Source organism: Labeo rohita, chromosome 9, assembly GCF_022985175.1.
Source record: "Labeo rohita strain BAU-BD-2019 chromosome 9, IGBB_LRoh.1.0, whole genome shotgun sequence".
NCBI classification, from domain to species: domain Eukaryota; kingdom Metazoa; phylum Chordata; class Actinopteri; order Cypriniformes; family Cyprinidae; genus Labeo; species Labeo rohita.
Window position 1 is genome coordinate 9,433,585 of NC_066877.1, and position 129,972 is coordinate 9,563,556.

General features: G+C 35.4%; 3 protein-coding genes across 3 annotated transcripts in view; 1 reads left to right on the forward strand and 2 right to left on the reverse strand.

Moving 5' to 3' along the window:
* The window catches only part of tmtops2b (teleost multiple tissue opsin 2b), a 42,810-nt gene extending 31,705 nt beyond the window's left edge, over positions 1-11,105 (reverse strand). Inside the window, exon 1 of the mRNA XM_051118483.1 lies at positions 10,272-11,105. Coding sequence (XP_050974440.1) covers positions 10,272-10,641 — 370 coding nt within the window. The 5' untranslated portion in view covers positions 10,642-11,105. The remainder of the gene's footprint in view (positions 1-10,271) is intronic.
* Positions 11,106-31,159: 20,054 nt separating this feature from the next.
* Positions 31,160-103,906, forward strand: uxs1 (UDP-glucuronate decarboxylase 1). The gene is made up of 15 exons (XM_051118482.1): positions 31,160-31,935; positions 49,967-49,994; positions 51,072-51,120; positions 56,089-56,132; positions 59,371-59,431; positions 59,973-60,153; positions 65,815-65,919; positions 70,570-70,629; positions 76,441-76,562; positions 90,206-90,325; positions 91,888-91,931; positions 99,536-99,596; positions 101,519-101,576; positions 101,656-101,759; positions 103,119-103,906. Exons 1-15 carry the CDS (start codon positions 31,848-31,850, stop codon positions 103,527-103,529), a joined length of 1,536 nt encoding a protein of 511 aa, XP_050974439.1. The 5' UTR covers positions 31,160-31,847; the 3' UTR covers positions 103,530-103,906.
* Positions 103,907-104,465: 559 nt separating this feature from the next.
* On the reverse strand, positions 104,466-109,238 carry ecrg4a (ECRG4 augurin precursor a). The gene is made up of 4 exons (XM_051119626.1): positions 109,070-109,238; positions 107,921-107,962; positions 107,523-107,686; positions 104,466-105,095 (listed from the first exon to the last, which is right to left on the reverse strand). Exons 1-4 carry the CDS (start codon positions 109,137-109,139, stop codon positions 104,946-104,948), a joined length of 426 nt encoding a protein of 141 aa, XP_050975583.1. The 5' UTR covers positions 109,140-109,238; the 3' UTR covers positions 104,466-104,945.
* Positions 109,239-129,972: the final 20,734 nt, after the last annotated feature.

Here is a 129,972-nt window from a genome sequence, read left to right on the forward strand (position 1 = left end):
TTTTTGTTTTTTATTTAGTGGGAGGCACTAATCTGACCTTTTGTGGGTGAGGGCTCTGCTTTATCTGACTGATGGAACCTGCCAGTTCTCTTCAGCTTTCTGTTTTCATCTGGCACTCACAGACCAGCGTAAACAAAGCTGCCATCAAATGATGATGATGATGATGGTGGAGTTGCTGCTGTTCTTTTGTTTCATTACCAGCAGGTAAACAAACTGACCCACTGTGTGGGCTTACTGTACATTGTCAGTGGGGCTGAATCTGAATCTGATTTCTAAAAGAATATATCAGAATCATATTAAAAAACACCAAGCTTCCAAGCTTTATAATGGCAGAGAATGGCTGTTGAGATTTTGAAAATAAAGCGTGTCCATCCATCATAAAAAGTTCAGCTCCACACAGCTCCAGGGTGTTAATAAAGGCCTTCTGAGCGGTGCGTTTGTGTAAGAGAAATATCCATATACAAAACTTTATTCTGATTGTCTTTGTCTAAAAGAAGGAAGTCATATACACGATCGCTTGAGGGTGAGTAAATCATGGGGTAATTTTCATTTTTGGGTGAACTATTACTAATACAAACAATACCCTGTTGAAAAAAACAGCATATGCTGGTTAGGTATGATTTGAAGCATACTTACAACCAGCATATATGACCAGCTCAAACCAGCAGCCATGCTTCAAAACATACCTAACCAGCATGTTTTTTTTCAACGGGGTACACGTGTAAACTAATAACTACTTCTGCTTTGCTTCTATCTTTCCATAAACTATTCATCCATCTTTATTCACCCTAGAGCGCATGTATTTTAAATGCGGTATTCAGTTGAAATCATGTATATTTTCATTACAGATCCACATGGAGAAGAATAGTCCCCAAATACACAGAAATATCAGAACATCACAAACCCTGTGACCACATCACCAATGAATAAATCACACACCAAATGTACCAGAGGAGCATTAAGTAAACATGAAATGATCTTATTTCTTAGCCAGCACACAAACACACTAATAAGACATTCATCTCACTGTGACCAGTGGGTTTGGGGACCGCAGACCACAAACAGATCTGGTCCTCTTGATCAGTTTTTGGATCTTGATGAAAGATACATTTCAAATAATTTGAGCTGATGTTGCCTCCCAAGCAGACAACAGTATAAAGGCTACTTCAGATATCGAACATCTTCATGGCAAGAAAGGCATTCAAAAATCTTATCAACCCCAAACATTTGAATGGTAGGTAAAATCTTTCCCGGAGCAGGTTTGGAGTATAGCATTAATTAAGTTAATGATAAACCATAAAAAAAAGGTTGCACAAACTCAACTCAAAGCCTGTTTTTGGTCTTGTAAGGCTTGACTTTTTTGTCCTTCAAGTCCAGTTTACAGTTTTGTGAAGTTCAAGGTATAAGTCAGACAGGGCGGGATTGGTCGGGAAGATAAAAAAAGCACAGAAAGAACCTGTTTTGATATGAACTGACATAAGACAGAAAAGTCAATCTGGCAAGCATTGACCCATAGAATAACAGAGGCGTGGGGGTGCAGCAGAATATTCAATGCCTGTCAGAAGTCTCTAGGAACCCAGGCAATAAAATGCACAGCTTATACACACACGGATATTAGGCAAAAAAAAAACAAAAAAACTAGCCTATTCTATGACAATTTCCTAGATACGTCTGGTACTTGACCACTAAAGTCCCGTACAAACTCTAAGAGCATTCCCCTTCCCACTCTTAAAATGGATAGTTCACTCTTTTTTTCTTCTTTGGATCATGACAGAGGACATTTTTTAAACATTGAAAGTCAACCAAAATGGTTTGGTTCTTTAAAATATCTTTTTTTATCTTCCACAGAAGAATGATGAAAGTCATTTATGTTTGGAACAACGTAAGGTTGTGTAAATAATGACAGAATTTTCATTTTTTGGGTGAACTATCCCTTTAAATGATGTGTTGTCTCAGGGGTTCCGGAAATGTAAGTGGTCTTCCTGCACTACAAGAAAAAGTCCTCTGGTATTGTTAATGCAGCCCACATTAGAGGACAACTGGGAGAACTTCTGCAGGCAGTGTGGGCTTTAAAAAGTGAATATGTCATTTCTCATATGCACACTCAAGTATTCAAGCTTAAAGATTTATTTCGAACACATGAATGCATGAATTGCCACCCTTGAGTATTAAGTTCTCACATGTAAAAGTCATTCAGGCTTTATATCTTAATATTTTTAATATTTATAATTTACCAAACTAACTGAAATATCATTAAAATATAATGTTGGTAAGAATATAAGATTAATAATGGATGTGCTGCTTTTGGAAGACTTTTCCCATAGCATTCTAAGATGGTAGTATACTCAATAACAGGGAGAATGTCTAATGATTGTCATTCTCGTGGGCCATTCACTGAAAGCCCTTTCAAAAGACAACATAATTGCAGTTTAGGCAAGTTAGGTGTGCTAAGTCAAATGAGAAGGAAGATTTTTATATTATTAAAAATATGTTTTAATATATATATATATATATATATATTTATTTATTTATATTTTTTTTCCAGCTAAATATCAGATCATTTTGTTTCCAATTTGTTTCTTGTAATACCAAAATAATCCAGCATAATACATAATATTGTAATCCTTACAGCTCATAATTTTTTTTTTCTTCATGGGAACAGATTTGGAGAAATTCATCATTACACCAATGGATCCTCTGCAGTGAATGGGTGCCGTCAGAATTAGAGTCCAAACAACTGATAATCCCATTATAATAATCCACAAGCAATCCACACAACTCCAGTCAATTACTGTCTTGTGAAGCAAAAAGCTATGTTTATAACAAATCCAATATTAAGCCATTTTCACTTTAAACTGTCACTTTTGGCTAAAATATGCCATAGGCCTATATGTTTAGAAAAAAAGCAATATTATGGAAAAAAGCACTTGTATTTTACAGTTTTTCTCAACTGCTTTTTCAAAAATCAAAAATCTAACAGGAAGTATCTTTATTTCCTTTTTCAAACACAACCATTTAAAATGCCACACTAAATCACCAGTGCCTCAAGCTAAGCCCTCACATGTACAACACTCATTGCTTTACTTAACACCAACCAATTATGGCTTTAGAATAGGCCTATAAATAGGCCAAAGGTCAAGTTACACAGTTTTTCTCAGATCAGAAAAGAAATTCTCAAAACTACTGTCCTTGTTCAACCTCCACATCATTACTTGTGCACATCATAGCAGTTTCTCATTCTTCTGAATGAGTTCATTTCTACACAATTCTATTAGTCTGTAAATTACCATTAAAATCATTAAAGCATTCCCATCTGTTCAGCTGGTATGCTACATAGTCTTTTTGTAAATTTGCCATGAATTGTAAAGGTGAATCTTTTCACTAAGAGAATTTAGATCAACCAACGATTAACCAGTTCTCTGGAAATCCTCACACAGTGCTGCATACAAAAGCAAAACTCTGCCAAAGGGGTGTTTCCTGTGCTTGCCTTTCTAATTTTTTTTTTACCTCTGTGTCCATATTTCTTTATATATATATATGCAAAACCAGCTAAATCCATCTGCCGTCTTTCCTTAAAAAATGCATTTTTATTAGGCTCATATGTATAGGTTTCTATGTAAGTACTGGTAATTCTGATTGGGCTGAGGCAATTTAGCAAGTTTGAAGTAAAAGTATATGATGGACGTATACTATGTGTCAGGAGCATTCACTCAGTATCATTATCTCATTTATGACCGAGAGATGGCTTTTAGCTGGTTTTGCAACTGAACTCTTCATATACATACATACATATATATATATATATATATATATATACATACATACATACATATACATACATATATATATATATCACAATGATGTTGTAATGTGTCATTGTAACTGTGTAACTGTGAATTCTTTCGAGTCTCTTTCAGTCAATATCCCAGTAGTATGGAAAACTGGTCCATTTGAAATGGATATATGGCATACATAAGAGGTGCATCCTTCTGCATTTCAATACAGTAACTGTCATAAAAAAAAAAAAGAAGCTTATATTCAGTCTTGCCTTCATGTTTACTGTGAATTTTTCAACATCTCTCAGCCAATTACTTTCAGTCTTGCACAGAAATGTGCATAAGAGCTCATGAAAGAAGAGCTTTAGGTTTTGAATAACTGTATGTATACTGTATATATCGAAAAATGTAATATTATGGCAAAGGTGTTTGCAACGTAAGACAAATGTTTGCTTTTGAGATGTGTTTGTGATATTTTGAATGCAGTGCATGATTTTACAAGAGATGTGAGGCATTTTGCATTTTGTGTGTGCAATTCTTGGATTTGTGTGTAAAGTTTTGAAAAAGAACTTAAGAACTTCAAAAACGTAGCCAGTCTGCCGTTCACCGACCAAAAGGGCCTTCGCAGTACTGGAGGTAAACTCAGGGAAAAAAAACAGGAACAAAGGAAAAAACTTGAAGGGAGAGCAGTCCCGGGCAGCAGGGCAAGGGGTGACAACCTAGGTGGTACTGTCTGGTCCGGAGGGCAGAGTCCGGAGGAGAGAGAACAGCAAGCGGCAGGTAACTGGGAGGCTAGACAAAACAATGGTCAATAGCTTGACAAGACATGACTAGACAAAACACGAAAGGATATGACTTCCAGAAAGAGCTTTAGGCTCTCAGACAGATCGGTAGCGAAGCACAATAACCTGGTGAAAAGCCTAGGAATATGCAGAGAAAAATAGGCTGAGAAATCAGCGCAAAGAGGGAACAGGTGTCGTCCCAATCAGCACAAGCGAACAGCTGAGTCTAGGATAGGAGCGCAAGAGAAAGAAAAGAACAGATAATTCGAAGCAAACCCAGCTCGTGACACAAAGTTTTGAAAATGTGTGTAAGCAGTTGAAAAAAAAATGTAGATGGAGCAATGTCTTTACGGATTTGTTTTTTTTTTTTAACAAACACTGACATCATTGATGGACTGGAGTTGTGTGTTTTACTTGTGGATTATTGTGACACTTTTATCAGCTGTTTGGAATTCTGACGGCACCCACTCACTGCAGATCTGTTCTGATGAAGAAACAATCTCATCTACATCTTGGATGGCCTGAGAGTGAGTCCATTTTCAGCAAATTTTCAGTTTTGGGTAAACCATTCCTTTAATATTAATCGAACAACACAATTATAACTGGCAATATTGTGTCTAAAATGTAAGATAGCAGCTTCCTAGATGCCAGCTTGTGCTTTGTACCATAGAAAGAGTTGTTAAAGCAACGCTATACTAGCAAGTTCAACAAACAAGTGTGCAAATCAGGAAAAAAGCAAATAAGGATCAAGATGAGTAGAAGTAATGTTTAATCATGTCAATAGCAGAAAAACAAATCTGCAGGCATGTGGACATAACCAGCGACAAAAAATATTAGGCTTCAGTGGAAGCTGGAGGTCAGCGATTCTGGCTATTTAAATTGGCCTCGTTGTTTTCTCTTTTACTGAATTAATGGATGAGCTAGCACAGCACACCAAAGACTACCAGCCGTAAAACAGCTAAATTAGACAATGGTGTAGCTCTGCGTTTTAGCTTGAAAAGTGGAAAATTCAGGCTGACAAAAAGGCTGAGAAGCTCAGAGCAAAACAGAAAAGATAGAGGATTACTGAACGTAAAATAATTTGCTGTCTGATATACACATTCCACCTGTTTCTATACAGCTCCAGTGAGATAACATGGCCTTTTACAGCAGGCCATTTATGTTACAATCCCATGAGTTCAGAAAATCTGTGTGCTTGTGTATATGCATCCAAGCCCTTGAGAGTTTTAAGTCATGAACTGAAACATTTGAGCATGCCTTTTATAAACTGATATTCTTATCACAGTGTTTGCAATAGATAACTTCCCTATTTTTGTTACATTAATATTCATGCAACATGTTGCTTATGTAGCCTGCATTTCAGATGGGAATCCATTTCTTAAAATGCAATCTTAGACATGGCCAAAGCTGCAGGAAACAGCCTGAATCTTCTGATAAGGCATAAACCACTGGGCAGTAAAGGCATCTATCCGTTTGAACTACTGCCATAGTCTCTCTGCATCATAGCTTGAAAACAAAGCACCTAGAGCACAGAAAACAGCAAAAGCACTACATAATATGTACTAAATATTCATGCCTGTCTATATTAGATACTGGAAAACTTTGTGATTCCTTCACAAAGACAATTAAAACCTTGGGGGATGTGATGAAATACAGAGTGACTGATCTGAAAGGAATAGGTGTGGAAAGACTGCTGAAGAAAGAAGCGTTGAACGGCGAACAGATCATGTGTATGTGTCTAGCATTTATTTTTTCTCCCACTATAGACCAAGTTTCATTATAAAGTAAGAGTTCTGCACTTAATGTTACAAACCCACACACATGCTTTGCAGTAAAGGGTGCAGTTTCCTGTTTTGGAGTTATTCATTTTATAAAACAAATCACCCATTGTAGTATTTAGGTAATTAATAATGCAGTAGGTCCTGCTCTTTTCACCTCTGCCTAGAATGTCAACACCATCATTAGCATCAACAGCCTCCAGACCAAATAACCAAATTTAAGTCATATCCCACTAGGCAGGTTTGCTTCATTTTATATAAACACTGGTGCAACTGCTCTGTTTTTGAGGCGCTCACCAAAAAAAGCTCAGGGGTCTCAGTCCACTTCTATGGCGTGGTTTAACTGATATACAGTTAAGGTCAAAAGTTTGCACCCCCCTTTCAGAATCATTACAAATTTTTATTATTTTACCAAAATAAGAAGGATCCTACAAAATGCATGTTATTGTTTATTTAGTACTGAGCTGAATAAAATATTTCACATAAAAAATGTTTACATATAGTCCACAAGAGAAAACAATAGTTTAATTTATAAAAATGAACCCGTTCAAAAGTTTACATACACTTGATTCTTAATACTGTGTTGTTACCTGAATGATCCACAGCTTTTTTGTTTGTCCTGAATAGTTAAACTGCCTGCTGTTCTTCAGAAAAATCCTTCAGGTCCCACAAATTCTTTGGTTTTCCAGCATTTTTGTGTATTTGAACCCTTTCCAGCGATGACTGTATGGTTTTGAGATCCATCTTTTGACACTGAGGACAACTGAGGGACTTGTATGCAACTATTACAGAGACAAACGCTCACTGATGCTCCAGAAGGAAAAACAATGCATTAAGAGCTGGGAGGTGAAAACTTCTGAACAGAATAGAGATGTGTAAATTTTTCTTATTTTGCATAAATATCTTTTTTTTTTTTTTTTTTTTTTTTTTCATTTAGTATTGCCCTTCAGAGGCTACATAAGATACTTACATATTTCCTAGAAGACAAAATAAATTACACTATCCCTGATCTTAATATTCAAAAAGTTTTTACCCCCCGGCTCTTAAATGCAGTTGAGGCCACAAGTTACAACTATCGCTAAACAACAAAAAAAACACAGCTGAGGATCAAGGGGATGTAAACTTTTGAACCGGGTCATTTTTATAAATTCAACTATTATTTTCTCATGTGCACTATATGTAAACATGCTTTTATCTGAAATATCTTATTTAGGTCAGTACTAAATAAACAATAACATGCATTTTGTATGATCCCTCTTATTTTAGTAAAATAACAACCCTAAAAAGGACAAAATGCTCAAGAATACTTTGTCTTTCTCCTTGCAGTAGATCTCCAACTGTGCAACGAAAGAGTCCTTGTAACTCCTTTACACATTTTATAAGCACTTCATGAGTTTTCAGCTGGTGAAAATACCATATGTATATATACGACGAGCGCATTTGACCCGGCACACAGCATTGATTTGGATGTTCGTTGAGTTTGCAAAACGTACATCATAATTGATATCATAATAGCTGTCAAATCAGGTTATGACTATATCCGTATGCCTTCTATTTTGTATCTTTTTCAGTGTTAAAATTTGGTTCAGTGTTACAACTGGTAGTGTGAACACTAAGCGAACCAGGACTAAATCTTTTTCATTTTTTGGCCCAGAACAAAAGAACCAAGAGAACCGATCTACAAGTGCAAACACACCCTAAGATTACAGCACACGCAAACAGCTGAAGTAAAGAGTAGTTTGAGGAATATTACCCAACAAAATGCTTGATAAACTTTCTTTCTCACATCATACCAGAGATCCAGGTCAAAGAGATCAAAGTGGCTGTAATGATTTCTTCACTTTGTAGTCTAATTTATGAAACATGATTTTGAACTGCCCTACAATTTTCGACTATCTTGTTAAGAAATCTCAAATTGTCTTTCTGTCCACATCATTCTTTAACATGAAAGCAAGCCTATGGGTGAGATTAGCCAATATAGGGAAATAACGAGAAGAATAACAATGTGCACTAAACAATAAAACTGTTTGCACTACAAACCACTGAGATGGTTTGATATTAAAAGGTGGATAGATTTTATGATCTTCAGCTTGTGGCAGAAGCCTCACACAGCTTGTCTTTTGCTCTAACAGCATTATGAACCTTGCTTCTAAAAATAACATGTAATACTGCAAGTTAAAAGGTTACCGGGAAATTAAATTTTACATATATATGCTTTTAAAAAAATAAACGTTTTAGCTGCCAGTCCAGATTTCCCCTTGAGGCTTCCCTTACATGATTTAGCCAACATCCTTCCTGACTGATAATCCCCAGTACATTTCCAATAAAGACTGTGATGAAAATGCAAATAGATTCATTTACATTTGGAAGAGGCTTTTATCCAAAGCACTTTATGCTGCAGTCAAACTACACATTTTATCAGTTCATGCATTCCCTTATAATTAGACTCATGACCTTGGTGATGATATAGAAATGCAGAAAAGAAAAGAATCTGAAGGACAACATTACAGGTACTTACTTTCAACCATCCAACTTACAACCATCATCATCAGCTACAGCATTATTCTCCCAATGCAAGTACAAATCTTCATTTTTAAATAAAACAAGCTCAACATATTTTATGGGTAAAGCAACTCGAGTGATGCATCCCAGTTTCTACATATTTTTAGAGATGATGTAATGTTTGGAGGTTTTAGGTTCTTTCATAACCATCCAAGTTGTTTATCTCAACTCTTATCTTGAGGTGTAAGATCTGCAGTTGAAAACACTGGATATAATACAGTCAGACATTATTGATTTTGTGTCAGTTTGCATATGTATGTGTATTTAGATTGTGACTAGGGTGATTTTGTACACACTTAAAAATAAAGGTTCTGTATTGGCATCCATAGTGCCATGATGAACATGAAACATTCATGGTTCAAACGTTCTTTACAGTAGTAAAAGGTTTTCAGATTATTAAAATGTTGTCTAAGAAAAACTGGTTCTTTTAAGATCTGTTCACTGAAAGGTTCTTTGGGAAACCAGAAATGGTTCTACTATGGCATCACTGCAAAACCCCATTTGTGACCCTGGACCACAAAACCAGTCTTAAGTAGCATGAGTATATTTGTAGCAATAGCCAACAATACATTGCATGGGTCAAAATTATTGATTTTCTTTTATGCCAAAAATCATTACGATATAACATAAAGATCATGTTCCATAAAAAGTTTCTAAATGTCCTACTGTAAATATATCAAACTTATTTTTTGATTAGTAATATGCATTTCTATAAACTTTATTTGGACAATTTTAAAAGCGATTTTTGAATTTTTTTTTTTTTTTGCACCCTCAGATTCCAGATTTTCAAATAGCTGTATGTCAAATATTGTCCTATCTTAAAACCATACATCAGTGGAAAACGTATCTATTCAGCTTTCAGATGATGTATAAATCTCAATTAAAAAACAAAAAGACCCTTATGACTGGTTTTGTGGTCCAGGGTCACATTTGTAGTTGAAACAATGGAGCATGCTGCTCGCAACAGCATGGTCACTGGTTTGATTCCCTGGGAATGCATGAAGTGAGAAAAGTATATCCTGAACTGTATAAAAGCTATAATTATGCCAAATACAAACATAAATGTGATTTGAAACATTTTAAGTGTTTGTATTAAAACGGATTGTTATAAAGATGATTATTTGTTGTGTTCTTGTAATTAAATCGAATGTTCTCAATACATGTCACAATAAACTTGTGTTTAAATGGTTCTATGAAAAGTGACACAAACACCCATCTTAGTAAAAGCAAACGACAGAATTTAAATGAATGACTACCTGTGTTACAGGTGTGTGAAATTTTGCGAGTTTAAACTGTACCACTTACAACTTCTAAACAAAAACCTTGTAAACTTTCGAAACGGAGCTGCATAATAATGTGTTTTGAGTACGTACCGAAGCAGGAGTTGATGAAGCCGTACCACATGCAGCCGTGCCGTCCGAGCAGCCACCGTCCCCGCACACTGGACGCGAAGCTCAGGGTCGTCCCGAACATACACACCAACATGTCACTGATGCTGATATTAAGAAGCAGCATGTTAACCGGCGTCCTAAGCGTCTTAAACTTACAAAAGAGGACTAATACGACAAAGTTATTGAAAAAGCCGAAAGTCATGATGAATCCTAGGAACACGGACAGGGTGATAAAGCCCGCCCGTGAGAGCGTCTCCACCGGCGAATTGCTCCAGTCCTCGTCTAGAAGAGTTAACCTGTCTTCCTCGCTCATGTTAAAGCTGTAGTTTAAATCAGCCTGCTCGGAGAACATCCTTAGGAATAGTTAGAAAAGTAGTTTTGAGTCACTGCTGGATTACGTGAGGTAAGAGCCTCTAATTTATCCGTTACTCTCGTTCAGTAAACACCTCCGCGCAGCCCGCCGCATCAGCATCATGATTCGGTACAGATGAGGACGATGATGATGATTCTCATTGACAGCGCACTTCACCTTTGAGAGCACTTTGGACTGTTGACAGATGGGCTTCGCTCAAAACAAGCACGCAAACTGACTTTCTAAGTAGCAGTCAGACAGTTTTGCTCATTAAAGTCTGCAGTATCCATTAGAGTTTTTGAAGTGTTTTCAGCTTTTCGCGAGGTCGCAGCTCGCGTGTCGCTGCAAATTAATGCTGACCGTTTGGTGTCCGTTCATGTGCTACTACATTTGTCTGCACATTGTTGCATTCTAGAGGCAAAATGTTGCATTCTCAGTCCCAGCTGTAAACACATCACATTCAGTATTCCAGCTGAGTGCGCCAGCTTTGCTGGACGCGCAACAGGCGCGTAATATAAAGGCATCTTGACGTCACGATAGAGCGATATGAGCTCATTGTAATTGACGTGCAGGAAACGACCTTCCACATATTCAGTTACCTATAGCAATTTCATTGCATTTAAAATGGACACTTTACAATGGACTAACTGATGCTATATATACACCAAGCTACTCTCATAAATTCTGCTTCATATGTTAAAATATAGGCTGCAGATAACCACCATAATGATACAGGTGGTAAAACAGAATTGAAGTTCATTAAACAGTTAGACTAATAAACACTGATGTGCACGAGTCAGCAACATCATAACGCATACAACTAAATAATGCTTTGAACATTAAATAAATAACGTGAAGATATAAGCTTAACATAAGATACTAATCAACAATTAACAACAAAATGACTTTGGATATGTAAAATATCAAATTTGATGTGTCATGCAGGGATATCTGGGAAAATCTTTTCTTCTTCTTCTACTTCTTCTTCTTCTTCTTTCATAAATTTGTATTTTACCTCCCAAAAAAAAAAAAAAAACAATACAGTGAGATAACATGTATCAGTATGAACTGAACATGTATGAACTGAAAGGTTCTTTGGGAAAGCAGAAATGGTTCTTCTGTGGCATCACTGCAAAACCCCATTTGTGACCCTGGACCACAAAACCAGTCTTAAGTAGCATGGGTATATTTGTAGCAATAGCCAACAATACATTGCATGGGTCAAAATTATTGATTTTCTTTTATGCCACAAATCATTAGGATATAAAATAATGATCATGTTCCACAGAGATATTTTCTAAATTTCCTACTGTAAATATATCAAACTTATTTTTTGATTAGTAATATGCATTTCTATAAACTTCATTTGCACAATTTTGAAAGCAATTTTCTCAGTATTTTGAATTGTTTTTTTTTTTTTTTTTTTTTTTTTTTTGCACCCTCAGATTCCAGATTTTCAAATAGCTGTATGTCGAATATTGTCCTGTCTTAAAACCATACATCAATGGAAAACTTATCTATTCAGCTTTCAGATGACGTATAAATCTCAATTAAAAAACAAAAAGACCCTTATAACTGGTTCTGTGGTCCAGGGTCACATTTGTAGTTGAAACAATGGAGCATGCTGCTCGCAACAACATGGTCACTGGTTTGATGGTTTGTTATTGGAATGCATGAAGTGAGAAAAGTACATCCTGAACTGTATAAAAGCCTCTGACAAATACATACATAAATTTGATTTGAAGTGTTCGTATTAAAACGGATTGTTATAAAGATGATTATTTGTTGTGTTCTTGTAATTAAACACAATAATCTTGTTTAAATGGTTCTATGAAAAGTGGCATAAACACCCATCTTAATAAAAGCAAACGACAGAATTTAAATGAATGACTACCTGTGTTACAGGTGTTTGAAATTTTGCGAGTTTGAACTGTACCACTTCAGAAATTAATGAGGGTTGTGGCAAAAATGCCACCAAAATGAACAAAAATGCCCATAAATTGAAGACAAATGGGCAAAAAATGCCCCTGCACAATTAAACATATGTATGTATTACGGCTGTCGCGATTAAATTGAAATCTGAAAATTAATGAAAAGCGTCAATTCGTGGAATTACATTTAGATTTGCTCACACTGCATTAGATTGCGTTTACGTGCCGTTTTGTGCAGATAAGCCTGATAACCAAACCAAACGCGTTTCTGTTGAATTTAGGAATGCATTGGCCAATCGGAGGTGCCTGGATTAGTCAGCGCTGAAAACTCCGGAGCACACGCTTGCAAATTCCCTCATCATAAACAAGTGCAGATGTAAATAAAAGATTAATTGCGTACTTTCAGTGATTATAACGGGAGTTTTTGCATAAATTGTGCTAGACTTGGCTAAAGTCACAAAAACGTTTTATTGTTTTCTATATTGATATTAATAATCATTATCACAATATAAAGAGCAACAATCTACATTTATTTTTGTCATAGTATTGCAAACTTATGCACTCCTACATGTATTACATGTATAATTAAGATACAATTTTAAACAGTCTATTGTTATTGACAATAGATAAACAATTAATTAAAGTAATTGGCTAAATGTAAGTATTTGACATTATGAACAACATATGGTTTTTATAATAATAAAGTGATTATAAAAATTGCCCTCACAAATCAGTTCCAGGGGGCAAATATTGCCCCTTAATGGAAAAGTTAATTTCTGACCTTAACATTTAGCATCCATTAATAAACATTTATATTAGACGGTTAACCAAGAGACCCAAAATTGCAAGTCTGCTAATGTTTAAATGTCTTTCCATACATCATTGTGTTTGCACGTTCAATATATTGATTGGTTAATTCTGTATGACGCCTGAGGGAAATAAAGTAAAGGTGCACTGTATTGTACTGTTGTTTTTAAGTAGGTGTGATTTACATCACACTGATGGCAGCAAAGCTTGTTTCATACAAGAAGATGTTGTTTCTTGATGATATTTAAACAAAAAAAGCAGTGGGTTTTTTTTCAAAGATTTTTTTTTCTTGTTTTCCTTTTATTTGCGCCCCCACATCCCTCTTCTTCATCCATCCTCAGTTTCACGTTTTTTAGTGTTTGCCCCTCAATACACAGGCTGTTTTCTCAGTAACGTTGGACATAATTTAATTGTAATATTAATGGTAGCTCTAGGCGTAAGATGTACTGTTGTGTATTTTTAGTTTTATAATACTCCTCTATTGGTACAGCACATCACTTTCATAGAACCTGCCAGCATTTCTAGAATGATGTCAACAATCTCAAAGCCTGTTGTTTGTTCCATGTACTGTGAGAAAACAAATATGCAAACAGTAGGAAACTGATGTCACTAAATCTGTTTACATCTTTCATCCCCCAGGGAGCTCGCAACGCCAGGGATCAGAATCACAGGTCTAAATGCTTATAGCTGACTGCCGACTAAAGCCTGCAAAGATTACTACCAGATGGATTCGCTTTCACCTACTTATCCATTCAGCATTTTGCATAGCTGTCAATGTAAAAAGGAAGTGAGGAAGAACCTCAGGTCATTTGTCTTAGTGATAAGTGTGTGGTGGTTTTTTACTGCAGCATTGTACGAAACTTCCTCTGTAAGCAGAAATATGCATTTTTTGCCCCTCTAGTTGTTTCTGTTTTCATTAGAAATGCATGTTTACGTTAATTGTTGCTGTCACAACATTTAAACATTGGAACAACAGTCAGAAAATGACTAAGCTCTGAATCAAATGCACTCAGCCCGTCAAAGACTAGCATTGATCTTGCTCTCTTATACAGTTGTTGTCATTCTGTTTTATTCTGTGTCTGTTTGTATTTCAGGTCCTGCATATATAAACACAGAAAATCACAAATATGTCATCCTGTGCTTGCGGTTAGCCCAGAGTTTAATCAGTATGCATATAGAGAAGGAGACTGTTGACCATTTAGTGTCATCATTGTTGTCTGTATTGGTGGTTTATGACTCTTTAGTTTAGAGTCATAAAGAGTCACCTTGTCTGTTTTCCTGCAGCACATGAAGAACTGCCTTGCATTGGCTTCTCAAATAAAGCCTTTAAGCCGTGTCTAGTAAGCAGAATGCTTAAATGATCAGAGGAGATCTCTTATCTCTCTAAAACAAAGATCAAGCATGACCTCCGGGTGCTGTTCTCACATACACTTAGACAGTGTGAGCAATGTGCCATAAATCCTCAGAGTTCATAAATGATCCTCTTCTGATTTTGTCACAGTATATGCACCGTATGGCAGTGCAGAAAGAACTAGAATTGTCTGTTAATGGATAAAAGTGCAAGCTGCTTCTAAAAACCCTACTTTAAGTACAAATAAATATTTTCAATAGTCAGTAGTTTTCTATAATCTGTAAAAAAGTAATAACGTCATACATACATTCAACTAAAAAGGCTATGATGATAAGCAGTCCATAATAGTTGGTGTAGCAGCAGTATTAAGGCCAAGTTGTGTCTTCCGATGTCTTGTTTTAAATAATTTTTTGAGTTCTTTGTCTATTATGACCAACGTATTTGTTGCTGCACAACATAACAAAAATAAAATTCATTAGAGGGGTTTGGGCTAAAGTCATTGTGAAATAATTATAAGGCTTTGAATTAAAAAAAAAAAAAAAAAATGGCATTGTGTATTGCAGTCATGTTTAGTGGTTTGATTGTAATTTTGATGTGCAGGCTAATATATCTTTCAAAGCTTGTGATTAATAAAATGCAACTTATCTAGACATATTTAAATTAGGTATGTCATTCACTGTGCCTCTGCTGAATCTGAGATCTTGGTTATAACAGGGTTCATGAGTGTCAATGCCTGCTGGGATGTGGTGTGATTTGGCAAAGCAACTGCAAAGTGCAACAGAAGTTTCAACTTAAAAAAAAAAAAAAGCATGCATAATTTGAATAATAAAGACTTATTTTCCTCTAGTTCCTTGTTATAACCTCAAATAACTCCTGTAAACTATTATATTTTGTTGTTTGCATCATAAATAGCATATAAATGGCTTTTCTATGTAGTAAATTCGCTTAGTTGTTCACCCGGTACAGCAATGCATTTGCAGTGCTAAACACTTGTAACATATCATGAAAATCTGACTTTTTCCATGTTTAAATGCTTTAATCGGGCCCCCAGCGCATCTACCAACCCAGAAAATGTGAAAAAGGGCAACCCAGTAACTTTGTCTTGGTAAGTCTTTTTCTGCAAACATGTGAAAAAACTAAATCAGATTTCGCTCCCCCTATGACATAGGAAAGCAATCTTATAATATTACTACCCTGTAATATAACCGACTGTTTTTGTAACTCCTGTGTGTTTTTAACATAAACTCGTGTGTATTTGAGTTTGAGAGTTCACGTAAATGAAAGATATCTTTAGTTTAGTACTCACATGCCGTGTACAGCTGCTTTCTATACTCTATATCAGAAGTCTAAACTAATATGGTTTAAAAAGCATGATTTCAGCACGATAGATGTGATAATCAAAACTAAACTGATGTTTTGTAGCAAAGTATCTGAGCTACAAGCTGTAAAGGCACAGCCCTGTTCTGGAAAAGGGGGCGGGGAGCAGCAGCTCATATGCATTTAAAGGGGTCCTATTATGCTTTTTCACTTTTTGAAGTTTAGTCACTGTGTGGTATGTATGTTTGGAAAAAAAAAAATAATTACAAAGTAACAAATCTCAAAGTCCACTCCAAAGGGAGATATTTCATTGTTAAAAAATCCCTTATTATGATGTCACAACACGGCCGATTAGAATATCATTGAAATAAATCCCACCTATGGAAATTCTAATAGTTGGGGGTGGGTAGGGACGAGGTGGGGGATTAGCCTAACTTTAGTGATGCAACACGGTGAGCCGCTTCTGGGACGCTTCAACGAGCCACAGCATGGCTGGTATAAACACAAGCATTGACCAGCGTGACCGCGATCACCTCCGGTGGACGTGTCAGGGCCAGTAACACGCCACAGACGTGTGCAGTATGGAGGGTCAAAACACATGCTGAGGTGCAGCTGGTGAAAACACAAGCATTGACTAGAGTGGCCGTGATCAGCTCTGGTGGCCGTGTCAGAGCCCTAATGCGCCATAGACATGTACAGTGTGTGGTAAGAGATTTATTCATCATACAGTGTAGACAGCTTCATTTATAACGTGAGTGTTTTTTAAAATGCGTAAACTTGCACTGGTCTAGGCTAATCAGTGATGATGTTCTTTGCTTGTTTTCTGTAGCTGCTTTTTTAATAACTAAGGAAATGTAAGCATTATAATTGTAGCTTAGAATGTTTTTATTCAATTGTTGTCATTTTAAATACAAATTAAGTCATATTAAAACATTAGGTTGCTTTTAGCCTTATGCTGGAGCTGGTTTTGGGCAATGAAACTAAGTATGTAAATAATAAAATAAATTAGCACGATAATATCATGTATCTGCGATCTCGCAGGCTGAGGATAGGACCCAACATTACTGTAACGTCAACTATACCTTAATATGTCCTTAACCATAACGGAGCAGATAGAACAGGGGGCAAGGGGTGTGGCAGTACTGAAACACCATCTCAGCTGTTCGCCAATCACAACACACTGGGACAGCTAACCAATCACAACACATTTCGTTTTTCAGAAGGCAGGCCTTCATCAAACCTGGAACTAATCGAGCCATTTGTGCCAGGCTGGGGCGTAAGGTATTGTAATAATGTAAATTATGTAAAAAATGATGCGTTTTTTGAACCACCAAGCATGAGAGCATGTTCTAGTACACCCCCAAAACAAAATCAAGACATTGTAAAAGAGCATAATAGGACCCCTTTAAAGCGACATCCACAAAAACTGTTTCTGATTCCACTCAAAATAGGCATTTTCAAAATGATATAATAAATGATATGTGGGGTATTTTGAGCTGGAACTTCACAGACACATTCTAGGGACACCTGAGACTTATATTACATATTGTAAAAAGGAGCATAGGTCTCCTTTAAGTCATGATAAAAGGGCTCTAAGACTTGTAGAAGCAAGCTAGAATGGCATGGTCTTTTTATCTTTTGTTAAACTATCAGTTAGGTTTAGGGTAGGGTTTATTGTAAGTGGTATGTTATTTTCAAAATTTGATAAGGCATGAAATTTTTAGTGTCACTTGCTGTGCACAATTTCTGAACTGCTTCAGTACAACAACCAGTGTAATAAAACATTGTCAGATTTGTGTTCTTCTGCTTTGTAAAATACAGAACAGGGTCTAGTGAGTTTGCCACTCACTAGACATTTCACTTTAAAAGTGACGTAAAATGTGCAACATGCAATGTAGAGACTTTTCCAATGAACCTGGAGTGAACTTTGTTAAAGATTGTGCTTTACTTTTTAAATTAAATAAATAGAGATTGCTAAAATCAGAGCAAAAAGAGATGCTGTTTATAGCCAGTGTTTTCAGGAGTTTCTAGACAACTTGAGCCCTTCCAAAAAAAAAGTTGTGCTTTTATCATTAGCAGTTGCTACATGGTTCATTAACAAAGTGGTGTCCTCAAAAGCCTCCAGCAGATGGGTTTGGGACTAAACAGTGATTAATGTCCTTAAGCGAGTGTTAATGGATCACCAAGAAAGCCAAGCTCTGTGGTACATGATTAGAGAGTTTGCTTTCATTCTACTGCAATGTATCATCTGTTTCAAGACTTTAAAGTCTGTATTTTCATGATTAAAAGAGTTCTCAGCATCTCCTGCACTAAGCATCCTGTTTTTAAGATGTTTTAAAGGTGACGTATCAAGAAAATTAGACTTTTTCCATATTTAAGTGCTATAATCAGGTCCTCGGTGCATCCACCAACCCAGAAAACATGAAAGAGAACAACCCAGTAATTTTTTTGTTTGTTTTGCTTTGGTAAGCCTTTCTCTGCAAGCTTGTGAAAAAACAAGCTGCTCAGATTTCACTTTCACAGATATAACCAACTGTTTTTGTTTCTCATGTGTGTTTTTAACATTAACTTGTGTGAATTTGACAGTTTAAGCACATTTAAGACATGAAAGAGAACTTAGTTTAGTACTCACATGCTGAGGGACAGATGCTAGACGTGATACTCAAAACCAAACAGATGTTTTTTAGCGAAGTATCTGAGCTACGAGCTGTAAAGGCACAGCGCTGTTCTGGAAAAGTGGGAAGGGGAGCAGCAGTTCATTTGCATTTAAAGAGACATGCATGAAAACAGAGTGTTTCTGCTTCCACTCAAAAAATGGGCATTTTCAAAATAATATAATAAATGATCTGTGGGGTATTTTGAGCAGAAACTTCACAGACACATTTTGGGGACACCTAAGACTATATTACATATCGTAAAAAGGGGCGTAATAGGTCTGCTTTAAAGCATTTAGGACACTGACTTTTTTTCTCTTCTCTTTCTCTTCTGGGCTATCGAAAACAATTGGTGCAGCAATAGCAGTTTAAGACAGCTGATGACAATGACCTGTACACCATAAGCAGATATATTAAAAAGGTTATCTAAGGCATTTTTTTAATATGCAACTTAAAATACAGGAGCTTGATTGTAAGGTAATGAGTAATTATTCACACTAGACAAAAGATGGACAGATGGTTAGACAGACAGACCTCAAGGATTTGGAAGTCTGTGGATCATTTAGATGGACATTTTTTAAATTGAGATAATTATGCAGCACTTCTCACATCTCTCCCTGTTTGGCTCAGTTGTTTTTGTTCTTTTGATAGAGAAGATCATAGGTTGATTTTGTTTGAAGAGGCATAGGTCAGCCTTGTCCAGATACATAATACCGACAGATTCTTGTGACTTTCATCTTCTTATGAATGCACTGGGTGTGCAAATTAGATTCCTGTAGTGGTGTAAAGAAATGCCATCTCGTTTCGACCTGTGCCACAAACCTCTAGCACAGCATTTAAAAAATATTGGAATTACTAAGTATATCAAAACCGGAGATATTAAAACTGTAAGCAATTCACCCAAATATAAAAGGTGTTTGAAACAGAACGAATCATGATTAATTAGCAAGCTCTTGAAATGAATACTTTACGTCAAGTGAACCTTATTGAAATATCTCCCAACCTTTTGTGCAATACATTCACTTCATCCGTGTCTAATATTATTAAATGTTTACCTACAATTTTCTTTAGAATTTTCACATTTTCAGCTTGAACTGTTATGAATCACATACATGGGCAGTTTATAAAAAATAAAGACTTTCTTTGACAGTCATGTATCTAAGCTTAACTGGGAGCCTCAAATGTGCCAAACAATGTCTGAAGGAAAGCTTTTCTTCCTTTCTTTTTCATCTCAGAATGTTATAGCATTCTCCTGAGCTGACTTCACCTGAATCTGCATGATGAAAGCACTTTTTCGTAACTTTCTTTGTGTGGAAACTTGGCAAATGTACAAAAATCCTAAAAATGCTTTGCCATAACCGTTGAAGAGTGATACAGGTTCTGTTGTATGTTGTTAGACAGCCAAGTTATGGCTGCTCTGTGCCTTCTCAAAAATCAGTTATGCAATGCTGCATAAAAGCCAGACTAAATTATGCCAGCTGTAATCCGCCTTAGCCCCTAGTAATCACAATATATAGTTGTAATTGCTGTGTAAATGCATTTATGCCACCTCTAAGCAGCAATAAACAGTGTAAAGACACTTAAATGCTTCACTTATAAGTGCTTCTGTGCCACCTGTGCAGTGTCAATTTGGCATTATAAGAATCTAAAATATTTAGTTAAACCATAACCATTACCAAAGCAGTATATGCACATAGTAAAGAAAATGATCTGGTTAAAGGAGAAGTTCACTTCCAGAACAAAAATTTACAGATAATTTACTCACCCCCTTGTCATCCAAGATGTTCATTTCTTTCTTTCTTCAGTCGTAAAGAAATTATGGTTTTTGAGGAAAGCATTTTAGGATTTTTCTCCATATAGTGGACTTCTATGGTGCCCCCGAGTTTGAACTTCCAAAATGCAGTTTAAATGCAGCTTCAAAGGGCTCTAAATGATCCCAGCCAAGGAAGAGGGGTCATATCTAGCAAAACAATCAGTTATTTTCTAAAAAAAAACATTTATAATGTATATACTTTTTAACCTCAAATGCTTGTCTTGTCTAGTCCTGTGTTGTGCATGTGTACTCTGTGCATCTCTGGGTCAATACAGTTAGGGTATGTCGAAAAACACCCATCTCATTTTCTCCTTCAACTTCAAAATCGTTCTACATCACTGTTTTACTTTTTTTTTTTTTGTAAAGGGCGTTTGACCTTCTTTGAAGGTTTAATTTGTAAACACTGGGTCGGTACTTCTGCAGCGATGTAGGACGATTTTGAAGTTGAGGGAGGAAATGAGATGGGAGTTTTTCAACATACCCTAACTGTATTGAACCGGAATACACAGAGTTCACGCAGAGCTAGACCAAGACAATTGTTTGCGGTTAAAAAGTATTTGTAAATTTTTTTAGAAACCAACCAATCATGTCACTAGAATTGACCCTTCTTCCTTAGCTGGGATCATTTAGAGCCCTTTGAGGCTGCATTTAAACTGCATTTTGGAAGTTCAAATTAGGGGCACCATAGAAGTCCATTATATGGAGGGAAATGCTGAAATGTTTTCCTCAAAAAACATAATTTCTTTATGACTGAAGACAGAAAGACATGAACATCTTGGATAAAAAGGGGGTGAGTACATTAGCTGTAAATTTTGGTTCTGGAGATGAACTTCTCATTTAAGTAAAAGAAGGATGAATCCCCTGCAAGCCAAGAGACAAACTGTTTAACAGCAAAAATGATCTATTTTAGTGAATTTGAATAGGCCTACAGCAAAACAAAGCAGCACAAAATACCCTAACAAAGCAGCACAAAATACCCTACTTAACTAATAAATTAAATTCTTCATAGTTCTTGCATTGACGACAATTATGTAATTTCTGAAAGAAATTGCTGATGGCAGTGTAAAAACATCGCATTTCCTGCACATCATCTGAAGTGACCTTTTTCCTGCCCTGCCACATTTCATTCCTCTTTGCGCATTTCACTGACATCACAATTTTGAATGTAACGGCATATCTTACATGGAGCAACAGAAACGTGCCTGAGGCCAAAAACAAAAACATCCAGAAACCTGGTAAAAAATAAAAAATGCTAATTTGATGTATAAATGAATCAACTTTCGAAGTTCATAAACAAGTATGATTTTAATGTGAAACTCTAGACTTTCTAATGACTAATGATAATACAAAACAGTTGCTTCAGTTCACACTGCATGCTCACAACAGTGTGCCTCCTACGCAACCTACAATCAACACATCATATCCACTTCTCATCTTCATCACTCATAATGATTTTGTGTTGCTTCAGGGCAATTTGGTGCATAGAGTGTTACTACACCGAAGTTGTAAATTTGATTTATAGGTCTGCGAAAGAATGCAGCATTAACAGAAACATGAGTTTCAGATCAAATTCTCTGAGAAATGTACAGATTGCAGCAGCATGCATGGTACAAATGCCAGTATTGACGCACAGACTGACTCACACCCAAAAGGAAAAAAAAAACAGATAACGTTGGACAGGTGTGAGTTTGACGTATGTCATTAGTACGTTCTCGTACAAAATCAGCACACCAGGAATATGTTTCTTGAGGAGTATGAGTAGTGTATTTAGAAACAAAGGTTTCTAAATACACTAGAATAATGGCTGCTGAATATGGGGATTTGCCATAACAAGTGCAAATCACTCCATAAAAAGGGTCAAATCTGGAAATATCTGGCCATGGTACATAGCTGTGCAATTTCAAGTTTTCCGGATACATGTGGAAAACATCTATGCTATGTTACACAGAACAGTATATTTCCATAAAAAAAACAGATACTTGGTATACACAGACATACAGTATACAGCTGGTTGTGAGGATTGATGGCTGTCAGGTGTGAAAACCTTTCATATGTTAATGACCAGCAATCAAGGTGCTTACTGTGTTCTCAGATGAAAAGAGGTGTGAGTCAGGGAAGCTCAAGAACAGCCTCAAAATAGTCTTAAAGTGATAGATCACCCAAAAACACCCAAAATTCTGACATGAATTACTCACTCTCATGTTGTTCCAAACCCGTAAGATCTTCGTTCATCTTTGGAACACAAATTAAGATATTTTTGATGAAATCTGAGAGCTTTCTGACCCTGCATATACAGCAACGCAACTGAAACATTCAAGGCCCAGAAAGATAGTAATGTAATTGGTAAAATAGTCCATGTGACATCAGTGGTACTCTCATGAACACATGTCAAAGACTGACACGGAAGAGAAGTAACTGTTGAATAATGTTGTTATTTTTGTTTTCTTTGCACACAAGTATTCTTGTAGCTTCATAAAATTAATGCTGAACCACTGATGTCACATGGACTATTTTATTCATGTCACCAATGGGTGCGGTTATGGATACATCAGATGTGAAAGACTAGTGGGATATCTAACTTGTAGAGCCTCTTACTGTATTATCAACACTAGGAAGACAGCAGTGTTGATAGACAAGAGTAATCGACAACTACTAAATGAATACCATGAACTTTACCATGTCAATTTCACACTGAATAGCTTATCATCCTTACATGATTGTTAAAGTTAACTTACATTTTCATAAACCTTAATCTGTGCTCTAAAAACTGACATATTGCATGACTTTGTGTCATGCAAGGTCACTGTAAAATCTAGAGAAATGTTAGAGGTGGTCAGTGGGGTACAGTTGAGACACACTGTATCATTTATTTATGATGTTTACTGTTATTATGTTTATTATTGTTTGCATTTGATCTGTTTTATTATTGCTGTTTGCAATTGTTCAATGTTTTTTACTGTTTTACTGTTTACTGTACTCAGCTTTTCAACTGTTACTATTAAAATTATGAACTTAAATATTGTATCGCTGTTTGCTATTATTGTACAATGTTTTACAAATGAACTACTTTTAACAAACAAATAATCAAATAAAATACTGAATGGAAATAAAAACTGTTAAATTCTCATTTTTAAAGGTATTTTACATTTGCATTGAATTGGTTAGGCAGCTTTATAGCATTACAGATGGGCGTCTCAACTGTACTCGGGTACTGTTCCAACTGTACCCAACAGCTTCTTGTGTTCATGATCTAATTGTGGCAAATATGACCTACTCATGGATGTTAATAATCATTAATATTTTAGTAGACAAGAAAAGGAAATGTCATATGAAAGATCACTTCTTTTCAGTCCCTAGTTTTAGTGTGGTAACGGAAAAAGCACAAAGTGTACCAACTGTATCAGATCTACCCTAAGTGATTCAGTTGGGTGTTGCTATGGCAGAGTTATGTTATCTCACGAAAAGATAAACTGGATCTTATAAGGTGAAGAACCTTGTTATGCCTCAAACAAATAAATGAAAGACTATTTGTTCTTAACTGAACAGCTATATAACATCTAATGTAAATTAGACAATCATATACTAATAATATAAACAATGCCAAGGTCTCTAGAAGAGGTTTGGATAAGTGATACTTTCATTCTCTGTGGTTGAGTAAGCAGTGACTTCTTGCACTGGTTGTGCTGGTAACAATGCAGTGGGAAAGGGAGCAGGAATCCATTTCAACAGCTTTGAACATGAAGCGCTGTAGGACACTAATCTCCTGGAGCACTACAGGGTCCTAAAAGCTGGAACACACAGATGAGGCCCTGAAGTAGGTGCAGAAGGTCTTTAATCTGGAACACACAAGTACCTTGAAGTTAAGGGATGCTTGAAAGTATTATCAATGCATTTCTTTTCCCAGCCACAGCTCATGGCAATGTTACGAACACATTAAGTCTAAACATGATGCAAAAGATTGAACTGTCATGCATGCATTAATTTGTCTGTTAACAGCTGAGTTTGCGTAAGATGTTACTACACATAGCTGTCGTTGACAATATTTAATTCTTTGAATAAGTATAGAATGATTGTGTTGTAGTTTGTACCAGGTTTTTAAGGTTTGGAAGCATAGTTAGAAAAGGTTTTGGATAGATCTTTGTGATCTCTCTTTGTTTCACCCACTGCTGCTGCATCCGGAGGTCATAAGGGATTTTTATGGCGGTCACAGGCCGAAACCTTAGGGATCAGTCTCAAGGTGGGTGAAGGGAAGAAACTGCATGTGGGCAAATGGGAAGTCCTGTCCTTCCCTGTCTTCTTCTTGCCCTCTAAGAAGCATCTGGCCATTGTCCAAGCATCTTTATCTGATGGCACTGAACAGTTTGTTTGTTAGTTCACCAAGAAACCTTTGTCCACTATTGTGGTTAGAGAGAGGCCCTGCCATAAAATAAGCCCTGGAATGTGCTGTTCTTTGGTTTCTCAGCACTTCTGTGCATTTGAACCCTTTCCAACAGTGACTGTATGATTTTGAGATCCATCTTTTCACACTGAGGACAACTGAGGGACTCATATGCAACCATTACTGAAGGTGCTCAAATGCTCACTGATGCTTTAGAAGGAAAAACAATGGGGTGTAAACTTGTGAACAGAATGAAGATGTGTACATTTTTTCTCTAAATTTCATTTAGTACTGCCCTTCAGAAGCTACAGAAGAAACCTAAATGTTTCCCAAAAGACAAATAAGTTAAATTTACCCTGATCTTCCAATTTTAAAAAGTTTTAACCAGACCCTTAAAGGGGTCATCGGTATGACGTCATACCGACAGAGGGCACTCCCACCATAGTTGACTGACATGAGCATTTTACCTTAGATCAGTTGTAACAGTCCGCCCTCTTTGTTTCGATGCCGGAGCAGGGATGTAAGTTAGACAAGAATATCTCCGTTTGAGCAATTGAGGTGTTGTGTTGCTGGATCTAATAATGAACGTAGTGGTCGTCATTTACTCCCGACATCTGAGCCGCTGAAGATGCAGTGGATTACGGTTGTTTGTGAAGGGAATGCGCCTCCCGATCTACATATATCCGTATATGTTCGCACTAATCATTCGTGATCCAGCTTCACTTACAGCAGAAGTGAGTATAAGGGTTTTTTTTTATGAATCTTTGCGATCGCCTTTCCTAATAATGTGCTAGTTAGCAAGTTTAGTGGCTAAACGCGGCTAAATGCTGCTAATGTAAACAGGCTCGTCTCTCCACAGAGAGAAGAGAGGGGCGGGGTGAGCAGAGCTCATTTGCATTTAAAGCAGCCTTGACCAGAATGAGACGATTTTTGCAGAGCTGATTTTGGCAAGGTAAAAAGGGTGTTGTTTTACACAACCCTTGAGAATTTTTAAACAAAGTATATTATAGACTTTTCATTAAGACCCTAAAAAATCATATCAACTTGTGGAAAATGGGCATCCGATGACCCCTTTAATGCATTGTGTTTCCTTCTGGAGCATCAGTGAGCGTTTGAACCTTCTGTAATAGTTGCATACGAGTCCCTCAGTTGTCCTCAGTGTGAAAAGATGGACCTCAAAACATACAGTCATTGTTGGAAAGTGTTGAAATATACTTTTTTGTGGGACTTGAAGGATTTTTCTGAAGAACAGCGAGCAGTTTAACTGTTCAGGACAAACAAGGGACTCATGAACACCTATCACTAAACAATAAAAAAATATATATACTATATGTAAACATCTTTTTATATGAAATATCTTATTCAGGTCAGTATTAAAAAATAACATGCATTTTGTATGATCCCTCTTATTTTGGTAAAATAATTAACATTTTGCATATTCTGCAAGATGTATGTAAACGTTTGATCTCAGCTGTATACACTGGTCCATATACATCTCTTTTCATGCAGTGGATTGGATTGTAAGTATTTCAAGTATTAATAATAAATTGCAACATTTTAATGTATTTTATTGTATTTTTGACCAGACCTGCTAAGACATATCAAAACATCTTTCTTCCATTCTCTTGCACCATGAGAAGTTTGGCGAGATGAGGGGCAAACAAGCGTTTCAGTTTGTTCTTCTTGAAAGTCTTTTAGTCACACTAGCGTTCTGCTGAGTTGCTTTTCGCTGAGGATTAAAGGACTGAATCACAGTCACGTCAGAAATAGCTCTACTTGGCTTTTCCTTCACTATGTGTATGTGTATGTGTTTGTTAGAGTGTATTAGTGCACAGTGTACATTTTCTATAAGCTGTCTGGGCGCCTTTCTCAGCCTGTTCCTGTGTCATTAGACGAAACCACTTTTTTTTAGCACTGAAGTGTATTATCTTCAGTTATAATGGTTTCTGCTTGTCATTCTGTTGGTTTGAGGTGAATTGCTCACCTTGCTGCCATGCTTATTTGTTCTGTTCACACCTTCCGGATGTTTTTTTAGGTCAATCCTATTGTCAATGATTTTTCAGTAGCCTATTCTCTAGAAATCGTGCATGCCACTTCAATATATTATTACAGCCACTTCAACAAATTCAACTTCAACAGAATAAAATGGACTTCACTACTGCATATAAATAAACATGCTGTCCACCCATATGAGAAATTGTGCTTTTTGTGCTGCAAAGAATTTGCAAGCTAAAGGAATAGTTCACCCAAAAAAATGTAAATTTGCTTAAAATGTATTCACCCTCAGGACATCCAAGATGTAGATGAGTTTGTTTCTTCATCGGAACAGATTTGGAGAAATTTAGCATTACATCACTTGTTTTGCAAGGGATCCTCTGCAGTGAATGCTGCAGATTATCCACATGACTCCAGTCCATCAATGAACATCTTGTGGAGCAAAAAGCTTCGTGTTTATAATAAACAAATCCCTAAGGTGTTTTTACTAAACTGTCAATTCATGCCAAAATAGTCTATAATCCATAATAAAGATTCCTCCAGCTAAAAAGTCCACCCCTGTTTTCCACTCACAACTTTTAGAACTGTTTTGGACTTTTTTTTACTTGAAAATGGTGCTTGGTCTTTGCTTATGTTTCTACTGATGCAGACGAAACTACTTATTGATTTAGCCAGAAGCAGCGATTTAAACTGGAATGGACTTTGGAGTCATATTGATTGCTTATGGATTGTTATGTTTTTTTTATCAGCTGTTTAAACTGATTATTCTGACAACAAATCCTGTCACCATTTTTTATTGTCAGTATCTTGTTTTACACAGAAATATGTAGAATTATATAAGTAAAATGGTTCATAAACATATGACAGATGCAAATGGAGACTATTGGAAAGTTAAGCAATTTATAAACAAATGTTTTAATTGCCAAGTATTAGGGTTAGCAGTTCATTTAACGAACTTAAAATACTGTATGATTGCTTTTTCATCTCCATCCTGCATGTTACTCTAGTTCAGTTTCATTCATTTCATTTTTGTCATTTCTAATAAAGGCAACCAAGTGGCTACGCATTCCTTCAAGACTCTTGCATGAACAATTTCAAAAATCCATGTAATATGGATAGGGTAGTGCATTAGTGAAAAAAATGAATCAACACAGTCATACTGAAAGTTACATATCACCAGGATATTTGATGTTGAAAGGTTGTCCAGCAGTTAGAGGAGCTGTGTTTAATTAATTTAATACGATATAAAGTGCTTAACCAAGCTGAGATTAACCAATGCACAAATGAATTTCATCCCTCATAATCTCATAGACTTAATTAGTCATACTGTGTGCCATGGATTTCTGAGAATACAGAGCAAACATGGTTATTTATAACCTGTTTTAATGCGAGACTATCATTTTCAGCTTCAGATTCAGGTTTCAGAACTTGTTCACCTATAATTTTCAGTCAGTTTTCATACTTAATAATCTATCTATCTATCATTAATATTTGAATTAAAGTCAGTAGTGCATTCAGTCCTGACAATTTACTAAACCCGTCACCTTCTCTAAAGAAAAGAAAACTTTCTAAAGTGCTATTTTTTTATATTTTTAGCTGTCTGTTATTGCATCACAGCATAGAGCCTTAAGGGCAAAAGGTGCAGAGTGAATCACTGTCCTGACAGGACCAGGATAAGGTGATACAGCATGTGTTACTCACAATCGAGATGAAGCAAACACTGATTTATTGATTTCAAAATGTCAAAAACTAAGATTGATAATATTGAGCTTGGAGAGCTTAAAGGATTAGTTCACTTCCAGAATAAAAACTTCCTGATAATGCACTCACCCCCATGTCATCCAAGATGTTCATGTCTTTTTTCTTCAGCTGAAAAGAAATGAAGGTTTTTGAGGAAAACATTTCAGGATTTTTCTCCATATAGCGGACTTCAATAGGGATCAGTGGGTTGAAGGTCAAAATTGCAGTTTCAGTGCAGCTTCAAAGGGCTCTTCACAATCCCAGCCAAGGAATAAGGGTCTTATCTTTTTAAACTATTGGTCATTTTCTAACAAAAAATAAAAATGTATATACTTTTAATACTCATCTTGCACTAGCTCTGCAATGCACAACATATGTAATCACGGTGGAAAGGTCACATGCAGTTTATTCTCCATCTGTGTACTCCAGTTCAAAAATGTTGGGTAGGGCAATAAACTTTGTAAAGGGTGTTTGACTTTCTTTGCTTGTTAGTTTTGTAAACACTGGGTGAGTACTTCTGCCTACGTCACACATGACCTTTCCAACGTGACTACGTAATGTGTGAAGTCGAGCTAGTGCAAGACAAGCATTTGTGGTTAAAAAGTATATACATTTTTTTCTTTTCTTAGAAAATGACTGATTGTTTCACTAAGACCCTTATTCCTCGGCTGTGATCGTGCAGAGCCCTTTGAAGCTGCATTGAAACTGCAGTTTGGACCTTCAACCCACTGATCATCAACATCAAATCCACTATAAAGAAAAATCCTGGAATGTTTTCCTCAAAAACTTTAAATTCTTTTCGACTGAAGACATGGGGGTGAGTAAATTAGCAGGAAATTTTTATTCTGGAAGTGAACTAATCTTTTAAACTCTGCACAGAGTTAGCTGTTGTTATCAAATTTCCAAAAAACACAAAAACAAAAAAAGTTAAAATAATTTAGAATTTATGTTAGCATAAAGCAAAACATGGTGTTGCTGAAAATAGGTAGTGAAATAAACTCAGGATCCTCCTGGTAATCCATAAATCGATCAACAATATTGTCAATAACTAAAGATAAAACACCTTGTAAATCTCATCAGAGGAAGTGGACGTATATTGAAATTTATTCCTGTAATGGAATAAATGTAAATTGCAATTTATTTCTGCACTGCAATCCTAAATTTCCAGCATCATTACTCCAATTTCCAGTGTCACATGATCCTTCAGAGATCATTCTAGTAAGCTGATTTGCTGCTCAATTATTATTGGTATACTCGCTTATTATTATTATTCTTATTATTAGCAATAGTTTTTCATCTGTCTATCTATCTATCTATCTATCTATCTATCTATCTATCTATCTATCTATCATTTATCCATCTATCTATATCTATCTATCTATCTATCTATCTATCATTTATCCATCTATCTATATCTGTATATCTGTCTATCTATCTATCTATCTATCTATCTATCTATCTATCTATCTATCATTTATCCATCTATCTATCTATCCATCTATAAATTATCTATTTATCTATCTATCTATCTATCTATCTATCTATCTATCTATCTATCTATAATTTATCTATCTATCTATCTATCTATCTATCATTTATGCATCTATCTATTATCTATCTATCTATCTATCTATCTATCTATCTATCTATCTATCATTTATCCATCTATCTATCTATCTATCTATCTATCTATCTATCTATCTACCTATCTATCTATCTGTCTGTCTGTCTGTCAACATAACCTCCTAACTTACAAATATACATTTACATAAATATACAACAAATCAACAATAAACAACATTTATAGAATACTCTGCAAATATCTGAATACTAATGGTTTCCTCTGAGCATTGGCTGGATTGCATGCTCTTAACTCAATGGTTGTGGCTCTGAAATTATTCCTGCTCTGATATTATTCATGGACAGCAAGAAAAAAAGCCAAATGCAAATTCTAAAGCCAAAGGCAAATAAAGGAGGTGTGTCCAAATGGTCTTCCACTTGGTAATATGGCTAATACTAATTCGTTTTTAGCCCAGTGTTTGGTAAATCACACATGTGCAAAGCAGTATTTTTTTCTATGAATTAATTGTGCATTTATTTATTTATTTAAATACACAATTTTGGCAGAGTGTGGGGACATGTCCGACCTATAGGTCCTGCAACAAAAGTTGCCAGTTGAGAACTACCATGTAATGTAATGAATTACCTTAGGGAAACTGTGGTGCAAAATAAGAATGCACTCTTCCTTATCGAGAAGAAACATGATGCTGTTTTCATCTTAGTGCTGTCCAAAGACCAAGGAATAGTCAAATGAAGCTCAGAGGTATGAGTCAACGTGGAAAATCACTGAACTTTAACATCGCTCCACTCACGTTATTCATGAATGGGCCACTGTTCTCATGGTGAATAATTCTGTGCTTGATTACTTTCCTCTGACAACGCACAAGAAAGCATACTGATAAAGCCTGTGCCTTTTTATATTCGCGTATACCAGAAATAAAACACCAACATATTTGCACGAGCTCGTCACACAGTTTGCATCTATTTGAGCAGAAACCAAACGAGTTTTAATTTCTTGCTATCGCGGCAGGATGCGTAATCGATAACAGAAAGCATCGCTTGTGTTATCCTGCTCTGAGAGTCTGATGTGGAGTCGCTTTATTGCTCTATCGCTGAACTATTGATTGCTGACATTATATTATCGAAAAACTGCGATTGTTGAACCAGACAGAGGATTTAAACAGACAGCCGTGATATTGCGCCATATTACAGTTAGTTATTTAGCATCTTTAGCTGCAGGTCTACAGTCATGACGCTACATGGCTAACTGACCTCAGAGAAATAACTGCCAGCCAAAATGCCGTTTTACTTTCTTTAACCGATGACCTGGATTCACCCGGATGCTTGCCGAGGATAAACACGTTGGACTACTTAAGCTGCCAGACATTGTTTTGGCAAAGAAATTGTTTTGAGAAGAAGTTAGCCTGGTTAGCTTTGGGCAGTCGTTAACGTACAGCAGCTGGTTATACAGTAACTTTCGTGTTTCAGCACTTTCGTCGTTTATAAGTCCGTTATCGTTTATTTTTTGGGTAGTGTGATAGCGAGGTGTTTTATTAGGAAGCAGCAGGCTTGAATCTCATGTCAGCTGTGTGAGTGTGTGATAGACGAGAGTGAGATGCAGTGGTGGTGAGGAAGAGCTCAATGCCGTGTGTGCTGGAGGATGATGCGGATGAGCTGGATGATCACAGTCATTAACAGAAGAATGATGAAGATCCTGATCGCCCTCGCTCTCATTGCCTACATCGCCTGTGAGTATAAAACACTGACTGACACATTGGCATGAAACCTAACCAGCTGTCTATCTATCTGCTGTACTTTGTTTCTGTGATAATGTTCAACTTGGTTCTAAGTAATGGGATTTAATAACATCCCAGAAAAGTCATGAATTTTAATAATGGAGCTTTATGGAAATTTATCTTGTGCACATACTCTCTCTCCCCCCTCCCTCAGATAAAGAACTGTGTCAGTACCATAGTTCAACTGGTAACAGATGGTAATACAATGGTGCCCCACTGTATGTATTTACCATGGTATTTTCATGGCACTTCAAATTATACCGTAGTATATGCCCAAAAACCTGTGCTATATCCTAAAATATTATGGAAATACCATGCAGGGTTTCCACAGTCACAGAAAACCTGGAAATATCAGGAAATATTCAAAGTGTCATCTTCAGGCCTTTAGAAATATAATAACAAGAATAATAACAATCATCTTTCATGAATGTTAATGTTAGAAAATTAACATTTAAATTATTCAGTTAGTTTGAAATTGCTATTTGTGAGTATAGTAAAGTGTTCTTTTAGTATCACTGAGATACTAATTATAGTTTTTATTAATATTTTGAATTTATTTTTTTTTTTGTATTTTCATTTTTGTCTTAGTTGTTTTATATATTTATAATTTATAATATAAGTATTACATTAAATAATTTGATATTATTATTATTATATACTGATTTTATATTTATAAGTTTTAGAAGTCTTAGTAATTTAGCATATTTATAATTTATAACTATAATTATTAAAATAAATGAATACATTTTATTTTATTATTTTTTATTATATATTGATTAGTACATTAAGTTTTAGAAGTTTTTGTAATTTTGCGTATTTATAATTTATCATATTAATTATTAAAGTAAATTAATACATTTTATTGATTTGATTATTATTTTATTATATATTGATTTTATATTTATTTTAGTACATTACATTTTAGAGGTTTTAGTAATTTTGCGTATTCATAATTTATCATTAACTGTTAAAGTAAATTAATACTTTTTTATTGACTTTATTATATATTAATTTTATATTTATTTTAGTACAAGTTTTAGAAGTTTTAGTAGTTGTGCGTATTGTGAATTGTGAATGAATACTATTTTATTGATTTATTATTATTTTTAATATATATTGATTTTATACGAATTTTAGTACATCAAGTTTAAGATTTTTTATTCATTTTGCAAGTTCATAATTTAAAGTAATAATTATGAAAGTAAATTAATACATTTTATTGATTTTATTATTATTTTATTATATATTGATTTTATATATATTTATTTTCATACATCAAGTTAAACAGAATGAAAATAAAAATTGTTTCTACCTAAAAAATAAAATAAAACATTAAGATATTAAGTAATTAATATAAGAAATTAAGTAATTAATATAAAATATTAAGTTATTTATTTATTTTTTTCAATAAGCTTTAACAGCTTTGAGCAGTCTCCCTCATTTGCATCCCCCAAAACTGGAATAATCATGAAAATGAATGTGTCAAAAAGTGTGAGAATCTGAACATGGCACTTTTGTGTTCTCTGTTTGTCTATCTCTGTTTGACCCCCCTGTGTCTATGCTGGTAAATGTCCTGGTGGCCAGGGGGAGTTTATAACATTTTAGCAGCTGTTACTGTTTTGGCAGTGTCATAATTACATGTTACTGGACTGTGCAACAGGCTTTGCATAAGTGTATTGATATGCCTTCAGCTGCTATGTATGATATAATGTATGATATTCAAAATGTGACCCATTTGCAGCTCATCCCTATTCTTTATCATTGAGGACATTGAACTCATTAAGTCCAGCACTTTAATTATATCTAAGGTGTTTAGTTAATGTGTGTTTGCTGTTGTTTGTCTGTTTGGCTCCCTGAGATTGAGAGAGTGTTGCTGTTAACCTATTTTTGGAACTGTAATATGAAATGGTCAACTTTGTGTTATGTGACAGCTCAAGGGCAGGAGCACATAAGCTTCCCTGTTCCACAATACCAATATTAATGCAGCAAAAACATTTTCCAATTATTTGTATGACCTTTGTCTAGCAGATCCACAATTAGAAAAGGAATCTGTCTTTATTAGCTCTTGTTGGAGGACAAACACAATACATAAAAAAAATGAGATTGGAACATTTCAGCGTGTGAAGAGGTTTCTTTATGAAATCAGTTCTGATTAGAAAGAGTGTTGTTTCCATTGTTTGGCCTGAGTAAATGTGTGATTATGTTGTGCGATAACCAAAGAAGCCATGTTAGAGCTCCTCTTTAGTAAAATTAGTAAATAAAAAAAAATAAAAAAATAAAAAAATATATATATATATATACACTGTGCAATGTATAATGTGCAATAGAATATGCAGAAATTGTGCCTGATATTATACGAAGAGTTTAGAGTTCTGTAACTCTATTTGTTGGCTGTATTCTATATTCAATGCACCATCCATCTAATGCACGTGTCTCACTAGCTGATTCCCCTTGTAAGTCTCATTTACATTGTCACTGAGCGCAGAGAGCTTTACCACCTGCAGCGTCTCCCTGCTTAGTTAATAGCTCTAAACACTAGAAATCAACTTCCGTTCTGTATAAAAATATCTGAGGCAGTCGCTGGCCTTTCATTCCTGTGACAGTGACCGGTGTCCGGTATAATTATTATCGGTCATAATGGTAATTATGGATTGATTGCGCCTGCAGAGCAGTCATTCAGCTCATTCCCTTCCCCCATGTATTACGCATTAACCTGAAAAGGTAGTCTGTTTGGGCCAGTTTATAATGGGTATCGGGCCCTAGCGTTTGTTTACTTGCATTAGCCTGCATTCATATTTGCATTAGTAAGTCATTACTCAGTATTCTTTGCTCATTAGATGCTCTTCTGTTGAAAAGACCTGTGTGAGAACAGACACGTTTGCAGATTATGCTTTGTGTAAAAGGCTATTCATCACACTGTTAATGTGATGCTGATAAGTGGAGCAGATTTTTTGAGAGATTATCCTGGAGTATTTTTTGATTGAAAAATCATCTTCTTTATAGGTTCTTTATAGGGGGGGTTGAAGAAAATAGGATGATTATTAAATGACTAAAATGTAACAAATTTGAAAATGAAAACAATACAGTGAAAAATGTATTTTTAACATGCAAATTGTTAAATTATTAAAATATTGCTCATGTGACACTTCAAAAAAACATTTTAGGATAAAGAAGGTTAGATATCCCTGACGTTTTATTTCAGTAAAAAAATAAATAACATCCATACACAAATGTACATTTGGATAATTCATAGTAATATATTAAAACATTTTTAAATAAGTTTTAGTGACCCACCAGACAGCCCAATGAATTTGTCAGTATTTGGACATTTTGGCTAACAACAGTGATCACTTGGCCAAAAAGCAGGTATTTTACTTGTGTTACATTTAAGTTTTGTCAGTTGATAATACACTAATTTATTTAGGTTATTTTGTACATATAGTGAAAAAAAGTAGCTAATTTCAACTGTTTTACATCTATGTTGCTGTCATGAAATAAATTAAATAAAGTATTCTCTATATTAGCATTATATCGCCACTGAATAAAAAGTAAAAGGTTATTGTGACTTTTTATCTCACAGTTCTGAATTTTTTCTTGCAATTTACAAGTTTACATCTAGCAATTCTGACTTTTTTGTCTTAGAGTTGTGAGATATGCAATTCTGGCTTTTTTCTCAAAATTGCATGAATATAAACTTGCAGTTCTGACTTTTTCTTGCAAATGCGAATTTTTATTTTTCTGGATTTGTTTTATTGCATTCTGACTTTTTAAAGAATTGTGAGATATAAACTCACAATTCTGACTTTTTTTCTTAGAGTTGTGAGATAAATGTGCAACTCTGGGTTTTTCTCAAAATTGCATGATATACACTGGCTATAGCGAGTTGATTTTTCTCACAAATGCAAGTTTGTGACGGGGGGGCGCTAGTGAGTACCACATGGAGTAGTCGTGTTTTAGTAGAGCTCCTCTCTAAATTTGAAATTATTCGGTCATTATTTTGATTTTTCGTTTTTTTTTTTTCTTTCTTTCCTGGGACATGTGCTCAAGCGAGCTAAAGTATTTACACACCTGAAATCTTTGTCTGCGGATGTTATGTACTTACAAGAGACACATATTAGGCCTACGAAAGAGAAGATGCTTAAATGCAGCTGGGTTGGCCATGTTTTTCAGTCTACGTTTTCCAGCAAGGCTAGAGGAGTTGCAATCTTAATTCGTAAAACAGTTCCTTTGTTTCCACTTTGAGTGATACAAATGGTCGTTACATCTTGGTAACTGGTTACATTTACTCCTTTCATGTCACACTTCTTAATGTATATGGGCCGAACTTCGATGACCCTACCTTTTTTACAAAAATATTTAATTCACTGTCTGATTTTACTGATTCACATGTGATTGTAGGTGGTGATTTTAATTGTGTGTTTGATAATTTTTTGGACAGGTCAGCCCAAATAGGCTAATTACCTTCTGCCTCCATAGTTTTAAATAACTTAAAGTCCTCCATGAACCTGGTTGATATATGGAGACTGACACATCCCACAGGTAGAGACTATTCTTTTTTTTCACAAAGGCACAGGTCTTTTTCTAGAATAGATTATTTTTTACTTGATTCCAAACTTATATCAAACGTGATTACCTCAAATTATCACAACATCTTAATTTCTGATCACTCTCCTACTTCAATAGTTCTTGACCTTGGCCACAAGAGTAAATCACATTGCTGGCATTTTCATCCCTCTCTACTTTCTGATACCTCTTTTTGCCAATTTATATCTGATAAGATTTCAGAATTTTTAGAGATCAGTGATAATTCTGAAGTCACAGACTCTACTTTATGGGAATCATTTAAGGCTGTGAACAGGGGACACATTATTTCATTCGAGTCATCAACCAGAAAAAACAGATGCAAGTGTCTTTCAGAAACTGAACAGGAATTATCTCAATTAGAACCCTCTAGAACCCTTAGAATTTCCTCTAGCCCTTCCACCTTGCAGAACATCCTTAAGTTAAAGTATGAATATAATACTATATTGTCTGGGCAGGTATGGGATAAGTTGTTGAGGATAAGACAAAAATATTTTGAGCTAGGGGATAAACCCCATAAATTGCTTGCTTGACAGCTGAGGAGCTTACAAGCTAATAAAGCCATACATAAAATTAGATCAAAAACTGGGGACATTATTGTGGATCCTAAGGGTATAAACGATTGTTTTAGGGAATATTATGAACAGTTATATACATCTAGAGCAAGAGGTGGACATTTCTAATTAGCTAGGGCCCTTGAATCTTCCTAAATTGAGCGTTGATGCTTGTGAGGCATTAAATTCTAATATTACTATTCAGGAGATTGTTGAGGCAATAAAATCTTTTCCCAACGGCAAGGCAGCTGGGCCAGATGGTTTTGGTATAGAATTATATAAAAAGTATTCTGAGAAGTTGGCTCCCATTTTGTTGAGGATGTTCACTCATTCTCTTGAAACACAACAATTTCCTGACACATTATACAATGCTAATATCTCACTAATATTGAAAGAGGGTAGGGATGAGACTGAGCCTTCATCTTACAGGCCTATTGCATTAATAAATTCTGACATTAAATTTTTTACAAAATTATTAGCTAATAGATTAAATAAATATATTTCATCCATTGTACTTACAGATCAAACTGGTTTTGTTCCTAATAGATTTTCATTTTGTAATGTTAGAAGATTAATGAACATAATGTATCATAGGTTTAAAAAAGGTTCTAAGGTGGCAGCCTTGTGTTTAGATGCAGAGAAGGCTTTCGACCAGCTGGAATGGCCTTATATGTTGAAAGTTTTAGAGGAGTGTGGGTTTGGTAGTCGTTTTGTGTCATGGATTACAACATTGTATGCTCACCCAACCTCCTCTGTACTTACAAATCAAGAGAAGTCAAAGCCATTTATATTGCATCGTGGGACACGTCAAGGATGTCCCCTCAGTCCTTTGCTTTTTGCGGTTGCGATCGAGCCTCTTGCGATCAGTATTAGAAATCATTCATCTATCAAGCCTGTAAGTCTGGGAAATATGGATCATTACATTTCCTTGAAATGACATATATATGCTGACGATATTGTTCTTTTTCTTTCAGACCCTGAACATTCGGTCCCTATACTGTTAGATCTTATAAAATCATTTGGTATGGTCTCTGGCTATACAATTAATTGGCAGAAGAGTGAATTCATATCATTGGGTGCTGATCTTGATACTGAATTCTTGCATAATCTCCCCTTCAAAATTACAGACAAACTTAAGTATCTTGGAGTTGTTTTGCCCAAAAACCCCAAATTAATTTTCAAGCTGAATTTTCTTCAAAAATTGGAAGATTTGAAGATCAGCATTAGCAAATGGAGGATTCTTCCTCTCTCCATGATAGGACGTATAAACGCAGTTAAGATGGTTTCTTTGCCCAGATTTTTATATCTTTTTCAAAACTTGCCTATTTTTCTGACAAAGTCTTTTTTCAAAACATTAGATTCAGTAATTCTCCCCTTTATCTGGGGCTTTAAAGCTCACAGAATATCAAAGATACATTTACAGAAGCCAAGAGAGAAAGGTGGGCTAGGGCTACCATGTTTCTTACATTATTATTGGGCAGCGAGTGCCAGGGCCCTTGTTTATTGGCAGGAGGGTTATAAAGTGGAAATCTCGACTGATACGCCCCCCTGGGTTGCCATTGAAAAAAATGGAATTAAAAATAGTTCGCTTCCATCCATTCTCTTTTCAGCTTCTGGATCCCTTGCATCTGTTAGGATGGATAATTTTATTGTTTCAAACTGTTTGAGAATATGACATCAAATTAAGAAGGGCTGTAAATGACCTGATACTGCTATTTCTGCCCCAGTATATCGTAATCATGCATTTCCTCCTTCAATCACTGATATGACATTCAATACCTGGAGGCTGAGCGGTATAGTCACCCTGGAGGATTTATATGTCAACAAACATTTTGCCTCATTTTCCCAGCTAAAAGAAAAGTTTTCTCTTCCCACAACACACTTTTTTCGACATTTACAGATCAGAAATTATGTACGTCATGCAGTACCCAATTTTGAATCCCTGCCGAAAGAAAGAAGGATTTATAGGCTATTGTTGGGCTCACCTGATTCCAAACATCTGGTTTCAGATTTTGTAAATGTATTTTCTCAAGAAGCGAGTTATTCTACACATTTTTTTTAAAGAATGCTTGGGAGGAGGAACTGGGTATACAGATTGAGACTGATGTATGGGAGGAGAACCTCAGCAGAATTAGATCTTGTTCTATTAATTCTAGGCATCAGTTAATTCAGTTCAAGGTGGTGCATAGACTGCACTATTAAAAAACTAAATTGCACAGAATTTTTTCTACTATATCTCCTATTTGTGACCGGTGTAAATCTGCAGAAGGCTCTCTGACCCATCTCTTTTGGACATGTCCAAAACTTTACGATTGTGTGACATATTTAAGTTTGTCACGATTGGTGTGACATATTTAAGTGGTTTTCTGATATGTATGATTGTGTTTTTACACCTGATCCAGAAATTGCATTGTTTGGGTGTTCTGTTTCTCTGTTAGATCATAATGTGTCTGTACAAAGTACCATAATTTACGGAATGATTATTGCTAAGAGTGTCGTTCTAAGGCTGTGGAAAACAGAAACTGTTCCTGAGTTTAAGACCTGGTTGGCCTATATTACTGGAATATTGCACTTGGAAAGAGTCCGGTATGGCGTTATGGGTACTCTAGATAAATTTTACAGTATATGGCAACCATTTTTAGACCATCTGGACAAATATAATGTTATTTAAACTAGAGATGCACGATATTGGATTTTTGCCGATATCCGATATGCCGATATTTTGTCATCTCATTTTGGCCGATACCGATACCGATACCGATATATATCATTTTATTTGGAAAGTTAGTTTTTAACAATAACTTATTCGTTAGGATTAAATAAATAGTAATGAGTGGTTTACATTCAATCCCTTCTTTTTCATCAGTAGACTAGCATTATTTATGATCTGAATTTTGTAAATTAAGTTCACTTTTGCTATGTTATAAGCCGAACTTCGGATGCTTTCACTTTCGAATTCGCAATCTGAATACAACATTTCAAAACGAAAACAGAAAAGTAGAACTAAACTGGGTGACTGTGAGGGTGCTTTGCGGGACATGAACAGGACATAATTCATTGCTACAATTTCTTAATTCGTTCCTATGATTTATTAATTTATTAATTTGTAAAATGAGGGAACGAATTAATATGTAGTATTAATGAATTGTTAATTTATTCCCACGAAATATTTTATTTCCCACCCGCAATTTATCACAGTAAGAGATACGAAAACATGGATTAAAAGTGAATGACAAGAAAATAAACCTAAGAAATTAAAGGGTGAGACGGTGAGGATTTGGGAAAATAAAAATATTAAGTTATGTGGCAATTCGTGACCAACTGGCAAAACAGTACACTTTTTTTGCACAAGAATACCAACATGTTTACCTTCTCTGGTTTAACAAGCGGTCTTTTACCCTACTCGAAAACCAAATCCTCCGTCCGCCATCGTTTCCAGAATAGTCGCGTCCTTTTTGCCGTCACCACCTGGCTCGTGCTGACACTACAAATACAAACCAGGCTCTACACCCGAAGCGCTCACAACGATAACTACTCTTTGCGTGATCAGTGAAATCCTGAATATGCCACGGCTTTGTAAATCTGTAACCCGCGCTGTATGGAGCAGTGCGACCACGTCAAATTTTAACTTGCACATTTAAAAAAAAAAATAAACAAAAGTGACAGTTTTGATCATTCTAGAGCCCTGCAATACAAAGGCATTCAACATGGAAAGAAAGTAATAGAAATGTAGTCACTAAGTCATGTTTAATTATAATTTCTAATTATTTTATACGGTGCACTGCGCTCTGACAGGGCTGCGGGACACGAACATAATTATTTCCTACAACTTGTTAATTCGTTCCTACGTTTTATTAATTTATTAATTTGTAAAATAAGGGAACGAATTAAAAAGTCGTATTAACGAATTCTTAATTTATTGCCACGAAATCTTTTATTTCCCACACGCAGTTTACCCGCATAAATGATCCGACAACATGGATTAAAAGTAAATGACAAGAAAACAAACCTGCGAAATTAAAGGGTGAGACGGTGATGATTTGTGAAAAGAAACTATAAATATTATTAAGTTTGTGGCAATTCGTGACCAACCGGGAAAACAGGACACACAGCCGCTTATGGCTTTAAATGTATTGGCTCGAACTGCATGAATCCAAAAGTATGGTCGCTACTAACATTTGCCTGCTAACCAATTATTTAACTTATAAAGAATGCTTTGTACCTCACTTGTGTCATATTCACGAAAAATGTTTCATATGAGCAACAGTGTGTTTTGCCGTTGCGCCGCCGAAGAAAGAGAATTCACTGACCGCGCGCCGTAATTACTTTTTATTTTAAATGCAGATCATGTCATGTGCAAACACAGCCATTGGGTTTCAAAATACAACAAAGAGCACCATAAAACCATTTAAAATGTGCATTTAGCGATCTAGTGACTGGATATGAAACAGGCAACAGTAAATTATCCCAAATGGAACAACGGCGCGCTTTCTCCTATAGCCGCTGCTGCCACTGCACGTGCTATTGCTATGCATCATTCTGTATGTGTATTCTTAGTTTAAATGCAGCGATACAAAACAGTGAATCTACTCCTCATTCAGTCAAAACTTTGCTTCAAGAATGAGCCACACTGCTGACGTGATCTAATCCCTAGCACACCCTTAGCACATGTGAGTTAACATATTCATCTTATCGGCAAAACATATCGGCATAATTTTTCATATCGGGCCGATGCCGATATTTACATTTGAAGTCATTATCGGCCGATTCCGATATCAGTCCGATAATATCGTGCATCCCTAATTTAAACCAGTAATATAATGCTTAGTATGCTGTCTGCCCCCTTTTGAGTGCTTTTATTTTCACTTGAAACTGCTAATATGCCCTGATTACCCTTAAAAGTCCTTTTTTTTTATATATATTATTATTATTATTCTTGTATTTTTTTATGTATTTTGTTGTTGTTTGGTTTGGTGTTTGTTATGCAATGTAAAACTAATAAAAATATTATTAAAACAAAAACAAATGCAAGTTTGTATCTCGCAATTCTGACTTTTTTTCTTGCAAATAAGTTTATATCTCACAATGCTGACACTTTTTCTCACAGCTCTGACTTTTTCCTCAGAATTTAAGATATAAACACTTTTTTCTCAAAATTGCATGATAAAAACTCACAGTTGCAAGATATAAAGTCTGAATTGCAGGATAAAAACTTTTTATCTTAGAATTGTAATTTAATTTTGAAGTCCAGTTTTGAGGGGAGAAAAGACTGGTATATTCTCAGAATTGCGATATCTCACAATTCTGACTTAAAGTTGTCATCGGATGCAAAATTCACTTTTACATGTTGTTTGAACATAAATGTGTTGGCAGTGTGTGTACACAACCACCCTATAATGATAAAAATCCATGCAGTGTTTTTTTTAATCCCTAAAAATAATTACCCCTTTCTCAAATCAAGCCATTCTTAGCTTCTTGGCTGTGTGACATCTCACAAACCAAGGCCACTCCCACGATAATTGATTGACACTGCCATTTTACCATAGGCTCGCCCTGAGTGAGCTGTAAACAGTATGCTGTCCGTTGTTTCGACGCCGGTTCAGGAGGAGGCAAGAATTTTTCCTAACTGATTGTTGTTGGGTGTAATGATGAACATAGCAGTTGTCATTTACTTCCAAAAGTCGCTGAAGACGCAGTGGATTATGTTTGTTTTTGAAGGGAGTGCGCCCCCCGAAAAAAGTCACAATTGCAAGATATAAACTCGCAATTCTGAGAAAAAATGTCAGAATTGTCAGTTTATATCTCGCAATTCTGACTATAACTCACACTTGCAAGTATATATCACGCAATTCTGTGAAAAAAGTCAATTACGAGATGTAAACGCAATTACAAGAAAAAAAGTCAGAATTGTGAGATAAAAAGTCGCAATTCCCTTTTTTTTAAATTTGTTATTCAGTGGCGGAATCGGGCTTCCAGAACCATCAGCGTTTGCAATTAAAAAAAGAAAATATATGGTCGGCCACTAATGATTTGCATGTAAATCCTGGCTAAGATTGATGTCTGACAGAGAAGAAAACCAGTTAGCAGCTGGGGTTTCCATTGGGCTTTATGGAGGTCAGTGATGTGAAGTGTTGGTTTATGTGTCTAAAGCCCAAGAGATGGAGATTAAAGCTGGAGATTACAGAGGATCAGTGAAAATCAATCGGCTAATGGTCAGTGCTCCAGCCGTCTCGTAGTCCGACAGCATGAGCACGCAACACCCAGGACATGTGTCTTTAAACATTATTCTCCATCACAGAGCACAAAGTCACCAAAAGGCCACTAAACTAAACTTTGTGTCTGAAACCATAATGGCTTAGCTTTTTTTCCACTAGATGTAGTTTCCTGTGCAGCGCACAGAGGTCTGGAGAGACATGAAAGAGACATCATGCATCGCTATTTTTGGCAATTTCCTCTTCACTAATGCAACCCATTCATCTCCTCCATGCTAAATGAACATAGCTAGTCTTTACTATATTTAGCCACTTCTGTGACTTCTAGAGTTTTCATCAACTTAAATTAAGCCCATTCAAGCTGCCATTTGCCGTATTGAAATTGCCACAAGAACCTGTAACCTAGTTTCCTGGCTGTTAAGGAAAGCATTTGATTTGACCTAGTTATGGAATAACACAGGAGGCAGTTCACTTTAGAGACTGTTTGTATTATTCAAATTGCATCAAGATGTTTTTGTCCATTTGTTAGGGATTTGTTTTAGTAAAATCTCTTTGTTCGGGTCACTCTTAATCAGTCTTTGTCCCAACCTGTTGATCCCGATCAATGATTTCAGCCAAAAATTTCAGTTGCAAAAATTTTTGATTACTCACTAAACCAACATAAAATTTCCTAAGTAAATATTTGTAGGAGCTTAATTGAAGGCACTGCAGTGAACTAGCATATGGTTTCAAGTTTATCATTTGTATAAGATAACTGCTGAAAACACACACACAGGTGTCAAGTGTCATGTCACGGTTTTCCAAACTCTTAAGGGGTGTGCTGGAGGCAGCATATTGTAGCATTAGTACATTGTTTAATCTAAATGCAACATTAGGATGTTTTTATCTCCTCCTGTCATTCAGAGCATTAGATTTGCCCCTGAGGGCTGCAGATGGTTTCCTCTGGTCCCCTATGTGATCATCTTACTTTGTTAATGTTCATTAAATATTCCGTTTGACAGAAATTTGATTGTCATTATGTTTATGTGTGATTTTTCTAATATGTCTGTTCAGTTTTTCTTGCTGAGAAGATATGATTTATACATTTGCTGTGGGAAATGTTTGATTATTGTCTTGGATTTCTCTTTAGAACAATATCAGTTTTGTGTTGGTCTGATTGGTTTATAATTAATGATGCTTGATTTAGAAATAGGATTTATCTTCAATTATATAGACCACTTAGATCATTATTTAGATTTCCCTTGTCTTATACTGCAGTTTGTGGACATGGCAGGAATACAGTTGAAGTCAAAATTTTACACACACCTTGCAGAATCTGCAAAATGTTCATTATTTTACCACAATAAGAGGGATCATACAAAATGCATGTTATTTTTTATTTAGTACTGACCTGAATAAAATATTCCACATAAAAGACATTTACATATAGTCCACAAGAGAAAATGACACCGTTCAAAAGTTTACACTTGATTCTTAATACTGCATCGTTATGATCCACAGCTGTTTTTTTTTTTGTTTTTTTGTTTTTTAGTAATAGTTGTACATGAATCCCTTTGTTTGTCCTGAACAGTTCAACTGCCTGCTGTTCTTCAAAAAAAATCCTTCAGGTCCCACAAATTCTTTGGTTCTTCAGCATTTTTGTGTATTTGAAGCCTTTCTAACAATGACTGTATGATTATGAGATCCATTTTTTTCCACACTGAGGACAACTGAGGGACTCATATGAAACTACTACAGATGATTTTAACGCTCACCTTGCTCCAGAAGGAAACACGATGCATTAAGAGCCGGGGGGTGAAAACTGTTTGAATTTGAAGATCAAGGTAAATTTTAACTTGTTTTGTCTTCTGGGAAACATGTAAGTATCTTCTGTAGCTTTTGAGGGGCAGTACTAAATGGAAAAAAATGAAATGTGATATAATAAATATACACATTTTCATTCTGTTCAAGTTTTCACCCCAGCTCTTAATGCATGTTTTTTTCTTTCTGGAGCATCAGTGAGTGTTTGAACCTTCTGTAATAGTTGCATATGAATCCTTCAGTTGTCCTCAGTGTGAAAAGATGGATCACAAAATCATACAATCATTGTTGGAAAGGGTTCAAATACACAAAAATGCTGAAAACCTAAGAATTTGTGGGACTTTTGTGAGATTTTTCTGAAGAACAGCAGGCAGTTTAACTGTTCGGGGCAAACAAGGGACTCATTAACAAACTAACAAACTATCACTATCATATGTTGATCTTTTAACAACACAGTTCTAAGAAAGTGTATGTAAACTTTTGAACATGGTCATTTTTATAAATGTAACTATTATTTTCTCTTGTGGACTATATGTAGATGTCTTTTTTTATGAGAAATGTCTTATTCAAGTCAGTATTAAATAAAAAATACCAACCATTTTGTATGATCCCTCAGATCATACATTTTGTATCATCCCCCTTTGGTCAAATAATTAACATTTTGCAGCTTCTGCAAACGTGTATGTAAACTTTTGACATCATCTTAAGAGTTCAACTGTTTATCTTCACACGATGCATCATTCACTTCACACTCACCTTGTTGCTTAAAATATTCTTGCAGAACTATGTATGGTAAACTGTGCTGTACATTGCTTTATAATACAGTATTCTTAGCAAGCATTATTCAATGGTGCACAGTGTGTCCTTTCATGAAGTTTTATTAACATGAGCTTTGGTTAATACTCAGCCAAGACTCTAGAGACACAAGTGCAACCACTTTTGCACAGTCTTGAGTTTTAAGTCACTGGAGACCCCAAAACCAGGATGGAGAAATTCAGAAAGATGAATTTGGGTCATAGGGAATGCTACTTTGAGAAATGACTGCTCCAGTTCTTTTTGATCCCTAAAGAGGCCCCAGGACTCAACAGAGTTGTTCACCAAGAGAGTGACCTTGACAAACCAGTCTACCGTTGCCATGTTCCCACCTGCCCCAAAACACAGTTTTCACAACAGGCAGGACTAAAAATAATTTCGCTACTGCAACTGTGAGAACATGACCAGATGTAACGGGACATGTTTTGAAGTCTGTATTACTCTACTACCTGTTTGCTTGAGCTCTCTGCAGAAGCTTTATTTCTCAAAATGCCAGTTCTTATGTGCTCAAACAAGAATTGATTTATCAGACTAAATTGTGTTTCAAAAGGGAAAGGGATAGTTTAATGAAAAAATATGACATTCTGTCATCATTTACTCACCCTTATGTTGTTCCAAACCCGTATTACTTTTTTCGTCTGTGGAACATGTTGGTAACACTTTTGGTGACTGCTGACAATGAATGTATGGCCCAAAAAAGCACTGAGGCGTTAAAAAAAAAAACTTTATTCCTTTGAGCGTCTGGTTCTGCCACCCTCAAATGGGCTGTATCAAATTGCTTTTCCTCACATATTTGCCTTGACATGGCATCAGGTGGCACACGCCGGGCTGGCCGTCCACAGAAAAGCCTGCCGTTAATCACACAGCACCCAGGAGTTTATGGCGACAGCAGCAAGGCCACTGGGAAAGAACACGCCAGATTGGGAACAGAGGGATTTACATAATTGTCTCTGTAACACATTTTCTGTTCACACTCACCTTTTGCTTTGGATTCTTCTTATACAATCCTCTTTTTTTTGTTCATCTCACATTTCATATTTCAACTAAGCTCTTGTTGGTGGTACTCACCTGGAGCGAATGTGTGGAGGGCATAGTTTATTATTTATGGTGGTGATTTTACTCAATTCCTGCTGACATTTTTGATGTGTATTGGCAGGTATGAGTTGTTTGTGTTTGCGATATGTAGCCTAGAGAAAAATGATATTCCACAAAATCCTTATTAAAGAGTAAAAAGGTCATGTTTACAATATTAACGTAATGATTTATGAAGGTTCAGCCTCACATACCCAAGACAGATTCATTTTTTCTACATATGTGTGCTTTGATCTGAAAGTTAATTGATTGAAGAGGATAGTATATGTCTGTAATTAGTATTTTATCATGATAATATTGTTTATAGATGTTTCCATGTTTATTATCACGTTAGTCATATTTCTTTATAGAGAAAGGATTTCTTTAAAGGAGAAATCCACTTCCAGAACAACAGTTTACAGATAATGTACTCACCTCCTTGTCATCCAAGATGTTCATGTCTTTCTTTCTTCAGTTTTTAACTTTTAAAAACTTTTTAAATGTTTTTTAACATTTCAGGATTTTTCTCCATATAATGGACTGCTATGGTGCCCCGATTTTGAACTTCCAAAATGTGGTTTAAATGCGGCTTCGAACGATCCCAAATGCGTTTGTAAACGATCCCAGCTGAGAAAGAAGGGTCTTATCTAGCAAAACGGTCGGTTATTTTTGTTAAAAAAAAATACTATTTAAATACATTTTAATCTCAAACGCTCGTCTTGCCTTTCTCTCCCTGAACTCTGTGTATTCTGACTCAAGACAGTTAGGGTATGTCCAAAAACTCTAATCATGTTTTCTCCCTCAACTTCAAAAATCATTTCAAAATCTTCCTACATCGCTGCAGAAGTACCGAACCAGTCTTTGCAAAGGAAACATGCAAAGAAGATCAAATACCCTTAACAAAAAAGGTAAAACAGCGATATAGGACGATTTTGAAGTTGACGGAGAAAATATGAGTTTTTTGATATACCCTAACTGTCATGAGCCAGAATATACAGAGGTCAGGGAGAGCGAGACAAGACGAGCGTTTGACATTAAAAATTATGTCCATTATATGCAGAAAAATCCTGAAATGTTTTCCTAAAAAAAAACATAATTTCTTTACGACTAAAGAAAGAAAGACATGAACATCTTGGATAATGAGGGGGTGAGTACATTATCTGTAAATTGTTGTTCTGGAAGTGGACTTCTCCTTTAAGTACTGCAGTAACAGCCATAAATAAGAGCCCAGAATCCAACCAGTGACTATTAGACTGACATTCACCTTTTAGTTACATTTTTACTAGAGTTTTAAATGTCTAAAGGTTTTTAAAGGTTCATGAGACACTAAACTACATTTTCTGAGATTTTTAACAGAGGCTGTTGGCAGTGTTTGCATCTGGTAAATTGAAAAAACAGTTAATTTTAAGCTTTCTTTGCACTATTTTTGTCTTCTGGGTTTAAAATCTTCATCATGTCAGATTATAGTACATCAGAAACTCATAAGCTCCTTATAATCATTCCTGAGACAGTGTACCCTCATACTATGAGATGCTGGATCTCTTAATTATTCACACCAGTATGTGTAGTTTTCCTATGATGGACACTTCAAACTGTGAGATCATGTAGAGTAGCTGGGATGCATTCATGGATCAGAAGTGTTTTTCACTCTTGATTTTTAGACATCATTGATATACACTACCAGTCAAACGTGAAGGTCTCTTCTGCTCACCAAGCCTTCATTTATTTAATCCAAAGCACAGCAAGAACAGTACAATTTTGAAATATTTGTACTATTTAAAATAACTGTTTTCTATTTGAATATATTTAAAAATGTAACTTATTCCTGTGATTTCAAAGCTGAATTTTTAGCATCATTACTCCAGTCACATGATCCTTCAGAAATCATTCTAATATTCTGATTTGCTGCTCATTTATTATTATTATTATTATTATTATTATTTAAACAGCTAAGTAGATTTTTTCAGGTTTCTTTGATGAATAGAAAGTTCAGAATAGCAGCATTTATCCAAAATAGAAATCTTTTTTAACATTGTAAATGTCTTTATCATTACTTTTAATCAATTTAAAGCAAGTAAAAGTATTCATTTCTATAGTGTATACTTTTACAAAAGCTTTTTATTACAGATAAATGCTGATCTTTGGATCTTTCTATTCATCAAAGAATCCTGAAAAAATGTCATTTTAAATACTGATTATAATAATAATAATAATAATAATAATAATAATAAATGTTTCTTTGACAGCAAATCAGCACATTAGAAATGATTCTTCAGGATCATGTGACACTGAAGACTGGAGTAATGATGCTGAAAATTTAGCTTTGATCACAGGAATGAATTACATTTTAAAATATATTCAAATAGAAAACAGTTATTTTAAATAGTAAAAATATTTCAAAATTTGACTGTATTTGCTGTACTTTGGATCAAATGAATGCAGGCTTGGTGAGCAGAAGAGACTTTAAAAACATGAAAAATCTAACCGACCAAACTGCTTACAGTATATAAACACCACAAAATAACACTGAATGCAAATGCAAAAGCTAATTTATATATATTTTCAATGCAGAATACAAATGCAAACAGCTGTGCATATTTGTGCATAATGTTCTATGAGCTTTGTGTGCAATGTTGAATTGCATCATGTTTTTATAGGAACCGTTGATGCTTTTAAATTAGAGTGAAAGAAAACTGAATGGCTCAGAAGCTGTTTTGTTTTTGTCTTCACTCTTCCATTTTTTAAAACTGTATTATTAACTGATAACATATCTTTTCCATTTTCAACTGAACAGACATAATCACTTACTTTAGGTTCTAACAACTTAACAATGTATTTATTAATGATGTTGTAATGGTAATGACTAAAAAAATGTGTGTATTGAGAATCAGTTTGCATTTGCTGTGTGATATTTGATTTGGTACTGATGTCTTCTCTCCTTTCTACTTTTAGCTGTCTGGGGAACCTACGCAAATATGAGGTAATTATCATTTCTCTTTGGAAAAAAACAATGTTTCAGACAATTTGCTAGCACAGTCTACTGCAAAAAAAAAAAAAAATCAGCTCTCCTGTAAATGTCAGGAAAAAAGTAGATGTCAGATTTACAGTTCTGCTCAGATGGGCGGCTAAAAGCTGTCATCATTAGAAGACTTTTTTTTTTTTTTTATTATGTTGCTCTTAGGGCTGTCACATATGTAACAGATTTACTACGTGATTGTTGCGGCCTAAAGAATTCACAGTAACAAGATTAAAGCGATGTCTATAGAAATGTGAAAAAAATAAATGCTTTTTTTTTTTTTTTTTTTTTTTTTTTTTTGGCCAACGACTACACGCTCCGTTTTACCAAATCTAAAAATATTCCCACACTGGTGGGATTTTTCTGGCATGCTTCAAGTACAGGCACAGCATCTTGCTTTGGCATGTTAACTTCTCCGACATGTTTTTGTGTGGCAGTAGTCGCTACACACTGCATTGTCTATTATCCCTTTTCCACCAAGGCAGTTTGACTGCTGGTTTGTAGCCAGAGACTAATTTCAAATCAGTTCTTTGTTATTCGACAACTAAAGCACCAGCTGTGAACCAGGAAAAGTGGTTTGTATAGCGCCAAAACATTGCTGGTCTAGAAGTGAGAACCGCTTGCGTCAGGGGCTGCAAGTGACCAGCAAGACGCACCTAATTTGTTAACGGAAGAAACGCATTGCGATTTCGATTAATCGCACAGCGCTAGATACTGTGGCCGATTGGTGTTTGAAGTTTTCTGTGGGCATTGATTCCGATCGAAGCCTGTGTAGCTCAAGCCCTGCGTGAACGACTGCTGCACCCTGCGTTAATCAGAAACCAAGATTAGACTTACTCACTGGGCCGTGGAAACAAGCTTTGGTATAGATCAGCTGCTGTCATGCGGTACTGTTGACTGTGAGCATCTTCACCATGTGTCCAGACTGCACTGAGGAAGAGTATTGTGTGCTTCAGTAAACTCTGCTTTGCAAGTGTGACTCTTTGTGTACTTGTGTATCTGTGAAGCTGAGATAAAGCCGTCTGTTGTTGTTTCCCACAGGTCTATACAGGAACATGGAGAGATGAAGATTGAACAGAGGATAGATGAGGTTTGTTAGCACAAGCTGTTCGTGTTAATTTTCAAGCTGATTTTTTTAATTTTAAATATTTCACTTTTACATTTTTTTTCACTTTTTCACATTTTTATTGGTGTCAGCACCTGCCTCATTTTTACTGAAAACCATATGTACCTAACAGCTGATATTCACACTTTGAGCTCTCGGGATACATTGTGCCGCTACCCAAGAGCGCTACATAATTAAGATTTTAATTACTCATGCCTTTGATAGCAATTAAGTCTCCTAGACAGGGGGCACGTAACAAGCAGTGTTAATCTGTTCTACACTCTCCTTGGATGCCCCAAATACTTTTTCTTTGCTTGTGATGCTGTCCTGGCTACATGTGCGATGTTTCTCAGTTGGTTTTAGTCATTTATGTCTGTTGTTGCAAAGGGTAACAGGTGAAGGCAATACACTACACAATATTTAAAATCTGAACAGATTTTCAAACACTCGGCATCATACATTTGCCAACTTTGTAAATGGCTACAAAGAAAAACTGGGCATCAAAACTGAGGATCACACACTATTAGACTTTCAAGTTGTTTCCAACACAACAACCTCACAAAGAAACAAATGAAAACAATGTGTGTTTGGAAATCAGCTCAAAATCATAAACATGTTTGATATTCTGGCCAAAATCTGCCGACTGGCTCTGACTTTCGGCAGCTGGCGTTGACTCAGCCAGACTGCAAATTGGGCAAAAATCTGAGCAAAAGTCACATTTTGAGTTCCAGCAAGAAGCATTTTGTGTAAACAACAGGTGTACAAACAGAAATAAATATTCATTTTGTGTGTGATATAAAGCCTGGTGCTTAAATTCACACTTAGAGCATTAATGCTTTGGTTTATTTATTATGGGCCTAAATAAGATATTTCACATAAAAGATGTTTACATATAGTCCACAAGAGAAAATAGTTGAATTTATAAAAATGACCCGGTTCAAAAGTTTACATCCTCTCGATTCTTAAAACTGTGTTGTTACCTGAATGATCCACAGCTATGTGTTTTTTTGTTTAGTGATAGTTGTTCATGAGTCCATTGTTTGTCCTGAACAGTTAAACTGCCCACTGTTCTTCAGAAAAATCTTTCAGGTCCCACAGATTCTTTGTTTTTTTTGTGTATTTGAACCCTTTCCAACAATGACTGTTTGATTTTGAGATCCATCTTTTCACACTGAGGACAACTGAAGGACTCATACACAACTATTAAAGAAGGTTCAAACACTCACTAATGTGCCAGAAGGAATATGATGCATTAAGAGCCAGGGGTGAAAACTTTTGAACAGGATAGAGATGAGTACATTTTTCTAATTTTGCCTAAATATCATATTTTTTTCATTTAGCACTGCCCTTCAAAAGGCTACTTACATGTTTCCTAGAAGACAAAATAAGTTAAATTTACCCTGATCTTCAAATTCAAAAAGTTTTTACCCCCCGAGCTCTTAATGCATCTTGTTTCCTTCTGGAGCATCGCTGAGCGTTTGAACCTTCTATTCTATAAATTCAACTATTGTTTTCTCTTGTGGACTATATGTAAACACATTTTATGTGAAATATCTTATTCAGGTCAGTACTAAATAAACATTAACATGCATTTTGTATGATCCCTCTTATTCAAATTGATCTATTGCAGTCGTTAACTTTTTTGAAATCATGCCTAAAATCTCCCCCCAAACAAATAAATAAATAAATAAAATAAAATAAAAGAATGATTCATCAGCACACACAAAAAGGTTATTTAGGGTTTTTCATCAAAATGCTCAACTTTTTGTGCTGTTTTTGCACTGCATCAACAAGCCGCCTTATTTGCCTCTTCAATTACCTGTCAGTGAATGCCAAAACAACTTTTCACTACCTAATTAGTCCCAGATGGATCAAGTACTATCCAGCATTTTTATTATGCTGGTTCACCCAGCAATACAGTGCAACTCTTCATGTTGCTTTTAAGCTTTTAAAATATAACACATAACTCAACCTGTACCATGGTGCCATTGACAAGAATGATGAATCAAATCGAGCAGCTTGTTGAGGTGAAGTAACCTGCTTCATTTCTTAGTGATCAGATGTACCATTTCTACCTGACGAATGACGAAACGGGTGTAAAAAAAAAAATCTATCTAGTTTAAAATGTATGTGAGAAGCACTGCCTAGAAACAAGAATATCAAGACATGGGCCAGTAAGTAACCACCCAGAACTCCCAAAGCAACCCACTGGGAAACTGTGCAGACTGCTGTATTTTTAATTTGCCTTATTTGTTATTCCCATGCACCATGTTTGAGAAACTTTATATTGCATCTTTGAAACCCATTTAATTTATCTCTGTTGGTTTTTGTACACGTACAGTGCTATAACTGTGATCTCTATCGTCATCTTTATAGATCCCAAATGTCTGCTTATCACCTTGCAAAAGCTCATTAGAAGCCGCGTTTTCCCTATCTGCTTGACCTTAAGGTTCAAAGTGTGTCAACACCTACTGAGGCTTATTTGTCAGCATCCGTGATAGCTTTTAGAAACGCTGACATTTATTCCCCTGCCTGGTGTTTGATATTTCATTTAAAGAGGTGTTATAGTTTAGAGATGTTCTGTGACCCAGATCTTAACGTTTGTCATTTTGACTGTCATTTGGCGTGTTAATAAAGATGGGAATACTTAACGAGCATAACTAATAATTATGGAATTGTGCTTAAATCGATTAAAATATTCAGATTCATTACATGACATGCTGATTAAATTAATAATTGAATTAATTGTATGATGAAAATTGTATCAGTGCTTATTATATAATTTTTTGGTAATGGAAAAAATCGTTTTCTTGAGTACCAAATTTCTGAAAGGATCATGTGACACTGAAAACTGGAGGGCTGCTGAAAATTCAGCTTTTTCATCACAGAAATAAATTACATTTTAAAATATAATAAAATAGAAACCATTAATTTTAATTGTAGTGATTATTGTATTATTTTTCACAGTATATTTGATCGAGTAAATGCAGCCTTGGTTAGCATTTCTTTTAAAAAACATTTTTTTAAAAATGGTATTGACCCCAAATTTTTAAAAGGCAGTGTAAGCTATTATATTGACAGCGTGGCATAAAATACCAGATATGCAATAAGTCACTGTAAAATCAGGCCTATACAGTATTTCCTTTGGTTGACCCACTTTTCTGCTGATTAGTGCCTTAAAAGGTGTTATATAATTCACCCAAAAATTTAAATAAATCATCCTAGGTATATGTGACTTTCTTCTTTCAGATGAATACAAAGAAGTCAGGACATTTTTTTAATAAAACTCTGATTGTATTCGTCTGAAAGAAGAAAGTCATATACACCTAGAATGGCTTGAGGGTGAGAAATGAGGTAATTTTCAATTTTAGGTGAACTATCCCTTTAATTAAAGAATGATTAATGACTAAAAGATTAATAATCTAAAAACTATTTTTGGTCCCTTAGCAAAAACAGTTGGATTTTGTTCTTCTTTTCACACAACCCTAACAGCTGATCTCAGATTCATCTGTTAATCAGTTTGAGGGCTGATAGTTCTTGATGACTGTTTAGTCAGAGAAAAATTTATACTGCGTGATTTATATAGCTCCTTCACTGTATCTGCTTGTTAAGTTTAACGTCACACGTCACCGCTTCAGGTCCAGACGCTCTATCAGATGCCACAAGAAAACAACAAACGGTGCTAATATACACTCACAATGTGGAATACACTACCAGTCAAAAGTTTTTGACGATTTTTTTTGCCTGCATTTATTTGATCCAAAATACAGCAAAAGCAGTACTATTGTGAAATATTTTTTGCTATTTAAAATAACTGCTTTCTGTTTGAATATATTTTAAAATGTAATTTATTCCTGTGATCAAAGCTGAATTTTCAGCATCATTACTCCAGTCGTCAGTGTCACATGATCCTTCAGAAATCATTGTAATATGCTGATTTGCCGCTCCAAAAACAAAAACAAAACAATAATTATTATTGTTATTAATTATTATTATCAAAATTTAAAACTGTTGAGTATATTTTTTTCAGGATTCTTTGATGAATAGAAAGAAGCATGTATCTGAAATAAAAAGATTTTGTAACACTAAACACTTTTGGGAAATAAATTATAGAAACTAATACTTCTATTTAGCAAGGATGCCTTAAATTGATCAAAAGTGATGATGAGTACATTTTTAATATTACAAAAGATTTCTATTTTAGATAAATGCTGTTCTTCTGAACTTTCTGTTCATCAAAGAAACTGAAAATATTCTACTCAGCATAATAATAATAATAATAACAACAATAATATTAATAAATTGAGCAGCAAATCAGAATATTAGAATGATTTCTAAAGGATCATGCAGTAATGATGCTAAACATTCAGCTTTGAAATCACAGGAATAAATTACATTTTAAAATATATTGAAATAGAAAAGTTATAAAATGAAATACCAAAAAAATATTTCAAAATTTGACTGTTTTGTGCTGTACTTTAGATCAAATAAATGCAGGCTTGGTGAGTAGAAGAGACTTCATTAAACAAAAAACATTAAAAACTTTACTGTTCAAAAACTTTTGACTGGTACTGTAATACTACCAAAAAAAATTATAATCCTAACCTTTAACTCCATACCGAAGTCCCAGATAGCCAAATAATGAAAATATAAAACAAAATAAACATATAATAAATATAAATATTATAAATATTATATTATAAATATTAAGAGTTTTTAAATGTTTAGCTTAAATGTGTAATAAAAAAACAGTGCTCATAAAAGGCTGTTGAGAATTGAGGCTTAGACCCAGAAACAGCATCTCTTACATCACAAATTAACAAGCAGATATAAATCTCTCTCTAAACTCGTCTTTTCCTGTTCTCTTTGATTCATACTCTTTGTCTCGTATGTCTTTTCTTTGGCCATCCTGTCCTGTTCTTACTGTCAAATCTTACTCTGTGTTTCTCACAGGCAGTGGCACCTCTCAGGGAGAAGATACGGGAACTTGAGCTCAGGTATGCTTTTCTTTTACACCCAAAAATACCTACACACTGTATCATGGTCTGTTACAGATAATAAAATAATTCATATAACACAATAATTTCAAAACACACAAATAAATAGAAATGTACTAAATATTAATTTGCTTATTTTACATACCTGCTATTTTTGAACGTGTCCACTCTTGATAAACATGTTGCGCTGTAGTGAGGAAAAAAGCAAGCAATAATTTTAGTAGGATAGAAATGTTCTGAGCATAGGATATTTCTCATCTAGGGGTGTGCGATATACAGTAGTCAACATTTGAAGTGGATCAAAAAAGTCCATCAGAACATCAGATGCTGATGTCTTTCTGTCTTCAGCTGTGAAGAAATTATGGTTTTTGAGAAAAGCATTTTTCTCCATATAATGGACTTCATTGGTGCCCCGATTTTGAACTTCCACAATGTAGTTTAATGCAGCTTCAAAGGTCTCTAAACGATCCCAGCCAAGGAAGAAGGGTCTTATCTAGCCAAACGATCGTTCATTTTTTCAGAAAATAAATATTTGCATACTTTTTAAGCACAAAAGCTTGTGTAGCACTAGCTCTGTACTATGTACTATTGAATCATGTTGAAAGGTCATGCTGAACATAGCCAGAACCACAGACCCAGTTGTTTACAAAGCGAAAGCACAAAGACTAAGGAAGTGCAAGTTAGTCAAATGCTGTTTACAAACAAAAAGGTACAACGATGTCGGACGATTCTGAAGTTGTAGGAGAAAATGAGATGGAGTTTTTCCCCATACTCTACCTTTTTGAGCCGGAGTACACAGACGATGAACTTAGATGTGATTCGTAGCATCCCAGAGCCTGTGCTACACAAGCTTTTGTGCTTAAAAAGTATACCAATTTTTTTTTTTTTAAAATGACAGATCGTTTCACTAGATAAGACCCTTCTTCCTCGACTGGGATCGTTTAGAGCCCTTTGAAGCTGCATTTAAACTGCATCTTTATGACTGAAGACAGAAAGACATGAACATCTTGGATGACAAGGGGGTAAATTATTTGTGAACTGTTGTTCTGGAAGTGGAGTTCTCCTTTAACGATTTGACATTGAGTATTTTGCAAAAACCATTCAAAACACATACAGAGTGCACTGCATGCATTACATGAAGTCTAGATTAGTGTGCATACGCATTAACAGTGCATTCTTTCACTGCATGATTCAGTCTATTAAAATACATTTAGAATGATCACAAATTCAAGACATGGGGACAGAATATGTATAGATTTATTCCACTTCATATAGTTAATTAATGTCACATGAAGAGTGCCGTTTTCCTCTCCAAAAATTACCATGATTAAATGCAGATTTTTGTGCAATAGACAAGAATTAAGAGACTTACGTTTTAGACACCATATTTCCTGTTTTTGCTCTATTTCGCCAACAAAAATCATTCCAAACAAAGCCACAGCACTGTTTTGCATCTCTGAGCGACATGACGGTGTTTCGTTCCTGATAGATTTAACCGTTTAAATGATTCGGTTCAATGGCAATGACTCACTTATTAACTGTGACTTGCTGCTGACCTACTGGCGGTTTTAATTCCACATTTAAAGTGTCTTTTTATTATTTAAATAATTTCAAATGTAAATTTTCATAGTTTTATGTTTAAAATAGCAAAACATTATTTATGCATTTGTAACTGCAGGTTAAATGTACTAAACAGTGTGTAAGTACATCTAAATGCCACTTCAGATGCAGATTCTGTGTTTCCTTTAGATTGCACAGACAAATTTTGTTGATACTAATGTCATTTGCTTGGTAACAGCCCAAATGTAAGAATTTGATTCAAAAGATAAAGATAGAAAAAAAAAGTCTTTTTAAAAGTAAAAATGCCCATAAAGATAAAAATCTATTCAAACTTATTGGAAAAGATTTATTTTTATCAGTGTGAACTGACCATCGACCATAGAAAATATCAAGATATTATTTTTTGTCAATATCGCAATATATTTTTGTATATATTCTCAACCTGAAATTACAGTGTGAGTTTGCCTCATAAACTAGCTTGTATATTTAAACAGCGCCAATTTGAAGAAGCATAAGCAGGGCTGAATGCACAAAGAGAGATGGACTAAAGCATAACGTGCACCAAGCTTTGATTGACATTTCAAGAGGAGGTTAAAATTGCTCCACAATCTTTCTGCAGCCCTCAGAGTTTTTTTTTTTTTTTTTTTTTTTTTGTTTTTTTTTCCTGATGATGAGATGTGAAGTCTGTGGATTGTAACTTCCTTTTTCTTTTCATTTTGCTGCACCTCAGCCAGGCCTGAAGGAAATTGCTTGATGCTCAGTGTAAATTACCTGTGTTAGAAGATTCATTAAACAGGCTGAAGTGTTATGGCAGCAGTTTGAAATGAATCTCGTTTCTACTAAAGCAAAATCAGTTTGGCCAAAATAACAAAAACAATTCTTGGATAGACTTTTGTCACTTTTTTAACAAGGTACCACCAGCATTATCAGCATGGGCTGTGCTCCTGAAATAACATTTTTACTGTTTCTGTGGGGGGGGAAAATGTGGGAGGAAGAATTTATGATTTTCTTGCCCAGTAAGGGAGTGACAGCTTTATATACTGCTTTCCTGATAACCTGAGATAAAGAGTGAACATTTGGACAGCAGAGTTGGAAGTGACACTTGTTTGAACATACAGCACTATATAACAAATATAACAAAATCTACAAACATGAAATCAGTAGGAGATTAGAAAATGCTTATTTTATTAATGCAGCTTTTCAGAAGGACCATGGGATGGATTTTTCTGATGGGTGAGTTGATGTTGTTTGTTCTTTTGAGTCTTCACTGGTGCGCAAAGAAAACCCATGAGATCAGAGTTATTTAAAGAAAAGTGTCCTCAATTGAAATTATCAGTGATGAAGTTATCAGTGAAGTCAGGGGACTAGGAGAGTGGGGTTATCTGTATCTACAAATCCATTTGTCTGTATTGTGAAGAGCAGTATCTGAGCTGGGAAACTCAAGAATAAATGGAAGAGAAAATCACAAGCGCAGATTCATCCCCCTGGATTTGTGAAACGTTATTGAGTTTCTGAGCTCAGGTACTGACATATTCAATTCTGGCAAGGAACATGTGTTTAAAATCCAGTTCGTAAGAGCATTTTTCATCAGCGTTGATTTATTTGCGCTTTATGTCACCGTGTTGTTGACATATAGTAGAATGAATCGTGCTTATTTAAGGTTTCTTTCACATTACAGTTTTACCCAGAAGTACCCTCCTGTGAAATTCTTATCTGAGAAGGACCGAAAGAGAATTTTGGTAAGAAGTTCTTCACAGTCTGCTGCTTCAATAATACATGTACATCTCTCTGTCAGATATACATGGCATCCCTTGCTCCTTACTACATTAAAATTGGTCGTCATAGTTTATAGCCATTTCATTATTCATTTTCCACTCTTTGACAGATCAGTGGCATTTTTATTCTTCCAAATGAAATGTTATTTAATAAAATCTCCTGCGTTTATAAGGTTACAGTGATGGTTTGAAGCATAACCAATGGTAGATGTGTCACAGTGAAGAAACTATAGTTTTTTCAGTATAGGCTGCATTGCACCTAGATGATTGAGACTGAAAGTACATAAAAGCAATGAGGAAACGAGAAACAGCAGGGAGTAGAAACACTGCTCAATTTTTCTGATTACTCACTGTGCTGATTTTACCCCATGTTGTGATTCATTCCCATATGGCTGCTGCTTTATTAAAATGTTTCTCAACCTTTAGTAAATAAAAAGTCGTTTATGACTCTGTGTACCTCAATAATGTCAACTTGTGAAATGATATACAGTCTTTACTCTGGTAGATCACCGGCGGGGCAGGATTCGTGGGCTCGCACCTCACTGATAAGCTGATGATGGATGGTCATGAAGTGACAGTGGTGGATAATTTCTTCACTGGCCGCAAGCGCAATGTAGAGCACTGGATCGGCCATGAGAACTTTGAGCTGATCAACCATGATGTGGTGGAGCCTCTCTATATTGAAGGTGGGCGCATTCACGTGATTCAGGTATCTTGTCGTTCACTGACAGTCACAGTGCCTTGTGAAAGTATTCATACCCCGTCATTTTTTTATGTTGCTGCCTTATGTTAAACTGCTTTAAATTAGTTTTTTTCCACATCAGTCTACACTCCATACACCATAATAACAAGCACAAAACAGATTTGTTACAACTTTGCTCATTTATTAGGAATAAAAAACTGAAATTGTTTTATTGCCTAAGTATTCATACCTTCATACATTTCTGGGACACTTGACATTTAGCTCAGACACACTTATAAATTGCTTGTAGCTATTACTGCACGTCAAATGGAGTTAAACTGTGGCAAATTCATTTCAATGAGTATGATTTGCAAAGGCACACACCTCTTAATAAAAGGTCTAACGGCTGAAAATGCATGGCAGAGCAAAAACAAAGCCCTGAGGTCAAACGAACTGCCTGTAGAGCTGAGAAACAAGTTTGCGTCAAGGCACAGGTCTGGGGTAGAGAAAAGAAAAAAAATCTGCTGCGTTGAAGGTTCACAGAAGCGTGTAGTCTCCATTATCCATAGTGGAAGACACTTGGAACAACTAGGACAACCAGTGACCAAGAAGCTTATGGTCACTCAGGTTGAGCTCTATGATCATATATGCAGATGGGAGAAACTTATAGAAGGACAAACATCACTGGAACACTCCTCCAATACAGTCTTTATGGTGGTGTGGCCAAACTCAATCCTCTCCTGAAGACACAGAAGCTCAGACTGGGCAGAAGGTTCTCATTCCAACAGGACAGTGACTCTAAGCACACAGCAAGAGTGGCTTATAGACAACTCTGTGACTGTCCTTGAGCGGCCCAGCCAGAGCCTTGGCTTAAACACAATTAAATGAAAATGTCTGCCAGCCCCCATCCAAGCTGACAAGGTGAAGAGGTTTGGGGAACATTGGTAGATAATTGCCAAATGCAGACTTGAGGCTGTAAAGGTGCTTCAACTAAGTACTGAGTTAAGGGTATAAATTCTTATGCAGCTTATTTCAGTGTTTTATTTTTAATACATTTACAAAATTGTCACAAATCTGTTTTTTTTTTGTCATTATAGTGTATGGAGTGTAAATTGATGTGGGGGAAAAAAGTAATTTAAAACAGTTTAACATAACTCAGCAACATAACAAATCGTGAACAAAATAAAGGGGTATGAATACTTTTGCCAGGCAATGTATATCTGTGTCTGTGAAATGAATTTTATTGCAAGGTCTTTTTATTTAGGATGGGACTGTTCAAACAGTGTTACAGCAATTGAAAAGACTGTCAAAAAAGAGAAAAATGATTTCGTTTCAGTTTACTTCGTAAGATCTTAAAGTTTTAAAAAGTTCAAGAGGTGGAAATGGACAGTAACATCCAGCATTGAAGAAAAACTGCTTTCAGAAATCCAATCAGATTTGAGGACTGTCGCTGTCTGTGACTAGACCCAACAATGAGTGCTTGAATGAAGTGTTAAAGTGCTTAGAGGAGCTTTAGGTCATTATTTTGTCCCAGGTGTGAGACTATTTTCTGCCCCTCTTTGTCAGGCAGCATCACACCTCCCACCACTCCTGCTAATCAAACCAGGAGAAGTGAGAGGACGGCTAGTTAAAAACAATGTCTGCTATCTCTGTAATGGAAAACCTCAGCAGCTGGCATCAACCCCTGATGAGTACAAGCTGACACACTCAACTGTGAAATTAGCCACATTCACACAAGAAGCCCATTAAATTACAAATTGCATATTTTCGCTGCCACAGCTATTCGCAAGCAAAGAGACTTTATTTTATGTCACAAATGTGTAGCATCTCCACTAAAATGCTGGTAATACTATGTAATCAGAGTTTCTGCCGGTTTAAAAAAGTCTTAATTTGCCCTTCCACAAATTTAGGCTTTAAAAGGTCTAAAATCAAGATGTATTAAATTAACAAAGTCATTGCATTAAATGTTTCTTGACAAAAAAAAATGATAATCTTATGATTTCTGTCTTGTTTTTCACTGCAAATATCTTAACATCCTTAAATTAAGATACATGCCAAATTTTGTTTTCTGAGAAATTAAAAATAAATGAATTTAAGTGAGTACTTTGATTTTTGTAAATGTTCTGACCCCATTGAGAGATTTTGGTTCTTATTTTAACCAGTCAAATTTTTGATTTTTCACCAAAAAAAAGACTTCTTATCTTGCAACATTTGCTTCTCAAGTAAATGTATCTTGATGTAAAAATGTTTAGACATTTACTGGAAAACAAGATGGCAGTACTGAGAAAGAACTTCACTTTTTTGCAAGTTTTTTTTTTTCTCCCATATTCTAGTTTTTGTGAGCAGAGGTATTGAAGAAGTAAGCTTTTTTTTTTTTTTTTTGAAAAAAGTTATTAAATAATGGAGATCTATTGGACATGTTGTTAATACAGCTCATTGTGTACCACCTAGCAGGATTGGAAATTAACAAGGGCTTATGGCAAAAATGCCATCGAAATGAACAAAAATGCCCCATAAATTTAAGACCAAGGGGCAAAAAATTCCCCTGCCTAGTTAAACAACATATCACGTCTGTTGCGATTAAAATTAAATGTGAAAATGAATGACAAGTGTCAATTTGCGGTATAACGTTTAGATTCACTCACACTGTATCAGATTGCTTTTATGCACTGTTTTGTGCAGTGTTGAGCCTTACAACCAATCAAACGCGTTTCTGTTGAATTTAGGACTGCGATGACCAATCAGAGGCGCTTAGATTAGTCAGTGATGAAACACGAATTCCCTATTTATTAAAACAGTGCAGCTGCGATGTAAATAAAAGATTAATTTCGTAGCTTCAGTTATTATAACAAGAGTTTTGCATAACAATAACATCTACAATAATGATTTTTGTTATAGTATTGCATCCCTATGAGCTCCTGTTTTTTTTTTGTTTTTTTTTTTTTTATATATATATGTTAAATTTAGATGCAATTTTAAACAGTCTGACAACAGTTTAAATTATTGATTAAAGTAATTGGGTACATGTAAGTATTTGACGTTAAAGACAACATATGGTTTTTATAATAATAAGGTGATTATAAAAATTGCCCTCAAAAATGTAAAAAAATGCCTCAGAAAAAAATTATGCTAATTATTAGACATTTACATTTAGAGAACGTACTGACATATTGTGTCCCCTTCCATTTATTACTTACATTTTCTTTACTTGAAAAAGTCTTAACTTTTACCTTCATAAAGTTTTGAGAAACCCTGCTGATGACATTTTAACAGTTTTTAACATTTTAACAGCATTTGTTCAATCTGACAACATTACACCGTCATTTTCAACTAACACAAAATATCAAGGAGTAAATTGGCCAAAACCATCTCATGATCAAAACTGACTTTTTTTTTTATAAGGTGGCAATTTTGTTATCATATAATGCAGTTTGTAAGAAAATGTATGGTTTTTTTATATATATAAAAAAAAACATTCACCTGACTCCCACCCCGAAACCCAAACTTAAAGGCCTTCAGTATAAAACGATTGTTCAAAAACATCCAAATTGGATACTAATTTGCCAAAACAAAATAGTTATAAATAATTTTTGATGGCAGAGTTCTTACATCTGAGTTTCTAACCTTGTACATGCTCAAACCGTTAATCTTACAGCTTTTCAGAACTTTTCTGGCAGTGATACAACTTCATAAGCTGGCTCAACGTGCCCGCTACATGCACGACCTCTAAACTGGAAAAATATTATAAGGTGGTGTATGCTAAAGAGCTTTTGTTTTCTGACAGATATTTTTCTTTTGGTTAGTATTGCGTGGCAACACATACAACCAGAATGGTAACACAGTAAAATGTTAATGTTATGTTAATAATAGCAATGTTAAAAATGTTAGCTAACTGAACATCTGTGAAATCTGTCACAGATGTTGACATTTAAACTAAGAAAATGAGCAAGTTTATTTTCGTGTCCTTTATTTTCTTTATTTTTAAGACTTAGATATGACATTTGTATTGAGGCTTCAATAATAATATAAATTATCAAGGTTTTGTGGGAAATGACAAATAGATGTCACACTGGATTTTGCGTAATAAAGCCAGTCAAATTACTGTAACACAAAGGTTCATTAGTAAATAGTCACTCATCAGCAGTCGCTTTGGATCTAGTCTCAGCCTCTGACAGTATGCCAACGGGCCGTCTGATACATTGTTAGCTGTTTCCGTGAGTCAGGATAAACAGGATTTTCTCAGCTTGTCAAAAATTGGTTTACAAGTACCAGACTGCTACAGTGAGTCCTTCTGGAGAAGGAATTAGTTGCAGTGTTTCCCTTTGAATCCATATATTTTGCTTGAGGCACTTAAACCTTCAAATGTTGTAGCTAGTAAAAAGGGAACAAATGTATGTTAAACCTTTTGTAGTTTTTATTATTTATTATTATTATTATTATTATTATTAATAATAATAATACTTCTGTGGGCATTCTGAGACTGACTAACTGAATGTTGATTTTGGGTAGCCTCTTATCCTCACCTAATGCTATATTTGGGTAGACCAGGGGCCAGATTCACAAATCAAATTTTTAACTGCTATGCTTTTTATTTAATTTACATAAAAAATTAGTTTAATTCATAAAAAATCATTTATGATTGTTTTAATAGCTTATGATTTAAAGCTTTAAAGCCTAAACTATATTTTAAAGCATAATAAAGTATGCAAATATATTTAAAAAAATGTAACAGAGCCTCTGCTTCATCTACCAATGAGCCCTTGGCCTGAAAAAGTTCGAAGGCTCCTGGGGTGGACGTTAAAGAATTCTTACTCTGCTCTTCCATGCCAACTAAAGCAAAGCACCAGCATGTCTCTGCACTTTGATTTCTCATTCCTATTCAACATTAGTCAGCTACTCTACAGCTACTCATCTTCTTCCTCAGCCCTCTTTAATTGATCCCTGCCTATCACTGCATCTAGGTCAGGGTGAAAGAACTCATCTGTTTATTGTACTTGTTCTGCATCCATTAGATTGACTCACCTATGCTCTGTTTGTCTGAGTCATATCCTCCCATTACTAACATTCATCTTTGTGCACATCAGACTACATATAAATAGAGCATTGAAGAATAGTGAATAGTGAATAGTCGAACATGACCTTTCTGCTTTGTATGTGTGTGTAAAATAATGATGTATTTCCATGCAGTTTGAATTGCAGTAAGACTTCATATATCCATTGTATTGGTTTGGTGGATAAATGCCAGTATCATTTTAAGTGCTCAGAAGTTTTTCTTGGACAAGCACAACATTTGAACAACTTTGGTGTCCAAATATAGATTCAGGGAATGATTAAGATCTTGCATCTAACTGTCTTTAGCTATAATACCCCCCAAAACAATCATTTGCATTAACAAGTCTGCTCATTTGGTTGAGCATATGAATGGGCAGATGGTTACTATCTATTTAGGCCGTTGTTTTGGATTTGCTTCAGGCTTAATTCAGTATCTGTGATCATTGTCCAGTTGGATGGTGTTTATATCGGTATAAATGGAAGTGTATGTTTGATTTTCATCTCTCCAATCTGTCCTCTAGCAAGAGGATTGGTGTTTAATGGAAAAAGGCTCAATAAATTTCCCCTCTCACTTTTTACTTTCTTGTTTTTTTTTTGTTGTTTTTTTTCTCAGTTGACCAGATATATCATTTGGCCTCGCCTGCGTCGCCACCCAACTACATGTACAACCCTATCAAGACACTGAAAACTAATACTATTGGTACTCTCAACATGTTAGGTAAGTATCACCAAAAAGTCCCTCCCTCAGTCCCTCCATTGAAACTTCATGATCCATATGATACATAATCCATATGAAACAGAGTTTTTTAATAAAAATCTTCTGAAGAGATGCAATCACTTTCTATGAGGAGCATATTTAAAGGGATAGTTCACCTAAAAATGAAATATACCCCATGATTTACTTACCCTCGAGCCATTCTAGGTGTATATGATTTTCTTCTTTTAGACATATACAATCGGAGTTATATTAAAAAATGTCCTCGCTCTTCTAAGATTTGTAATGACAGTGAATGGCTGGTATAATTTTGAATCCAATTAAGTGCATCCATCAATTATAAAAAAGTACTCTGCATGGCTCCGGGGGTTAATCTAGGCCTTCTAAGACAAATAATGACAAGATGCGATGCTATACGGCATGCTTTTGAGAAGGGAACAAGCGGTGTATCCAAAAGAAAATGAGCTGAGAGAAGACGTGGAGCAACAAGGAGGTAAAGTGCCTTTCATGAGCTCTTTGTGATTTTGCAGGTGGTTTAATAAAATCATATATACGCAAAATGACCAAGCTTAGTCCAGCAAATGGCATTAGGTGTATTCGACTTAAAGCCGACTTTAAATTCGCTTTAAGTCAAATGTACCTTTTCCTTTTGTTTGGAGTGTTCATTGACTTCCGTCACAAAATATACGTCATTCAACCCGACCAATCAGGTTGTGAACGTATCTCTATGCCTTTAGGTTTGCTGTCAAAAATGCAAGTGTGAACGCTAAGCAGACGAGGACCAAATGTATCATTTTCCTTTTTGGTCGGGACCAAATGAACTAAACGAACCGAGCTACAAGTGTGAGCACACCCTAAGTCAAACGCACCATTTCCTTTTGTTTGAAGTGTTCGGTGAGTTCCGTCACAAAATATACGTCATTCAGTCAGACCAATCAGGTTGTGAAGGTATCTCTATCCCTTTAGGCTGTTAAGATTCTCTGTCAAAAATGCCCGTGTGAACGTTTATGTGGACCAGGACCAAATGTATCATTTTCTGTTTTTGTCTGGACCAAATGAACCAAACGAACCGAACTACAAGTGTGAACACACCCTATGAGAATCTAAAGTCTCCATATTTGCAGCTGTTAGTAGTTCCATTGGCTGCTGTCTCTATCGTCTTACATACGCTGTGGCTGGAAAACCAGGAAGAGATCACAGAAATATGCACAGAATGTCTTATTCACTTGGTATAAATTTGGCTTCCTGAAAACACTGAAGAAATTTGCTCAGAATAATGCATTACCTTAGTTTTAAAATTTTGATTTTGTGTTGTCACATGCTCTTCTACTATTACTGTTGAAGTCTAAAAAAATTGGGTGTTTGTAATAACAATGTTGTTTTGCTGTTTGTGGTTGAACTGAATCAATTCAGACTAGAGAAGAAAGCTTTAACAGTAATTATGAAAAATATTTAAACTGACTGGCAAACTAACAAGGCTTCCCAGTACTGTTTACCTGGCACCGATCTGTAACTTAGACTATGGCATTGTTGATAGAATTGGTAAAGTAAAGAAAGAAGTTTAGTTCAATTTAATCGTCTGCCTGTCAGTTTCGGAAAGGTTAGCATCTTTACAATCATCAGCCTTGCACTTGATTTGCAGTCTTCAATCAGATGTCCACTCTCTATAAGTACAGCAGTTAAAGACCATAATATTTATAGAGAGTGAGCCATAATATTTATAGAGAGGTTTTTTTTTTTTTTTTTTTTTTTTTTTTTTTATCATTTCTGTTGACATGAAATGATCTATTTGCCATCTCATGTCTGCAATTACATATAATTGCTTTTGCAGGTTATTGCCAAGTCCACATAAAATCTGCTCCACAGAATTTTATTACAATTCTTGTGTTTAATTAAATATTTAGAAATTACTTTCAGCTGTCAATTAAAGTGCTGTTGGGATGGGTGCAAGTAGAAAAGAAACACATTGCAGGCCCTTGAGACAGGGTGTTTATTTTAAACTTGACATGCCATATTAAAAAAAACGACCAGCTACAGTTTAAAAGTACATAGTCAAGACAACGTTGCACTTATTTTAAGCAACCCAGGCTTAGTGAAAATAATTGACTATGTACCTATATGCAGAGATGGCAAAAGTACACACATCCTTCACTCAAGTAGAAGTACAGATACTCATGTTTAAATATACTCTGGTAAAAGTAGAAGTATTGACTACACTTTTTTTTACTTTAGTTAAAGTAAAGAAGTATGGGCTCAGACATGTACTTAAGTAAGAAGTACCCATTACTACTACCACGCTGGACCTCACATCATATTGACACATAAATACGAAATAACTTGCATTTAAAATTTGTTAGCCAATGAATGTATCAAGGCTAAACAACCACCATGAGAACTGGGACAAAATTTCAGGCCGGGAAATTTCACACTCATCCAGGCCATCCTATACTGCCACAACAAATTCTGAAACCATGGACAACCCTATTTTTAATTTTTTTTGTATGGCCATCACATTTAAACAAATGTTTAAAAACTTTAAGGCTGGGGCCATGCACAATAAGAAAAAGGCTCTCTCTTGAATTGCGCCTTCACTTCCATTTTCCTTTTCAGTTTCTTCATTTTCCATGATATTTCTCTGCATCTCCCTTTGTGTGTGTTTTTTTCACAACTTTTTTTTGTACCTGTCACTTTTCACATAAGCCATTTACTGTTATGTTATGCAACCACCTCATTATATTCTTTATATTATTACATTATTATATTATTGCAGTAACAATTTTATTTAAGTTCATTTTGAAGTATCACATTATGACCAGGTGTTGTTGTTGTTTTATCTTAAAATGGCTTAAAGGGGTCATCGGATGTTAAGTTCACTTTTACATATTGTTTGAACATTAATGTGTGTTGGCAGTGTATGTACAAATCTACCCTATAATGATAAAAATCCATGCAGTGGTTTTTAATTAATCTGTAAAAATAATATCCCCTTTTTCAAATCGAACCATTCTCAGATGCCTGTTATTGCGTCACACCCACAGTCCTAAGATCAGTTGAAATAGTCCAACTTCCATTGTTTCGATGCCAGAGCAAGTTAGACAAGAATATCTCCGATTGAGTGATTGAGGTGTTGTGTTGCTGGATGTAATAATGACCATAGTGGTCGTCATTTACTCCTGACATCTGAGCCGCTGAAGATGCAGTGGATTACATTTGTTTGTGAATGGAATGCACCTTTCCTAATAATGTGCTAGTTAGCAAGTTTAGTGGCTAAAGTAAACAGGCTCGTCACTCCACAACGAGAAGAGAAGGGTGGGGCAAGCAGAGCTCATTAACATTTAAAGCAACCTTGACCAGAACAGGATGATTTTTGCAGAGCTGATTTTGGCAAGGTAAAAAGGGTGTTGTAACACACATCCTATAGTAACCGTGGATTTTGGTTTTAATTTTGGTTTTTAGTGTTATCTGCCCTAGCTCCCTCTGAACGTATTACAAAATGATGTTTTATAACATTTGTTTGTTAAATTGCTACTGTAACTTTACAGTAGATAATAATGATGTCCTTTAGCATCGAGTATTTTAAAAGATGATAGTAATTTAGTTTAGTTTTGTTTATAGTACTACTGCTGTAGTTTTTGTTTTTGTTTACTTAGTTAAGCATTAAACTGCTAGAAACTCTTAGCAGTCTGTTTACAGATGAAACTGACCTGCGCTTGAAGTTCTGAACAGGTCAGTAGTTTTTCCTTTATCCCCCCCGGGCACTTCCACTCCATTCTCGAGCAGTGATTACTCTGATAGAAACCGCTTGGTGGAGACGCGGAGCGTGCGCGAGCCGAATCGCGTTGCCAGTTAAGACTAACCAATCCATGATTTATTAGAGATTTGTTATCGAATGGTGATCCACCAAATGCTGATTAAAACTAACGTAATGAGCCTGGTTTGAAAATGTAAGAAGTAGAAAGTACAGATATTTGTGTAAAAATGTAAGGAGTAAAAGTAAAAACAAGTACAAGTACAAGTCCTTTGAAACACAAGTCATGCAAATGAACTCAAAGACCTGTAGAAACAAGTTAAAATATCATGGTTGCTTCAGCAAATGCATTTTTATCTCACACTTGTTTTTCCTCACGCTTTCAGCTAGTTTTAATGTAGGCGGTACGTTATTTTCAAACGTAGAAGAGCATAAACATTTTAGCACCACTTTCGTGACATTTCATTTTTAAACCGTGATATATGTATTAACTGACATTATAAAATGTTCTGCATGTATGTGTGTGTGTGTGTGTGTGTGCATCAGGAAAACATAAGCCTAAATCAAATCTCAATGCATCAGTGTGCAGATAATCGTTTATCATTTATATAGTACATCCTGTGCACGTCCTGTTGTAATGGAGTGACTTCCAGTCAGTCAAAAAAAGTAATGAAAATAATGAGAATTTAGCACCTCAATTAGTGGATTGTTGCACATTATTTTTCTTTGACTGATGCACTGATCGTTATATCTTTGCTTTTTCCTTGCAGCCTTTTTGTGATTGATGTCTAGTTTCGTTTTTTCTGACTCACCCAATGGGAGTCGCGTATTGATTGATGAGTCAGTCTCTGTCTGGTTAGATACAATTTAACAACTGATTTGCTCACGTCTCTCTCTGTCCACAGGATTGGCAAAGCGAGTCGGAGCTCGGCTGCTCCTTGCCTCGACATCAGAAGTGTATGGAGGTACGTGTACAAATGTCTTTGTATAGACAAACAAGCATTAATATTTATATATAATATCTATCCGAAATGCACTTACACATCAATTGCTGTGCTTCATTCTGTTGTGGAAGTAGTCACATTGTAGAACAGTGACTCAAATTTCAGACACCATGTGCATATGGTTTTAGACATGAGAGACCTGTAGTCGCGTAGCCTTAGCGCTTTAGCTATATGTCTGTTCCACATTTTGAGTTGAGATCAAAAGCTAGAAGGAAGAGGAAAGGAGAGCTTCAATGTCAGTGTGAGAGTGCATGAGTCTGGTGTCTGAAAAGATTTTGGTAGAGGTTTAACTTTATGGCTATTTTATGTGGTTATAAAAAACCTGATCCCAATTGTGAAGCATAGTGGTTGAAGTGATGCAGTGGAGGCTGCTTTTACCACACAAATAATGTAACCTAAAAGGAAATTAAATTATGGCCGTGTAAAAACCTGTAGAAATGACTGTGAGAAGTCTGACGATGCCTTCTAAAAGAGACAACATCAGCTCTTCGGGCTAAGTGGTTGTCTAGACAATTTTTTATTTATTTATTTTTTGTTTGTTTTATTTTCAAGTTTAAGAAAAGTGAATTTAACAATTCATCTGCAAAACGTAAATAGCAATTACACTGCTGAAAGGTTGTGGCACCTGAAACAACCCAACAACACTTTTTCTGGTTAACACTTTTTTTTTTTACATTTATTTCTTTTTGCAAGGAAGCTACAATTGATCTTTTTCATTTCGATGGTTGAATAGTCAGCTCATTTGGATTTGGTAATGAACACAGATCTCTGTCTATCAAGAGAGTAATGAAGCTTCCCAGTTTAAAGTTTTGTGGTGTCAAGGTTTTGTTGTTTGTTTGTTTGTTTTTTTGTTTTGTTTTTTTTCAGGTTCATTTTTTTTTTTTTTATTTGCTCGCTCTTTAGTATCTTTTAGCTAGGCAAATGGCATTCATTGCATGCAAGAAAAAACTATTGTCACTAGAAAATGAAAGTTCCATTAATTTAACTGTTGGGCCATTTATTGCCTTCAAACTGCGTAAGAGCTACTATTCTTCATGATGGTTGCTTTAAAGGATTGTTTTTCTGAATGTGCTTAAAAAAAATCAATCCTACTTTCACCCTAGCTTTTGTTCCAGCCGTCATAATCTGCCTTTCTACTTTGTGTAAGAAGCCAAGAACATCGAAATCCAAGAAACACTTTTTTTATACTGTAGAGTACAATATGTTTGAAAACATAAACAAACGTAAGGACTTGCGTAAGCCCTGTGCTATACTTGTATAAGTATTATTGAGGGAATTATATAATTTCAATGTAAACTTTAATATTATTGATCAGCTTTTTTCTCAAAGACCTTTCTTACAGATACGGTGATTACTAATGGAAAATAATTTACTTTTAAACAAATAATTGTAATTAATGGCTGTATCAATAAGTACTGCTTGTAATTGCTCCATATCAATTACCTTTTAATTTGATCTGAACAGATTTGCTTCCAGTACATTATTTTTCCCCAGTCTCACTTTAGATTATTGCAGTTTTTATGTTGTATGGTTGTGTCTAAGGGTGTTCATTAAACAGCTTGATTATGGCTCACAGCACTTCTACCACTAGGTTTTTGCCAAAGTGGTGGACTGTGCCCAAATATTATTCTCCCTGATTACGGGCATTCAGTCTCAGCTCTGTCTGGATGAATTTTTTTTTAACTCATTGTTAAAGGGATAGTTCACCCAAAATAAAAATTCTGTCATTAATCTCATCCTCATGCTGTTCCAAACCCGTAAGACCTTCGTTCATCTTCAGAACACAAATTAAGATGTTTTTGATGCAATCCAAGAGCTTTCTGACCCTCCATAAACAGTAAGGGTTCTACCACGTTTAAAGTCCAGAAAGGTACCAAGAACATTGACTTAATAGTCCATCTGACATCAGTGGTTCAACCGTAATGTTTTGAAGCTACGAGAATATTTTTTGTGTGCAAAGAAAACAAAAACAACGACTTTATTCAACAATTCTTCTCCTCTGAGTCACGTTTGCACCATTTTGGAAAGTATCACAGTATCACAATATAATATATAATGTAATATTTTTGAGTTATAGGAATTTTTTGTAATACAGCTATGTCATAATTGTTTAATATTTATTTTGGCCAATGTGGTTTTTAAGTCACTTATTTGTATGGTAGGGTTCAAAATAGGTTAAACCTTTGGAAAGTCTAACTAAACTGAAATAGCTGAGCTTGAGCTGTTACACATTCATAAATTTAGCACATGCATGTGCTAAAATTGAGTAGCAAGTCAAAAGAGCTCTCACAAGACCCATCCACTTTATTCTTCCATGCGGAAGTAAGCCTGTAGGTAAGACTTCCGGTTCATTGGCCACTATGGGGAAATAATAAGAAGCATAACAATGTGCAGTAAACAGTAAAACTGTTTGCACTACAAACCAGTTCATGTTCATAATTACGATAAAACAATAAAATAACATAGTAAAACAATTTGCCATATCAAGCAGAAAAACAAGCTGTTTTGTAATGTAAAATAATGTTTTATTACATTAGAAAGTCTTTGGCTACAAGACCATTTCCAAGAAACTAAAAGTACCCGGAGACAGCTAGCAGTCCATTCATAGGTTTAAACAGGTGGTTGATTGTGATTTCACTTTTTTAACTTTAGTTAGTGTGTAATGTTGCTGTTTAAGCATAAACAATATCTGCAAAGTTGCAAGGCTGAAAGTTCAGTGCAAATGGAGATAATGTCTTTTAAATTTATGGCATGTTTATTGCCTACAAAAACGGCTCGCAAGGACTACAACGAGCGACTTTCTGGGTTGGTGACATCATAAACCCAGGCCCTGTCCACACTAATATGTTTTTGTGTTAAAATGCATCTTTTTCTCTCTGTTTTGGCCCTCCGTCCACACTGAGACAGCATTTTTGGTCAAGGAAAACTGTGCTTTTTGAAAACATAATTTTTGCATTGCAGTGTGGACTGAAAACGAAGGCTTTTGAAAACAACACATGTTCAGTCATGTGACACATATTGTACCAATAGATATCTGTTTATACCGGTAATTGTGGCTGTTATGTTATTCACTTTCACACTGCTGCTAAAGATATATTTGTACACTCTTCATATTACAGTCCTAAAAAGATGACAGAAAATGTACTTTCTCTGTACTGACACTTGCAGCTGAACGTGAGGGCAGCTGCTTTTTAGATCAAACATGAGAGCGCGCTACATGGACGCGTCAGTGAATGAGAATGATGCGCAGTATGGCGAATTTAACGCTTTCCTACGTTTCAGTGTGGATGAGAAACATTTGGAAAACGCTTGAAAACACTAGTGTGGACAGAAAGCGTTTTAAAACAGAGAACTTCAAATGTATCCGGTTTAATGTAGACGTAGCCCCAGATATTTACATAAACCCCGCCCCCGGGAACATGCAACAAAGGGGGCGAGGCAAGAAGAGGAAGAGTTCTTGCGATGTCATCAAAACTAACGGTTCACGAAATCTACTCATATATGAATTGCGATTCTGTTTTCGAAAGATTTTAATCGATTCACAGTTTTTAAAATCAATGTTGTAAAGCAGCAGTTCTTAATCTGCTTTCTCGCATCCCCTCTGTTCCTTACACGCTCTGTATCTCTCTGTCTCTCTCTCTCACACACCCCCCGCTCGAGCCCTCCTGCCCTTTTGAGCTCTGACTAAACTGCCCTTTCGGTCCGGTCTAGGTGCCCCAGGTTCACGATTTCTGCCAAGAGGGACCCGCGATTGTACCCTCATATTATGTGCCTTCTTTACTAATATTCTCTGGGTCTCATTCAGCAATATTGACGACGGCGTTGTTTACAATACAACCGGAGCGCATGTGAGGGGCGTAAAGTTTATGAACGTGCTCTAGCGGTTTAGCACAGCACACTGAGCCAGTTAACCAATCTATGCCCATTGCGTATTTCTGAAGGAGGGGCTTCACAAAACCCGGAAATCATCCGATCATTTATCAGAGAAGGGACAGAGTGGTGTAGAATAAACGTAAATTATATGAGTAATTGTGTGTTGTTTTTTTTAAACGAAGCATTAACACCATAGACTGCGCCCCATAAACACAATCAAGCCTAGAAAAAACCCAGTCAACCACCCCAAACTTTGATGGTGTTGAAGGGCATTGAAGAAAAAGTGCAAATTCATCAAGGAAATAAAATGTTTGATCAAAGCCCTTAGTTTGCTGCCAAATACTTGTGGGTGAAAGAAGGATAAATGAGCAGGAGGTGGTACAGTCTTTTATGGGGGTAATTGCTAGTCATTCCAATAAGTGAAAGTCTTGTCTGTATGAGAGACTTGAGTGTTTTTTTTTATGTTAGTATCTGGCCATTCTGTCTAAGTTTGTGATGCTTTTGGTGCATAGACTGAAGCTTTATGATCACTACAGTTTCCAGCAGTGCAACCATCCCAAAATGTATATCCAAATCTACTGAAGTGTGGTTCAGTGATTGGTCGTAGAATATTATTAAGTGACCTGTTCAGTCCCATCAAAAATATTGGGTAAGGTTTGAAGAAAGCATTGGCAACATGACAGTCAACAATTATCAGTGATCTGGAAGCTTTTCCAAGTGAGGAATGGGCTAAGATTGCAGTAGAGGTGACCGAAACCTGAAAGCACTTGGAGGTCACACCTCATTTTAAGGTCCATTTTTCGTTATTAACAAATTGTTAACTATGACTTTTTCCTCAATAAACTCATAATTTGTTGATTATTAATAGTTAGTAAGGTCATTAATTTTCTGTATTAGGTAGGATTAGGGATGTAGAATATGATAACGCAGAATATGTGCTTTATAAGCACTAATAAACAGCCAATATGTTAGTAATAGGCATGCAAATAAGCAATTATTTAACAGTGAGAGTTGGTTCCTATACTGAAATGTTTTTTTTTTTTTTTTTTTTTTTTTTTTTTTTTTTTTATCTTAGCATTCTCAGGATCACTCAAAAGTATTTTGAATTTGATTGTTTTCATAAAAATGTATTCATGGCAGCAGAATGTCCTGCAGGTGAAGGGGGTTGAATAATTTTGATTTCAGCTGTACGGTTTTCATTTCAGGAGTAATCCATACAGTTCACAGTAATTAAATCTCTTCTACAGCTACCTCTCATTTGTTCTGTCTATGGTATATATTCTCGACCTGTCTGGGTGGTGCAGCTATCTCCTCTGAAGTCCATTGGGAATTCACACACTGCAATTTCATGTGTGACTGGAATTTTGTTCTCTCACTTATTCAGACACATACAATGAATGGGGATGGATTTCTCAGAAATAACAGCGGTGTATAGCAGTCTAATCTAATAGGCTGTTTCGCAGCAATCACCACATGCATTAGTCTGATATACTCTCAGTAATTCTGACAGTAGTGATCTTTAAAAGTGAAAGCAGAGAGAAAGAAAGGTCTTAGGTCCTCTAGAAGCACTCATGCTATCTAGCATATAAGTAGCTGTTTCTTTATTTTGTCAATGAATCTTCAGCATGTCGAACGAGTCATAAAGTTGTCAGTCGATTTGATTTAACGTTAGACCTAGATCACATGTTTTTAACCTTTTTACATCTTTATGATTTATTGCCAGTCTTTTAAATCATATATTTATTCAAAGTTCTGTGGCCTTGGAAATGCATTGAAACCATTTCCATTTTTGCTTTTGTATGGAAAATGGTTGTTACAAATATTAATATTTGTCTTAAATGTAATCCCGAGAGGGTTATGTATCTTATATCATATTTGTGTGTTTGTGTCTTCAATTAGACCCAGAGGTGCACCCCCAGAATGAGGACTACTGGGGTCATGTGAACCCTATTGGTCCCCGGGCCTGTTATGATGAAGGAAAACGTGTTGCCGAGACAATGTGTTATGCCTACATGAAACAGGTAAGGGTGAAATTCACCCATGCATTACTGCTTGCCACTGTGTAGCAGCTGGATTTCTCTATTTTATATTTTATTTATCCAGGTCTCAAGGTGTATTAACAGAGTAGTATCCAAGTGGGAGATTGAGCTCAGAAATGTGCTGCCATTCTTATTTCAGTCTACTCCATGTTCTTTGCTGTCACTTTCTTATCCAAGCAACATAACATAGAAGACGTATTGTGTGAGAGCCAATTATTGAAGAAAGAAGCTGAGAATACATATAATGTAAAGTCACAAACTGAACTAACACCTTCAAAACCATGGAGGACTTGAAATAATGATGGAAGAATCTCAGATATTGTTTATACATCAAAGGGCTGAAATCACTATATTTGGAGGAGTGACAAATATTTGTATGGACAAAACAAGGCAGCTTGGCAACCTCACAGCAGCATGGCTGGATGCACCGTTTGATGAGAAACTGAATGTGAAATGGAAATGGTGAGCCAAACCATTAGCAACATTTTTAGATGGAAACAGTGGGTCTCATTCACTAAGTGTGCATATGCACAAATTTGTGTGTGAAAACTACATACAAATATTTTCTTGAAAATATCATGATTCACCAAGAACTTTTGTAGTAAAAAAAAAAAAAACTCAGACACACACACACATATGGCAAAAATAAAAAGTGTGAAGATTAAGTTTTATACAAATTAAGATTCAGTACAGTGCAAGATCATTTCCAGAAAACGTAGTTATTTTGAAAATTTTGTTTTGTCAATATTTGAAGAGATAGTTTACCCAAAAATGGAAGTTACCCCGTGAATTACTCATCCTCAAGCCATCCTAGATGTATATGATTTTCTTCTTTCAGATGAATACAATCCGAGGTATATCAAAAATGTCAACCCAGGCTCAGTGGAAATATTTGCCTCTATATACATTTCTGCAACACCGTAATTACGTACCTTACTGCACGTTTCATGGCAGTTTCAAAGTGAAATGTCCAGAGAGTGGTACTAAAACACACATTCAACATGTGACTATGGCACGTCTTTATTGCATTGGTACAGGCATGTATTGCTGTGTTTTTATTACGCTGCTCAGGGCTCAACGCTAAGGATTTTTCTACTGCCCCGGTCTCTCAAAGGGAGGAAGCCACACCCTATTTTAGAGCGCCCACCCCATTTTGGACTTCCCACTCCCATTTGGACATCTCCAGGCTGCAGTTATACCCCTCTCGATGGACTGAATGAACGCAAATTCAATCTCTGCCAGCAGGTGGCGCTTATGGAATAATGACACAGCATTTCCCTGGTTACCACAGTAAACAAAGTAGCACCGTGCTTATGAACACAACTTTAAATGCATTATACAGAGGCAAATGAAAAGAAAACGCCATGTGAACATTTCTTAAAACAGTCATTTCCCCTCAGAGGTACATTCATATAAACCCCGTTTCAATATTTAGATAATATTTCCAATATTCTGCACATTGTGAGCCTTGATCTTGCTCTGCCTGCTACAGGATTTTTTCCTCTTTGCGTTCATCTTTAACGTCTCTGGCCTCTGTGAACGGATGTTTAAAGAGTTCGTAATATTTCCACGCGCATTACATTTAGAAAAATGAGTGCTTGAAGTTTGTGTGCAAGCCCGGAACAGAGATCGATCTGTGCATCTGTACTCCACTGTATAAATTAACTATAGATTAATCATTGTTAAAGCTACAATGTTACTTGTCATGTCAAAATTTTGACATACTTTTGTAGGCTATCCGTCCGTCAGAGAGGCGTCTCTCTCTTTTATCGCTTGAACTTTTAAATGAAGAAGGCTTAAAACACGTGCAAATGATGACGCAGCAGTGGCCCGATTGGGCATCTTTCACACTGGCCCCGGGCCATCGGGCACTCCTTATTGTCGAGCCCTGCTGCTTGTGGTACATATTACAGCTGTTCCGAATTCAAATATCCAGGGAGTGTTGCTAAAGATTAAAGCTCTGTTGTTTTGGAAATATCCCCTCCACCAAACCCAACCCAAATCCTACCTGATAGTGTTAACAAATGCAAAAGTGATATAAAAACACATTTGTTGATGCAGCCGTGTTGTTTTAACTTCCTTATACAGATTTTGTCGAGCCATACTTTCACAGGGTTCGTACTGGAGCTCTTCATTACTCAAGTGCAATGCTGTATCGCGTGAGCTACCGAGTAAACCTACTGAATTACGAAACTCATGCATATGAAGCTGTATATGCAACAACAACGTTCAGAAGTATCAGTTTTCAAATTTTTTTTTGAAGTCATAATATAATATTCTGCATGTAATTGTGTGAAAATTGAGTTTTACTGCCTCTAGTGTTCATTTCAACTGGAAACTGCAGTGATTTGTACATATAGGTATGTTTTTTTCAGTTTTGCAGAAATGTATATAGAGGCACGTATTTCCAATGAGCCTGCGTTGACAAATGTTCTATATCTTCCAAGCTTTATAATGGCAGTGAATGGCTGTTGAGATTTTTAAGCAAAATAAAGTACATCTATCATCATAAAAAGTGCGCCACATGGCTCCAGGGGTTAATAAAGACATTCTAAACTGAACCGATGTGTTTGTCTAAGAAAAATATGTGTATTTAAAACTTTATAAGCCATAATCTCTAGTTTCCGCTAACTGTCGTGCATAAGAGAGAGTGACATTTCAGCGTATGACTTAGGATGTAGACGTAGCGTAAGCTCTGGTGAGAAGTGACGAGCGTGGAAGCGCAGTGGAAGGAGCAAAACAAAACACCAGTTACAAATTAGTATTACAAAATGAGGATTTGTAAAGAAAAATGTCAGAGAATTTCAATATAAGCCAAGAGGAGACTGGTTTTCCTTTGCTGTAAACAAAACTTGGTAGTCTTTACAGCAAGACTAGCATATTCTCATTGGAGCTTACGCTATACTACTCAACGTCAATAAATATGGATATTTTTCTTACACAAACACATCGATTCAGTTCTGAAGGCCTTTATTAACCCCCTGGGGCCATGTGGTGCACTTTTTATGGATGGATGGATGCACTATGTTGGACTACAAAATATCAACAGACAGTCTACCGCTTGGAAGAGCCAGGATATTTTTTAATATAACTCCAGTTGTATTCGTTTGAAAGAAGAAAGTCATATACACCTAAAATGGCTTGAGAGTGAGTAAATCAAGGGTTATTTTTTTTATTTTGGGTGAACGATGCCATATACAATGGCCTTTTGAGTGATGCACTTTTGTGATCAATAGTTTAATGTCATCAGTTAAAACCATTTTGTATTAGGCGCTAAATTAAAAACACAGTACCTGATTCTCACTTTTACTACGCCATTGCCTAAAGGTTTATAATCTTGGGCTTTGTTTGGTTGACACACAGGCGAGATCACAATAATCATCTGGGTCTCTGGTTCTATGTGACACCTTCATTTCCTGTCTGTGTCTTCTTGTTAAACATCGTGATTTGATTGATTGGCACCAGCCTTTGGTGCAGCTGATTTTATCTGTTTTTCTTCACTTAGTGTCACTCTCAGATTGTCTTTATCATATTCACTGTTCCTCCAATACACATTGTCGCTCTACGTGTCACCACATGAGACATGCTCCCTCACAAGTTTGATTTGAAGATCATCAGTGACATGTGGCATGTCTTTTTAAACTGAAATGTAATGACATTTAGAAAGATAAAGGCTGTTTAACCATTGAGAGAAAAAATCTTTTCTTATGTTTGTTCAGAAGATTTTTTTTCCCCGTTTACCACCTTTTATGCGGGTTGAGGATAATATGCCAGATTATTTTTGCTTTGCAAAAAACACCCAAAAATGAAAATCCATTATTTATTCACCCTCTTGTCAAACCTGTATGACTTTCTTTTAGCTTTCGAACACGAAGTAAGATATTTTGGTGTCTAAATGTCTTAGTGTTTTGTTTTTCCATACATCGAGAGTCAGTGGTCACCAAAATGGTTTATTTATCAAATTATTCAAAAAATATCCTGTTTTGTTTTCCGTAGATAAAAAGCAAGTCAGTTCTCATTTTGGGTGAACTATATATATACGGATGTTTAATGAAAGCGTTAGGTTGTTGTAATGTGGCAAGATAGTGATGAAAGGCTGTGCTTCCATTAACCTTTGCCTTCCATTAATCCAATTTTAGATTAGTAATGAAAACCATCAAATCCAGGACCAAGAAATGGACCGTTCTCTCTGCTTTATTCGTTATCTCATTTCATTTTTTTGGCTTTCCTGCACAAACAGGCTCTCCTTTTTATATTTATCAGTCCATCATCCTCTCACCCGTCCTAATCTCTGTGTCAGAGATGTGATCACTGGGCTGGTGGAGGTGCTTCATCAGTCCCTGCTTTCATTTATGCTCAATTAGATTTTCTCTTCCATTCATGCACTTCCTTCCACCCATAGCAATTGATTTTCCTCTTTATCTGATTGTGCTTTGCTTTGCCGAATCTGGACAGACTCTGCTTTCTTCTGACCTCATATTATTACTCTTTTGTGGTTGAAGAAGTTACATTTACAGATAAAATCTGTATACTTTTACAATGTCAAAAGCATCCTTATTAAAGGGGTCATGAACTGCCATTTTTATTATTTTGTACTGTTCTCTGAGGCCCACTTATAATGTTATGAAAGATTTTTACATCAAAAAACATCATTTAGCAGTCATAGCCTTTTTTCTGTCCTGTTTTTAACCCCCCTCATCAGAACGTTCTGTTTAAATAGGCGTTGCGGATTGTAAATATGGAAGTAAACGCCCACTGCTGTGATTGGCTAACACTTGTGTATGTTTGACAGCCTACATCCTATCATGCTCTTTTACAAAGTCTTGATTTTGAGGGGGGAAATAGAACATGCTCTCATGCTCGGTGATTCAAAAAACGCATTATGAGTTATTAATTTACATCATTACAATACCTTTCTCCACACTCTGGCACAAATGGCTCGATCAGTTCCGGGTTTGATGAAGGCCCGCCTTCTGAAAAACTAAATGTGTTGTGATTGGTTAGCTGTCCCAGTGCGTTGTGATTGGCAAACAGCTTAGACGTTGTTTCAGTACTGCCACGTCCCTTGCCAAAGGAGCAAGTTCAGGAGTCTGCTTCGTTATAGTTAAGGATATTTTAAGGTATAGTTGACGCTACAGTAGTGTTGGGTCCTATCATCAGCCTGCGAGATTACCAATACATGATATTAGCACACTAATAGTTTCATTGCCTGACACCAGCTCCACCGGCTAAAAGCAGCCTAATGTTTTTAATATAACTTAATTTGTATTTAACATGACAACAAGTGAATAAAAACATTGTAAATTACTTATTATAATGCTTACATTTCAAGCAGCTACAGAAAATGAGCAAAGAACATTAACATTATCAAAGAACATCATCACTGATTACACTGACTGCACACGTCTGTGGCGCACAGCTCCAACGCAGCCACCGGAGCTGATCGCTGCCACTCTAGTCAAAGTTTGTGATTTCTACCAGCAGTGCTGCAGCTCGTTGAAGCGTCCCAGAAGCAGCTCTCCACGCTGCATTGCTAAAGTTAGGCTAATCCCCCATCTCCTCCCTGCCCACCCCCCAACCCTTTGAGATTTGTAACTTTGTAGGTCGTTTTTTTATGCCAAAACATACACACACTGACTAAAATTCAAAAAGTGAAAAAGCATAATAGGGCCCCTTTAATCTCCATCCTCCTCTGGTTACTCATCTGTATCCTTCATGATTATAATGGCGGTTGGTAAAAACACAGATGTGACCTTTGTCACCTTTGACCTTCATGCCTTGTGATGTGCCTTTCTTCCAATTGACTTAATTAGCCTACTTCAGTGTCTCTCCACTCATCGTTTTCTTTATGAGCTTCCTTCATCTGCTACGCCTTGGTTGTAATTCAGCTCTGTGTCTGTACTGTCACCTCAGTCATGATGAGACTTTTTTCAGCTTTCTGGTATTTTTGAGACCTATCTTTGGTCTGAAAATGCTAACTCGGTCCCCATTTAAATTAATGGAAAGCATTGATTTAAGGCCTCTTTCCTAGAAGACAGCTTTGCTGCATGCATTTACGCTGCAAACTAACTTACAGCAGGGGTGGCGAACGTCGGTCCTGGAGAGTCGCAGCCCTGCAGAGTTCAGCTCCAACCCTAATTAAAAACTCACCTGCCTGTAGCTTTCTAGTAACCCTTCAGAACTTGATTAGCTTGTTCAGGTGCGTTTGATTAGGGTTGAAGCAAAACACTGCAGGGCTGCGACTCTCCAGGACCGACGTTCGCCGCCCCTGACTTATAGTTTTCCTCCAGGCTCTTTCAAAGGTGTCACTTTAGGTTGAAATGCGATCAGCTTCACCACACATTAATGAGATTTTACAGTCTTTAATGGAGAAGTCCATTTCCAAAACAAAGATTCACGTATAATGTACTCACTCCCTTGTCATCCAAGATGTTCATGTCTTTCTTTCTTCGGTCCTAAAGAAATTGTGTTTTTTGAGGAAAACATTTCAGCATTTTTCTTTATATAATGGACTGATATGGTGCCCCAGTTTTGAACTTCCAAAAGGCAGTTTAAATGCGGCTTCAAACGATCCCAGCCGAGGAAGAAGGGTCTTCTTATCTAGCCAAACGATTGATTATTTTCATTTAAAAAATGCAATTTAAATACTTTTTAATCTCAAATGCTCGTCTTGCCCTTCTCTCCCTGACCTCTGTGTATTCTGACTGAAGACAGTTATGGTATGTTAAAAAACTCCAATCTTATTTTCTCCCTCAACTTCAAAAGTAATTTTCAAATCATCCTACGCTGCAGAAGTCCCGACCCAGTCTTTGCAAAGTGAACATGCAAAGAAGATCAAACACCCTTAACAAAAAAGGTCAAACAGCGATATAGGACGATTTTGAAGTTGAGGGAGAACATGAGATGGGAGTTTTTCGACATACCCTTATTGTCATGAACCGGAACAAAAACAGTCCAGGCAGAGTAAAACAAGACGAGCGTTTGACATTAAAAAGTATATAAATTGTATTATTAAAATAACCGATCGTTTCGCTAGATAAGACCCTTCTTTCTCATTTGAAGCTGTATTTAAACTGCATTTTGGATTGTGAGTTGTTTTTCCTATTTCTTTTTTCCCTCTTTGCTTTTTTTTAACAAATGGGACTATGTAAGAGAGGTGAATAAACTTTTTAATAATTTTTTTTTTTACTTTTAAGTGACCATGACATCAAAATTGACAATACGTATTGAACTCATTTTTAAGGTTTGCACATTTTTATGTCATCAGAGAACCAAGGTTACTCAAGTTACCTAACATTTTTTGCACTTTCTTTAAACATTCTGTCCTACCGGTGGTAAAAACGGTAACACACGGCCTTGTCATCACAGCTGAAGTGTGGCATGCTCACACACACAGTGTTTGTGTAACCCTGATAGGCTTGCAATCAGAGGAGTTATTTTCCTTGCTAAAAAGGCCACTTAAGTAGGCTGTCCTTGTTTTGTCCTTGTTTTGTGATGTAGTCTGGCATTTTTGGTGGCCATCCTTCATTTATAATGCTATTCATGAGCGTTTCCATGTTTTTATTCATGTCCACTGAGTTAATTATAGAACTACTGGACCTAAAAATCCAACTATCCCTGTTAAACTCCCAGTTTCTCTCATACATCGTTTCAAGGCCAGGGTTTGATGCAGAAACAAGTACAGGTTTTACCATGACACAGCTGCTCTTTAATGATTTATGTAGCTGATATCATATACAGTATTTTCCAGTTATAACCATGCCTATTTTCATGCCTCATACTAGAGCTGGTAATTCAGTTCACAGACAAAGAATTTATAACAAACACATTAAAAAATAAAAGTAGTCAATTTTGATGTCATGGTCACTTAAAAGTTAAAAGTTAGTTTGTGCACTGTGCACTGCTCATAGGAACAGTGGTAAGTTATATAAATAGATATAAAAGATACGCAATATTTTGTCCTGTCCCATTTTATTATGCAGAAAGTAAGCCATTCATGTTTTAAATTCCGTGAAGAGTGTCAGCACTGGCTCTGTGATGCTGAAGGGTCCATTGGAATCTTTTGGAAGCATGTTTGGAAACATCATTATATTTTCAGTTGCATTGAATGCGGATGCTGTATAAACAAAAATAAACAGCCTTAATCATTGACTTTTTCTTTGCTTTGCTTCTTCCTGTGATCTTTCTTTTGATTTTATTTTTTAAATTGATGTGACCATATCTTCTGGCCTTTTTTTTTTTTACCCAGTTTTGATTGGAACTGCTAGTTTGGCAAGCTTGGAGCAATGTGGAGAATAGTGATTTGTTACTTGAGTTTTTTAGAGCAGTTTTCAACCTTATCTGACCCAGAGACGCCCCATTAAATGAACATGACAGATCAACGCTGTATCATTTATTAGGTTATTAACATTCATTAAAGTGATAGTTCCCTCAAACTTCTGTCATCCTTTAATCATCCTCATGTTATTCTAAACCTGTATGACTTTCCCTGTTGAAATGAAAAAGAAGATATTTTGAAGTCTAATTAATTTAGGCCTATTTGTGTTGTCGTCTTCTGGATTTTGAAAACAGGCACGAGTCAGAGTAATTAGATGTGACTTGTTAGTCCTCATGTACGTCAGCAATGTCTTATAATAATTTTAGGGCTCTATTTATAGCCTCTTATAAACAGAATCAAATTAAAGTTAGTCAGCATAAGTTGATCATAAGTCATAGTTCATTACCAAGGCAAAATCGTAAGAAAAGCTTGATGTGTACTTATGCATCAACTTACATGTGTAACTACACATTATTTTTTTTGTTTGGATATTCATGTAGGATCTGTTGTTGTTTCCTTTATAATGTTTCTTTGCACCTTTGCATAGGCCGGAGTCTCGTTCATTATCGGAATGAACCAGACAAATCGCTCCACCAACTAAGAACGGCCATGCACCACCACCCACAGAATCGAGAAAGAGCTATCAATCTGTCAATCCTTTCCGTGTCCGGGCCGGGTGAGCTTCCCCGTGTTGAGTCAAATTAAGCCGCAGGCTCCACTCCTGGTGGTGCCCTTCCGTCAATTCCTTTAAGTTTCAGCTTTGCAACCATACTCCCCCCGGAACCCAAAGACTCTTGGTTTCCCGGCGCGCTGCCTGGCGGGTCATGGAAATAACGCCGCCGCATCGCGGGTTGGCATCGTTTACGGTCGGAAACGACGGTATCTGATCGTCTTCGAACCTCCGACTTTCGTTCTTGATTAAATGCAATTTCATAGTCTTTTCTGTTTTATTCTGTTTTAATAAAAAGTCAAAGTACTCCCTCATATTGCTCATTTTCTAAGAAGACATTTGTTTTCAGCCCCAGACATGCATTTTTCAAAATAATATTTCATTTGTAAAATTTAACAAGTTAAGTTGACACTGTTTGAACCTAGCCTTTATAAAAACACAAAGCAAAACATGAATGTGCACATGTGAACAACTAATATTTCTTAGAATCCTGGTCTCTGTTTAGTTACCATGGAAATTGTAATTTCCCAAGAAATTCTATAAATGTGTTCTTGTTCAGCCTGAAGAGAAATGGTACCGTTTTGTAAAGATGAGAAAAGAATTTCATACAAGAAAAGAAGTCCATACAAGTTCCCAATGACATTTTTAAAATGCTCTGTGATTTTTAATGCTTTAACATCACCCCTCACTAGGGCTGGGTATTGAGTTTGATGTTTTTTAGGCACCGACCGGAATGACTCGATACCATTGAGTATCGAAAAACCTCTTGTCGTTCGGTACCAAACTTAGATACCTAAAGGGTTAATCTAGTCAACATCAGTGTGTCAGTAAGCCTGCAGCACTAGGTGTGTTCGACTAGAAGCGGTGCCGTGCAGATCGGTGGCTTTCACACTGAATGCGGAATGTGCAGCCCTTGAGAGCACAGTGGCAAAAGTTAAACTAATTTGAACATTGAGCGTGGCTTGCACGCCAGTGGTGCTCTCCACTGCGGGTGCGTTTTGGTCGACGCAGCAACAAACCGTCCTCGTGTATGGCGCATCCGTGAGACTGATCCGAAAGCATACGAAGCAGTGTGCTCTCTAAAGCTCTCTTGATCCTCCGCAGAGCTGCGACAAAATCGAACACACCTGCTAGTTTACAGCGGTTACACTCAGAGATGTGGCTCACATGTGAGGCTGCAGCGTGAAAGTATTACAACCCTCTTAGATGTAAGGCTACATTTACACTGGTGTGTTTTTGTTTAAAAATTAAAACAATCCTCATCCACACTGTCATTTCAGAAATTTCTGAAGTGCCAGTATGGATGAGGATTGTTTTATCTGTCCATACTACACGACCGAAAGTGTGCGTTACGTGATCATTCACGAACACTGTAGCATGATGCTACTTAAGACAATAAGTAAGATTTATATTCCAGTTTTACTCAAAACTGATTTTAAACCACCAGCGAGTGTTTGTAATAACTTCCGTTTGCCATCGGGTGTGCCATCGAATCTGAGTCAGAACAGTGATTGCAGAAGAGAGAAGGCATAAAACGTTATACATACCGACAGACAGCGCTGGAAGGTGCTAGTGCTTGTCAGTAAATTAGTGGAAATGAATAGAAATTATGATTCTGTCTGAGGTATGCATTTTAAAACGAACATGGACTAGTGTAAATGTAGCCTAACAGTGTAAACTGAAAACTTTTTGAGCTTTTTTTCTACTGCTTTATTGTGTTGGATATATTTAGTTCCTTTGTGGAGTGGCTCAGGAGTCTTTGAATCTGTATAAACATCAGTAAGCTGAAAAAAAATATTTTGAGATGATGTAATCTTGTTAAAATTGATTTCATATAATTGGTATCGAAAAAAGTATAGTTCAGGAACGGGTATCGAAGTCAAGGTGTCCGTATCGACATCGATGTTGAAAATTTTTGAACGATACCCAGTCCTACCCCCACACTGACTACATAAATGAAATACTCTAAGTCAGACACACACATAATTTTGTTTGTGATGCCACTACTAGGGGATAACCCTATTAAAAAAAAGTTTTGTAAATGTGATAATTTTGTGTTGTCAGGTCATTGGTTTGCATTTAAAACAGTAAAAAGGGTCATTTCAGTAATTGATTGTGGTGGTTATCGGTGTATTAGTGTGCATGCAAATATGCTTAACGAATGTTAATACGTTGTCTGTCACTGCTCTATAAAAATAAAACATGACGTGTTTTGATACTCTGAACTGCTTAAACATTCTTAGATAGAAAAGTCTTTGGGCTATTTTGATTAATGCATGTTATACTGTAACAAAACAAACAGGAAAAAAAAAAAAATAGAACAACCGATAAAATTTTCTTGGTACATTTTCCTTTAGGTTTAAAGACATTTCCTTCAACCCTAAAATACTACACAATACAGAGTGTAATTTAAAATGTGGATAAAACACCTGTGACAAATCAATATAGAAAATTCCTTTATAATAACAAAATACACTGGGCTTTATTTTTATAGACTTTTCTTAGAGTGCACATTTTCAGATGTAGTCCAAGGACCTTAAAGCTGTGTGCAACCTTAAAATGTACACAGAAAAATCAAAGTTCCCACACCACAGCTTCAAAAAGGAGAAAAATATTTGTGTTCTCACCACAGGTAATGTTTCAAGCCTAAAAGCTTTTCATCAGACAGCTTTTAGAGTCAAAACATTACCTGTGGTGAGAACATACATTTTTTTTCTTTACTTTTTTGAACTGTGGTGTGCCAACTTTGATCTTTCTGTGTGCGTTTTTTGTGGTTGAGCACCCACATCAAGCTCTTGGCCTGTTGGATGTGTGCAATTTGATCATAATTTCTGTGTAACCTTAAAATGTAACCTCTTAACTTTCAAGGCATTGATGGGTAATGGTTAATTACTGTTACCAGTACTGTTACATTAAAACAGCTGCTGAAATGAACATACACTCTAAAAATGATGGGTTAAAAACAACCCAGTGTTGGGTGAAATATGGACAAACCCAGTGACTTTTTTTGACTCAATTACTGGTTAAAATTAGGCCTGTCAAACGATTATGATTAATCGCATACAAAATAAAAGTTTGAGTTTGCCTAATATATGTGTGTGTGTGTGTACTGTGTGTAATTATTATGTATATATAAATACAAACACATTCATGTATATATTTAAGAAATATTTACAAGTGTATGTATTTATTATAATTTTTTTGTAATTTATATAATATAAATACAAATATTTTGTACATAACATATTTCTCTTAAATATATACATTAATTTCTGTGTGTATTTATATGTACATAATAATTACACACAGTACACACACACATATATTAAGCAAACTCAAACTTTCATTTTTATTTATTTATTTATTTTTTGCGATTAATCGTTTGACAGCCCTGGTTAAAATCACTGTATTTCTGGCTTAACATGAACCCAAAATATGTTGAAATCATGCTTATTAATAAATGTTCACCTTTTGATTATTGCTGATGCCTCTAATTATGTGTCTGGTTTTAATTTACAACCCCTTTTTTGGGTTAATTTGAAGTCATATAGCAATTTTTAAACAATAGTTGACCTAAATAAAACTACCCAGAAGGTCGGGTTAAACATTTGTGACCCTGGACCACAAAACCAGTCATAAGTGTAAATTTCTTGAAATTGAGATTTTTACATCTGAAAGCTGAATAAATAAGCTTTCCGTTGATGTATGGTTTGTTATTTGGCTGAGATACAACTATTTCAATATCTGGAATCTGAGGGTGCAAAAAAAAACAAAATACTGTGAAAATCGCTTTTAAAGTTGTTCTAAGCAATGCATATTACTAATCTAAAATTAAGTTTTGATATATTTACGGTGGGAAATTTACTAAATATCTTCATGGAACATGGTCTTTACTTAATATCCTAATGATGTTTGGCATGAAAGAAAAATCGATACAAATATACCCGTGCTACTTATGACTGGTTTTGTGGTCCAGAGTCACATTTAACTCAGCTGCTGAGTCACTGGATTTGTCCATATTTTACCCATATTTCACCCAGCACTGTATTTAACCAAGCATTTTTAGCTGTAGCTGTATTATGCAAGAAATGCAAAAGCACTGGTATTTGCATGATGCAAAAGCGTGAAAGAGTTACATGTCTTCATCTGTGATGCTGACAGAGGCTGTCCATCAATGACCAGCACCTCTGAAATGTGTGTGTGGGGGGGGGGCACATTCTTTTAATAGGACTGTGTTAATCACAAATGCCATTCATAATTAATGTGATTGTGTTAACAGTTCGACTCTAAAGTGCTGCTGTCAATAAAACGAAAAGGCAAACAGACTCAAAACTCAGACTCAAAAATACTAATGCATTCTAAAGACGATGCACATTTTTCGGTCTAGTTACACTGCTGTTTTTCTTTTTCTTTTTTTTTTCTTTTTTTAAATTAGGAAGGAATTGAAAATAGCAAGGATCTCAATGCAATATCAATGCAATATTGTCAAGAAAAAGAAACTCTAGTAATACATTTTGACCTTCAGCTACATATAATCCTGATATCTTCACTGAACATTGCTACATGTTCACTGAATAATTAACACTTGTAGCAGACCTTATGGTGTTAATGAGGTTTGCATGTGTCTGTGTCTCACAGGAAGGAGTGGAGGTGAGAGTGGCTCGGATCTTCAACACCTTCGGCTCTCGCATGCACATGAATGATGGGCGAGTGGTCAGTAATTTCATTCTGCAGGCTTTGCAGGGAGAGCCACTGACGGTAAGACCCGCTCACCTCGTTAAAGTGAAGAACCATGTACAGTGTTAATTACACCACCTAACTCTCAATTACCGCTTTCACCTATTTCAGCTTCACACAGACACAAATGGGTGTTTCTTCAATTTGTAACCTTGTGAAATTAAACTCCCATTAAAAACACTTTTATTTCATTGTTTAATCCAATTTTTTAAATTGTATATACAAGTAACAGTGGGTATCCATACAGAATGCTGTCTTTTTTTCTAACCTATCAAAAACCATCTCAAATTACTATTTTGTTATTATTATATTAAACAGATGGTCTTTGAAATATGGAAGCCCATTTCAGCCACTGAATAAAAAAATTAAAAATTAAAAAAAAAAAAAAAAAATGTTTTTTTTTTTTATCTCACAATTCTGACTTTTTTCTTGCAATTGCGAGTTTATATCTCACAATTCTGACTTTTTTTTTTTTAAAAATTGGAAGTTTATATCTTCTGACTTAATAACACACAACTGGGAGTTAAGTCAGAATTGTGAGATATAAACTCAGCAATTCTGAGAGCATATCAGTCCTTTTTCCCTCAAAATTTAACTTTATAACTAGAATTGTCGGTTTATATCTCACAATTCTGAAAAAAAAGTCAGAATTGTGAGAAATAATGTCACAATTGCAAAGATATAAACTTGCAATTGTGAGAAAAAAGTTTTGTCTTTGCAATTTTGACTTTATTTCTCGAAATTGTGAGTTTATATCATGCAATTCTGAGGGAAAAAATTTAGAATTGAGAGTTTATGTCTTGCGATTCTGACTTTATAGTGCACAATTGCGAGTTTGTATCTCAATTTTGAAGAAAAAAAAGTCAGAATTGCGAGAGAGAGTCACAATTGTGGGATACAAACTTACAATTGCAAGATACATGCTCAGAAATGTGAGTTTTTACTTCGCAATTCTAACTTTATTTCTCACAATTGTGAGTTTGTATCATGCAATTCTGGGAAAAAAGTTGTTACTTCATATCTTGAAATTCCGACTTTAACTCGCAATTGTCCGAAGAAAAAAATTGTGAGAGAAAAATTGTCAGTGGTGGAAACGGTCTTCCATATGAAAATTACATTAATAATTTTGGAATATTTGGAATATATTTTTTTACCCTTTGGCTAATTTAATAGCTAGAATTTTAAATGCACACAATTAATTATATTTTAATATATTTAAAATGCTTTTTACATTTTTTTTTTGCATGATGTCAAATGGTTTTTGTAATCAACCGTAAAATGCATTGAAAACTAGCAATCAATAAATAAATAAGCAAACAAATAAATAAATCAGTTTTAATGTGACCTTCAAATAACAAAAGAAAAAAACATTTATGTTAGTACAAAATCAGCCCATGTGACATAAAAGTGTCTTGAATCACCTTGAAATGCAATCGCTTCCTTATTGTAAACGCCTCAGCTCACTTGGGGATTTTACATATTGATTGACTGTTCCTCAGTCACTTTGTAGCAGCTCCTTCTCTTGCTGCATGTGCTCTGATGACTGATTATGATTCTGTTCATTTCTCCTGCATCTTTTTCAGGTTTACGGTTCAGGTTCTCAAACAAGAGCTTTCCAGTATGTGAGGTAAGCACTGACCAAAAACTGAATAAATGTTTGGGTGGGGTTTCATTTGTATCCATCTAAAGCACAAGAGTATACACATGCAAAGGTAAATAGGATGGAAAATATAAAAACAACAAAATATGGAAGTGTAATAGCATGATTGGCTGCTTTTCCCATCAGTGAATGTTCAAACTGAGCACAAATGGATTGAAGCAGAAAATAATCTGTAAAAGATGTGTTAAAAATCAGCACTCAAGCAAAAATGAAAGGATTAAATTGGCCTGTTCTGTATAAATAGGCAATATTACAAATTTGAGTGGAAAACAACTACTGCCGCGAACAAAGATTTACGCAACACATCCATCTGTCCCTTTTTTTCCCATTTCCATCTGTTTTCAACCCACCTCTAGTTTTCTGTATTATTCCTTCTAATGTTATTGTGCATGTAAATGATAAGAGCAGAGAAAAAAGACCATCTGGTCTCTGTAATGTCAATAGAACTGCACAAATGAAACATGTGAACAAACAAAAGTATTAAAATGAGCCTGGCTGCATCAACACAGTCCCATATTTAGTCTTAATGAAATGAACCTTGGGGAAAAACACTCCGTCCTGACAGATTGCTTCATAGCGTTTTCAAGGACGGAGGTCTGCTTTTGATGGGATTACTAATGCTTTCTGGTAATTGCACTGAAGGTATTTCAAAGGCTGAACTCCTGTGTTTTGATTTAAAAGGCTGCCGAGTTTGTGTACAGACTGATAATGTGGTAGTGCTTTGGTGGAAGCAAATTTATCAGTTTTTAATGGTCTTTGGACTCATCCCCCAGTCCATAAAACTATGGCACTCTTAGGGAAGTGAGAAATACAAATAACCAGTGGATATATTTGTGCATATCCTTACATATATACTATGTTACTCTGACCGCTGGCGTGGTCTGGCAGAGCCATCTTGTAGCATCAAAGCCATTTATGCAAGTGAGTGTCGTTTGACCTTCACCATTTGTGTCAGAAATTTTGTAATAGCCTGTTTGATCTGAGCATCATGTATCTTTCATCATTCGTCCACCTCCAGGGAATAGAATGGCAGAAATGATCTTGAAATATATGACGGCACTATTTGTGGGTGGTATTTTGAGTGTAATTTAATTAACCCAGTTTCATCTAGAGGTATATGGCTGCTTGGCTTCATCTTTAGAAGACTCGACACTCCGGCGGGGTAAGAGATCAGAGTCATCGTGGGTTATTTGAAGTCTCCGTATCTCCAGAGAACAAGCGTTCTCCTGGATGAGCAAAGTTCACTTTATTAGGAGTGTGTAAAATAACACACGTGATTAACTGCGGAATTTTCTTAAATGACAGACATTGACTGAGTGTTTGAAAGCTCTGTCCAGCTTTAAACTATCTGTTCATATATAAACTGTTGCCCACCTTACTGACTGAAGTGTTTTTGGCATTGGTGACACTGGGGAGTTCATTAAAGTCATAATTCGGGTACATTCAAACTGTGTAATTCAGAGGGAAATGTAGAATGAGTTCATACTGTACCCTGCAGGTATAATGCAACATTACCACTCAGCATAGGGTGAATTTGAAATTTAGAGATCTTTGAACATTTTCCTTTATGCAGCCTCTTAATATGTAGACATAGTGCAGATGAGAGTGCAAGCAGCCAAGGCCAATCCTTCAAACATAAAGTATCTACCTTTAAAGAGGCATTTACAAGAAGAGATGTTGAAGAGAGTGTTTTTTCAGTCTGAGAAAGAAGTTATTGTAGTTAAACTAGGAGATCAGTGTTTAACAGCAGTGTCAAGGCCTCACAGAGAATGCGCATGCTACCTTGGATTAAAAAAAAAGGTCAAACACATCAACGCATGTAATACAAATGATTTGTATTATTTTAACCTTGTTTATATTCATTTTTTCTTAAAGCGCTTTAAGCATGCATATTTGTTTGATGTGTTAAATGTCCTTAATAACTATACAAATATCACTGAAAGTAAGAAAAGAAACAGCATAAAGAGTCGGAGGAGAAGACTCTTTAGTAAGTCCAAAAACAATCCCGAAATGCTCGTTGTGTTCTGTGGGTTCAGACACTTTGAAACCTGATTTCATCTGAAAACATAATTTTATGAGTTGGCAATTTCATGTTTATTGGTATGATTTGAATGATCATACAAATTTCACTACCAATTTTTAAAAATGTGAAATAGTTGCAGTAAGTGTGTTGGAAATATTTGATGCACTAATCTATACAAATATAGAATTCTTTCAACCTTGACTTTATCTTAAAGGGATAGTTTACCCCAAAATGACAATTCTGTCATTAATTACTCACCCTCATGTCGTTCCAAACCCGCAAGACCATCATTCTTCTTTGGAACTCAAATCAAGATATTTTTGTTGAAATCTGAGAGCAACGCAGCTGACACATTCAAGGCCCAGAAAGGTAGTAAGAACTTCAGTAAAATAGTCCATGTGCCGTGGTACACTGTAAAAAAAAAAAAAAAAAAAAAAAGTTCAGTAAAATGTACGGTTAAATACTGGCAGCTGTGGTCACCGGAATACAGTAAAATACGGTAGAGTATACGGTTTAAGGTTTTACAGTTTAACTTAAATATACATTTAAATACCAGAATTTCTGTACAAACAGTACTGAAATCTGTTTTGTACCTTTGTAATATGCTGATTATCACCAAAAGCAGGTGGTGATGAGAAAGTCACATGATGAACCAAAGCTCATCACAAGCAGCTTTTAAATACTAACATATAGGTATAGAAGGTGCGCAGTGTTATTCATGCAAACACTAAACACCATCATGGTATGAAATAATGCAATAAACATTAATTTAACAACATTAGATGTAACATACAACTCTAATATGCAAAACTGATAAGAAAAAACTAAGAAGAAAACGTTATTTCAACAAAAAAAACATCAAATTTGAAATGTAATGCAGGGAATTCTCTGTAAATTTTACGTTCTTTTTCAGTTCATAACACACGTCGAAGACTAACTCTGAAAAGAAGAAATTGTGTAGGATGGGATCTTGACCTTTGAAAGTAGAGCATAATAAAATCAGATTTATTGATAAGAATTAAACAATTCTCTCTGGAAACAGATCATGATAGGCAGTAGATCAGAGCAGGACTGGCCAAACAAACCTACCCAGGATTAGTTGTTGCATCACATTTAAAACAATTTAACGTACTGAAGACCATCCTATATAAGCAGCATGTAGCTTTGCTCACTGTCCCCAAGCACGTTGGCCAGAAAGATCCATTTATCTGTGATGTTTCTCAGTTATCTAAGTCAGCATTAAAGTTGCATTTTTCTGATGCATTTTTTGCATTTTCTCCTCTGTTGTTTAAGACATTTCACCACTCTTTTGCTAAGTTTTAATGGCATTGTTATTATTGTCTTTATGAAAAGCAGGAAAGATGCAGCCTGAGCTGCTCTTACCTACTTCCTGAAAAGGTGAAATTGCGCAATTCGTTACTAGTTTCAATATCAAAAGTTAAATAATGAAATGCATATGGACTGGAGGAAAAGAAATCAGTCAAATATCACACTAAAGAAAGGATGAGATGATCAGAGGAAACGTTAGCTTATATAAACATGGCACTTGGTTTGGAAAAATCACTTTTCACAGGCTGTGATACCCCTCCCAGGGTCATAGCCCACACCACTCTAAGAGATAACTGCACAGCTCTGGTCTGATTCATCCGAAAGATAAATACGGTAGTGTTATCTCAAATGAGCAGTGTGCACTCAGTGAAGAGAAGATGGACCTGTATGATTGAGATCATATTGTTGTGAGCTCAATTCACATCCATCTTTCCAGATGTATTGGCAGATCAAAGGCAACTCTTGTGGCTAGTGTTTGGCACACATCTAAAAAAAAAAATAGTTTACCCAAAATTAAAAACCCTGTCATTATTTACTTCCCTTATGTTGTTCTAAAATGTTTTGTCAAAAAATATTGTCATTATTACCATTAGAAAGGCAAACGCTCTAATGCTTTCCCATATACCATCGTCATTTAGCAAATATACATCTATATAATTTCAAAAGATCTTGCGTATAATTTTACAAACCTTGCAGATTTGGACAAATCCAGCTGTTAAGTTGTTTTCACTGCACGTTTCAAAGCAAAGTGCGGACTTCGTTCAGGCGATCAGCTTGTGAGCCGATGTTTTCCGTGCCTCAGAACGGTTCAGTTCACAGTGAATGCAGTAAACACATTTATTGCATCTGCTTTGAGTTTAGCACCATTTGAGAATGCAACGGCCACCGGTTATGCGTTATTTTCACGGCAGATGAGATGTAGTGAGAAGCGTTTTTGTAAGCCTGTTTTCACTGAAGCTGGAGTTTGCCATCAAATAAAAGCTCTACTGATGTTTCTGTCAAAATAAAAACTTAAAAGTGCAGTATGAATTGCTGACAGCTAGTGGTTTAAATGGGTAAGGTTACTGCAGTACAAATTCAAAATGTCTCTTTTAATGGTAGAAATTACGAAAGAAGTTTTGTAATTTCCCTAAAGTAGTTTAAAGCAAAAATAATGTAACTATGAAATATTCATTTTCATTTATTTTACAAATATAGAAACCACACCATATGAGGTCTAATTCACGTGTGAAGCACAAACATGTCGGAAGTGTTTAACAATTAGAATCACTTACCACAAGTGATTTTTGACTTAGCATGACTATGTCTCTGTCAACCCGCTTTACAAGTTCATTCAGAACTTTTTTGACAACCCCCTCCATGCTTCAAGCAAGAGTGTAAAGCACACAGCTTGAGAATAGACCTGGTAAAAGAATGTTCTTTGTGGAGCACGAAACACTTGACAGTTTTACCTGAACATAATGTTATTCAAATTACACTGTCTTATATAAAAATGGATTAATGACTGCCTTGCACAATATAAAGCTCTACATGACAGCACCAAGCTCTCTGCTATTTAGAAAGTTATAGACAAAACTTATTCAGAAGTTTGTGTGCATGTGTCACATACATTTGCACATGGAAATTGCCAGTTTAGACACAGTTAACACAGAGTTGGACCAGAACGTGTAGAAAAGATTATAGATAAAACTAACTTTATATGTAGATCAGGGGTGGCAACTGCCGGCCCTGGAGAGCCGCAGCCCTGCAGAGTTTTGCTTCAACCCTAATCAGACATACCTGAACAAGCTAATCAAGGTCTAAAGGGTTACTAGGAAATTAACAGGTAGGTGAGTTTTTATTAGGGTTGGAGCTAAACTCTGCTGGGGTGCAGCTCTCCAGGGCCGGAGTTCGCCACCTCTGATATAGGTAAATCTAAAAATGTGCACCATTTTCTAACCTGCCTCAAAACAACTACCAATTTTTCCAACAAGCAGTTCGTCCACACTGAGCCATTACTGTGTCAAGCAGCAAAACTGCTTCACTTGACACAATTATGGCTAATCAAAAGATTTTTGAAGTGTCATCTACAGTTTTGCCAAGTGCTGTTTTGGCCCAATAAGATTGCACAGTGGGCGGGGCTACAGGGTCTAGTGGAGCAGAAATGGACCCTTTTCTCAGACTGTAATAATGCGTTTCCACAGTCGTTAGCACTATAAATCTAGGAAAGCTTTTTTTATAGATAGATTTATACAATGGCACAAGTGTGTAAATACTTGATAAACAACAATGTGTCTTTAAAAACCCTCTTTTGTGTGGAAATATTTCCTTTTACCAGATTCAAACATCAGTTTGATAGTTTAACAGCTGGGACCAAGCCTCCATTAAAAATTCGAAAACGTCACTTTAGAACTAGTAAAAAAGGAACGTTGAGTTGCTTCATTAAAAGCTTATTGTGTTACTGTTTTAAAAGCTCACTGTACTTTGTGGAGTATTATGAGAGAGAGATGGACTGAGTGAAGGTGATTACCTGCATCTGATACAGCATTCATTCTTCAGCTCAATCTCATATTCACAATAAAACATTAGATTGAATGTCCACTGGGGAAATCTTTGTCGTACTATCCTTTCATCTGTTAAGGGTGATTTCTGATGGCAGCGCTGCTCAGTGCATTTGTTGGCTGCATCTTACAAGGTGTTGTTGAAAGTAAAAATAACTTCCTTGTTTTAACACCGTTTCTCAATATTAAATACTATTATTTATATACATTTTATTTATTAAATAAAAATATTTAATAAACAGCAGCAACAGCCATTATAAAAATTGCTAGGCAATTCAGTCAAAAGTACAAAAGCAGCGCTCTGATCTACAGCATTGAAGTTACATAAAATATAACATGATGAGATTTTGCCCTCAGCCAAAACGATTTGCTCTGGAACATAATAGATTAATGAGACCAAAGACTGCCTGTTAGATTTACCCAAAACAAATGATATCTCATGTTAAACCACTATAGAGACATCGGAGACAAATTCCAGAATATCTGTCCGAGGTAAGGCTGCTCTCGGCAGGTTCATGAGCACTGAACGCCCGATGATGCCCTGGAGCTCACGTCTCCAAAAACACTGAAGCAAATAGAAGTTATTTTTATTAACAAATTTCGTACTGAAAGTCTAAATAAGTACGTTCATGCCTAAAACGCTCTTAAAACTACATTTCATGACACAAAAACATATTACTTATAAAATTCTAGTGGATTCGGGCATCCGCCATCACACTCGCTGTGAAAAATACCACAGGTGTAGTGATACAAACGGTAAACTGGTTGCCTTTCCAATATTACTAGAATATCATGCATCTCTAAGCCAATCAGATTCGAAGACCAGAAAGAACTGTTGTATGAAATGTTGTTGCATTTTCTCTTCATTACAATAGAAGTTTACCCAACTGTGACTTGGGAATGGGAAAGGGTCTGTAGAACCAATCGATCAAATAAATGCGTTATCACTTCTCTTAAGTATTGAACAGTTATTAGAGAAGTTAGTGGAGCCAGACAACTGAACTTGAGAGATATTGCACACTTTTTTTCTAGCTTCCTCTCGCCCTAGGCTGCTGGGACTCTCAAAGCTTTAATAAAATATAAATATCTACAAGTACTGTCCTTTCCAGTTCCCAATCTGACCTTGCGAGCCTTAAGCATTCATTATTTACAATCTGTGTTGCGTCCAATTAAGCCTCGGCATATAAAATTAAAAGCTCTTAAGCATCATAATTTACACTTGACTTGTACTAGCAGTAATCATTTGGTTCATTTGTCCTTGTGGAGGTGTAGATGACAGCACTTGAGCTGTTACCGAATGACAATTATTAATGGTCTCTGCATCACTGTGCTGTCACCTCTCTGCATGTGTGCTAAAAATCTTACATTGAATTGGAAATCTGGTGTTGAACCTGGATGTTTGAATGGCTGTGCTGGTGTGTTAGCGAGATCTCTGCTGCCCCACTGCGTTCACACACACACACACACACACACTGAAGGAATTCATATATGTGTGTCTGAACACCCTGAAGAGGAAATGAACTGTGACTCATTCATACAACCGGATTTGCAAATTGCCAAAGGCCTATAATGAATTAATGAGTTTAAGTCATTTTTTATCAGTTTATTTCCATTTCATTCATTTACTTTTCACTTTATTCGCCAGATACTCTGGTTTAGTTGTTTCTTTTTTTCCCCAGTGATCTGGTGAACGGCCTGGTGTCCCTGATGAACAGTAACATCAGTAGTCCAGTTAACCTGGTGAGTTGAACATTGAATTTGCAGTTGAGGCCTGGTTTTTAGTTGTACTGTAATGTTGAATGGCTAGTTATGATTTTATATTCCTTATATCTTTAAAAAAATATCTTGCATTAGTACAGGTTTATATGGAGGCCCGTTTACTCCACTGAATAAAAAATGAAAAAGGTAATTGTGACTTTTATATCACAATTCTGTCTTTTTTCTCCCAGAATTGTGAGATATAAACTAAAAACGTCAGAATTGCAAGATTTAAACAGGCAATTCTGACTTATTCTATTTATATAAACTCACAACTGTCAAAGTCAGAATTGCAAGACAAACTCAAAATTCTGAGAATTAAACTCAGAATTGTGAGATAAAATCTAAAAATGAGTTTATATTTTACAAAAGTCAGAACTGTGAGATATAAACTCACAATTGCGAGAAAAAAAAGTCTGAATTGAGAGATACAAAATCACATTTGCCAGAAAGTTTTCATTTCTTAGAATTACAAGTTTATATTTTTGAGCAATTCTGAGCTTGGTGTGCTAAAAGAATTTATTTCTATTTTTATAGATTATAAATTTTTGCCTTTTTATTTATTTATTTACTTATTTTTATGAATTTATTTTATGAATTTATTGTTTTTTATTTTATTTTTGTAAATGTATTTATTTAGTCTTTTTTCCCCTATTTTTATAAATTTTTATTATTTTTTTATTTTTATGTATTTCTCTTATTAATTTATAGATTTTTACACATTTATTTTTATACATTTTATTCATTTTTTATTTTTATTTATTTATTTATTTATTTGTATGTATGTAGTTATTTTATTATCAATTTTATATATTTGTTTTCTAATTTATTTATTTTTGTAATTTTATACATTTTTATTTATTTTTATGTATTTTTTATTAATTTATCGATTTTTTTTTTTTTTTTTTTTTTTTTTTTTTTTATAGATTGTTTTTATACATTATTTTTTTCTAGTTTTATAGATTTTTATTCATTTTTTGCTTTTTATTTATTTATTTATTTATTTATTTTATTAATTTGTTTTGTATAGATTTATTTTATTTTTGTAAATAATATGTTTATCTTAATCATTTATATTCAATTCTGACTTTATATTTTGCAATTCCGACTTCATTTCTCAGAATTGCTAGTTTATATCTCGCCTTTCTGAAAAAGTAGTCATGACTGTGAGATAAAAAGTTGCAATAATATTTTTTTTGAGTGGCGGAAACAGGCTTCCATAGGTTTATTATAGTTAACTAAAACAAACAAAAAAAGGTTTTGTTACTTGAAATAATAATCCACTGAAATAAAAGAAACATTTTTTCCAGCTAGTTTGCAAGGCAACATTTCTAATTTTCATTTAGTTCAGCTTGATAACAATTAAAAATCAGCTAAAATAACAATTAATTCAACAAGCGAATATAAATGACAAAAACAACATTTCTAAAATTCTTTAAAATGAATTGTGATTTAATAAATTACAGAAAGCTGTTCATTTCATTTTAAGCGATTCAGCACTATATTTTTATTATTTATTATGTATTATTTAAATTAATACTGATACTCTTGATCAATGTCAGCTTCTTTTTGTTCATAATACAATAATAATTCATTCAACTTGAAATATTAAAAAATATACAAGCATGTGCAGTAATTAATATTAACCAAAGCACAAAAACAAAAACATTTGATTCATGAAAATATGTTCGTCATGTTTAAATAAATACATAAATGCTATGTAGATTGGACAACTATTATACTTTTTTAGAGTTATTTTTAAGCTTGTTTGACTGTTTGTTCTGTCTTTATATAGTCTTATAGTACTTCCTACTGGGCACTGAATTGCTTGGTCTTCAGTCTGAGTCAGTTCAGTGTGAAGGTGATATTAATAAAGAGATATTGATCTGTCTTCTCTCTTGTAGGGCAATCCTGAGGAACACACTATACTAGAGTTTGCCCAGCTTATTAAAAGTCTAGTTGGTAAGTAGAAATTCAATAAAATTGCAAATGAAGTTTCATAATCTGTGATTAAACAGCACACCGCTGATTGTGTCCTCAGTGAGCCGCAGTCATATTCAGTTCCTTCCAGAAGCACAAGACGATCCACAGAGAAGACGACCAGACATCCGCAAAGCCAAAATGCTTCTCGGCTGGGAACCTGTGGTGAGTTACAAACTGAACATCATGAATATTAAGGCCAGTTTATCTATTCAGAATCCTGATGTCTTAAACTGCATGTACATATGTATTGATTTCTTATAGATTTGTTTCTTTTGTTTGTTTTTTAATAGAATTTATTCATTTATTAATTTGTCATTTTTATAGATTTATATTTTTTCTATATTTATACATTTTTATGCATTTTTTTCTTTTTATTTATGTATTTATTTTTAGGTATTTTATTAATTGATTGATTTTTATAGATTTATTTGTATGAGCTTTGTTTTTTTATATACATTTTATAAATCTTTCATTTTCATTTATTTTTTATATTTATTTCATTCTTTTTGTGTGTTTATTTTATTAATTGATCCATTTTTGTAGATTTATTTTTAATTTTTTGTTTTTTATTTTTATACACTGTTTACATTTTTTTTTTTTTCTTTATATAGATAGATCGATAGATATTTCATTATTTGTATGTATTTGTTTTACTAATTGATCAATTTTTATATATATTTACATGAATTTTGTTTTTTTATATTTGTACGGTTTGTAAATCTTTCCTTTCTATTTATTTATTTCTATTTATTTATTTATTTTTATGTATTTATTTATTTTTTTTCTATTTTTATTTATTTATATATATTTTATTTGTATGTATTTATATTAATTGATCGATATATATGTGTGAATTTAGTTTTTTTATTTGTGTACATTTTATAAATCTTTCATTTTTATTTATTTATATTCATTTTATATTCTATGTATTTAGTATGTAATTGAAAGATTTATTTTTAGAGATTTTTTAAATAATTTTTTTATTCACTCTTTTTATTTCTTTATGCATTTATTTTATTAATTTATAATTTTTGTAGATTTATTTTTATAATTTCCATTCAATTTTTTAAGTGCTTATTCATTTTTTTATTTTTATTTATCATTTATTATAATTTATTAATTGAGCAATTATTATAGATTTATGTATATGTTTTAGTTTTTTATACATTTTTCCCATTTATTGATTTATTTGTTTATATGTTATTATTCTTATGTATTTATTTTATTGATTTTTTTTTTCTATTTATGCATTTGTTTTATTATTATTTTTATTGATTGATTTTTATGTATTTATATATTTAATATGCTCTGATGAATTGTTTACAATGAGCATGCCTTTTACTAATATGAATTGTTCTTAGTCATATATTTCTTGTAATAATTATAAATAATATAAATTATTTATATTAATAATCAGAATGATTAATCCAGTTATTAATCCAGTAATAGTCTCAGTTATGGTTGATCCTAATTAATTGTTGGAACAGTCTGTTTAATAAGATTTGATTTGTGTGTCTGCAGGTGCCACTGGAAGAAGGCTTGAACAAAACCATCCAGTACTTCAGCAGAGAGCTGGAGCATCAAGCCAACAATCAGTATATACCCAAACCCAAGGCTGCACGGATGAAAAAAAGGAAGACCCCGACACAACTGATGAATTGTGTTCATCTCAGGGATGCTGGGATAATGAGGGACCTTAGACGTCCAGCAGCCATTTTGCAGCGTGGGCTTCCCACCTCCCACTTACAGATCCATCTTTTTGAAAAAAAAAAAGGATTTTTTCTGATGTGTTTCGCAAGTGTTTTTGAAAAGCAGCTCCGGCAGAGAGCTGTCTCTAAAGAGTTTGTTTTTCAGTCAAATGTGCCTCAAAGATACCCAATTTACAGACTTTGCCTTGCACTTTGGTTTGTCAGTCGTCTGTCTGTTATTTAAAGCAAGCTTAGGTCTTCATGTGCATTTTTGTTGTGTGTTTACATTCTGTGCCGTTTTAATTGATGTGATCTATTTTTTTATCATTGTCAAAGCTAGCGGTGTGTTTTCGTCAAATGGACACCTGTAGAAAATGATGGAAATTAGCAATTGCAAACTATTTAAAGATCTCAGATGTCTGGTCTAGAGCCTCATCCAGCTCCGTCAAGAAATTTGAGGACACGGAGAAAAGAAAAGCTTTGGAAAATGTTCTTTCTGCTTTAATCTTTGTGACGATTTTGAGCTGAATCTGTTGTTACCTTTGTGAAACTTCATACAGAACTTTGAACCTATAATTGATTTCAGGTGAAAAGAATATTTTAATAAAATATTTACTGTGACTTTCACTGTACACTTTTTGATCTCACCTTTTCTGTCTTTCCACTTAGTGACTGATTATTATTTCCCATTTTAATCTCTTCTGCACTTCTGTTCGTAAATCCATTTCTATCTCTCTTTTCTTCTCTCTTGTCAAGTCTCTTTTGGTTTATCAAGGCTGGATTGATTTGGTCAAAAATACAGTAAAACAGTAATACTGTGAAATATTAATACAATTTAAAATACCTGATTTCTATTTGAATATTTTGTTAAATGTAATTTATTCCTGTGATGCAAAGCTGAATTTTCAGCATCATTACTCCAGTCTTCAGTGTCATCTTTCAGAAATCATATTAATATGCTTATTTGCTGCTCAAGAAACATTTCTTATCAATGTTTTGTCAATTTTATGAATAGAAAGTTCTACAGAACAGGATTTATTGGAAAGATAAACCTTTTTTAACATCACAAGTGTCACTTTTGATCAATTTAATGCGTCCTTGCTGAATAAAAGTATAAAAAGTATAAGTATAAAAGTATAATTTCTTTAAAAAAACAAACAAAAGCTCAATTAGGTTCTGTCATCTTTATTGTAAAAACAGCACCAGACAGACACCCAGTTCACCCAGAAATGATTCTGTCATCATTTACTTGCCCTCATGTTTTTTCAAACCAGTTTTTTTAAGAAGATCGTTCTTGTTATTTTCCATATGATGAAAGCCTATGAAGACTGCGGCTGTCAAGCTTGAAATATAATTTGACAAGATCATTGGTAATGCCTTAAATTTCGTTCCTTTCATCACATAAAGGTATCATATGGTCTGTAGAGTCTCAACTCTGGTCCTGTATAGGTTACTTGATGTTTTTCTGGGAATTTTTCAAGTCGTTTTCAAGTAAATGATGACAGATTCTTCATTTATGAGTGAACTTAAAATGGACTTTTTTCTTGATTTTCTGTTATTTCAATTTACAAAGGGAGTACAAGCTACAGAAGGCAGAAGCAAGCTGATATGACTGTGGTAAATCGGAGCGGTTATGTTTCAGAAACATAATCTTGGTGTTTTAATAGTAGTCATAGTTGACATTTGCCCCGTGTCTGTATGAGCTAGCGCTGCGAGGCGCCAGAGGAGAGTTTTCATCATAGTGATGCTGGCGCCCCTGGTCACTGGAACGGTGGTGGTCCATCCAGAAGGCCAGATCCGTCTCAAGTCTCTGAAGGAAGTGGGAGAAAAAGGTTCAAACGTAAAGATGAATCTCAGATGATTTTATACCATCGTGATACTTGCAACATTATCTGTTTTAGATCTAAAAAAACGGCATCAGTCAACTGAGAATACTTCATTTGAACTGGTGTTTTGGGACTTCACAGTTTCTACAAGACACACACAAATCAATATTTCATGCCCGTTATTTATTTATTTGATAAGAGACCATTTATTGAGTGAGGTCAGACATTTCTCATCAGGAGTCCACGTGGTCACTTTCATGGTGTTTATTTTGCAAAAATGACTGGTTGTGTGTATTGTTCATTTAATATTTATGGAATTGGTTACTACCTTCAAAAAAAAGTTATTAAAGAAACTGTAGCCTAAAGAATTGAGTGAACCAAGAAAATTGTTCAGAAAGAAACAAAGGAATCACGTCTCTTATTGACATCAAACACAACATCAAACCCTCCACATGCAGACGGGAAAAACAAAGCCGTGCATTCAATGACAGCAATTTTCACAAACATCAAGAAACATGCAGATGATAGAAAAGTGAAATATACAGAGACAATGTCACATAAACTGTATCTTTATGGAAATCGACTCAATTAAAGTAGAATATTACTTAACTACTTCAGTATCAAAAGTACTGAATTATTCATTATTAAATGTGAAGATTTGCCTATTGACAAAAAATGTACCTGTTTACATATTTTTATGTTTTTATAAGTATTACTTTAGATATTTGATGTTACAAAAACAAATAAATAAGCTGCATCTCTGTGAGGAAACGTCACAGAAGCGTCCGCGTTCCAGACAACTCGAAATTCGGATTTTCCCCGCTTTCTACTTGCAGAACCGTTGAGAATCAGAGTTGCGACACGCTTTGATCTCCCCGCCACGCGCTCACGTGGTTCATGGAGCTCTCAATAGTTCTAAACAACTCCTGGCTGTCAGTAAAGCGTTTTCACGTTACGTCATCAATCCGGAAGTCGGCCATTGCGGCGGCGTTGAGTGTAAACAATGCCATTGAACCGAACGAAACGCGTGAATTGGCTTGGCCGAAAAACGAAGAAACGAAAGTAATTCACTATATCAGGATAAGAAATAAGATGTTTGCCACCTATTACAGGGCTAGACAATATGGCCTGCCCAGTGGCCTGTGCACGTCGTACACTGCATTCATGTTCCAAAAATGTAATTTGTGTGGAAATTATTATATTTATTATATTTAGTCTGCAAAAGGCCGTTAACAGCTGAAGACGGACATAAAGAGGAGAAAGTACTGCAAGTGCTGCTCACTGCAGAGCCGAATGGCCTCCAGCTGTGAACTAATGGGTGGAGTTAGGTTTAGGATAGGGTAAGGGGTAGGGTTAGGCTGTGGTTAGGTGTCTATCTCCACCCATTACCTCCAGCGAGGGGGAGCTGGAGCTCCAGCTCCTCCCATCTGGCTCTGCAGCGAGCACCCTCTCAAGTACTGTAGCAGGCAGATCAGTCTCACTGTTCACGATGCATGAAATATTGGAAAGAAACTCCTAAATAATGAATTGGGGTAGGAGTTTATATGATTGTGTCTCTGAGCATTGAATGCTGGAACTATTGGTTGTTTGGAACTACTGGCCGCTCCATAACACGCTTTACTTTCGCATTCCTCAGTTCCTATGGAAGCCTATGGGAGTGTCGCAACTCTGTTTCTCAATGGCTCTGTCTACTTGGACAAAATTAATCTCATAACTGTTTTTATGAAATGTATTAATTCCACCTCTGAGTCTTGTTAAAAAGTCTGTAAATATCCCACATTTGTGCTCTTCTGTGCCGTGGAAAGATTAATTGTTGATGCTGATTTCATTTTACTGATTTTCATTTTATCTTATTATTTTAAATGAATTTATTGTTTAATTAAAATTTTTGATAAAAGTTTATAAATCTAAAAGTTTTGGCACAAAATATGACACGAAGTCAAATACGAAGTCAGAACTGGAAGCGTAGAATCCTTAAGAATGTAATGTTAACTCTTAAAAACGAATTGCAAACTCAATTAGCCCCCACCTTTCAAGCTGGATTCCCCCCCAGTGAATTTTGGCCATCCATTTCCATCACTTTTTACAGTTACATTCATGAATGTAACAAGATGGTGTGGGAAAATATATCTAAATAAAAGTATTGGTTTTCTCTTTAAAATGTAGTGAAATAAAATCAAAGTCAAACAAAAATAAAGTCAACAAAAAAATATTTATACATTGGCATAAATTTCTTAAAGCTGTACTTAAGTACAGTCACAGTATGAAAGTATAATTCTGAGAGACAGGCCAAATTAATGTTAGTATGAAGTGAAGAATGACTAGCTACCTGATGCTCATAAATCACTTTAAAACCTTCAGTAGCTGAATCTGGTTTATGGTATTTTTAAGAAATGCCAACAAGAACTCACTGCTTCGTCATAGCCCATGTACATGAACTGCTGGATCCACTGCTGAACATCAGGGCGGCTGCGGTCCCACAGGTTCCTTTTGGGTCTTTTAAGAGAAGCCAGGAACTGTTTGGCCCTTGAGGGAGTCACAGCCACAGCTGCAGCTGGCTTTACCTCACCGTCCACTAGTGGGAGACAAAGCCAGTGAACAAATTGGGTCATAGCGCACCTATAGCTGTTTAACATCAGTGGGACCATGGAAAAAAAATTCTAAAAATATCTAAACATACATTCACCAAGATAAATTACTTGTATAACATATTTAAACATGTTTTCAGAAAATTTATATTGAAAAGAGCTTCATGTTCTTGCAATGGTGAATGTAGCTGACAAAAAAGAAAGAAAGAAAAAGCAATCACCTTTTTTCAAGAGCTTTTCCAGAGTGTTCTCACTTGCAACATCTAGAAACAATAAAAACTGAATTAGAAGAATTTTTATATTTTATGCATTTTCACAGTTTTACAATAATAATAATAATAATAATAATACATGGTGTGTATACTGTATATACTGTAAACATTTTTGTCATTTAAAATAAATATAAAAATGCCACAGTAAAAGCATATATTTATGGTCTGTCCAAGTAAAAACTATAAATTACCATATAAAAATTTACAATGAAAAACAGCCAAAGGACATCCCCAAAATTCCTTTAATTTTTGTTATTAGTAATGCACATTAAAATGGTTTGTGTTACATTTTCTCTTATTTGGGTAATGTTCATTGCATTATTCTAGCATCAGGAATGTGTCATGCAGGCCACTGATGAATTTTGATTCAACATTTGGTCTCTATTGTATCACCTCCAGTATTATGGTGGTTTAGTTTATTAAGCTCTCAGTGGTGCAAAACCACAGAGGATACAAAAGAATATGACAAATGAATGTATAAGACAAGCAGCATCACAAAAGAATATCCTTTAATCCTTAAATAACATTCAGCTACGTTTGGTATTTTCAAGCCTTCATTTAGGAACAGAAAATTTTTCATGCATTCAAACTCTCTGTGGAAAGTTGGACACTATCAGACGGGGGGAAGGGAGTAAGATCATAACGTGGAGAGGAGAAGCTAACAAGATTATGCAAAGATGAAAAACGAATAATCCTAATAGCCTGCAAGTAGTCGTCAATTTCAGAGGCATTTTTGACGTCTTTAGTGAGACATATGACTGCAGAGATGTTTCATAAGCTTTGCATCTCACCTGCTTTTTACTCTCTTTGTACAGTTCCTTTCACACATTTAACATGCTGTTTGATGAGAGAAAATAATTCTTAAAGTCTTAAAGTGCACATTCACAGACCAAACAATAATTTCTGCTCACAGTACATGTACTGACCTTTCCCACCTTTTCTGCTATATATATATATATATATCAAGTGAAATCACCCACATTCATACTTCAGACACAACTAGACTGCAAGAAACTTTTAGCAGACAGTGAAAGAAAAAAAAAAGTAAGCTGCAAAGTGCAAGAAAGAACGAGGAGGGGGAAAATTGAGAAAAATTACCCGAGAGAGCCAGTACGGTCAATAAGGTCACAAAGGTGAGCAGGCGCAGGTAAAACTTTTCAGAAACCATGATTTCTTGTCTTCTTCTCTGTCGATTTGCACAACGGCGTTGATCTGCAAGCAAACTGGCAGAGAGGAGAGAGGAGGAGAGAGCCGGAGGGAAGCCCACGCAAACATTCTCAACGGAAACTGCAGCTGGCAAATTACTGTAAACCAAGTCGACTAACAGAAAGACCCTGTCTCCTTGTGTATTTAAGCGCTTACACCTGTACAGCGGTTGTATTTTTCCACATTAAATGGAATTGCAGCTTTTCATAGTGAAACATGATACTAGTTATTATATACGTAACTTGCCATAATCCTGGTGTATGATTTACTTTGAAACAGTTTTCACTTGGAAATTGCAAGAAAATGTCACAAATAATTACAAGGAAATGACAAGCAAATGCTGATTTAAATGTGAAATTGTGAAGTAGAAAGACTGAGATTATATTTTCTTGTAAAATGTAGTTTATTCCTATAACAAATTCCTATTTGCTGAATAAAAGCCAATACTTGTTTCTTACTAATTTTAAAGTGCTTATTCCAAAAATAGTGCATGTTTTGCTGTAGCATGTCACACTTGCTCACAAAATATGATATTTTTAGCGCTGAAACCCTAATTGTTAGAATGGTGACGGATCAGCGATTTCCACATAAAACTGATCATGCAGACCAAACCATAAATCGTAAAGACTTGAAACTTGGGGGGATGGTAGTATTCACACTGCCTACAACATGACCAAGACTCGCCCCAATCAGCCTGATGGGGGTGCTGCAGTGATCGAAAGTACGAAATCACTCATAACTCCTAAACCGTCAGTTGCAGGCTCAAAGTTGCTATCTTGGCCAAATTTCTGGGTATTTCGCATTTTTTGCAAAACCTACTTTTGCGAACTAGTGCTAGGTTTTTCGCATGATCTGAACCAAGTGCAGAAGGATTCTCTGGAGAGCGGATCTAAAAAAAAGTTGAGCTTTCAACTCACCCTGGCAAAAGGAGGCCAAAACGTTTGAGGAGGGCAGGGTCACTTTTAGTAAAATGCCTATAACTCCTGAACGAAATGAGATATCCTCGGGCACTTATGTAAGAGTTTGGCACTTGAAAAACATAAAAATGGTTAGAACTAGGCAAACATTTGTCCTATCAATATGAAAATCGCCATGAACGGTCTTGGCCCACAGTGCCACAAGTGTTTATGGGGACATTTGCATATCTTAAAAAAACATGGATGAAGTTTGAGCGTCTATTAGACAAGGTTAACAAAACTCGGTGGGCCTGTTTGACTCATGGCCTCAAAGGTCTGTGAGAAATTTGAAAAAAGTCAGCCCCGGGGGGGGCGGGGGTATCACATTTTTTGAGTGCATAAACAACTGTACATTGCACGGGTTTTCAGCACATACACATGATATTCATATTGTATGATAGACCTCCTTGTTCCGAACAACTTTACCTGTACCACTGCTGTCAATCAATCCATTTTTTAAATGACTGAGAAGATGTGAAAAACCTACTATTGCAAACTAGTCCTAGGTTTTTCGCTCAGTCTGGGCTCTCTAGGTCAACATTTATCAAAAACATGGTGAAATTTACAATTTGCGAAAGCTAGAAAAGGGGCCTGTTCAATATACCCAATAGCCTATAAAGCCTTAACGAAACACCTGAGCACATGCGACAGGCGATTCTAAAAAAGCATGCAAAGTTTCAGGGAGATCGGACCACAGCTGGTGCTATAACATTCATAAATGTAACAAAAGCATCATATTTCTATGGTAGATCACTTGAATTTGACAAAAATGCTTTTTTTATAATTGATTTAGGTGGTTACAGGCTTGCTAAATAATATGTAATGTCTTTTTCCTTATATGTTTAAACACCCAGGTAATCGTTGCTTGCAGCTATATTTTTCATTGTATTTTTGCTTTCAACAACCATTTGTAAGGTGAAGAGGTCTTCTTTTAACCTTTAATCACCAGAAAAACTGCCACAAAGAATGATTCCTATCTTCCTCTGACTCAGATTATAACTATTTGTTTAATTCTCAGCCAATTTTTACATCTATGATTAATTCTATTAGTAATATTGTAGGCCTAATCCTGATTTCAAAGTTATAATTATGTCCAGTAACAGAAGAAAATGCAAACATGACCCAGATGTTTTCTGCTACATCTGTGGGTGTTTTCAGCAACAGAAAATTCTGTGGAAAAACAACAACAAAAAAAACTTATAAACTTGTAGTGGTGGGCGATATACTGGTAGAGATTTTGGACTAACGTGTTTATCGTGGTTACATGCTTGACATTGCTGTGCTAAGTGGTCATTGTTAAAAAAACAATTGATTTTAAGCCATTAAAATGCAATCACGAGTGAAAGAGAACACATTTTACTGTTGAGTGCTGTAAGAGAGGCGCACACACGTAAAGACAGAGCTCATAGAGAGTGCAGGAGTATAAAACAGAGTTATATTTGCCATTTTATAGGCCTTGAACAGTTAAATATGCACACTTGTATGTGTCAAAATGCCCGTCTTTGCAAGTATCTTCGTAAAGACAGTTATTTGGGTCCTAAGTGAAAGCAAACAGCTGATAAAGAAATAACGTTTATTACATGTTCACCCAATTATGGGTCAGTATTACTAACAGCTTGTACTGTCTGGTTTTACTAAAGACACGCAAGGAAGAATTAGCGCTGAAAAGGTGTGGAAACAGTTATTTTTGTGCCTGACCTTGTTGAATATGCATTTGTGGGAGTTTCCCTTTCAGACGCAAAATTTAAGTTCTTTTCAGCGTACTGTGGCTTATTTCTTTCTTTATGTGTAATTTGCGATATCGCTAATTTGCGCTGCACTTGGTATATTGCCGTTGGTCGATATGTAAATGAGATGAGTTGCATTTGTGTTCTTTAATTTGTTCTTTAATGTGTGGTTTGTTAGTATAGGACAAAATTTGGCCAAGATACAGCTATTTGAAAATCTGGAATCTGAGGGTGCAAAAAAAAAAATCTAACTATTGAGAAAATTGCCATTAAATATGTCCAAATGAAGTTTTTAGCAATGCATATTACTAATAAAAAAATGGGTATCCCTGTTCAGCTGTTCCTACATTTTGGCTGCGCTTACAATGTTGTTACGGAAAGGGTGAAGATATCGGTCAGACTACACCGATCCAGATATTCTGTGTACACTATTCTGTTATTGTAAGCCCCACTCTCGAAAGCCACAAAAACATTAGAAGCGCAATAAAGTGTTCATGCACAATATTTCAAGTGTTCTGAAGCCATTCCATAGATTCATGTGAGGTACAGATGAATATTTACGTCAAGTTCAAGTAAACTCTTCACTCCCCAGCGACTGTCTGTCATCCTCCATTCAGCATTCAAACGGCATTTCCAAAACAACGCCCTCTAGCCCCGTCGCGTTTGTAAAGGGGGTCCACCAGTAGAATTCGCTTTATGGGGATAAAATACACAGTTTTTGGCAGGGTTCCCCTGATAGAATTAGCATTCAAGGGCTAAATATTACATTATTGAGGTCGCTTTAACCCGCAGACATGAAAAACAACCCGCGCCAGCAGTTTTAAAGTAGCCCAATTCCGCGGGAAAAACCCAACTTGGCAACAAAGAAATGTCTTTTAAAGTATATATTTATATATAAATAGCCTGTATTACTTATTTTTCATGAATGTATTTTACAATACAAAGAGCAATGTGTAACATTTTACAAGATTTAGTCCTACACTTATTTACTTTTATTTGTTCGCCACACTGAAGCAAAGAAATTCTACACTGATTTAAAAAAAAACTATGCTGGTATCGTATCGATATGAGTATCGGCCAATACTCTGAATTTTTGGTATCTGATCAGAAAGGTTCTGAAAAAGCATAGCAAATGTGTTGCTATTTGTGCGCTTATCGCACATCTACATTTAAAATAACGAACTTGAGCATGCAAAAGACACGATAAAAGGGCCCCTAATATTCCGCCTGTCATTCATGTTAATCAAACAACAAAAGAGAGAAAATTTCTCACTGCTTATGATGAAATCGCTTTTGTAACTTTAATAAGAAGAAATGCATATTTAATTTACACAGTGAAGATATATGCAGTGTTTTTGTTCATTTGATTACTTTATACAATGTATGTCGCATTTATTATTTATTTGTTCAACTGTAGTTTTTTGTCCTTGTAATTAGTTCTTATTTAATCACTATTTACTTGTCTTCAGTGAGCTTGAGTTTTCGTTTTTAGGCTAGTATTAGTTTTTTGTGATATTGACACTGGTGACAACAATTCTGAATTTTCTATGGTATCAAAAATTTGGTTATCAAAACCAACATTATTTAAAGCAGAAATAACTATATTGTGATATATATTGTAACCTTTTTTTACCGTGTACCAAATGAATCAAAATATTAGTTGTGTACAGATTCCAAAATGAGATTATTTTTGCATTAGCTCATGCAGACTGTGACGTGTATAAATCAGCATGTGTTGGAGTTGTTTGGATAGAATGCCCACTGGAGTTTTTGGAGCTCTTTGTTTCAGGTTGTGGAGGGGAAGTTGGCCCCTTCTCATCAAGCCAACCCCACGGGACATACAACCTGGAAACAGGCGATGGCAATTTGTGGTCAGGAGGCTAAGTTTGCAGGCCCAGAGGGTGAGGTAGGAGAAATGCGAGCACACACTAATTTGCTGCTCAACCAATTTGCTGGTTGTTAGCTGTGTCCGAGGTACTCCAAGAGACCTAACCGGTGCTCGTTAGAGCCTTTTTTTTAACTACAGGATTATATCAGATTGCATGAGCAGACGGAGCAGAGGGATATCATGATTCATGTCCCAATCCACTTTATTAATTTAATACACTCTCCAGCTTGTGTTTCTTGATTTTAACAACTGGGCACAATGTCTTCAATTTTTCGTACAGATATTTTATTCTAATAAGATGAATTTGGATCAAACTGAATCAAACAGCATCCATAGTTTTTGGTTCTGAGACTTCAGTACCAGTGGATTTGTCCTCTGCGAAGTTTAGATTGATTTGTTGTTGTTCTTTGTAAGATGGCCACAAGACAACAGACCACCAAATAGGTATCGAACTACTAAACCCTGAGCTTCACATGTTGTTGTTGTTTTTTTTAAGAAAAAGGATGGCTCTGTTTTTCTGATGTTTACCTTACAGTAATTCAGTTTCAACTGATCAAAGAAAAGACAAGCCAGATTTTGTGATTGTGCAAACAGATTCATAGCATTGAGATTCCTTATGATTTTGATGAAGTGTTCTGCATGGTGGAGTGGCTGAACGAGAGCGGTGTCATTTGTTCTGTCTAAGTGCTCACTTTAGTGATCGTGAATATGCATGAATTTTTATGAGCATTATCCTGTGTATCTGATGAATCACCGTTAGTCACTTCCTCCCAACAGTCTTTTAATTAAAGATAAAATGCTTGAAGTTTGGATTGTGATAATCTGGAGTGTTATAATACTTCATGTTTTAAGGATCATATCCTTCTTATCGAAGTTGTCTTCCCTCCATGTTTTAAAGTCAGCCAATCAATGCAGTTGGATAATTTATTTACACTTTGGAATAATGTTTCATCCAGTATGATATTATTGTCATAGTGAGTATATTACAGGATTCTTATGCTGTTGAAAGTATAACACACAGTAAGTTTTCAAAGTAGGTTATTCTCAGAATACAAATAGTTTAAAGGTGACATATTATGAAAAAATGACTTTTTCTGTATTTAAGTGTTATAATCGGGTGCCCAGTGCATCTACCAACCCAGAACATGTGAAAAAGGACAACCCAGTAAGTTTGTTTTGGTAAGCCTTTTTTGCAGCCATGTAAAAAACAAGCTGCTCAGATTTCGCTCCCCCTGGGGATGTTATTATAATATTGCCGCCCCTTACTCTGCACGTTTCCACCCACAGCGTCGCCATTTTGTTTTCGCAAACGGCAGTGGAGTAGCAGTTCTAACGCCATGGCAAAAGTTCAAGCAAACCGTGTTAACTGTTCTGTCGTCTGCACAGATGAGCACAGAACACTATTTAGAGTCCCAGCCTCAGAGGAGACGAGAGCAGTGGATTTATTGATTTATTTACTGAATATTACGCTGCTGCCACACAGATCTAATATGAACATGCAATTTATTTTCCAGCTGTTTGCCTTCACAGACATAACCAACTGTTTTTGTAACTCATATGTGTTTTTTTTTTTAACATAAACTTGTGTATTTGACAGTTTAAGCGCAATAAAACATGAAAGAACTTAATTTAATACTCACATGCCGTGTGACAGCTGCTTTCTGTGCGTGTGCTTAAAGGAGAAGTCCACTTCCAGAACAAAGATTTACATATAATGTACTCACCCCCTTGTCATCCAAGATGTTCATGTCTTTCTTTCTTCAGTTGTAAAGGAATTATGTTTTTTGAGGAAAACATTTGAGTATTTTTCTCCATATAATGGACTGATATGGTGCCCCGAGTTTGAACTTCCAAAACACAGTTTAAATGCGAATTATAATGATCCAAAATGCAGTTGTAAACGATCTCAGCCAAGGAATTTTATAAAGATAATACAATTTATTTACTTTTTAATGTCAAACACTCATCTTGTCTTACTCTGCCCGAACTCTGTATTTTTCTGGTTCATGACAATAAGGGTATGTTGAAAAACGCAGATCTCATGTTCTCCCTCAACTTCAAAATCGTCCTATATCACTGTTTTACCTTTTTTGTTAAGGGTGTTTGATCTTCTTTGCATGTTCACTTTGCAAAGACTGGGTCGGAACTTTTTTTGATTTTTGAAGTTGAGTGAGAAAATACGATTGGAATTTTTTCGACATACCCTAACTGTCTTGAGGCAGAATACACAGAGTTCAGGCAGAACAAGACAAGACGAGCGTTTGAGATTAAAAAGTATTTAAATTGCATTTCTTTAAATAAAAATAACCGATCGTTTCGCTAGATAAGACCCTTCCTCCTTGGCTGGGATCGTTTACAACCGCATTTGGGATCATTTGAAGCTGCATTTAAACTGCATTTTGGAAGTTCAAACTCAGGGCACCATATCAGTCCATTATATGGAGAAAAATCCTGAAATGTTTTCCTCAAAAAAACATAATTTCTTTAAGACTGAAGAAAGAAAGACATGAACATCTTGGACGACAAGGGGGTGAGTACATTATCTGTAAATTTTTGTTTTGGAAGTGTATTTCTCTTTTAAGACAAGTACGTTCAGAAATATCATAAGTTTAAACTAATATGGTTTAAAACGCATGATTTCAGCACGATAGACATGACAAAACCAAACAGATGTTTTTTGGTAGAGTATCTAAAATATAAGCTGTAATGGCGCAGCCCTGTTCTGGAAAAGCGGGCGGGGAGCAGCAGCTTATTTGCATTTAAAGAGACATGCACGAAAACAGAATGTTTCTGCTTCCACTCAAAATAGGCATTATAATAAATGATCTGTGGGGTATTTCGAGTTGAAATTTAACAGACACATTTTGGGGTCACCTGAGACTTATATTACATATTGTAAAAAGGGGTATAATAGTACAATAGGGTATAATATATAGTATAATAGGTATAATAGTATAATAGGGTATATTAGGGTCTTTATAAAATCTTCTTATCCACACAGAGCTTACTTAGTGACTTTCAAAACAGCATCACTCTAATAAAATAAAACAAATTTAGGATGGGCTGTTATTTCAGTCTGGACAGAGAGAGCACCATTTTGCTCAGAAGAAAAAGTAAGAATTTCTGTTTTGCAAATTGAATTTCCTGCACTTCACACAATAGACAATATTCTGATAGATTTTCATCACACCTCTGTCTAGGGTGCAAGGTTGCCTTATTTTGCATAAAGTTTTTGCAGCTTGATGAAAATCAATTCAGTGTTGACACCCCTGTAAAAACCTTGGATTTCTTGTTGTTGTCAAGAGTATTTACCAAAGATCAAAAAACTGAAAGTGCCACTCTTTCACGGTGTTTATCAGGGACATCAACAATCCAAGTTCACTCTAAAGTGCTATGAGAGAAATAATTCTAGCTTAGAAAAAGTACACAACAGTATTTACTTTAATCAGCCATGTCAAATTGGTGTCATCAATAAAAACAAAAACAATAATAATAATAAAAAAAAAAAACAATAACATAGTCAGTCAACAGTGTCACAGAGCAAATTTTTGAGTGAGATAAACATGAAGCTTTTCACATTTTCTATGAAATATTCCAAAAAGTATTTTAGATATTCTGCTTTCATAAAAAAGTAATAACATTTTTTAAGAGCAACTGGGTAAAAAGTGAAAAAGATGAAAAAAGTTTACTGTAGATATTGAGGATATTTCACTAATTTCAAATAACAGTCTTACATTTGTGTTGCTTCATACCAAAACTTTGCAAAATGCACAAACATGACTTTTCTGGAAGAAAAATTGTCCTAAAAGTTATTTTTTTAAAAATCATGTAATATCAAAACACCTGAGTGAAGGCAAACATGCTCAAACTCGTATATAGCTTCAGCGTTTACTTACCCTCATGTCCATCTAAACTTCAGGAATATGTGATTCAAATGATGCCATTTTGCAGTTGATGACTAAATGGTGAGAATGTGATTGAAAGCTGACTCATTTGAAAGGCCTGTGAGCCAGATGTTCAGCACAGATAACAGAGCCTGACGAGAATATGAAACAAACCTAAAAACATGGAGCTGTATGGGAGGCCATAAAAGAACATGAAGTAACATGAAATCAGTCAGCAGAACACACCATGTAAAACTAATGTCATTTAACTCCTCCATAACCAAGCTCTTCCCTCAGCATGGGTGTAAATCACAATTTTAGACCACAGGCTTGTGAGAAGACGATTTGGTATAACAGCAGTAATGCCGAATCATCTAAAGAAGTCTTAGTTCATTTTGCCTTAAGTGTTGTTTGACGTTTTAAACCTATTAGTATTATCTTTCAGAACTTCCTTGAAGCAAAGTTATGATGATATTTGAGTGAACATATAGCTTCAGTTATAGTTGAAAACTTCAAAACATAAAAATCGTAATAATTTATTGTAATTTGTAGGTGATGCCATGAATGACTTATTTTTAAACTGATAAACAATTAGCTTCAAAAATTATATTATATATGAAGGCCTCATTTTCCTCATTTGCATGAAAGCCGTTTGGAAGAAGCTTATTATCTCCTCCTATTGTTAAATGATAACGATGCATAAATAATGTAATTATGAAACAGCTTGAGCTCCTGAACTCTGGTCAAATACATCCAAATGTTTTTACAAACTGCATTTATTGCTTTACTTGCATTTCAACTCACTGATTTACAAAATGTTGTACTAACAATAAACATCTTTGAATCACATGGATCATTTGCGCAGACAGTGTGCAAGAATAAAAGAGTGAGCGAGAGAAAAAATCTGTAAAAGTGATCTACAGATGGGGCGGAAGGCTGCACTATGATGCTCCATAAGGAAAAGACATGTACTGTAATAGATATAACCCAGGGAGCTAATGGAGGGGAAAACTGTATACAGAGGAAGCCCAGTGGGAAAGACATTGCCATGTTATTTTAAGTCTTCCACTTCCAGCTCTGGATGATGGTCATTTTGCCCTGGGGTGCTTCCGTAACCTAGAAAGCCAGCAATGGGAAAGTGAGCCCAATAGTTTCTCGCCAAGTCCAGTAGCGTGTCGTATCCGCTCTGAGATCGCAACTCATCCACCCAGCCATAGAAATCAGAAGACCAGAGGTTCCAGTATGGGAGACTTCTCTTTGCCCTGTTCTCCTTGTGTGCTGGAACACCTTACAGACATAGAATACAATTCACAACTTTTCAAATCTGAACAAATTTCAAAACATTGTACACTTGTAGATCTTTGTAAAATGTTACAGAAGGAAACTGGCCATTGTATGGTTGCAACACATTCTCACTCCCAGCTTGTCACATATTGTCGCTTGGTCAGGACCCCTTGGCGTCACTTTTTAATACACAGGGTACCCCTTTAACGTCATTTTTCGACGTGCAGTGTCCTCCGCTACTTTAAATATGAAACCTTTGGCGTCAATATGCTGACGCAAAAGGCTTTGGGAAATTTACAATGTAAAGTCAAAACAATTTTTTTTACATTACAATTTTTACACATTTATGAACATGTAACCTAACCCTGCTCCTAAGCCTAACCATTTGTCAATATAGTTTATTCACACTTCACAACTTATTCATTTAAACCGTTTCGCCCCATTCACACAGAGCGTCAGCATTAAGGCTTCTCAATAGGCTCGTTTGAGATGAGCAAATTCTGCACAGAATCGATCACCGTGATCACCGCGAGATGCATGCCGGTTAGAAATGTGTCCGAGTTACGTCCGCCTTGCTCTGATGTCATGCTGACGTGTGCCAAAAAAACTCTCGCGACGGTGAGGCGGCTGTGTCGGATTGAGCAGTCGGGCGCAGTAGCTCTCCACCGACTGCGCTGACCAAAAGCACGATGGGAAACGCCTGGATGACGACACAGCTTAAAGCTCATTGGTTCAGACAACCGTGATGTTGCCGTTCTTTTCTAAAATGTTTTATTTTTTTAACTAATATCATGTGATTATGTGTTTAAATTATGCATGAATATTCCCAAACACTATGCCAGTGCGATCTCTGCGTGAGATATGTGATTGTTGTCATATTTCTATAAAAATCTAAAATACGCGTTTGTATTAAAGTAAAAATGGACGATAAATACGCCTTTCGTATGGAATTAAATAGCAAGCACTTTGAGTGTCTTGTTCATCATATTTATTTTCATATAAAAACAAAAGAGCTGAAATTATATCATGTTTATCAGCAACACAGCACGTGAGTGTGATAACGCGATATCCGCCTTTGATATCGTAGGTATCTGTTCTACTTTGAGAGGTCAGAACTGTCTGTCTTGACTGCACTTGTTTCACTCCTCCCCTCACTGCAGGCGCCTACTCTCGCCTACATTTCAGGCAAGGCGAGACGCATCTGAAGTGAGCCTATTTACTTTGAATGGAGTGACGTCAAGCGTTGCCGAACTGAATTATGGGTCTGTTGCGTCGTGTCACTGCCATTGATGCAACAGAAGTTACAAATTTTTCTACTTTTCAAGCACCAACGCAGGTGTCAGCCAATCAGATCGCGTTATTCAAATATACTAGTGCAGACGCTAGCCAATCCCGTTCGGTGCAGACGCTGGCTAATCAGAGAAGTTACAGACACGCCATCCGTGAAGCGTTAACGTTGACACCCAGTGTAAATGGGGCATTAATGGACAATTAATTTGAAAAGCATGGGCATGCCGTCTGCAGAGTTTTGTTCGATTTGAGCAGAGCAGCGTCTAGCGTCAAAGTACGCTGCCGGCCGCAAGAGCGAGCAGACGTGGGTTATGGTCAAAGACAGGCATTTGTGGGCCGGGCCCCGCCGAGTCACTGTGCCCCCCTTTCCATCCTCTCCCTTCCTTGCTGAATGTGTTCGAAAGTGAAATCGGAAAACGCGATCACAATATTAACAGATTCTATTTACACATGCAAAAATAGCAGTATTTTCTTTGCAAGAATAGTAATTTGATGCTTTTATACTACTAAATGAAAGTGGCAGATATTTACACCTCAGTATTGCAGTACATTATGTGTTATTTATCATTTTTATTGAAATTATTAAATGGATGCTTAAAATGGCCACTTTATTTTTTCACCTTTTGATTATTTTCATTTTTTTAAAAATAAATACATTTTCAATGTGATATGCGATGTGAAAAGGGTGAAGAAAGAGTTTGGCAAAAGGTGGATTCAAACTCGTGTTGATCGTGTCAAAAAGCCACTGTTAGGCACTTTACCACTTCCGCCACTGGAGCTGTTATTTAATAAGCATCTTTTGTAATGTTGGCTAGTCCAACCACACGTTGGTAGGCGGAGTTAGTGTAATTACACTACCAGTCAAAAGTGTTTTAATGTTTTTTTTTTAAAGAATTTACTTTTGCTCATCAAGCCTGTATTTATTTGATCTACTTTCTATTTGAATTTTTTTTAAAAATGTAATTTATTCCTGTGATCAAAGTTACATTTTCAGCATCATTACTCCAGTCTTCAGTATCACATGATCCTTTAGAAATCATTCTAATATGCTGATTTGTTGTTCAAGAAACAGTTTTATTATTATTTTTATTAATATTTAAAACAGTTGAGTACATTTTTTCAGGATCCTTTGATGAATAGAAAGATCCAAAGATCAGCGTTTATCTGAAATAAAAAGCTTTTGTAACATAATACACTACACCATTGCAAAGAGTTATAATTTATACATTTATAATGTTACAGCAGATTTCTATTTCAGATAAATGTTGTTCTTTTGAACTTTCTATTCATCAAAGACACCTGAAAAAAATTCTACTTAGCTGTTTTTAACATAATAATAATAATAATAAATGTTTTTTGAACAGAAAATCAGAATATTAGAATGTTTTCTGAAGGATCATGTGACTGGAGTAATCATGCTAAAAATTCAGCTTTGATAACAGTAATCACAGGAATAAATTACATAAAATCTATTAATTATATTAAAATATATTCAGATAAAAAAAACAGCTATTTTAAATAGTTAAAAAAATACTTTAAAATAATATACTGTTTTTGCTGTACAAATAAATGCAGGTGAGAAAAAGAGACTTCTTTAAAAAACATTTAAAATCTTACTTTTAAAAAATTTTGATCGGTATGTTGCCTCTGCCAACAAGGCGGGCTATTTGCACTTAGTGTAAATAAACACTCAAACATATTTGATGTCTGATGACAAGATGGCGCTATCTCTGATTTTTCAGCAACTAGCATTAACTTAACTAGCTACAAACTTTAAAGTGGGGCAAAAAATCTAGGCAAAAATTGTGTAGTGTATTACAGCTTTAAAATGATAAACCATCGAAAGTGGATTAAAGATATTTCTTCAACGAAGGGTGCTTTTATGTTTATTTTTTAACTTTTTAAAATATCTCAGTCCCAGACATACACTAAGAAAGTATTTGTATTAAAAAAAATGCTAATTTAAACAGAGTGAAATACACCATTTCATTATTTATAGCATGAAAATTATTTCTTTCAAATGTACATCACTGTGGCATCATTTCCACAACAACAAACGTTTTTGGTCCAAATAATGATTTATTTATGTACCTAAGTCCACAGGGCCAAAAAGTCCAATAACTGAAGAAACTTAAATATAAACCCTTAAATATTTAACTCTAATAGTTTTCTTTTTTTAGCTCTTAAAACACACAAAATGAGAGGAGACATCATCTGTGAGAGAATCTCAAATATTGGCAAGCAAATCAAGTAATTCCACAGGAATATCATTCATCCACTGGAAGATATCGCCCTCTTTCTCTACTACAGTGGGACAGAGAAGAAACATTTCAATGCAGTAAAGTATGTGCTGTTATGACTGTACTTTTATGTAAGATTCAGTAAGTTCCACAGTTAGTTTTACAGTCTTCACTGGCAAAAAGCCTGTGTAATTAGCATCTATAATGCTACTGAGCCAGACTTGCTGGCCAGTGTTTGGACTGTTTAGTCCGGTGGTGTTACCAGATCTGCCTGAAGCTGAAACAGACCAGCACACAAGCTAAATAATCAGCAATAAAATAAATACTTAAGAACAGTTAATCACATCAGCAGAAGGGAGAAATGAGATCTTACCTGCTTCACAGAAACAAATCAGCAGGAGGGTGCAGAGAAGCACAAACACACGCATATGAGGCATCACGTCACTCTGTGTGGAGAGAATAATTGCAAAAACTATTTTCCATTAGGTTTATGAGAATAGCATTGCATAACAAAACGAATAGGATATTAAGCTATTAGCTAAACAGGCTTTGGAAGCATTACCTAAGTATACTTTTGCAGTCCTGTGAAGTCCAATTTTGGTTTCCAAGAAACTTTTTCAGTCTATTATTCTTTTGACAGGTGAAGGCTATTTGTTTCTTTTTTGAAAGAAGAAAGCAAAATGGATTTAATCATGAAAACCCTGTGGATAGAAACAAGGAAACGCATCTCTAGTTCACCTGGGAACTTCATTGACCTGTTCAAGTGTACAATAGGAAAATAAACAAAGACTGTAAACTTTTTGCCAGTCACACTTAAGGGACCTTCAGGAGAAACCAAGGAAAAGCACCTCATTGCTATCTTAATGTGACTGCTAGAAAGTATAACATATTCATTTAAAGAATATAGCATTGGTTAGAAATAGAAATGGCAGTAAACATCTATAATGTAATTTTTTAATCAATCTTGCTGTCAGATACATCAGAGGAAACTTACCTAGAAGTAAGAAGCAGAGAAAAGCATGCAAGAGTGAGCCTAAACTCTAAAAACTGAGCTTGTGTCAGTTCTCCTCAAATAAGTGTTCTGTCACTGACTAGCAAAATAACATGAAGAGTGCTTTGTTTTTGCCAGAAAAGATGGCATCACATTCTTCTTCTAAGCCAGACTCAACATGTCAATGTTACTTTAGCAGTGAGGGACCATTTGTAATTGCACCGACAGAAGAAACAGCCAGGTAGACGAGCAGAAATAGAAGAAAAACAGCTCAGTGGTACATTTACTGGACAAAGTGTCATTCATGTTAATACAAGATTTTATTGACATGGCAGATTTCAGGAGTGGGAGTGAAAACCATATGCCGCCAGCAGACAGAGAGACCGAGACTGAACCACCTTCACATCCTTATTGCCTTGCATCAGCACAACAATCATCCTGTCTGAGAGAACACTCCGCCAATCACACATCTATACAAACACTGAATGTGAATGAGGAATGTGAATAGTTTTTTTATATTCCAACCTTGAAAAGAATTCAAAGTTGATCCAAACAAAAAGAACATAAAAGTTCAAAATTGCACTAAATTGTTTTGTTCTGTACAGGATGTCTTTTGTCCAGTAGGTGCTATGCCAAATTTAGGGCATCCAGAAGAAAGTTGCAACCAGGTAAAGTGGTAATCAGAGAGCAGAATTTGGACTACAGAGATTGTACAGTATAAAGCCTGGTTTAAAAGCAAACTTTAGAAATTGAATTTAAAAAAAAAGACAAATATATCAACTATTTAACTATCTAAGTAGCATTATTTTTGTGTAGTGACACTAAACTGTGAATATGACTGTTCCATCATGACAAGCTATGGTGCTGCTATTATGTTTCTCTTGTTAAGGCATGTTTACACCAAAACGTAACACTGACATGTAACTCGACAAGGACAGTATTCACAGTGTTAAACTACTTGGCACAAGCTGATTGATTTATGTTGAATGTGCTTTCAGACTTCCTCTGAAACCCTCCACCTCCCCAGCTCCACCTGTATAGATCTGCTACGGGTTATAACGCAGCTGCAGTATGTCTTAAATACTTACTGGCATATGTATTTACAATAGCAAAACCAAATACATTAACATTGTCATATCAATTACCATGCTAAAATCTTCCCAGAGTTGTCATGAGAGAAATATATTAGCATCTGCGCCAAATAGACGATAACATTGTGTATAGCAAGAAGGGTTGGCTGTCAGTGTTTTTATTGTTCATCAGCCAGGAAAAAACTGTTGTGAAAGTGATTCCAACAATATCTTTACACTTTGACGATTGAGTTGTGGTGTGGTCCGTCATTTATTAGAGATAGAGGAAAGGTGGATTTAGACGTAAACTGATTTTCAAAACATTATGGTTAGTTAATGTTATGGTTTGTTCTTGGTCAGAATGTGCATTTACATTTACATGCTATATCTCTCTTATTTATTCACAATAGCCAAGATAAATGCCATCATGTTTTCCAAAAAATGTTACTGAATGTAATAAAATGACTAAGGCATTCATAAATATCTCATAAATGTTGTGAATAGATGCTGATGACCAATTATAAGGGTATTAAACTGATCATTTTAAGCTTGACACATGTGTTATGTTGCTGTTGTAAAGAAGCACATTAAAATGAAAATAAAATAGAACCTAGGGTATGTTGTTACAGTACAAACAGCATCATTTTATATCTTAAATCTCTAATTTGTGTAATTTTATATGTACATCATCATTAAGAAAATAGACCTGAGACCCCCGGGAAGGTCGAATCTGTTAATTTATATATATTTGCAATGATGAAATAAAACACTTAAGAGTTTCATTTTCAAATTAAATTAAGAAATAAAACAAATTAGGAGCAGTACTATCATCACCATTAAAGTCTGCTGCAGTAATCCAGCGATTTCCAAATGTGATGTCTGACGTCAATAGTTCTGTTTATTTTCACAATGGACCTTTCTCACATTTCTGGGTTTCTCATAGCGGAAGTCATCATAATTGGGTAAAATCGGAGAGCAGTGAATGGGAGAGTATGAGAGTATTTTACTGTCAAAGGCAGAAGGGATCTCGAGGTCTGTATATGTTTCAATGTCAATAGAAGTTCCAAAGAATGTTGTTAAGGATTTGGATAAGATTCTTTATGATTTCATTTGGGAAAAAAAAAAAAAAAAACTCATTACTTACGAAAAGATATTTTAAATAATAGTAAAGAATTTGGAGGCCTTGAAGTGTTAAATTTTACAGACCTCAATGAGGTTTTTAAGATTAAATGGATAATTGAGTACATTAAAAATAAAGATACTGTGTGGCATATATTCCCCAATTTATATTTAATTCTTTAGGTGGTATCTGAATTTTCTGAATTTTTGATAAAATTCCAATTAAATGGGCAAGCTTTCATAAGTAGGCATTGCTAATCTATAAGCACGATTTCACACCACATCGATATTTTCTGTGGAATAATAGAGATATCTTGTATAAAAAAAAAAATCTATCTTTAATCAGTCATGGTATGACAATAGAATACTTACTGTTAGTCAGTTGCTTAATGAACATGGTTTGCTTTTGACATACACAGAATTCCTTAAAAAATTTGAAATTCCTGTGAAACCAAAAGACTATGCTGTTATTTTTGATGCAATTCCAAGTAAAGTTGTTTCATTATTACGTAATTCTGTACATTCCATTAATACTGACCAACAACAATTGACTCGTGATATATTTATTGGCGATATTAATATAAAAAAAGATAAATGCAGTAATAGATATATTAGAAATCTGTTAAAGAATAATTATGTGCCATGCTCAACAGTCTTTTGGTGATCTAAATATGAAAACATTGAGTGGAAGAAAGTATGGTCGATAACAAGTAAGCTTTTTGTAAGTAATAAAGTAAAAGAGGTATCTTTTAAGATATTACACAGAATTTACCCGGTTAAAGAATTATTTGAACGGTTCAAATTGGATCTAGAAAATTCTTGTGAGTTTTGTGGTGTTGTTAAAGAGTCCGTGACTCATCTTTGAGTGTATACTCAAAATTATTTTGGGTAGATGTCTCTAACTTCATTTCTAGAATGTTTGGTATATTAATACAAATAGAAATGTATGATGTTGTATTCTTCTTTGTACAAGATACTATTGATTCTAAAAGTACAATTTCCTTTCTTACGCAACTAATTGTTTTACTTGGAAAATATCACATTCATGTAAAGACATGGACTAAAGTTAAGGCAAATTGTGAATATTTTATTAAAGAAATTAAACAATATGGTATTACATTGCAAAATATTAGAAACAGAAAAGCTAAAAAGACTTATGAAGCACTGTGTCAATTTAATTTGGTTAATTAAATGTTTTAATTCTATAATTTTCTTTTATCCCTGGCATACATCCTTTTTACTCATGTACATGCACTTGTTCTTTTGTGTGTGTGTGTGTGTTTGTTTTTTTTGTTTGTTTTTTTATTATTATTCTCTCTGTATACCCTTTTTCTACTTCTGTTGAGAGATGTATATATTTGTATTAATATGTACATAATTGCAAAATTAAAAAAAAAATAAAATAAAAAAAGTGAATGGGAGAGTACCACAGACATTCTTTTGCATTCTCATTTGCTCAAATAGCAAAAGAAAAATCACACGATAGTGTTTTCACGTCTTTCAATCAAAGGAAAAAAATTGAGAGATAAACACATAAATGTCTCCATATTTCTGAAACACACACTTTGCACATATAATGTACAATCTGCATTTGCTTATTACATTTAGGTAATGTGATGTTCTATTACTATGTTTAGATAAGAAGATGGCGCTTTACATTACTTCATCTATCGTTGACAATAGGATAAAAGGGGTGTACGGTCTGAAAAGTCTGGAAAGGTTTTCTCTTTTACTCTACAGCTGTCTGATAGTGACATCCACTGGTGAACTGCACACATGACAAGCATATTTGTGACCCTGGATCACAAAACCAAGCATAAGGGTACATTTTTTGAAATGTAGATTTGTGCTAGGGCAATCGCATGCGATTATGATGCGCATCTCTTCAGTAATGCCGGTTCCGTGATTAGTCGTAAATTTCCATCACGTGCAGTCAGACGCATTCATTATGGAGCGGCACTCACTACAAAGAGCCGAAAGAGCCGAAATTCACTGACAAGCCGCGCAATATCCCGTTCATTATCGCCTGCGTGAGTGAGTGCCGCTCCATAATGAATGCGTCTGACTGCACGTGATGGAAATTTACGACTAATCACGGAACCGGCATTACTGAAGAGATTTATTTTTATATTGTTTTCGTTATAATGTACTGATTCAAATTAGTAATCAATAATAATTGTTAATTTTACTACTGTTGCTGGCGCGGACGGAGCGGGCGCGGGCGCGGGCGCGTGTCAGGCGCAATCATCAAACATATTTCAAAGGAAGCCGGCGCCACATTTCCTACCGTCTTTACTATGTGTTTTGAGCGAATATTTGCATTTATTCACATACGATTGAATTATAAATGGTGGCCTGTCATGATTTTGGCTAATGCAGGACACTATTGAATGATGCGCATCAGAGGGAATTTAGAAGTGTGTATACGCAAAGCCGACGGATTAAAAAATGGGTATCCGCAGGTACTGCACTACACCACTAAATATTACCCCACTCAATAGCATTAACACAGGCGTAACTCCCTTCAAATTTGATCTGGAATGTCTTTTTTTCTGTCACAACTTCTCGAACAGGTGAACACACAGACACACACACACAAATGAAATCGTTTGCCTGAAAAGAACAGGTTCATATTTTAGAAAATGTAGTTAATATTTGCCTCATTATTGATTCATCTCATCCACCCGCGACCCGCCCGCAAATAATCAGAATGCATTTTTTTTATTACCCGACCCACCCGACCCGCGGATACAACCACCATCCGCGCATCACTAGTGCGCGCACACTCAAAGCGCGCTCACAGAAAGCGCCTCTCAGTCAGTGTGCGAATACAGAGTTCTCTTTCGCTTTTAATAGGCTCTGTTATTGCTACACACATGCTCGTATTGGAGACTATTCATGTAAATGAAGTCGGTTTTGTCTTAAGTAAACCTGAACATTTGGGAGAAATACAGATGCGTCAAAATATTTGATATGTGCGTCAGATCTTAAAGCGACAGCAGCCGACCACGTCAAACAATAATCAAACAACAAAAGAAAAAGAGAAAATCACTCACTGTTCTTGACTGAATCACTTATTAACTGTAATAAGAATTATCTTTAATGTATACAGTGAAGATTTTGCAGTGTTTTTATTTTAACGTTTATTACTTCATGATATGTCTGTAGTCTATTTCTGTAATAGCCTTTATATAGACCTACATAAAAAAAAACTTACAAAAAAAACCCCTACAATTCTATTTTAAAAAAAGATTCTATTTTAAAAAATATTATTTCATTTGTATTTTTGATTAATATATGTATTAATACTTTTGCTACTTTTGTAAGTAATACTTGGAGTGTTTACTTGCCTTGAGCTCCAGAATGTTTTACTTACATTGGTTGAGTAGTTTTTTCTGTATTGAAATTATTATTTTTTAAACATGGTGGCAGTTTCTAGCTTGAAAGAAAAATTTTTCTAACATCTTTGCAGCAACAGTTTTTATAAGTCCAAAACCATCTTGTGTGTGCATGATTTTCTAATAATTAAATGGCCCATCATCAATTATTCCTTATATAATGTAATTTATTGTAATTAATGTAACTATAAATGCATTCAAAAATAAAACAGGTGTGAGTTTGCTGTGACTTATGGAAAGTATAGGTACACTGTAAAAAACAATTTGTTGAGTCAACTTAAAATAATTTGTAACCTGGCTGCCTTAAAATTTTAAGTTCAGTCAACTCAAAAAAAGTTTATTCAACTTGAAATGTTAAATTATACTACATGACAACTTAGATATTTGAGTTGAATCAGCTTAAAATTTTAAGGCAGCTGGGTCACTTACCCATCTGTTAAGTTTAGCGAACACAAATATCTAAGTTGTTACTTAGTAAAACTTAACATTTCAAGTTAACTAAACTTATTTTAGTTGACTAAACTTAAAATTTTGAGGCAGCAGGGTAACAAATAATTTTAAGCTGATTTTTTTACAGTGTAGGGCTTTATACACAGTGTGTGCCATTGTAAAGACTAGGTTTATCCTTCACAACCTCATTTTCATTCAAAAAAAAAAAAAAGTCATATACAACCCAAAACACACACAGCCACAATCAGAAATAAAAGAGGTGCTGCAAGAGGCTACATGTTTTCTCTTAAGGTCCCATTCACCAAGATACCTACTCCTTTACCCCCACCCTTGAATTTATACATTTACTACATTGATGAATAAAGTCAAGTCCGGCCCTATAATTTTTCACATTCTAAAACCTGTTTCACAATACATAGATCAGCCATAACTTCTGTTGCATCACTTTAAGTTTGCTAAGCAGAGCATGGACACTTATGATGTTGTGAAACTTATGAG

Coding starts and splice junctions, on each gene's coding strand:
- uxs1 (XM_051118482.1), top strand. CDS start 31,848: ATGATGCGGATGAGCTGGATGATCACAGTCATTAACAGAAGAATGATG. Junction 31,936..49,966: donor TCTCATTGCCTACATCGCCT/GTGAGTATAAAA, acceptor TTCTACTTTTAG/CTGTCTGGGGAACCTACGCA. Junction 49,995..51,071: donor GGAACCTACGCAAATATGAG/GTAATTATCATT, acceptor TGTTTCCCACAG/GTCTATACAGGAACATGGAG.
- ecrg4a (XM_051119626.1), bottom strand. CDS start 109,139: ATGGTTTCTGAAAAGTTTTACCTGCGCCTGCTCACCTTTGTGACCTTA. Junction 107,963..109,069: donor GACCGTACTGGCTCTCTCGG/GTAATTTTTCTC, acceptor TATTGTTTCTAG/ATGTTGCAAGTGAGAACACT. Junction 105,096..107,522: donor ACATGGGCTATGACGAAGCA/GTGAGTTCTTGT, acceptor CACTTCCTTCAG/AGACTTGAGACGGATCTGGC.